The sequence below is a fragment of the Daucus carota genome, chromosome 8 (genome assembly GCF_001625215.2).
Source record: "Daucus carota subsp. sativus chromosome 8, DH1 v3.0, whole genome shotgun sequence".
NCBI lineage: Eukaryota > Viridiplantae > Streptophyta > Magnoliopsida > Apiales > Apiaceae > Daucus > Daucus carota.
In genome coordinates, this window is record NC_030388.2 from 28,326,771 (window position 1) to 28,455,995 (window position 129,225).

The 129,225-nt window shown below is 34.9% G+C and overlaps 21 protein-coding genes, 1 non-coding gene and 1 pseudogene across 25 annotated transcripts; 8 read left to right on the plus strand and 15 right to left on the minus strand.

Moving 5' to 3' along the window:
- Positions 1-648: 648 nt before the first annotated feature.
- On the minus strand, positions 649-2,762 carry LOC108198884 (heat shock cognate 70 kDa protein-like; annotated as a pseudogene).
- Positions 2,763-7,765: 5,003 nt separating this feature from the next.
- On the minus strand, positions 7,766-10,060 carry LOC108198483 (heat shock cognate 70 kDa protein). Its single transcript, XM_017366236.1, has 2 exons — positions 9,853-10,060; positions 7,766-9,420 (listed from the first exon to the last, which is right to left on the minus strand). Exons 1-2 carry the CDS (start codon positions 10,058-10,060, stop codon positions 7,766-7,768), a joined length of 1,863 nt encoding a protein of 620 aa, XP_017221725.1.
- Positions 10,061-11,685: 1,625 nt separating this feature from the next.
- LOC108198968 (outer envelope pore protein 16-2, chloroplastic) lies at positions 11,686-14,936 on the plus strand. Its single transcript, XM_017366739.2, has 7 exons — positions 11,686-11,940; positions 12,128-12,179; positions 12,290-12,364; positions 13,253-13,284; positions 13,490-13,523; positions 14,030-14,097; positions 14,592-14,936. The coding sequence occupies exons 1-7, from the start codon at positions 11,809-11,811 to the stop codon at positions 14,733-14,735; spliced, it is 537 nt and encodes a 178-aa protein (XP_017222228.1). The 5' UTR covers positions 11,686-11,808; the 3' UTR covers positions 14,736-14,936.
- Positions 14,937-16,354: 1,418 nt separating this feature from the next.
- LOC108197529 (DNA-directed RNA polymerases II, IV and V subunit 9B) lies at positions 16,355-19,594 on the plus strand. The gene is made up of 4 exons (XM_017365176.2): positions 16,355-16,513; positions 16,591-16,666; positions 18,276-18,434; positions 19,155-19,594. The coding sequence occupies exons 1-4, from the start codon at positions 16,485-16,487 to the stop codon at positions 19,233-19,235; spliced, it is 345 nt and encodes a 114-aa protein (XP_017220665.1). The 5' UTR covers positions 16,355-16,484; the 3' UTR covers positions 19,236-19,594.
- A 1,489-nt stretch (positions 19,595-21,083) lies between these two features.
- On the minus strand, positions 21,084-21,155 carry TRNAH-GUG (transfer RNA histidin (anticodon GUG)). The gene has a single exon. It is a non-coding gene; the product is annotated as a tRNA-His (tRNA).
- A 237-nt stretch (positions 21,156-21,392) lies between these two features.
- On the minus strand, positions 21,393-24,591 carry LOC108197638 (probable bifunctional TENA-E protein). Its single transcript, XM_017365310.2, has 3 exons — positions 24,313-24,591; positions 23,076-23,293; positions 21,393-22,012 (listed from the first exon to the last, which is right to left on the minus strand). The coding sequence occupies exons 1-3, from the start codon at positions 24,484-24,486 to the stop codon at positions 21,697-21,699; spliced, it is 708 nt and encodes a 235-aa protein (XP_017220799.1). The 5' UTR covers positions 24,487-24,591; the 3' UTR covers positions 21,393-21,696.
- A 1,231-nt stretch (positions 24,592-25,822) lies between these two features.
- On the minus strand, positions 25,823-27,463 carry LOC108198486 (GRAS family protein RAM1). Its single transcript, XM_017366240.1, has one exon. The coding sequence runs from the start codon at positions 27,461-27,463 to the stop codon at positions 25,823-25,825; it is 1,641 nt and encodes a 546-aa protein (XP_017221729.1).
- Positions 27,464-29,238: 1,775 nt separating this feature from the next.
- Positions 29,239-35,043, minus strand: LOC108198998 (scarecrow-like protein 18). The gene is made up of 3 exons (XM_017366766.2): positions 33,336-35,043; positions 31,797-31,898; positions 29,239-31,170 (listed from the first exon to the last, which is right to left on the minus strand). The coding sequence occupies exon 3, from the start codon at positions 31,167-31,169 to the stop codon at positions 29,430-29,432; it is 1,740 nt and encodes a 579-aa protein (XP_017222255.1). The 5' UTR covers position 31,170; positions 31,797-31,898; positions 33,336-35,043; the 3' UTR covers positions 29,239-29,429.
- Positions 35,044-48,414: 13,371 nt separating this feature from the next.
- Positions 48,415-54,478, minus strand: LOC108198841 (DELLA protein RGL3). The gene is made up of 2 exons (XM_064083121.1): positions 54,239-54,478; positions 48,415-51,259 (listed from the first exon to the last, which is right to left on the minus strand). Exon 2 carries the CDS (start codon positions 50,166-50,168, stop codon positions 48,690-48,692), a length of 1,479 nt encoding a protein of 492 aa, XP_063939191.1. The 5' UTR covers positions 50,169-51,259; positions 54,239-54,478; the 3' UTR covers positions 48,415-48,689.
- Positions 54,479-56,176: 1,698 nt separating this feature from the next.
- LOC108198488 (DELLA protein RGL1) lies at positions 56,177-57,583 on the minus strand. Its single transcript, XM_017366242.1, has one exon. The coding sequence runs from the start codon at positions 57,581-57,583 to the stop codon at positions 56,177-56,179; it is 1,407 nt and encodes a 468-aa protein (XP_017221731.1).
- A 2,269-nt stretch (positions 57,584-59,852) lies between these two features.
- On the minus strand, positions 59,853-61,547 carry LOC108198489 (DELLA protein RGL2). The gene has a single exon (XM_017366243.1). The coding sequence runs from the start codon at positions 61,545-61,547 to the stop codon at positions 59,853-59,855; it is 1,695 nt and encodes a 564-aa protein (XP_017221732.1).
- A 1,417-nt stretch (positions 61,548-62,964) lies between these two features.
- LOC108197408 (ubiquitin-conjugating enzyme E2 32) lies at positions 62,965-65,814 on the plus strand. Its single transcript, XM_017365017.2, has 5 exons — positions 62,965-63,230; positions 63,791-63,922; positions 64,039-64,123; positions 64,903-65,066; positions 65,143-65,814. The coding sequence occupies exons 1-5, from the start codon at positions 63,120-63,122 to the stop codon at positions 65,566-65,568; spliced, it is 918 nt and encodes a 305-aa protein (XP_017220506.1). The 5' UTR covers positions 62,965-63,119; the 3' UTR covers positions 65,569-65,814.
- A 253-nt stretch (positions 65,815-66,067) lies between these two features.
- LOC108198491 (pectinesterase inhibitor 10) lies at positions 66,068-66,826 on the minus strand. The gene has a single exon (XM_017366244.1). The coding sequence runs from the start codon at positions 66,824-66,826 to the stop codon at positions 66,068-66,070; it is 759 nt and encodes a 252-aa protein (XP_017221733.1).
- A 336-nt stretch (positions 66,827-67,162) lies between these two features.
- LOC108199201 (universal stress protein PHOS32) lies at positions 67,163-68,446 on the plus strand. The gene is made up of 4 exons (XM_064083820.1): positions 67,163-67,645; positions 67,925-68,034; positions 68,122-68,285; positions 68,365-68,446. The coding sequence occupies exons 1-4, from the start codon at positions 67,432-67,434 to the stop codon at positions 68,444-68,446; spliced, it is 570 nt and encodes a 189-aa protein (XP_063939890.1). The 5' UTR covers positions 67,163-67,431.
- Positions 68,447-69,671: 1,225 nt separating this feature from the next.
- On the minus strand, positions 69,672-73,152 carry LOC108197199 (omega-hydroxypalmitate O-feruloyl transferase). 2 transcript variants are annotated; one of them, XM_017364747.2, is made up of 3 exons: positions 72,876-73,152; positions 70,581-70,994; positions 69,672-70,370 (listed from the first exon to the last, which is right to left on the minus strand). In XM_017364747.2, exons 2-3 carry the CDS (start codon positions 70,621-70,623, stop codon positions 69,946-69,948), a joined length of 468 nt encoding a protein of 155 aa, XP_017220236.2. In that variant the 5' UTR covers positions 70,624-70,994; positions 72,876-73,152; the 3' UTR covers positions 69,672-69,945. The 2 variants fall into 2 exon arrangements, with proteins under 2 accessions (XP_017220236.2, XP_017220235.2); XM_017364746.2 differs by lacking the exon at positions 72,876-73,152 and adding an exon at positions 72,142-72,175.
- A 31-nt stretch (positions 73,153-73,183) lies between these two features.
- Positions 73,184-74,030, plus strand: LOC108198492 (inactive protein RESTRICTED TEV MOVEMENT 1). The gene is made up of 2 exons (XM_017366245.2): positions 73,184-73,446; positions 73,743-74,030. Exons 1-2 carry the CDS (start codon positions 73,240-73,242, stop codon positions 74,028-74,030), a joined length of 495 nt encoding a protein of 164 aa, XP_017221734.1. The 5' UTR covers positions 73,184-73,239.
- Positions 74,031-75,868: 1,838 nt separating this feature from the next.
- Positions 75,869-76,643, plus strand: LOC108198493 (inactive protein RESTRICTED TEV MOVEMENT 1). Its single transcript, XM_017366246.1, has 2 exons — positions 75,869-76,069; positions 76,326-76,643. Exons 1-2 carry the CDS (start codon positions 75,869-75,871, stop codon positions 76,641-76,643), a joined length of 519 nt encoding a protein of 172 aa, XP_017221735.1.
- A 1,575-nt stretch (positions 76,644-78,218) lies between these two features.
- LOC108199125 (inactive protein RESTRICTED TEV MOVEMENT 1) lies at positions 78,219-79,049 on the plus strand. The gene is made up of 2 exons (XM_017366870.2): positions 78,219-78,446; positions 78,663-79,049. Exons 1-2 carry the CDS (start codon positions 78,243-78,245, stop codon positions 78,954-78,956), a joined length of 498 nt encoding a protein of 165 aa, XP_017222359.1. The 5' UTR covers positions 78,219-78,242; the 3' UTR covers positions 78,957-79,049.
- Positions 79,050-82,707: 3,658 nt separating this feature from the next.
- On the minus strand, positions 82,708-84,889 carry LOC108197575 (uncharacterized). Of its 2 annotated transcripts, none has more exons than XM_017365227.2 (4): positions 84,723-84,889; positions 83,536-84,124; positions 83,276-83,417; positions 82,708-83,160 (listed from the first exon to the last, which is right to left on the minus strand). In XM_017365227.2, the coding sequence occupies exons 2-4, from the start codon at positions 84,089-84,091 to the stop codon at positions 83,100-83,102; spliced, it is 759 nt and encodes a 252-aa protein (XP_017220716.1). In that variant the 5' UTR covers positions 84,092-84,124; positions 84,723-84,889; the 3' UTR covers positions 82,708-83,099. The 2 variants fall into 2 exon arrangements, with proteins under 2 accessions (XP_017220716.1, XP_063939530.1); XM_064083460.1 differs by having other exon boundaries at positions 82,708-83,163; positions 84,723-84,881.
- Positions 84,890-88,047: 3,158 nt separating this feature from the next.
- On the minus strand, positions 88,048-96,474 carry LOC108199458 (galactokinase). Its single transcript, XM_017367272.2, has 12 exons — positions 95,946-96,474; positions 94,275-94,321; positions 93,089-93,183; positions 92,894-92,976; positions 92,125-92,193; positions 91,172-91,357; positions 90,551-90,685; positions 90,258-90,392; positions 89,972-90,042; positions 88,698-88,775; positions 88,421-88,562; positions 88,048-88,299 (listed from the first exon to the last, which is right to left on the minus strand). Exons 1-12 carry the CDS (start codon positions 96,294-96,296, stop codon positions 88,189-88,191), a joined length of 1,503 nt encoding a protein of 500 aa, XP_017222761.1. The 5' UTR covers positions 96,297-96,474; the 3' UTR covers positions 88,048-88,188.
- A 907-nt stretch (positions 96,475-97,381) lies between these two features.
- On the minus strand, positions 97,382-100,805 carry LOC108198494 (GPN-loop GTPase QQT2). The gene is made up of 6 exons (XM_017366248.2): positions 100,674-100,805; positions 100,398-100,527; positions 100,080-100,306; positions 99,554-99,844; positions 98,003-98,208; positions 97,382-97,846 (listed from the first exon to the last, which is right to left on the minus strand). The coding sequence occupies exons 2-6, from the start codon at positions 100,510-100,512 to the stop codon at positions 97,546-97,548; spliced, it is 1,140 nt and encodes a 379-aa protein (XP_017221737.2). The 5' UTR covers positions 100,513-100,527; positions 100,674-100,805; the 3' UTR covers positions 97,382-97,545.
- Positions 100,806-103,851: 3,046 nt separating this feature from the next.
- Positions 103,852-117,311, plus strand: LOC108199382 (flowering time control protein FCA). 2 transcript variants are annotated; one of them, XM_017367168.2, is made up of 19 exons: positions 103,852-105,117; positions 105,870-105,940; positions 106,117-106,195; positions 110,259-110,341; positions 110,411-110,462; positions 111,339-111,406; positions 111,847-111,913; positions 112,478-112,557; positions 112,634-112,698; positions 113,135-113,194; positions 113,303-113,432; positions 114,551-114,634; positions 114,725-115,255; positions 115,522-115,725; positions 115,830-116,036; positions 116,149-116,187; positions 116,654-116,719; positions 116,803-116,848; positions 116,946-117,311. In XM_017367168.2, exons 1-19 carry the CDS (start codon positions 103,968-103,970, stop codon positions 116,951-116,953), a joined length of 3,090 nt encoding a protein of 1,029 aa, XP_017222657.1. In that variant the 5' UTR covers positions 103,852-103,967; the 3' UTR covers positions 116,954-117,311. The 2 variants fall into 2 exon arrangements, with proteins under 2 accessions (XP_017222657.1, XP_017222658.1); XM_017367169.2 differs by having other exon boundaries at positions 111,345-111,406.
- A 5,600-nt stretch (positions 117,312-122,911) lies between these two features.
- On the minus strand, positions 122,912-125,094 carry LOC108197802 (probable WRKY transcription factor 48). The gene is made up of 3 exons (XM_017365508.2): positions 124,458-125,094; positions 124,060-124,206; positions 122,912-123,921 (listed from the first exon to the last, which is right to left on the minus strand). Exons 1-3 carry the CDS (start codon positions 124,910-124,912, stop codon positions 123,129-123,131), a joined length of 1,395 nt encoding a protein of 464 aa, XP_017220997.1. The 5' UTR covers positions 124,913-125,094; the 3' UTR covers positions 122,912-123,128.
- Between the last annotated feature and the right edge of the window lie 4,131 nt (positions 125,095-129,225).

Below are 129,225 nucleotides of genomic sequence, written 5' to 3' on the forward strand. Positions count from 1 at the left end.
CCTAGAGTTCGAAGTATGGGAAGATTGCATATAGCAAGCTTAATAACGTTTTATTGCTGTATCTGACTGCTAGAGGTGTCTTAGATCAATGTAAACTTTATTATATATTTTTTAAATAAATTAAGATCTCAAAATACTTGGTCTACTGCCTCTCATCATCTAGTAGTTCATTATACTGTCCCTTTGCATTAAATTGAAATCCCTATTCATATAATCCAATCCTTTATTTAATCTCGCTTGACTTGCCCTATTTTTAGGCTTATCTTGTTTTTTCAGAAACAAAAAAGTTTGACAGAAGTATGGTTAAATACTTGATACTAAAAATTATAATGTAAACGTGAAAATTTTCTCCAAAATAAGACCAATTCAAAATAAGTTTGGCCGAAGGGCATTATCTGTTTTGTTAAATGATATAATTTCAGTGATGAAGATTTGTTATGAAGCGAACTCAGTTCTATCTATCAGACTTGTGTGAAGTGGGCAATATACAATGTGCTGATGTTATAAGCTCAGGATGAACTGCCACTAGGATGTACTGGTGTAAAATATATAAGAGCCACACTTGCAGAAGTAGTATCTCAATGGGATAATAGAAACTGTTAGCAACAAAAGTTGTCCTTAATGAAAGCAATCACAAGTTACCCACTCAACTCTCAAGTTAATTTTTCAGAACACACAAACACATTAAATCTTTTTGGATCTTGCAAGTTAACATGAAGACTTTTTAACTTCCTCAAGTACCTGCAATGCCTGGAAGAATTTGATTGCAGATTGCTTTGAAGTTTTGCCTCCTGAGCTCGTACTCGTGAACTTCTGCATTCTTATTCGCGTCTAACCATTCAACTGCTTCCTCAAAACACTTACTTATAGCTTTCCTAACAGAAGCTTCAAGATGGTAATTATTCTGAGTGTCATCCCGCACTTTATATACATAATCCTTGTAAGAAATCATTGCATTGTTCTTTTTCATGAACTCCTCGTCTTTAATCCTGTACTGTTCAGCATCCCTTACCATTCTCTCAATTTCCTCCTTTGTAAGGGTTCCTCTTTTGAAGATTTTGATGCTCTTTTTGATTCCGGTAGTCGTTTCCACAGCAGAAACACTCAATACTCCATCAGCATCAATTGTTGTCTGCTGTTTTTGCCCTCTCGCCCTCGAAAACTCTGATCAAAACAGATGTTTGATCATCCTCAGCCGTAACAAATGACTTTTGCTTTGAGTTGGGAATAGTTGTGTTCCTTGGAATAATTACAGACATGGCATCCCCTCCAACTTCAACCCCAAGGGACAAAGGAGTAACATCAAGCAAGATCAAGTTATGGATCTTTTGATTACTGTCTCCACTTAATATAGCAGCTTGTACAGCTGCCCCATAAGCAACGGCTTCATCAGGATTTATGTTCTTGCAAAGTTCCTTCCCATCAAAAAATTCTTGTAAAAGCTGTTGCACTTTGGGAATTCTGGTAGATCCACCCACAAGAACAACATCATGGACCTTAGTCTTGTCCATCTTCGCATCTTCTAGACATTTCTTAACAGTCTCTATACAACCGCTAAATAGATCCATGTTTAAATCCTCAAATCTGGCACGAGAAATATTTGCAGAGTAATCAATTCCTTCGTACAAGGAATCTATATCAATACTTGTCTTGGTATTATGAGAAAGAACCCTCTTTGCATTTTCACAAGCATTTTTCAATCTTCTTAGAGATTTAGCATTTCGACAGATGTCCTTTTTGTGCTTCCTTTTGAATTCCTCAACAAAATGGTTTAGCTAACGATTGTCAAAGTCCTCACCTCCGAGATGAGTATTGCCAGCAGTAGCCTGTACTTCAATATTATCCTTTCTGATTGTAAGTAGAGAAACATCAAAAGTACCACCTCCTAAATCAAAAATAAGAACAAGTTTCTGCGCCGTAGGGCTGCTTGTAAGCTTGTGTTCAAGACCATAAGCGACTGCAGCAGCTGTCGGCTCAACAAGAATACGCAATACATCGAGTCCCGCTATTCTTGCTGCATCTTTTGTAGCCTGGCGCTGTGAGTCATTGAAGTGTGCAGGGACAGTGACAACAGCATTCCTTATTACCTTTCCTAAGTAGTCTTGGGCGATTTCCTTCATCTTGATGAGGACCATGGAAGACAACTCCTCGGGTGAGAACTGTTTCTCCACACCTTTGTAATTCACAACTATCTTCGGTTTATCACCAGAATCATCAACTACCTTAAATGGCCACAGTTTCATGTCCCTTTGCACGGTTGAGTCTGAGAATCTCCTTCCAATCAACCTTTTCGCATCTGTGTAAACACAACATAGACTCATAAAATTCTATACTAAACTAACATACACATACATATTTCAACAATATAGGAACTCCAACAAAGACAATTACAAAAATAACATATGAACTAACCAAAAACAGTGTTGACAGAATTTAGAGCAGCTTGATTTTTAGCAGCATCACCAATGAAACGCTCCGAATCAGTGAAAGCAACACTTGATGGTGTGGTTCTGTTACCTTGATCGTTTGCAATGATTTCAACTCGGTCATGTTGCCAAACACCAACACAAGAATATGTTGTGCCTAGATCAATTCCAACAGCTACTCCATTTTTGGCCATCTTTACATGCAAATAAATTTCAGACTTGCAAAACAAATAAAGATTTGCACAAGTTAATGATAGGCTACAAAATATCAAAGACTTGAAAGCCCTATTAACTAATGCAGGGTTTCCATTCGGGTTCGGTTCAAGTTCAGTTGCAGAGAAATATGACTCAAACCGAACACGATCCAAAATTTAATACCTCGGGACACTCATGACTCAGCCCCAGCCCGACCATCAATATTCATGGTAAACCAAAATCGATCCGAAGTGATAATAATAATTCATTAATAAATATATAAATATATTTCTACTAATAAATAAATACTTTTTAATTTTATAAAGGGAAAATAGATTTTTTTGCCACCCAACTTATTATTTGTTTGGAAACCTATCACTGAACTATAATTTTTTTCTTTTTTGTCACTAATATTAGGTCCAGACTTTTTTTTGTCACTAACGTTAGGTTCAGATTTGATTATTAACACTATGTTATTTTTTTAGCATTATTAAAATATAGTGTTAGTCTGCAATATAATGGCGATCTGATATGTGTCTATATCTTTATATGTAGTGTCCAAGGTAGTTTACCTTGGAGGACGAGAGTTGGACACGCATTTTGAGACTCCAAAAAATTTCAAAAATTATTTTATTTATATGTTATGTCTTCATTTGATTATTAACAATATGTTATTTTTTTAGCATTATAAAAACATAGTGGTAGTCTGCAATATTGTGGTGATATGATATGTGTCTATAACATTATATACAGTATCTATATGTCCCCTAGCTAGTTTACCTTGAAGTAGAGTTTAACAGGCATTTTAAAAACCTAAAAAAATTTAGTTTTATAAATTATTTTAAGACTCCACAAAAATATAGTATCACTTGACTTTATAGTTCTTTAATACTACTTGTCATGTATTTTAAGGTTCCCACTTTTCATAAATATAGTTTCATAAGTTAATTTTGAGATTTCCTTTCTGAGTAAAAAAAATCTATACTCTCGTCCTCCAAGATAAACTATCAAGAACACATATGGCGTACTACATATAAAGATATACATATAAAGATATAGACACAGATCACCATTATATTGCAGACTACCGAAAAATAAATTTTCGAAAAATATAGTTTAGATGGTCGGAAAATTTAAATAAAGGTCTGATTATAATTAACTATAATCAAATTTCCTAAAATGCCCCTGCAAAAGTTAACGATAACGGCAGAAGATAACAAAAAAGGTGCAAAGTGTTTACGGGTTAAAAGTAAGGGGCTGCATAGTGTTTATTCCAAAACTATTAGGTGCAATGTGCAACATGCTGAAACCAAAGAGGTGTCAAATGCAATTAACTCTAAAAAGAATAACATAGTATTAATAATCAAATCCGAAGCTAACGTTAGTGACAAAAAAATAATCCGAACCTAACATTAGTGGCAAAAAAGAAAAAAATTATAGTTCAGTGGTAGATTTCTAAACAAATAATAAGTTGGGTGACAAAAAAATCTATTTTCCCTTTTATAAATTATTTTGAATTAGACAAAATAGAATATTTATTAATTTAAATAATAAATAACACATAAGTAATATAAAATATAAATACATACATGACATTAAACATTATATATTTTATATAAAAAAATCTCCTATCAGTTTCTAGTTTCTATGAAAATCAGAACTCTGCAAATCTGACAGGTTCTATATTAGAGTGCCCATCCTTCTCGCCAAAGAAATAAAACTATTAAGTGACTACCCGATCTTCCCTGCAACTCAGTTTAGCCACCAGAATCATTATATATATCATTATGTTAAATCATGAAAAATAAATTCCAAAAACTTAATACAATTCTAATTGACAAATGATATGTGAGCCACATGGATTATAAAAAGAAACTAGAATCGAAGATTAAAAAAAATATAAAAAGATTGTAGCAAACACAACATATGTCTATTAACTTTTTTTTAAATATTTTTTTAAAGTTTAATAATGATTATAATGAGTCTCTTTGAAGATCCGGTAGTCATTTAAATTTTTTTGATGATAATGACGAGCAGTCGAGCACTTGATATAGGGGCCGTTTAGGTAAGTTTGAAAAAAGTGATTTCTTGCTTAAAGTAAAGAAATAGATTGAAAGTGAGAAATAAATAAGTTAATAAAGTGTTTGGAAAAGAAGTAGAAGCTCTCAGAGAGAAGCTATAATTCTCAGCTTTTCAAAAGTGCTTCTATTTCTTTACACAAACAGGTTAATAAAAGCAAAAGCTAGAAAGAGCTTCTACTTCCTCTAAACAAACACCCCCATAATACCCAAAATCTGACCTAGGTCGGGTTGAGTTTGATTTTGACCGCTCTATGTTAACCTGCCTAATATAAAACACACAAAACCCATCCCGGAAAATCACCAAAATCAAACAATAGCAACATTATTTTATTTAAGGAGAATAGAATAAAAAGAAAGCATTGCATGTGGAGAAAAAAATAAGAAGACATGGACGACCAAAGCATGAGATGTAAAAGAAGCTCACAGAAAATATGCAGCCAGAGACAGGGACAGCAGCTTTGACTGATGAATAGGGTTCTTGAGAGGTATAGAGATGAGTTTTTTGCTATATATATGTCAAAACATTAAAAGTTTGAGTAATTATTATCTTTTTTATATTTCGAGAAAAATGGTAGAGACTCCAAAAAAATTTTCTAATTTTTTTCCCCAAATGACGTGTTGAAGTGTTATTGGTTGTTTTCACTCCCATAATAATGAGACTCCGTGCAGATTCATCAATCACCAAATTATAATATTCCAAGTGTTTGTCACGTTATTTGGTAAAGATTTTTGGGGTATTTGGGGTCTCTAGCATTTGCTCATATTTCTAACTAAAAAATTTTAATTTTCTAAAAATAACATTGAATACCATAGCAACTTCCATTTTAACTATACCATTCTAACTAAATCACATTATATTTTTCAGATTTCTAACTAAAAATCCGATTTTCTAAAAATAACACATCTAACATACATATAAAAAAGATAATATTATTATATATAATTATTAATATACAACTGATGATATGTTTCAACTAAATACATTAATGTTATTTCTGGTAACTACTCCATGTTATCACTTTAAAAACAATATCATAGATCTATACTATATATCAATATTATAGTATACTATACTATATATAATTATTTTTTTGAAAGCAATACTATATATTATTATTGTTATTATTATTATTATTATTATTATATTAATAATTTTATTAGTCGAGTATTATCAGCCGATCGGTATTATTCTACGAGTCTCATTAATAGATAACGTGTTCTAATAAATTTTTTTAGTATCAATTAAGCTAAAATATTTAAAAATTCGGTCAATATCATCTGTTTGTATTTCAAGTAAATCTAAAATATTATATACGATAAAATTACAAATATTATAAATCACCATGCATGGCTTGGTTATAAGCTAGTAAATGAAGGAAAATCAAAATATAATTATTGCGGAGTTTAAAATAAGTGATTGTTGCCTAATGTAAAAAAACTGAAGTAGAAGTTAGAAGTTAATTAAGACTTATAAATGATTAAAGTGTTTTGAAAAAAAAGCAAAAGTCATGAAACAAAATTTAGAGTTCTTAGATTTTTATGAGTGCTTCTCGATTTTTTACACAAAAGAGTACGAATAAATGTTTTTAATCTATAACTCCAAAAGTGGAGCTCAAAAACTCCACCCAAACGGCCAGGATGTGGGGAGTAAAATACGTACCGGTTTGGTGGCATAGTTTCATCGATTTCATTAGTCTTTGTTGGAGTAACAGGTATTCCAATATCTTCCATAGAATAATCATCAAAATTCAACTGACGTGATGCTTGAGAAACAGTAGTCATACCTGGAGTATTAGGGTTCTTGATAGTTTTGATTTGGCTCAGTGAATCGAGAAATGAAAAACTCTTGATATACCAGAGTTTGAGATATACACACGTTCTATAAGTGGTTTATTTGTAATATGCAATAATATTTTAAATATATCTTAATTAAAACTAATAAAATTTTGAAAGAGAGAGATCACTGTGAGAATTAAAAGAACTGACCAATAAGAAAGAAAGATGGGACACACAGGGAGACAAAAAAGGGGACAGAGGATCCGGACCCCGGCTACAAGAGTGTTCACTGTACAAAACAAATTATTTTTACAGCGTACGGAGCACGATTCCTAGTTTAGTGTTATCAAGATATGTCTTTTTATATAATTAACGTCAAAGGGATTCATTTTACAAAATTAATTGAAATACAAAATAATTATTATATCTTATATTAAATATAAAAAATTATATAATTATATAAAATAACATTAACTAAAGTATATTATATACTCCCTCCGTCCCATTTTAACTGCTTTTGACTTTTTTACACGTATTTTACGATGTTAAAAAAATCATATCTAGACATAATTATTTTTTATAAAATTTATATCAAATAAAAGTTTAGAATCTAAACTTTTATTTGATATAAGAATTGAATTTTTTTATTGAGTATAGATATTGTTTTTTCACACCTCAATGTACGTGTGAGAAAGTCAAACATCAGTTAAATTGAGACAGAGGGAGTAATAACTAAAATTATATGATTTTGAGTACTCTCCCAGTTGTTAAGGACTTGTGTTGCTTATGTTACTACCTCGATGTACCCTGTTCTCTTTGTTTTTCAGACAATGTCATTTCTGTTTTTCCAATTCGCCCAGGCCACCATAAAGATCTTGTTGATTATATTCTTTCTACTTTGTTCACATTAGTGTCATTACCATCTTTGAGATTGGCAGGTTGATAAAACTTCTGTGCCTTTTAAGCTGCAATTTATCAGAGGATTATCATTCTAAATGTCTAATAAAGTTGGAAAAACTAAACAAGGGTAATCAATTCGAAAATCACACATAAAAAACAAGAAATTGTGAGTTCTATCATATGAACACATAACATGATCAGAATCAGGATTATATCATAATAACTGCAACAATATATATTTCTTATCTTTTTAATTTTGAGTGATTCTTGTGAATACCCAAAAAATGTACTTGCCAAGTTAACCAACATACGAATTAAAAACCCCGGTTAGATTTTGAATTCAAACACAATGAACATTTAGGAACTTGCAATTAAACAGGATGATCACTAGACTTCCTCGATCTTCAGATCTGCAATGCCAGCAACTAGGTGATTGCAGATTGCTTCAAACTGCTTCTTCTTGAACTCGTACTCGTAAACTTCAGCATTCTTATTTGCATCAAGCCATTCGATAGCATCCTCGAAGGAATATTTTATCATCTTCTTAACAGACGCTTCAAGCTTGTTGTTTCTTTTGAAAAAGTCTCGCATTTTATATATACAGTCCTTAAATGCAAGCATTGCGTTGTTCTTTCTTGTGAACTCCTCGTCTTCAATCTTGAATTGTTCAGCTTCTTTTATCATCCGTTCAATCTCATCCTCTTTAAGCGTTCCTCTTCTGATGATCTTAATGCTATTCCTCACTCCAGTAGCTTTATTCTCCGCGAAAACACTTAACACCCCATTAGCATCAATTGTGAACATTACAGAGATTTGAGCACTGCCTCTCGGGCCAGGAGGCAGGTCAGATAGCTCAAAATGTCCAAGCAAGCTATTGTCTGTGATTCTTGTTCTCTCACCCTCAAAAACTGCAATCGTAGCACTGGTCTGATCATCCTCAGCTGTAGAGAATTGTTTTTCAACCGAGTTGGGAATGGTTGTGTTCCTTGGAATAATTACAGACATGGCACCTCCTTCAACTGCAATCCCGAGAGAAAGAGGAGTAACATCAAGCAACATTAAGTTCTTGATGATCTGATTATCCTCTCCGCTTAATATTGCAGCTTCGACAGCTGCGCCATAAGCAACAGCCTCATCAGGATTTATGTTCTTGCAAAGTTCCTCCCTATCAAAAAACTGTTGCAATAGTTGTTGCACTTTTGGAATTCTCGTGGATCCGCCCACAAGAACAATATCATGGACTTTACTCTTGTCCATCCGCGCATCTTCCAAACATTTTTTCACAGTCTCGATACAACTCAGAAAAAGATCCATGTTTAAATTCTCAAATCTGGCACGTGTGATCTTTGCAGAGTAATCAATTCCCTCATACAAAGCATCAACATCAATAGTCGTCTTGTTATTATAAGAAAGAACCCTCTTTGCCTTCTCGCAAGCAATTTTCAATCTTCTTAAAGATTTAGCATTTCGACAGATGTCCTTTTTGTGCTTCCTCTTGAATTCCTCAACAAAGTGGTTTAGCAAACGATTGTCAAAGTCCTCACCTCCGAGGTGAGTATTGCCAGCAGTAGCCTGTACTTCAATATTATCCTTTCTGATCTTAAGTAGAGAAACATCAAAAGTACCACCACCTAAATCAAATATAAGAACATTCTTTTGCGCCATAGGATTGCTTGTAAGCTTGTGTTCAAGACCATAAGCGACTGCAGCAGCTGTGGGCTCAACAAGAACCCGCAGTACATCAAGTCCCGCTATTTTTGCTGCATCTTTTGTAGCCTGGCGCTGTGAGTCATTGAAGTGTGCAGGGACAGTTATAACAACATCTTTCACTTCCTTTCCCAGGTACTCTTCTGCTACATCCTTCATCTTATTGAGAACCATGGAAGATAACTCCTCCGGTGAGAATTCTTTCTCCACACCTCTGTAATTCACAACAATCTTTGGCTTATCACCAAAATCACCAACGACCTTGAAAGGCCAAAGCTTCATGTCACTTTGCACGGTTGAATCCGAAAACCTCCTTCCAATCAACCTTTTAGCATCTACATGCAAACATTATAAAACCATAAGAACCTCTACCAAACTAACATGCACAAACACACTTTAAGTAACAATTAGGAACATTATTTACTCCAAACCAAGATAAAAAGATAAAGAGTAAACTATGCGTTAGTGACCAAACTTTATCCATTTTTTCATTTTGGTCGACAGAAATTCAAATTTGCAATTTGATGGTCATGTATTATCTTAATTCACCAAATTGATGACTAAGGGCCATTTTTTGAGAAAAAAATGATAAGTTCTCCTCAGAAAAGTGGCCCTTAACCATTCCTTTGGCAGTTTCTTTAAAACATCAAAACAAAGTCCGGCCACCTATTTGTATATTTAAAATTGTGGTCACTGAAGTATAACTACAGATAAAGTTCAATCACCGCTTTAAATTATAATCTAAGATAAATAACATAAACACATACCAAAAATAGTGCTTGTAGGATTAAGGGCAGATTGATTTTTAGCAGCATCACCAATGAAACGCTCCGTATCAGTGAAAGCAACACATGATGGTGTAGTTCTATTACCCTGATCATTAGCAATGATTTCAACTCGATCATGTTGCCAAACTCCAACACAAGAATATGTTGTGCCTAGATCAATTCCAACAGCCACTCCATTTTTGGCCATCTTACATGCAAATTTCAGACTTTTAAAACAACACAGATATTTGTACCAGAAGGGCAAGTAGGCCACTTTATAAACTCATTCCAGTTACCGGGAAGTGCAACAGTTATAAATATTTATTTCAGCGCACTTAACTCTAAACAACCCTTTGCATTCTTATCTGTGATTTTCTTCCATCGAGTACATTGAATCGGGAGTTATTGGCATATGATAATTTTATGCATTAGTTTGCTTTGTACAGACTATAGCCTCATTTTTCACTTTTTCCTTTGTATGAGAGTGTGCTAGGAAAAATGTCGATAAAAATGTGTTTTATAAAAATTAAGTTCCGAAAATTTGAAAAATAATCAGCCTGGTGGAGAAGTTGAGGCGTCAGTGGAGAGCATAGCTAAATCACCTATGCAAGTTGCTACCTCTTCCCGAGAGGAGTTGCATGTGGAGCTTCAGGGGAATGGACCTAAGATCACGGTCGAAACTATTGATGAGTCAAGCGGAGAAGATAGAGTTGGAGTCTCCAGAATTACTTCATTCCTTGAAAGCTTTTGCTCGCAGTTACGAGGGATGCAGCAACAGCTGTATGGAAGCTTTCCTTAGATATCGTTCAATTGTGTTTGAAAAGAGCTTGGTCCTCTTGCCAGCTGACAGTGAGTCGACTGAAACTCATATCAGTGAGCCTCCAACTGGTACCAAAGCTGTTGATATCCCTCTTGATGAGTACTACAATATAGTATCTCTTTTAAAACTATGTATACATGTGTGTTACTTATTTCGTAGTCATAATATCATTATTCAAAATTGAATAATCTTTTTAAAAGAAGATTTAAAATTTAAGACCAATTATATCTATGAAAATATTCCCTCCGTCCATTTTTAGTTGCCACTTTTGGTTTTGTGCCGGTCAAATTGACCAAAGTTCGACTAAAATTTATTAATATTTTATCAATTGAAAAAATTAAAAAAATATATCACTGGAAATAAATTTTAATCTACTTTAAGATGTTGTTTTCAGTTTTTTAAAATAATGAAAGAGTGACTTATAATCTTTGGTAAAAAATTAGTCAATTTGACCAACAAAAATAGAAATACGACAACTAAAAAGGAACGGAGGGAGTAACATTTTTATTAAACAAAACCAAATCATATTTTACATTTACTATAAGAAGAATTTAAGAATTATAAAGTGCATTCCATAAAAAAAAAAAAGAATTATAAAGTGTAAACATGCATAACAAAACAAATAAATTTTTCAAGGCTAAACTTTTTTTTTAATAGTCTTAAAACAAATATGATAAATATTTCACTAATTCATAATTTATAAGTAAAAATAATATTTTTACATTTTTATGAACAGGCTAAGTACGCACAAAATATTTAATTTAATATCAAAATCTCTTCAATTGTCTCGACAGCATACTTCATTTTTTAAAATTCAAAACCATAAAACAGTGTATAATTTTAATCAAATACTCCCCCATCTATTCAATAGCTGTAGCTTGGGAGAATGGTGGCAGATGGGCAGCAAATAAGAGGACGCGTGTCACACTGGATCCACCAACTTCGACTTATAGTTGGGCACGTAAACAAAGTCTCTGGGACACGTGTCTTTCCACCCTCTTCTCTGCTCTGCATGCTATACAATCATTTACACGGGTGTGCAACTCTCTTTCATTATCTATCGCATCTCAAACTCGAACTGAAACTCAAACTCAAACTCAAAAAACACACATTTTAACGAGGAACAAGAAAGAACAATGGGCGGTAATAATTTGGAGACAAGGTCATTGATTGATGAGCTGAGGCCTTTTGATAAGACTGCTGGTCTTTTTGATCTTGGCCATCCTCTTCTCAATCGTGTTGCTGAAAGCTTTGTCAAAGCTGCCGGGGTATGTATACCTTTTGTGCCCGGGGTACCGAATTTTCAAAAAATACCTATATATTTTTCGGGGCTACTTCTATAGTTTTGTAAAATAAATTTAGAATGGTGTATAGGTTGTGTGTGTTTTTGTGTCATGTGTATGTAGAGAGATTATGATGGATGTGTTTTGATTATGGTGTGTTCATGTGTTGCAGATTGGAGCTGTTCAGGCCGTTTCTCGAGAGGCTTATTTCACTGCCACTGAAAGTAAATTATGAAACTTGTTACATGTATTCTGCATACTTTTGTAGGAAAATGGATGTATTATTATGTGCTATATGATTTTAATTGGTGGTCTGTATCTGTTGGTGGAGCAGGTGTGAGTGGTGACAATGGGGGGATGCCCCCAGGGATTGGGGGGTCTAGGCGAAATCGCTTTCCGGACCTTAAGGGTATTGCTTGAAACTCTGTTTCTGTCTCTTTGGTTTGTATGATTGTGTATTTGTTACATGTATGTTGTGTATTGTTGAGTGGAATCAGATATGTTGATGAAGTATTGATGTTATGGAGGTACCGAAGTGCAGTTCAGGTTAGAAGCACGAAAAAGATGTTAAGAGTTGGTTTCTGAGATATATGCCTTGCCTTTTAAGAGGGAAGTTAGATGAAGTTAACAGGAACTGAGAATTGTGTTCAAGAAATAATTACAGATTAGATAATACGTGAAATTTCTCTGTTGCTATAAATCATGTGCAGTCCACTAGTCAACTATGTAGTCAGCTATGGTATCCTCAGAACAGATTGTTGTTGGTAAGGACCATGTTAGCCTGATATCCATGTTAGCTATGGTATCTTTTTTGAGGTTTTGGTGCTTTGTTTTTCTCATTTATTATCACATGCTCTATAATTTCGTAATTGACCAGCTAATCACTGCATTCTGACTTGGACCAAAAAAAAAAAAAATTAACCTGGATTTTGCCTTTTAATCTATTTTGTTAATGTGGTATGTGGTAAGTGGTAACCATTGTTTCAGTTGACATGATTAAGTACTGGTAGTGAATGAGGAGAAATTATTGTGTGTTTTGCACGGTTCTTGAACCTTAGGCTGATCTAGTGTCGATGATAGCTACTGTGGTACAGATGAAAGGTTGACTGAACCTTAGACTTTAGTAATATCGTTTGCTATTGTTTAGGGGAGTATTTGTGTCATGCTTGTACTTGAATATGAGCGACTTTTGAGTGCATAATTAGGAATTAGGATATGTGCTATTCACTGGTCCATCTATAATCGATTTTAGGCATGGAATTTTTGTTTATTTCTGTGTCCTTGATTTTCTTTGCAGGTGAAACTAATAAGAAGTCTGTTGAAGCCCTGGTAAGTTTTTTTGAAGTACAAGTGTCCTGAGGCACAATTAGGGAAGAAAGTAGCAAGCAGTTCGGGATGTGCCTATCTTATTGGTGGATACCTGGCAATCCTCTAGCATATAAGCCCGACCTGTTTGCTAGCTTCTTCTGCATGTTCTACTTTTCGTTGAAGTGGTGATTTTGGGTCGTTAATGCTGTTTTCTTCCCTGTGTCAGGTTAAAGGCAGCGGAAAAGAATCACTGCAATGGGGTGAGTAGCATGGCTATGTAATTAAATATTGTAGCTTTATTATATAGTAGAAAATATGGTCGCAAGCGTGAGATTAATGTCAATTTTGAGCTTTTTACTTGGATCTCATGCATTGTTGTTCAGTTTATTGGTAAAGAAACCAAATAAAATATGGGAACAAATAGTGTGGTTACTCGATCAACTGCCAGGAGTGCTTTAATGTTACAAAATTAAACAAGTGTTCTGCTACTTGATGAGTTGTTGAAGCTTCTCTTATATAGTTGGACATAAGCTCTCTACAACTGTCTCGAAGTAGTTGGAAAACGATATGTTTAAGCTGCAACATAGGTTCTATACAACTATCTTGAAATAGTAGGAAAACGATGTCTGAGCTGGGACATATTTTTATACAACTGTCTTGTAGTAGTAGGATAACAATATATGTGAGCTGCGATGTTAGAAACTAACATGTCTGAATGATCAGTGAGTCTTCCGTGAGCTAAAATTTGATGCTTTATGAATGCCAGGTTTAGCTGCTGGGATGTACTCAGGTCTTACTTATGGGCTGAAGGAGGCTCGTGGAGTTCATGATTGGGTACTATTCCTTGTAACCTTTCTATCACACTTGTGACCTTGTATAATATGGCGTCACAATTTTTGTCTTGATAACATAATAGCAAGAGATCTCCTGATTACAAAGTATATTATGAACATAGTAAAGTGAACTTCATAATTTTTTTGCATTACTGGATGTATGCCGCAACTTTGGGCCTGTATTGGCGGTTTCAGTATGTATCTTCCTTGAGTTTGTAATAGCAACTATTTAGCATGGATATCTTCTTTAACGGCAAGTCATATACTCTATTGAGCATCCTTGTCCTTTTTCTATTCCATATGAAGCGCCTATTTAACTGGACACAACAAGGAGATTATGATATTACAATGCATATAGATTATATTTTGTTAAATGAAATGTGTTTCAACATTGTGATTTATATATTATCGTGGTGACGAGGTGTGATGATATGGTTAAATGTGCTGGATAGATAGTTTTTGTGATGTTCAATCTCATGTTTCTTCGTGCGACAGAAAAATAGTGCAATGGCCGGAGCAGTCACAGGTGCGGCATTGGCTTTAACATCAGATGATTCATCTCATGAGCAAATTGTGCAATGTGCGATAACCGGTGCTGCCCTCTCCACTGCTGCAAATCTCCTCACCGGAATATTTTAAGTGCACCTAGTATTTCTTTGAATGCCAGCTGATGTAGTTGGACTATGTCTTAAGGGTAGTTGTGGCTCAGATACCTCAAGTGAAACTGAAATATGTAGTGATGCATTTTAATTAAGCAGATTGAACCTCTTGTTTTGATCAGTGAACTATGTAATGGTGTATTCTTGCAAGCATATTGGATACTCCCTCTGCCCCATTTAATTCTATACGTTTCGTTTTAACCGCTCGACACGCATTTCAATGCTCTTATAAAATATAGTTCGTAATTTATTTTCAAGATTTTTTTTTTAGTATAAAAATATAACATTCAAACTTTAATTCAGAAAAAAAAATAATTTAAAAATAGATTGCACAACTACATTTTGCAGGAGCATTAAAGTTCGTGCCGCGTCCCCGTATACTACTCATGGGGACGGTCCCTACATGTATACTACTCATGAGGGAGTACTTATTATCTAATGGTCAGTCCTAGTACACTGGTGAAATTTTATGAGCATTTTCAATCTTATCTGCCATTTAGTAGGCTTGAGCATTTTCAATCTTATCTGCCATTTAGTAGGCTAGGCAACGTAATTATGTTCAAAAAGCTTAAGGGTGTTTTGAAAGATTTTGAAGTGTTTGAAATCCGTATTCAACTCGGATCTAAATATATTAGAATTTCGACCTAAGATTTCGAATTATTCTAAATAGTAGTATTTTAAATATTGTTTAAAAAATGTATTAGCATTTTGAGCTGTTGATTTCAAAATATGTTAAATGGTATGAATCTTGAATACCTCTTCCGTTTTAAAATATAGGTCGTTTGATTTTTTTCACGTATTTTTAAGTCTTTTGACCGCATGTTTAAAATCATTGTTTTTGATTTTTTTTTTCTCTGAATAATAATATCAATCATATATTTTTATTAAAAAAAATTTCAAAAATAATGATTTTTAGCATGCGGTCAAAAGACTTAGAAACGCGTGCAAAAAAGTCAAACAACTTATATTTAAAAAACAGAGGGAGTATTGTTTACAATGGGATTCAATCAAGATTATTGTCTTGTTTATAATGGGACTCGATCAGATTATTGTTTTGTGCTTCTAAAATTCATATAATGACATTAGCAAGGATATTTTGACTATACTTCCCTGCAGTAATCAACAATGTGACAATTATCCAAATAATCTCTTTTAAATTTTGGTACCATGAAGAATATTCATGTGCAGACCAGGTATTCTAAACAAGCACGAATATAATTCATTTAAATGCTTGCCAAATTGGAATTATAATTACAATTTACAAAAAAAATTAACTAATGACATGATTGTAAGGATATTGTTGAAGTGAATTTCTTTTCCAACCTTTATATTTTAATTTAAGACTTCAAATATCTACTGTAAATTATTAGAGTTATTAGAGTTATTAGCTAGATACAATTGTTCATTAGTTGATTGTAGGTAGCTTATGGATAAATACCTATTCGGAATTATTACATGTATTGCTTAACGACTTGAAAGCTTAATACAATCTTCTTTTGGTGGCAAATAAAAAATAAAAAAATTATTAGAGTTATTGTCATGATTTAAAATCCACCAAAATATTATCCAAACAAATTTTCCTAAACAACCATGAAAAAATAAATAATCTGGAACAAGGGTTTTGAGGTTTGACCAGGGTATTTATAAGCTAATCTGCTTTCAGTTTCACTTGATACTTGAACCCAGCGAGAGAGGCAGAAGGGGAGAGACAAGAGAGAAATTGAGCAAAATGAGTACCATGAAGTTCTGTCGCGAATGGTGAGTTACATACTTCTACCTTCAATTTCTTGATATAATATACTTATGTTTGTTTGGGGGTGTTGATATACGTACAGCAACAACATACTGTATCCCAAGGAAGATAAAGAGCAGAGGATACTTCTCTACGCTTGCCGTAACTGTGATCACCAGGTCTCTCTCTCTCTCTCTCTCTCTCTCTCTCTCTCTCTCTCTCTCTCTCTCTCTCTCTCTCCCCCTCCCTCCCTCCCTCCCTCCCTCTCTCTCTCCCCCTCTCTCCCTCCCTCCTCTTATCAGGGTTTTACATATACACTATTTGTATGTACATATCATCAGTTTTGGTGCTCTCTGCATTTTATGAGTAACCCTGAATATTTCTCTCCTAATATCAAATTGGGGTTTTCAAATATAAAACTAAAAAATAATTCTTTAATTTTGTTTGGGTTTTGTATGTTTTCAGTGGAGGATTTTATGGTTGTTATCTTATCCCTTTTTAAATAACACAAATTACCAAACTTGGAAGTTATTAAGTGAAGTAGCTCTTTGTTGTTTGGTCACTAGTGTATGAAATATGAGGAACATTGATTTGGGTTTTTCTTGCTTCGACATTGAATCTGTCGATTATTTATTTATTTTTAGTTTTGATGTTTAACTTGTGAAAAAACGTGTCATGTGTCTCTTATCCCAAGTGGTTATTCGAATTTCACATCTAGGCCTTGAGTGAATTCGAATTATTGGGTTTCAACCAATTTTAAAACTAAGTTAACAACGGCCTAATACCTTAAGCTTCAGATTATGGTTTTAAGAGCAAGTCCAACAGCTTCCCTGAATGAGCTCCTAAGCTCATATATAGGGAATGTGGCTTAAAATGGGGGCTCCAACAGTATACACGGATTCCCTAAATCTCTAGGACACATCATCAAAATCACTAGCCATGCCCTATTTTTAGGTAACCACTAGCCATCCCCTATTTCATTTTCTGAAATAAAAAATTCATTTCCCTCCCTCTCTATACTCTTGGTCCCCACTATTTTATACTTTCTACATTTTTTATCCCCACTATTTCCCCTTTACTAGTTCAAATATATTATTATAATGATAACGAGTGAATGAAAGGATTGTTGGAGTTGACATTTGAATTAGTCATCCTAAATCACTAGGATTCTTTATTTTGTTATATATATAGGGAATGCACTAGACAGTGTTGGACTTGCCCTAAGAATACGAGCTTGTTCGATCATATATCATTGACAGTTACCTTCACTCCAAAACCAATTTGTTGAAGTCTAAAGATTGGATCACTAATGCACTAGGATCCCACTTTTTTGTGGTAATATTCGACCTATGTGCCCAAATAATTACGCTGAGAATATTGGGGGTAGGAGAATTTAAACATAAGACCTATCCTAGACGACCTCTGATCACTTGTCAGGGGTTGACTCTTTAAAAACATGTAGTAGGGTGTTTAAGCTACTGTGGTGAGGTTACTTATTCCACATTTGAGTCAAATAGTAAGTAGGGTGTATAGGCTAATTTTGGTAATTTAACGTTAGTGTCATTAGTGCTAAGGGCCTTGAGGCTATTGTTAGTGAGGCTGCTAATTTCATGTTAAGAGTCATATAGTAGGGTGTTTATGCTAATTTGGGTTGGTCACTCTTTTGTTATATTTGCCTGACTAAGTGACAGTTTCATTGTCATCATTTTGTTGTTACATATTTATATCTGAGGTTTGTGAGCGTATTTGAATATCCAGAGTTCTATACTTCTGTTTGAACTTGTACAGGAAGCTGCTGAAAACAATTGTGTTTATAGGAATGAAGTACATCACTCTGTTGGGGAGCGCACCCAGGTTTTGCAGGATGTAGCTGCAGATCCCACTTTGCCGCGAACAAAATCAGTCCGTTGTGCTGTGTGCAACCACGGGGAAGCGGTTTTCTTCCAGGTTTGATTTTGAAGTGCATTCATCTTCAGTCTTCATAGTCTAATATTTGTGATGTTTGATGCTTCCTCTTGTGCACCATGGTTTGTTTTCTTATTATTTGTGTTTTCTTCATTTTCCCTCTGTTTTTAACTGGGAGGAGAAAGTATTAAAGCTTGATTTCTGAGCTAAATTCATTCATTTAAGATTTACTTCACATGCAAATTATAGTCTATGCTTATCATAGTTTCAGCCTTATAAAGTTCATAGTTTCAGCCTTATAAAGTTTCTCTTTAATGTCTACATGCTGTTCATTTTTTCACAAAATGATGACTGCTGAAAAGACTGCTCTTAACCACTTCCGTGCCATCTCTTACAGAAATGGAGTATTGTATATTATATTATTATGTAAAGGAACTGAGAATTCATGTGTTTCAGACTAATAAAACTTCAATTTGTTTGGAGGAAGTCATGCAATATTTAGCTTTGGAAGTGGACAGAACTTTAGGATCATGCACTGCCTTTGTAATGTGACTGTTTGCATGTCCTTTTTTTTTCTTTTGCTAAATAGTGTAAATGTCCTTTTAAAGTCTCATTTCTCAAATGTGTAACCCGACTCAATTAGCTTCTTGACTGGAAGATTTATTTTCGACATGATATTTTTTTTTACTTTTCGCGTTCGTGAGAACTAAGGAATTCGATTAGCATCCCTTGTCTACCATTCAGGTGTGATTTTTTGTGCAGGCTACGGCCAGGGGAGAAGAAGGTATGACACTGTTCTTTGTGTGCTGCAACCCAAATTGTGGCCACCGTTGGAGAGACTGAAACCGTAGAAATGGCTGTGAAGAAGCAAATTGTTGGGATCGCAAGCTGACAAAGGAATCGAAGAACATTCTTATTCCAAGTTAAGTTTTTGCAACTGCAATTTAATAGTGTGATCATCTTATGCATTCAAGCAAATCAAAACTTTCATTTTGTTATGCAGTTGCAAATTCTATGCTAACTTAGCTTATTATAAATTTTCCTGGTGCCACTGACGTTGATTCCTTTGGACATACTGGTTGTAGTTTGTTGAGAATGCTAATGCACAAATTATTATTCTCAAACCCAGAAGATTTTTAAACTTCTCCCCAAGTTGCTGGATTACAGAAAACATGAATGATGAGAAAAATTTGTTTTGGAGATTTTTTTAGTTGTCTTAAAGGTATCAAACTATGCAATGGACTCTTTAAGTTCTTAACCAAATGGAGAAATAGGAATCCTTTGTGCTGGGATATAGTAATTATTTGATGCTGTTTTTAAATCCCCTTGATAGTGTTTGGCATTACGAGCTATAATTCCCCAATATAATGATCTGAGAAGCACAAAAGCACCTACACATGTTATAGCTCAGGTATCAGGAGAGGACTACTGAACTTCAAGATGATGAAGTATTTAGTGATCTTTTTAGCTTGCCATAACTTTGTCTTTTTGGCCCTTACTGATTATGCATCTACCTCCTTAGATAGAGTACTAGGCTTTGACTCCTTCCAGGAGAGGGTCCAGGCTTTGTAAAGAGGATTAGGTCTGCTAATAGTCTGAATAAACATTATTGCAATACTGCTCACTGTTCACTGTTCGTAACTGGCATAGTGGCATGCACCTTTAGTTCTAATGGGAGAGTGATCAAGATGGTCACTCACTCTTATATAAGAGATACTTGGAAAGTGCTGCTTTGAAAGTTGAGTTCGTCGGTTTTGCTTTGTTTTTTCCCCGCAAGGGTCGCTTTTGCATTGTTGGTTAAATACCAATCCTGGATTTGCATTTGATTGGGTACAAAGAAATGTGAGAAACTTTCACCCTCAAGTTAAATTTCGATACATATCTGTTGGAAATGAGAATGATGTCACGTTTTGGTTGGTTCAATATGTTCTGCCTGCAATGCAAAACATCACTGTTTATACTTGCAACCTCCATGACATCATCGGAGTTTCAACTGCAATTGACATATCTGATATCTCTGATTGGGAGCTTATTTCCACCATCAGATTCTGCGATGATATCAAATGGTATTTTGATCCAATTGACAACGTTTGAAATGCAAATAATTACTGCTCTAGATTTGATCAACATAATTCAACTGGTACGGCTAGGAAGCTAAAGTTTTCACTAAGGAGTTCTCTGGAAGGACCTGATCCTAGGGTGGTTTATGCTCACTATAGTACTGGTTTCACTTCACTGGAGTGGCACATAATACTTGTGTTTTTCATTTATGTTAGGTAGTTGTGTTTAAAAAAAAAAGGGAAATATTTTTGCATTTTCATGTTTCATTATTTGGCCCAAGTCTGACAGCATCCCCAACCATGAACTTTCCTTGTAATTTTGTCACATCTATACAATATTATTAAGCTAAAAATGCAATATTATTAAGTTAGAAATGCAAAAATTTGGTCGTTAGATGCATTATAGATTTTTTTTATTTCATTATGATGATGCCCGTCAATAATATATTAAAATAAACCGAAATAAAATACACTCCGAGATGCTGTGATACATATTTTTTCAAAATAATTACTCCAAAGGAATGGAGGTAGTACTTAATTTTATCCCCACTTCTCGGTAACTTTGCATGTTATTTCAAAAACAATTTGAGGTTGCTGGAAAGTAATGACTGCAAAATATTTCAAAATAAATTGTGGCTGCTGGGATTCGAGCCCAGGTCTCCACGGCCACAACGTGGAATTCTTACCACTAAACTACAGCCACATGTGATTTCAAATGGCCTTCGTAGTCAGTATATTGATGTTTTATTCAAACATGCATCTCAATGCATGAACTCCTCAATTATACAGGCCATACAGGGACATGAAAACTCTAAAAATGATATGGTCATCAAGTTCTGCAACTTGGCTCCACAGAGGAACCTGCCCTACATTGTAGGTAAGGGCATGTCCTGCTTGGTGGAAAGATATCCAAGTGTGGTAATTTACTTGAGAAAAGATAAGGGCAAAAAGACAATGGTGAATCCAGGCAAGATTGCTCGAGACACTGCTCAGAATATACTTTTCTTGCGTACATTATTCGAGGAAAGAACTGAAGTAATACACACTGGAAAACGAGTACTCTTACGTAATCCTTGTGGAAACCAGACAAATACTGAAATACATATGACAATTGACAAGGGTCCCATAAAACTAAGGCTTAGCATACAGAAACTATTTATTGTAGAAGATACGGAGGAGCACCAAAAAGCCGAAAACTGTCACCTCTCTATGAATATACGGTAACCACATACATCTATAAGCACTTAGATTTCCCCCTTGCTCATGTTCCAAAACTCGACCTCATGTTCAAGGACTGTTATGAAAACTCGTTCAGCTTTTGCAATAATATCAATTGATGCCTTTTCCAAACAACGGTCAACTATATTCTGGAGGAAATGGCAATACTGACCGAAGCCATTATTACCCCATCTTTGGCAAGTCTCTCTGAGTTCTTCTGGAATTTTAGATCCATCTTCCAGACAGTGAGAAAAGCTGTCTTGATAAACGGTTTCAATAGCCCAAAATGCAGTGACTGCTACTGTATATTCAATTTCTGACCTCATCAGACTCTTCAGAAAGCTGCAGCAAAAGAAATAATACTGGACATAATAACATAATACTGAGAGAGAATAAAGACAAAGATTAGAATTGTAGCAAGAGCAAACTAGATATAACGACGTGTAGAGATGTCGTCATAATGAAAACATATAGGTGAAGAGAGGAATTGCTTGGTTGAAAGTCCTGGCATAGCATGGTCCCAAAGCCTGCATGTTCTGCTTGGCTCAAAATTTGATTGATGCTGTTTGTGCAACATCATATACTAATACTAGTGAGTTGTATGCACACTTGTTCTGAATACTCAATTGGTTCCTTCATATGACGTTTGAATATATTAATTTGTTCCATTTGCCTATTATATATGAAATAACAGGTTCAAGAGAGAACCATAGAGCGCTCAAGAGAGAACCAATGCTTAAAATAGAAACATAGAACCACTAAGGTTCTGCTGCAGAACCCTATATTTTACATAGATTTTCAGGATCTAAATCTGAATACATGTTTTTTTGCATCGTTGTATGTGTCCAGAAGTAATTTCAAAATATAATATATAAATAAGACATTTTTTTCATGTGCAGTTCTGCTGCAAAATCCTAACTAATACTAGAAATAAGGTAAGGGTTCTCTGGGTTCTCTGTCTGATGGTTCTCTCTTGAACATGACCCATATATATACAATGAAGTGTAAAGCGCACTACAAATTTTTTCAACTATTCAATAAAAAGACGTTTTCTTCACTGAATCCTTCTATGGAAAGGTGCATAAAACACAGACATTACAGGGAACTGCGCAGCCATGGGTGAAGACTGAAGAGGTTGAAGCACAAGCGAGAAACTGACATTCGAAAATCCAATGTTACTTCTTAAGTTGTTTTGATCAACAAAAATCAAGACTCCAAGGTCAAATTGAGAAGCTAAACCAGGACACATGATAGGGTGCATTCTGCAAAAGCCTGTGTTATGGCTTGCAGTTCACATATAATGTAATAACCATGGATGATTCAGTTATGTCTTTGCCCAAAATTTCAGAGAGTCGAATATATTAAGAAATACTAAAGGTCATATATATATAACAGATATAATTACCTGCAGTACATGAGATTTGCTCTTTGTGGAACAACACTTGTCAATGAAACCTCCCATTTAGAAGCTTCTTCCTTGAACCATGTAATCTCATCATTTAGAGAGGCCAAACCACCTAGAATAATGTCCGTATCTGAACTATCATCTAATTCATTGCAAGCTTTCACCAAGACACTTGCAACGAAAGGGACAAAGGCTCTGACATATATGTAATCCTGTCCCTGCATCATATATGCAGCAATAACTAATGTAGCAAATCACCCATAATTAATCAATCCGCTTGCCCTAGTCTCCTTACATTTTAGATAACACATATTAGTAATCATATTTCATCTTTCAGCTATATATAGAGTAGTCATATTTCTTGACCAAAGCAAAATAGTGGAACTAAATCTTAATTGACTTGAAGATTGAATTTACTATGAAAACGCATATTTAAAACCTCTACAACCTAGCAAGGCACATTATTAATGTAAATGTGTGCTTTTTATCTGTTAGGCCGGCAACAACAAAGACAAACTAAAGAACGCAACTAATTCACATTGAAATTCCTCAAACGATGATAAAGCCACAAATGGACAAAAATATTGCTTTGATATCACCATGTTTAGCCAATTTTTATAAGCACCTCTACTACAATGCAAAACACATTGTTAATTTTAATGGGTATTTGTTATCCGTGATCAAGACTATCATTTTTCGATTTCCATAGCTGTTACTTACACCATGCTTTCCATGATGCAATCTTTCTCAGTGATACCAACAATAAAGATGCAATCTTTTTCACTATACTAATGTGTCCAACTAAAACCTCTGATGACTTATGACTTGTCTTTATGACTTACAAAAACTTAATGTGAAAAGTAATTTTATAATTTTTATATTATAGATGAGTAATACGTTAATAAAAATATAATAATAAAAATAAATTTGATAGGTTATTTATTTGACTGGTTAATTGACTTTTATCAAAAAAAATCACAAAAAAAAAGTAACTTGTTCTAAAAAGCAGCCTACCAACTTCTAACTTTAATTTCAGTTGTCGCTTATTTATAATTTTAAGTAAGCTTATGGATTATTAAACAAAAAGACATTTTTCGTTTAAAGGCAGAAATTACTTAAAAGTTAAAACCTATGACTTTAATCAAACGCCAAACAGTCTCTAAAACAGTATGTTTTACTTACAAGATTGAAAAGGGCTGTTTCAAACGAGGACAAAAAAGAAGAAAAGAGAAGGTACCAGCCATTTCTTGAAGGAAGGAGAATCAATTGTGCCATCTCGAATGCTAAGAATAAAAGGGTGTCTTGTAGCTTCTTTGTAGATTGAACTGTGTTTTTTCATCCATGAATCTGTTATGTTTGTTTTCTTGGACTTGAATTTCTCAGCTTCAACTTCACTTGCCTCCAGCTCCATTCCCCCTATGTTTTTTTTCTGTCTGATTGTATAACTTTTTTTCCGTGAGGTGTCTGATAGTGTGTATCTTTCTTTGTGTTTGTCATTGTGTATATGCTCAATATTTGTTTACTCTGGGGAATGGGGGTTGGGTTGCTCTTGTAAAATGTAATTTGATAAATTATTTTGAATTTTTTTTTGATAAAAATTTAATATTTAAAATTTTATATAAAAAAGAAAAATTTTAAATATAAATTATAGAATTATATTTTATATACGCGTTAAAATACGTGTCGAGCAGGATGAAAAAATTTAAAGAAATGAGTGGGAGAGGGATTATAACAGACTCAACGGCCCACCCAACAAGACTTGGATAATTATCCAAAAAGAGCAATCTAAACAAAAATATTTCCTGTTTTTTTTTGTCATGAAAAATGAAATATTAACAGGAAAAATATTTCCTGTTAAAATCATGTGATTCGGTTAAAATTAAGTGACGCCTCGACCGTCCCGAAAAATCAGTCAATCTCATATTTTAGAGTTTGAATTGTCTAAAATATTATAAAAAAAGCTTCAAATGTCACAAAATTGAAAGTTTAAAATAACAGGGTAGGAAGAAATGATCAAATTTATTAATTTTAGATAATTAAATGTTTTGATTTTTTAAATAAAATGCTAGATCATTTTGTTTTTTAGTTTTTAGAAAACACTACAAAACGTAATACAGTCTGACGTTTTAGGAGTAAAATGCTAAATGAAATAGCATTTCAGATTTCAAAGCACTAAATGAAATAGCGTTTCGGATTTCAAAATGTTAGATCATGTAACTTTAAGAAGGAAAAGAAAGAAAAGAGGATAAACACTGCACAATTTAACATGTTGATTGTAAAATAGCAAGAGGATCGTAAAATAATAAGTCGGGCCATTTTCTCCGATAATGATATTGGAAACTATTTTCTTAAAAATTATGACAATAAGGGTGAACACCCAAAGTATCTCCTAACGACAATATGAGCTCGATATTACACTAAAATGATACATCATCTGGTGTTTGAAATTTTTAAAACTATAACAAAAGTTGTGCACCAAGTAGTGTTTAGAAGTTACATGTACTTGTCATCCCACTTGTAGAAGTATAATCACAAGGTCTAGTTAAAACTACTGCAGCAGAGTTGGCTGCACTTATTTATCTCTGAGAACTGAGCCACAAGCATATGAGATGCATGCTCACTTCTCACTTAAAAGAAACAAAAAGACCAAGAATGAGCTCTTGATCAGATGGTCGAGGCTGAGGTTTCAGTTGTCCCCTAGATCAGTGAATTACAAAGGATAAGTGTAGCATACAATACCATCATAGTTATACGAATTCCCATGCAGAAAGAGAGAGAACAGATGTTCCTTTCCAGCCAAGAATCAAACTTTTGCCATCCAACTTAAGTGAGCAAGAATCCTCACATTCGAAATTCTTGGCTACCAAGGTTGCTTGGTACAAGGATGATCTGCTGAGTTCCTTCTGCACCATGTTATACTGCGCGAAAAATGAGACCCATACGTCATTTTTCACTTGTCTAACTGTTCTTTCCTTTCCATCAGTAGCTACTATGTTTTTTATTCCATGACCAAACATGTATTCAGCAGAGAATCTTCCTGGATCATCAGCATCCATGTACTCCCCGAAGCAGTCAAAATATGCGCCAAAGAAGAAAAGCGCTTCAACAAAACGATTCACAAACATGGGTGAATTATGGTTTACCTCATTTTCACTAACAACCATCACACAAGGATTGATGATTCTGATCACTTTCATCAGGCATTCAAGCCTGTCTTGCTTGCTGATCAAGGTCCACAAGATATATGGAGCGTACACAGCAGTAACTTCATCAGTGTCCAGCTCGAAGAGATTTTCATGAAGATCTAGCATGTCAGCCACGGTGACTACATGGAAAGAGAATGACAAATTCACGGACTTGGCAAAATTAGCCAACCTCTTACCTGTATCTGTTGGTAGAATGTTAGAATTGGTTCCAAGTGCAGTGATTCTCAGGTGCTCAACAGGACATGCATGTCGACTTGCAAGATCTTGTATGAAAATTGAACAATGAGTTCCGTATTTTATATTAAGATCAATAATATGGATTCTTTTTGCTTGAGATACATGTTCTATTATTGCTTGTACTCCAGTAAATTGCATAACTTGACAGAAGGGTACCCGTTGGTGAAGTGTGAGGCTGGTGGAACTTGGATTCATAATAGCTTTCTCAAACTCAAGTGATACCACCTTTGGTGTTGTCACTCCCATTTCTAGGTCAATTCTCTCACGAAGAGCTGCAGAGAAGTAGTACACTAATCTCTGTATAGGGTTTCCTTTATCTGAACAGAACTCGTTACAATGGTTTAGGAGGCTTCTTGCAAGCTCAAACTGTTGCTCTCCTATTTTCTCAGCTGACAATAAAAGATTCTGTATAATAAATTCAACATCTTCAGTCTTGTCAACATAAGGGCCTTGGCTAAGCTCTGATAGATCATCAATTCTTAATGATCTAGACTTTATGAACTTTTCTCCTGCCAACTGTATGATTTCAATGACTGATTGACCACCCACCTTAGAGCATGAAATTTCAGAGTCAGGCACCTTTACCTTTTCAGAATTCTGTTCTTCAAAGTTGCTTCTGCACTTGTTTAAAATTCTGAACGATGATAAAGAAGTTGGTGATGACCTTTCCTGTTCAGGTGCAAATAGTTCCAACATCTCCGAGTGGATGTTTCTAAGCTTTGTACACTCATCTTGAGTTAATTGGAATGGAGAAGCCTCGGAAGAGCCATTGTTAAAACATAACTCGTCAAATCTCTCAAACCCTGGAAAGAATGGCATCTGCTGCCTCCCTTGAGAAGTGTGGTTTTCAGAAATCTGAGACTGCTCTCCAACACGCTCCACAGGACGGTTAGAATGCCGATTGTCAGCAGATGTAGTACAATCAAGATAATTAAATGGTAGCATCACTTCCAGTCGAGGCTGACAAAGGAGAAACACAGTGAAGTTTATATGTATGCACCCCAGATAGTTATACTTGTACCAGAAGCAGCAGTAGAAGTGACTAGAATAGTGAGGATATCATCAACTTGCATTCCATTTAAATATAAACTTTGCTCGACAAGGCGATATTATATAAGACTGACCGGACGCCAAATTCCCCTCATGAGTCATATTCAGTGCTGAGGATAATCTAAACAGCAACTTGGCAGGTTGACATTTACGATCACACCTGGCACTTGAGTTAAAAATATCACAACGATATAAACAATCACCGCAAGACTACACCAAGAAGGGAAATAGCTGCTAAGTTGACATATTTATTTTATTTTAATTATTTGATAATACATCCATATGCATAAGTCAGGTGATCATAATTTTGTTAAAGACCTGCTAACTTAAACTTCAATCTGTGTTATAAATTTATAATAGTATGAGTTTCTGAAACAGAGCATAAGCATGAATTAGTTCAAATTCTTATTGGCATGAAAGCTAGTATAAGTTAAGAATCACTCCAAAGTCTGAAAACCTAAGCTCAGAGTTCGAGAAGCCTTAACCAAGTAATATAGCCTGAGACTAGAAGCAAGTTAGTTCTCCATGTCTTTTTGCGCTGTTGGAAGAAAATAATCTGGTTTATAAATAGTAATTTCAGTAAATGCAGCAAAAAAAAAACGCAAATGAACATAAGGAACATATGTAGGACGATACATTGACAATGTCAAGTAACATCCTGACACAATGCCTAGACCTTTCTGCTACAATGCAGCTGAATTCATGTGTTATATGATGTCTATTCGAGTCTGTCTGTACAAGCACGAGACTCCTTAACTCCTAAAAGTTTGTAAGAGTTTTTTACTTTAATGGAACTTTACATTATTAAATATGTTCCTTTACTGAAAATAACTAATCCTTAGAAAAAGACTATCCACGCCATCCCCAATGTTAAACCAGATTAACAATTCTATTTGGTGGCTGATTTTCTTAAGGTTTGTCTACAAGGCAGGCCGTGATCCTACCTAAGTATTCTGTTTTGCCATCTGTCAATTGTCATCAAGTATAAGTCAACTAAGATATAAAATACAAGCAATCTGAGTGTGAAGATCAGAATGTCAACCTCCAAACAAATCCTGATGTAACGAGCTAGTGATCACATAGAGATGCTCAACCGGACCAGATAGTTTACATGAATTCCTTTCCGACATTAACATAGTTGCAGTCTAAAATCCATATCGACAAGCATATAAATCCCAAATCAGAACCACAGACAAAGCAAGCAAATTGGTTGCTTTCATATAATGTATGAGCTTGATTCTCAAGACTGCTCCCTAGTTTACTTAAACAGGAAGTATGAAACTCAAACATAATAAAGAATTAGTTTTTACTTCTTCGGTATAGGGAAGAAGATATAACTCAAAAACAGTATTCAACAAATTCACTTTGTAAACAATTAAGCCGTTAGACTTACCAAATAATTACCCAACCATTAGGGACGCCTTGAGGTTTATTCGCAGCTATGGACTGAGAGAACTTTATCAAGTCGGAGAATTGTAGAGAATCAACTGTAGGAGAGCGGTCATGACTCCCATCCTGCACTCTTCCTCTTCTTCTTCATAATTGTAGCTGAGCGAATAGCAACACTTGACCATAGCACCAAACACAAGTTAATCTTGGGAAAGAAAAAAAAAAATAAGATAATTATTTTGCCATCAGTCCCATTAAACTAGGATCCAGACACTCTTCAATTGGTTCGCCCAAATTATTCATCTATTGTACAAATTCAACTTTGACAGATTAACAATGAATGTCAAAACATCAGAGCTGTAAATGCTTCTAAAAAAAATGTTTGCCGTCAGTTTTATAACATGTATCAGGAATGAAACATTAAGCACAAATTAATCGAGCTAGTCTGTAAAAGTGTTAATGATTCTATAAGCTAATGAAATTTTAAAGCTGACACTGACAAAATGGGAGTTCCCTTCCAACCAATACTAAGGCTTTTCCCTATCATCTCCAACGTGCAAGAACTTGCACAAGCAAAGTTGTCAACTAACAATTTAGCTTGATATAAAGATGCTCTGCTCAATTCTGTCTCCACCATTCCAAACTGTGAAAAAAAGGCCTTCCACACATTGCTATTAACATGGCGTATTTTCCTTTCCTCACCCTCAAAGACCACGATATTTGTTATTGCTGACCCCAAGTTAATCGACTCTGATATAATCCTATCTTCATCACTGTGATCCATACATTCTTCCATGGAATCAAAAACTGCACTATAGTAAAAAAGAGCCTCTATGAAACGGTTCACGAAGACCGGTGAATTATGGTCTGCTTCAACCTCAGTAACAATCATTACACGAGGATTAATCTTTTGAATTACTGTCATCAAATGTTCTAGTCGGGATGGCCTGTCGATCATTGATGACAAAATACATGGTGCATAGACAGCACATGTTTCTTTAGTGTCTAGCTTAAAGTGCGATTCATTGTGATCCAGCATGTCAGCTACCATAACAACATTGAAAGAGAAGGACAGGTTCAGTGACTGAGCAACACTTATCAGGCGTTTACCTGTCTCCTTTATCTTATGCTCAGATATAGTTCCAACAGCAGTTACCTGGAGATGCTCAAGGGGACAGTCAGATCGAGCTGCCAAGGCTTCCATCAACATTGACAAATGCAAACCATTTCGAACCTCAAGGTCAATTATATGGATCCTCGTTGCCTCTGATACATTTTCTATCATCACTTGCAAGGCAGTAAATAAGATGACTTGTGAGAAAGGCACCTTCTGATAACTTGCAAGGAGGCTTGGGTTCGGGTTCATTAACGTGTCTTGTAACACAAGCGACTGCATCTTTCCAGCACCGTTTATTTTTCTCCTTCCAGTTTCCTGGTCAATTTTCTGCTGAAGAGCCTGCGAGAAGTAATACACTATTCTTTGAACAGGTGTTCCTTTGATGGAAGAACACTGATGACAATGGCTGAGGAGGTGGCTTGCACGGCTAAATTGTTGTTCCCCTACTTTCTCAGCAGAAGCTAGAAGATTCTGGATGATTTCAATGTCTCTATGATCCTCAACTGAAAGGCCCGAAAGCGAAGTTGTATATGGATGGCTTAGATCGAAGTTGTTAAAAACAGAAGAACTGGATTGGATGAACTTCTCTCCGCCCAAACGCAGAAAATCCTTTGTTGATAGTCTTTCAGAAAGGCCAGCATTAGCACAGGTTGTATCATAGATGGGCAGATCAAAATGTTCATAATCTGCTTGCCCGAACTTCGTTTCATTGTTAAGTTTAATACCGGAAGAAGACTCCTGCAGTGTAATTAACTCTTGAAATTCTGAATGGATTGTGGCAAAATTTGTAAGCTCTTCCAGAGATAACTGAGATGATAAAGGCTTAATATCATAGCACAACTCATCAAAATTTGTGATTTCTGCAGAGGATATCAAGCCTTGCTGCTTCGTAGACAAGAAAAGATTTCCCTGAGTTGTGGTATTCTGACGGAACAAATTATAGCTGCGCCATTCTTCACACTCTTCTATTCCATTCCACTGAGTCTTTCTCTCTGCATTCCCTTCTTTCCGAAAGTAATAGTCCTTGGAATAGCCAAATTCATTAGGAATGCACCGAGAGCTAATTTGCTCAGAAGGAAACATCTCTATCACCATTCTGATACAAAGTATATGACAAGATTTCACTACAACTTCTTCACTTCTCAGGACTTCTAGTCAACTAATTTATATACAAAGCAGTTCCATAATAGACAAAGGTATTCTATAATATTACTTTAAGCATTCTATCTTAATTTTATTATTCATGTCGCATAACTCAGCTCTCTGCAATCATAAATGTAATCAGATGTGATTTGGTCAAATAATATTATATCTTAGCCGGCACCTGACAATAACTTTTGAAGATATTACCGTTTCTTTAGTTTTTGGATCAATATAATAACACTTTCATTGACATTTAAAAACAACACAAAACAACAATCAAGTATTTAAATGACTCTAAAGTCTAAACGATATGAAATCTTAATTTCTAGGACCTTGTGTTCTCTATTTTACGTATTATTTTTCATTCTGAGAGTTATAAATATATAGCAGAGAAAAGTAAGTATCGCGGAATATATGTCTAAAGAAGGTCGTAAATCGTAATGTACGTAGTCTTGCTCTTATATTTTATAAAGAGAGGCTACTTTAGGGGTTTGAACCCCGTGACTTATTAAAGAGCAAGTAGACATTCGACCATTATCACACTAGTCAAAGCTCATTTAGCCAGAACATCGAACTCACCATCTTTTGGCTCCAGACTGTATTCATTATGTCAAACAAGTAAGCCAACCACAGCATCCAAGACTAAGGCCAGTTCAACCTTGAGAACCGTCCCAATGATAACTGAAACGAATAAACAAAAAGTAAAAAGAACTTAGTTCTCCATATGTCTAGTAAACAGAATCAAAGATCTAATGATAATCTACCATCATAAGTCAAAGCATGTCAAACCAGTATTCAATTGATTCTATAGATATGTTCAACTACTATAAATCTATTCAAGACAAATGAAAAACGAACATATATTAACATTCCAGGAGATATGTCATAGGAAATGGTCTAAGCTTTGTTCTGTTCTGTGTAACCACACAATCTGGAAGCATTAGCCAAGGGTCTAGATCTATTAGCTACGATCAGGAATGAAAATATTTCTATTTAATATGATCAATAGTTATGGAATATATTCCATATTGATCCCGGAGACAAAGTCAACTTGCATCCTATTGCAATACTTACCTCAATCTACAATGTTTATGGTTCATTTGTTCACAAACTTTTGATTTAACAATTTTGACCACAGCATTCTTCAACATATCAGTAACATGGTGCGACATTAAAAGGAATTTATAAATGGAAGTCTGCTGCAACTACTGTCTTTGGCATCATTCTAGTTGAACAAATAGTCCGAGACGGTATGTACCTAGAATTGGAAGACACAGTATGTAGTAAAGATAGTTTGCCCTTTGTGGTCATTCTTATATGGACACATTAAATCAATTAAATCTGCGATCAGGTTCTGATATGAAGAATTTCACAAGATAGGTAATTGGGTGGTTGCTGGTGATATTAGTGTCAAATAATCTTCATCTTCACATTCTAGGATGAATTTAAAAATCTATTCAAGACTAATAGTCTCTTAAATAATTTGTCCAAAGGAGCCTATAATGGGAATATTATGCCACTGTAAGTGCTTCTTAACCACTATATTTGGGTAATCTTGATCCAAACTGGTTAACTATTTTGCATCAACTTTAGTTACAATACTTACGCATGAGTCTATAACACATGGATTAGGATTTTGAGCAACTCCGAGCTAAGCTAGCCTACTGATTATGGTTGACAGTGCTTATGCAAGTAAACAGCATCTATCCCATGTCTGATGCAAGAGGTCTTTACTGATATCTAGCATGTCATTTACCATAACTAAATAGAAAGAACATAAGGAGTTAATGGACTTCACATGAGGTATTCTGTTCCCTATCCCGTAATCTCAAGAAGCTCAAGACGGCTTCTAAGTCCAGGTGCTACAGCTTGCATTATGACCATATATTGCGTTATATTATGTGGGTCTTTTGGGCCTTTCCAACAACATCTACTATGAGTTGGCAAAGAGTGTTAAATTATAGTGCTTCAGGTAAAATGTACTATAAATGTAATTGTTGATGTATATAAGCATCGTGTTGGTCCCTGCCAGCTACAACTTGAGGTCGAAACACTAGAATTATGCAACACATTAAGAAATATTTATTATGAGCCCACAAAAGCTAGACGTCGTGTTACCTTGATATTTAGCTCAAGATTTACTAGCCCACAAAAGCTAGACGTCATATTACCAAGTCTGATCTTGCTTGATGAGAAAAAATCCACGGCTGCCTCTGGAAGTATAAGCCACAATTGCCCAACTAAATAGACCAAGGCAACATAAAGTAATTCAGCCAAAAAAAGAAAGAAGAGCAATATGGAGTAAGATACTAAAAGAGCCTTGAGAGATTAAAAAGTGACATCAAGACATATAATGCAATGTTGTAACTGACCCAACTTTTCTCATAATCTCTTTAAGCACCTCTGGTGATAATATAATTGATTAATTTTCATACAAGTATCCAGGGTAAATTAGAAAGCTCGGAGAATGACCTATTTACCATACAAGCATCATAGATCCATATCCTCATTACCAAGTACCAATTTCAACATAATTGCTCATAATTATCACCGTGAATTAGCAATCAGTGATGATCACCAGTGTGGTGCAGGAAGTGGAAAACTTGTATGTCACCATCAGCTAACTAAATTATAACACAGCCAAGTACCATATTACAAACGGTAAAGCAAGGATACTGACAAAAGATTTACAGGGTTGCTATTTCATGGCATATGTCGATAACACATTCCATACGCTGGTGAAGGGGCCAATCAAAACAAAAATTAAGAGTAGCAACATTTTTAAAAAATTAGCGCTTTCATAGTTTTAAGCGATTGTGTTTGGGAACATTTATTTCATTTCAAATTCAGGATTCTAAATGACATGGTTTAAATTGTCATTCCAAATTCTCAAATTTATACTAGTGCTTGAATGTCTTGGATATTAAATAAAATCCCAATTCAAATTCTTTTATTTATCCACACATGCCATTTGACCAAATCCAAAATTCCAAATGAAATCTATGTTCCCAAACAGGCAGGTGAACATAAAATTAAAAGCAGCTTATATATCTCGAAGCAACAAGCAATACGATTTCCTTGAACAGATTTTGCAACATTAGCAAAACACATTATAAAGTAAAGCATTGCACGGAATTGGAATCCGCAATAATTAGTATTTGGAATTCACCCGATTCAGAGCCAAAGAAAAAGGATAACTTATAACTCTTAATCTGGGAATAACAAGAAGCATGATAAGCAATTAGAAATGTTCAGGATATTTTGTAAAATAATGTAGCCTACAGCTATTTACTTAAACAAAGTGACTTGTGCAGATGATATACTTAACATCAGACTCCTCTGTTAAGCCAATTATTCTTCAGTATTACATAAACATATCAGAGAAGCAGATGCTTACATTTATAAGGATATTCAGATATTACAAGCATGGCCTTGCATTTCAAATTTTACTGAAACATGAATCCATAACATACAAAGAGATGAAGGGAAAAATGATTGATTAATGGGCTTATCATTAACATGTATAGCTTGATCTCAATGCTTTCAATAGCCAAAATATGTGACAGCTTTAATGGAAAAATAACGCTGAAAGAAACCTATAGTCACTAACTATCATCCAGGATCAATGTTCCCCAGCAAACACAAGAAAGAATGAATATATAACTACTTGTCAAACGCTAATAAAAATTGGGTCAGTAAGAAATAAAAATAAAGCATTGGCAAAGAAAGTACATTTATCCAGCATTCTTCCCAACTGAATACCAGTATTTGATATAAATAGTTGTGATCACATTCAAGAACAAGCATCGTTGTAATATCCGGGGATTTCGCGAATTGTATATCGAATATTATATGCAAATGTGCCATTTTATGTGAAATTAGAAAATAAATAAATATTATATAATATTCCAGTTGGATGAGGTGGTATATGATTTATGAATTTGAGTCAACGGTCAAGGAACCGAAAAGTGATTATTTATGAGGATTTAAACGAGAAATGAGTGGGTTATTAATTTCATGGAAAATATATGCGTACATGATTTTGTGACCCATATGTGTTGATACGGTTAAGTGGATAAAGTGAATTTATGACCGATAAAGGATATCGGATTTTACGCAAATGACGGAAATAGAAAAGTGTGAATAAATATATTTTGATACATTAATTAAATGAAAGTATGAGATTTGATTGTGGATGTATGACTACGTGCTATATGACTTGTACGGGTTGAAATATGTGATTGATGTGGCTTTAGATAATTTTAAATATTTTATCATGTGAAAATATGAGTATATGAGCTTACATATTTTTGTAAAATATTTGAGATGTGATAAAATCATGGAATTTGCTTTATTATCTCTAGAATATTCTTAAAGATATTTTAAGAATGATCGTTGAATTTATTTCAGTGATTTACTATTTTAAAATGATTGTATAATCATAATTTTGATTATCGAGCATTATCTTGTAAAATTCATATAAAATAATCTATGTGCTCAAAAATTATTTTAAAAATATGGGGAGAGAGGTAATTTCATATTCTATATTTTAAAAATATAGTTCGAGTTGTTCAGAGCAATTTCATAGAAGTTTTATAATTTACAAGCTCGTTTTTCAGGAATTTTGCAGTAAAAGGGTATTGGTTTTAATTGTATGATTACTAAATTGTCCCCGGCTATATCCTCTAAACCACCAGCCCAGTTCTTTCTTATTCAGTGTCGAGTTCTCTCGAACTCTCTTCATCTCTCTCGGCTCTTCTCTCTCTCTCTGGTACTCTCTCCCTCCTCACTCCCTCTTCCTTTTTCGTGTCCGATTCTCGAATTGAGACCGGATTTTTGTCTTGAATCACTTCCTAAACTATATAGTTGTGGGTATTGCTTGGTTTATTAGAACCCACTTCGGGTTTAGTTCGATTTTTGTGTTCTTGAATTTGATTCATGGAAAAATCTTGATAAGATGATAACTTTGTATGCATATTGGATTTTGTAAATTTTTAAAACAGATTTATGAGTTGGGCTTGATTAATATTGATTTGTTTTGATGATTGGGTTTAAGATTATGCATACAAGTATGATGGTATGCTTTTAGAATGGTACTTTGAGAGTGTAAGTAGCGGATTAATGATTTAGAACGTTATAAATTTGTAGACTGCTGCTGGGCTGTTTTTGTAGCATAATTTTGGGTTAATTGAATCGACTTTTGTGCCTAATATTTCTGTGATAAGGTGTTCCTTGATGTCTATATCAAGTACGAAAAAGAATTTCGATGTTTCATTATATGAGCTAAAAGATATAGCCATTTAAGTGACATATGTGCGAAATTTTGTTGTGCTGTTGTGATGCATCTGTTGGAGTCATTTTCTGGGTAAATTATGATATGCATGAGCAGTAGTTTCTGGTCATATTATATGATAATTGGAGTCTAGTTTACTCTCCAAAAAGAATCATTGCATTTAGATTAATGAGTTGGGAGTTATGATTATTTTAGTGAGGTATGTGCAATAAGCAAAACTGCTCCGATTTTTGATTTTATAAATTATAGTTAAATTACTTTGACTTTGATTTTTAAGCCAAAACAAACTTTGTAGCTACTTGGGGAGTTCAGGAAAGTCTCCTCAAAATTTCAAGTGAAAATCATATATTTCTGATTTATTAAAAATGTTTGAATGTCGGTAGCGCAACTTTGTGAAAATTCTGTTTTAAGGTCACAAAGAGAGTTTTCTTCACAAATTCAAATATATGAGTTGAGTTGTGATTTATTAGAGTATAAATGTGTATTACTGGTTATTGGTCAGTAGTTGTTAATTTGTTTGATTTAAAATTTGATTGGTTGGTTGTTGGTATTATTTTCAAACAGGTGGATAGTCCGATAAATAGAAGAGATGCTGCCGAAATTTCTAAAAATATTAATTTTCAAAATCTTATCAGCACATCCCTCAAGTATGGTCATCACTACTAGTCGAGAATATTGTATAGGGATTTTGTTTTTATTAGAAAATATGTACAAACAAACAATACTAGTTATACATGTAATTTGGCGTAAAATCTTTTCGAAGATAGATTTATTTTTTTAGATGTATGTTAGTGGCTATGGTATGTGACTACTATGTGTAGCATGCTTAAGTGATATATGCTTATATGTTTTATATATGTTCCAATGTGTATGTGTACTCTTACTAGCCTATGTGATTAAAGGCAGTCAATAATATTTATAATTATCGAAAGGGTATATATAAGTAGACGTTCAGGGTGAACATCGATTGATTATTAGGATACTAAAATAGTGTCTCTACGCGTGTAGATTCAAAAGACGAGACTGTGAAACTTAGGAAAGGAAAGGCTTTGTTAGGTGACAGTTAGAGAATTACTTGGCCAAGTGGGAAGCGAGTTGAGGCAAGTAACTTTCCTCTCTCTCTCTCTCTCCCTCCCTCTCCTAAGCAGCTTATTGATAAATGATAATAAGTACTGTCACCCCTGATCTACTTTTTGGATTATAAAAGCCTGATTTCCTTTCTTATTGAATATAATGTCTCACTTTTGAATACAAATTCGTTCATGAAGTTCATGCTTTTGTATCCAGTATATTTTTATCCTCAAATATTTATCTTTTGATCGAAGAATATTTCTTTTCCATATACTTGACCACCACAAGTAAATGGAACTGGTATCTGTAAATGAAACTAAGAATGGTGTTAGACTTGCAAGTGATTGCAAGTGTCATAATGATTTGAAAGGTTGATAAGGTTTTAAAATGAAAGATATTTTTAAAGAAGAAAGTTTTCCAATTTAATGGTTTTCCACGGAATTCTATAGATTGGAGGCGTAAGTGGCCGAGTAACGCCGGTCCAGCTATATGATTATGAAGACCAGTGAGGGCTGGCACATTATGAAGACCAGTGAGGGCTGGCATTTGAAAGGCCAAATAAGTTGCCTTTCGGGTACCCTATTCACGTCCAGAGGGACTGTAAAGTCCGGTATGGGGATTGTCCGTGGCTGATCACCCGTGCAATCCAGAGCGTTATACACTCCAATCAAGTAAAATAATTTATGAAAAGAAATGTCCAAGTGTTGGACGGTTTTGAAAATGAGATAGTTTTTGTGATGGAAAAATAAAGTTTTGATGAAAGGATTGATTTGAAGGAAATGTTATGAGAAGGGTAATTTTACGAAAGTTTTGAAAAGAGAAATGTTTTATGAATTATTCATTTACAAAAATGGTTTTTATGTAATGATCTTGTACTTTTAATCTCTATTATGACCTTTGTAACTTTAGTCCATAATCGAAAGCTCTCCATCTTATTTTGTCGAATAGTTTAATTTATTTGTTCCTTATAGTTACTTGCTGAGCTTTTGTAGCTCATTCGGTTGTTTATCTAACCCTGACAGCTAAGCAAGAGGAAGATGGCCAGTCCTAGGTGCTCAGTTCGTTAGGCTGTCTACATCCCCCTCTCTATTTCGTTAGATTACTTTACCAGCTCAGCTAGAGGACGCTTTGGATATAGTCAGTGGGGAGTAAGTATGTTAGTATGGACTGTTGTAAACAGTACCTTTGAGATGTTTTATATAATTCCAAGTCGGAATTATGGTTGATGCTATTTATTAAGAGTTTGTAATAAGTTTATAACTTATTATTTTGGTTAGTAAGTTGTAACTTGTTTCATACCATCACCTGTTAAAGATCCTTGTGGTGTAAAGGGGTTGAGTATTTATATTGCTAAATCCAGGTTGTGCATGTTAAAGTTGATTTGTGACTCCTCAATCTAGACCCCGGATTGGGAGGGCGTCACAGTTGGTATCAGAGCTACAGGTTTTGGTCCCTGAAACAAGTTATAATAGGCAGGCCTTAGGAGAACCACATAAGTTAATTGTGCGTTCCCAACCCATATAGGGTTTCGTTGAGATTATTGGATATAGTCTTAACGAGTTAAGTTTATAAGAGTAGAATAGCGTGTCTGAGTTAGAGTCGAAGACGTTTAGATGAGCGTCATTGACTTGTGATGCCAAGGCTAGGCTTATAAGGTGTATAAGTTGGCCAGGTGGATGGAATATGTGACTTGTAGTTGTTGTATCTCTATACCAGTAGGATTGGAGTTACTTAAGTTGGTGCCGAGCCATCAAGATGACCCATATTATCCTAGATTTGTTTTGCTGGTTGTAGTAGTTGGTTTGCAGCTGGTGACACTTATGGAATATTTCTCAGTTTTTCCCCTTATTTGATCATGTAGCCACATTATTGTGTTGTCTTTCATTTCAAACTTGTTTTTGTAACCCTGATTATCGTTATAACTACCTATGCATTTCTTTTCATAACATTGTTGCACCATACTGTTCCTTTCACATCAGTTTCAAATAATACCTATGCTTAATACCTATGTTTCAGAATAATACCCTGAACTCTTACCCTATGATTTCTATGATATGGCGAGCAACTTATGTGGTAATAGAGCTGCATGTGCTAAAAGTTTAAAATGTTGGAATTATATATAAGGTGGATAAGAAGAGATTGTTTTATGATATATTGCCATGTTAGCATGTTGCCTAATAGTAGGTTGCTTGTCTATTCATCAGAAAAATGTCAACCACACCAACAAACCCATATGAGGGTAATCAGAATCAAGGTCGGGATCAAGAAGACCCTACCATGACTCAAATTCTCCGTCTTCTTCAGCTGCAAACCGCTGCTTTGAACCAGCAGCCCCAAGCTCCTCGAGTCGGAAGCTTTAAAGCTTTCCAATCCCTCCACCCACCTGAATTTAGGGGAACTACAGATCCAATTAAAGCGAAAACCTGGATAAAGGAAATGGAAAAAGCTTTTGCTTTAACGGAGGTGGGTGAAAATAAGAAAACGGAATATGCAAGTTTCTACCTGAAAGACGAGGCAAATTTTTGGTGGGAGTCCACCAAGACCTTAGAAGGAAATGGTATTATGACGTGGGAAAGGTTTACGGAGTTATTTTTGGAAAAGTATCTACCTCAATACTTACAAGATCAGTTGGAAGTTAAGTTTTTAGAATTGAAACAGGAAGGTATGACTGTGGCAGAATATGAGGCAAAGTTTTCAGAATTGGCAAGGTTTGTGCCGGAATATGTGAATACGGAACACAAAAAGGCAAAACGGTTTCAACAAGGACTTAAGTCATGGATACGTAGTCGAGTGGAAGTTTTTGAGCTTCAAACATATGCTGCAGTGGTTCAGAAGGCTATGATTGTGGAAGGTGAAAGTGAGATGTCAAAAAGAGAGAACGATAGTAAGAAAAGAAAATTTGAAAGGTCTGAAGAAAGTCAAGGGCAATCAAGTGGAAAGTCTAAAGGTAAATTCAGGAAAGGTTCTGACAACCCAACCAATAAAGGATTTCAAGGATCCAAGCCCGGAAATGTTGGACAGAGTAACCGTTTCTCCGGTCAGAATCAGCAACAGAAAGGTAATAGACCTCCGGCCCCAGAATGTAAGACTTGTGGGAGGAAGCATTCTGGAATCTGTAACAAGCCTAACATCACATGCTTCAAATGTAACAAGAAGGGTCATTATTCTTCAGAATGTACTAGTACTTCGGGCAAGAAGGGCGTGACATGTTTTAAGTGTGGCAAGTTGGGCCATATGGCAAGAGATTGCAAGGAGCCTGTTCAACAAGCAAATGTTCTGAGGATAGCTGGATCACCAACACCGACACCTCCAGTACAACCAAGAGCCAGAACTTTTAATATGACGATGAAAGATGCTGTTCAGGACTCAGATGTGGTTGCAGGTATGCTTATTGTGAATTCTTTAGATGCAAAAGTATTAATCGATTCTGGAGCTACTAAGTCTTTTATATCAAAGAACTTTGTTGATAAATTGGCTTGTGCTACACAACCGTTAGAACCCAACTTAGTTATAGAAGTGGCTAATCAGGATAAAGTATCGGTTGATAGTATATGTCCTAGTTGTGACAGAGAGATAGAATGTTGTCATTTCTTTGCGAACTTGATACCTTTCAAGTTAGGAGAATTTGATATTATTCTAGGAATGGACTGGTTAGCAGACCATGATGCTCAAATTGAGTGCAAGAATAAGAAAGTGAGATTAAAGTCCAAGGATAATAAGGAAGTCGTCTTTCGAGGACGAAAGCAAGAGAAGAAGTTTCTAACAATGATTCAAGCAAAAAGATTATTAAGACAAGGATGTGAAGCCTATCTAGCTCATGTAGTCGATGTTAGTAAGGAACCACCCAAGATTGAAGAAATTCCAATTGTTAATGAGTTTCCCGATGTTTTCCCTGATGAGTTACCTGGATTGCCACCAGACCGAGAGATAGATTTCACGATTGATTTGGCACCCGGAACTGAACCTGTGTCGAAAGCTCCTTATCGAATGGCACCTGTAGAAATGAAAGAGTTAGCTATGCAGTTGCAGGAATTATTGGATAAAGGATTTATTCGACCAAGCGTATCACCATGGGGAGCGCCAGTTTTGTTTGTCAAGAAAAAGGATGGGAGCATGAGGTTATGTATCGACTATCGTGAACTTAATAAGTTAACCATTAAGAATAAATACCCATTACCACGTATCGATGATCTGTTTGATCAATTAAAGGGAGCGACATGTTTCTCTAAGATTGATTTGAGATCCGGTTATCACCAGTTGAAGATCAAAGCGGAAGATATACCTAAAACGGCATTTCGTACGAGGTATGGACATTACGAGTTCCTAGTGATGTCTTTTGGGCTGACAAATGCACCTGCCGCGTTCATGGACTTGATGAACAGAGTTTTTAAGAAATATTTGGACAAGTTCGTAATCGTGTTTATTGACGATATTTTGATTTATTCTAAAACGGAAGCAGAACATGCCAAACATTTGAGGATGGTCCTTGGAATATTAAGGAAAGAGAAGTTGTATGCCAAATTCTCTAAATGTGAGTTTTGGCTAAAGAAAGTTCAGTTTCTTGGTCACGTAGTGAGCAGTGAAGGCATCAAAGTGGACCCTGAAAAGATCGAAGCAATAATGAATTGGGAAAGGCCAAAGACACCCACAGAAGTTAGGAGTTTTCTAGGATTAGCTGGATATTATCGGAGATTTGTACAAGACTTTTTCAAAGATTGCGGTTCCATTGACAAAGTTGACCAGAAAGAACGAGAAGTTTGTATGGACAGACAAGTGTGAAGAGAGTTTTCAAGAACTAAAGAAGAGGTTGGTATCAGCACCAGTGTTGGTTTTACCAGATGAAAAAGGAGATTTCGTGATCTATAGTGATGCTTCTCGTAGAGGGCTAGGATGCGTTTTAATGCAACATGGAAAAGTGATTGCGTATGCTTCTCGGCAATTGAAGCCTCACGAGCAGAAATATCCAACTCATGACTTGGAGTTAGCAGCAATTGTTTTTGCACTTAAGATTTGGAGACATTATTTATACGGAGAAAAGTGTGAAATCTATACGGATCATAAGAGTTTAAAGTACATCTTTACTCAGAAGGAATTGAATATGAGACAAAGACGGTGGTTGGAGCTGATTAAGGATTATGATTGTACAATAAACTACCATCCTGGAAAAGCAAATGTGGTGGCAGATGCTTTGAGCCGAAAGGAAAGACTGAATATGTTAACGTCATCGAAAGAGTTAGTGGAAGAATTTGAAAAGTTGGAACTTGAGGTACGAATACCGGAGTCACAAGACGACGTGATGTATACAATGACCTTTCAACCTGAGCTGTTCGAAAAGATTCGACGATGTCAAGAGCAGGTGATGCTTCAAGAGAAAGATAAGTTGTCCGGCGAAGAGATAAATAGTCAAAAGGATGATAAAGGCATATTGAGATTTTCTTCTCGTATTTGGATTCCTGATGTCACAGAATTGAAACATGAAATTTTACATGAAGCTCACAATTCAAGATATTCAATCCATCCCGGAAGTACCAAAATGTATAGGGATTTAGAGGAAAACTTTTGGTGGCCAAATATGAAGAAAGAGATCGCAGAGTGGGTAAGCAAATGTTACACGTGTCAAAGAGTAAAAGCAGAACATCAAAGACCAAGTGGACTGCTTCAGCCATTGGATATCCCTGAATGGAAGTGGGAACATCTTGCTATGGATTTTGTAGTAGGACTACCAAGAACCCGAGCTAACCATGACGCCATCTGGGTGATTATCGATCGATTAACCAAATCGGCACATTTTCTACCTATCAATGAAAGATTTTCATTAGATAAGTTGATTAAGTTATATTTGGATGAGATTGTTATGCGGCACGGAGTACCGGTGTCTATTGTGTCGGACAGGGATCCCCGACTCAATTCGAGATTTTGGCGACAATTTCAGGAGCATTTGGGAACCAAGCTGAGTATGAGTACCGCTTATCATCCACAGACGGACGGGCAAAGCGAAAGAACTATTCAAACAATTGAAGATATGTTAAGAGTTTGTGCATTGGATTTTAAAGGAAACTGGGACGATCATTTGCCTTTGGTGGAATTCTCTTACAACAACAGTTACCACACGAGTATTGGTATGCCGCCATATGAGGCTTTGTATGGAAGAAAGTGTAGATCACCTTTATATTGGGATGAAGTTGGTGAGCGTAAGCTTTCAAGTCCAGAGTTGATTCAACAGACCAAAGAAAAAGTGGAAGTAATTCGGAAAAGATTGGTTGCTGCACAAGATAGACAGAAAAAGTATGCTGATCAGAATCGAAGAGATATGGAATTCGAGCCTGGAGAGAAAGTATTGCCAAAAGTATCACCATGGAAAGGACTATCCAGATTTGGAAAGAAAGGGAAGCTAAGTCCAAGATATATCGGACCTTCTGAGATATTAAAGAAAGTTGGAAGGGTTGCTTACGAGTTGGCTCTACCGCCGCAGATGCAACATATTCATAATGTCTTTCACATATCTATGCTTAGAAAGTACAATCCAGATGCAAGTCATGTGATAGAATATGAGCCCCTAGAGATTCAACCAGACCTATCTTATGTAGAGCAGCCGGTAGAAATTCTAGATCGAAAAGAGAAGGCGCTTAGAAATAAGATAGTGCCGTTAGTAAAGGTTTTGTGGAGGAATCCTAGAGTTGAGGAAGCAACTTGGGAGCTTGAAAGCGAAATGCTTAACAAGTATCCTCATTTATTTACTTAGGTATGATTCTGGGGACAGAATCCTTTTAAGGGGGGAAGGATGTAATATCCGGGGATTTCGCGAATTGTATATCGAATATTATATGCAAATGTGCCATTTTATGTGAAATTAGAAAATAAATAAATATTATATAATATTCCAGTTGGATGAGGTGGTATATGATTTATGAATTTGAGTCAACGGTCAAGGAACCGAAAAGTGATTATTTATGAGGATTTAAACGAGAAATGAGTGGGTTATTAATTTCATGGAAAATATATGCGTACATGATTTTGTGACCCATATGTGTTGATACGGTTAAGTGGATAAAGTGAATTTATGACCGATAAAGGATATCGGATTTTACGCAAATGACGGAAATAGAAAAGTGTGAATAAATATATTTTGATACATTAATTAAATGAAAGTATGAGATTTGATTGTGGATGTATGACTACGTGCTATATGACTTGTACGGGTTGAAATATGTGATTGATGTGGCTTTAGATAATTTTAAATATTTTATCATGTGAAAATATGAGTATATGAGCTTACATATTTTTGTAAAATATTTGAGATGTGATAAAATCATGGAATTTGCTTTATTATCTCTAGAATATTCTTAAAGATATTTTAAGAATGATCGTTGAATTTATTTCAGTGATTTACTATTTTAAAATGATTGTATAATCATAATTTTGATTATCGAGCATTATCTTGTAAAATTCATATAAAATAATCTATGTGCTCAAAAATTATTTTAAAAATATGGGGAGAGAGGTAATTTCATATTCTATATTTTAAAAATATAGTTCGAGTTGTTCAGAGCAATTTCATAGAAGTTTTATAATTTACAAGCTCGTTTTTCAGGAATTTTGCAGTAAAAGGGTATTGGTTTTAATTGTATGATTACTAAATTGTCCCCGGCTATATCCTCTAAACCACCAGCCCAGTTCTTTCTTATTCAGTGTCGAGTTCTCTCGAACTCTCTTCATCTCTCTCGGCTCTTCTCTCTCTCTCTGGTACTCTCTCCCTCCTCACTCCCTCTTCCTTTTTCGTGTCCGATTCTCGAATTGAGACCGGATTTTTGTCTTGAATCACTTCCTAAACTATATAGTTGTGGGTATTGCTTGGTTTATTAGAACCCACTTCGGGTTTAGTTCGATTTTTGTGTTCTTGAATTTGATTCATGGAAAAATCTTGATAAGATGATAACTTTGTATGCATATTGGATTTTGTAAATTTTTAAAACAGATTTATGAGTTGGGCTTGATTAATATTGATTTGTTTTGATGATTGGGTTTAAGATTATGCATACAAGTATGATGGTATGCTTTTAGAATGGTACTTTGAGAGTGTAAGTAGCGGATTAATGATTTAGAACGTTATAAATTTGTAGACTGCTGCTGGGCTGTTTTTGTAGCATAATTTTGGGTTAATTGAATCGACTTTTGTGCCTAATATTTCTGTGATAAGGTGTTCCTTGATGTCTATATCAAGTACGAAAAAGAATTTCGATGTTTCATTATATGAGCTAAAAGATATAGCCATTTAAGTGACATATGTGCGAAATTTTGTTGTGCTGTTGTGATGCATCTGTTGGAGTCATTTTCTGGGTAAATTATGATATGCATGAGCAGTAGTTTCTGGTCATATTATATGATAATTGGAGTCTAGTTTACTCTCCAAAAAGAATCATTGCATTTAGATTAATGAGTTGGGAGTTATGATTATTTTAGTGAGGTATGTGCAATAAGCAAAACTGCTCCGATTTTTGATTTTATAAATTATAGTTAAATTACTTTGACTTTGATTTTTAAGCCAAAACAAACTTTGTAGCTACTTGGGGAGTTCAGGAAAGTCTCCTCAAAATTTCAAGTGAAAATCATATATTTCTGATTTATTAAAAATGTTTGAATGTCGGTAGCGCAACTTTGTGAAAATTCTGTTTTAAGGTCACAAAGAGAGTTTTCTTCACAAATTCAAATATATGAGTTGAGTTGTGATTTATTAGAGTATAAATGTGTATTACTGGTTATTGGTCAGTAGTTGTTAATTTGTTTGATTTAAAATTTGATTGGTTGGTTGTTGGTATTATTTTCAAACAGGTGGATAGTCCGATAAATAGAAGAGATGCTGCCGAAATTTCTAAAAATATTAATTTTCAAAATCTTATCAGCACATCCCTCAAGTATGGTCATCACTACTAGTCGAGAATATTGTATAGGGATTTTGTTTTTATTAGAAAATATGTACAAACAAACAATACTAGTTATACATGTAATTTGGCGTAAAATCTTTTCGAAGATAGATTTATTTTTTTAGATGTATGTTAGTGGCTATGGTATGTGACTACTATGTGTAGCATGCTTAAGTGATATATGCTTATATGCTTTATATATGTTCCAATGTGTATGTGTACTCTTACTAGCCTATGTGATTAAAGGCAGTCAATAATATTTATAATTATCGAAAGGGTATATATAAGTAGACGTTCAGGGTGAACATCGATTGATTATTAGGATACTAAAATAGTGTCTCTACGCGTGTAGATTCAAAAGACGAGACTGTGAAACTTAGGAAAGGAAAGGCTTTGTTAGGTGACAGTTAGAGAATTACTTGGCCAAGTGGGAAGCGAGTTGAGGCAAGTAACTTTCCTCTCTCTCTCTCTCCCTCCCTCTCCTAAGCAGCTTATTGATAAATGATAATAAGTACTGTCACCCCTGATCTACTTTTTGGATTATAAAAGCCTGATTTCCTTTCTTATTGAATATAATGTCTCACTTTTGAATACAAATTCGTTCATGAAGTTCATGCTTTTGTATCCAGTATATTTTTATCCTCAAATATTTATCTTTTGATCGAAGAATATTTCTTTTCCATATACTTGACCACCACAAGTAAATGGAACTGGTATCTGTAAATGAAACTAAGAATGGTGTTAGACTTGCAAGTGATTGCAAGTGTCATAATGATTTGAAAGGTTGATAAGGTTTTAAAATGAAAGATATTTTTAAAGAAGAAAGTTTTCCAATTTAATGGTTTTCCACGGAATTCTATAGATTGGAGGCGTAAGTGGCCGAGTAACGCCGGTCCAGCTATATGATTATGAAGACCAGTGAGGGCTGGCACATTATGAAGACCAGTGAGGGCTGGCATTTGAAAGGCCAAATAAGTTGCCTTTCGGGTACCCTATTCACGTCCAGAGGGACTGTAAAGTCCGGTATGGGGATTGTCCGTGGCTGATCACCCGTGCAATCCAGAGCGTTATACACTCCAATCAAGTAAAATAATTTATGAAAAGAAATGTCCAAGTGTTGGACGGTTTTGAAAATGAGATAGTTTTTGTGATGGAAAAATAAAGTTTTGATGAAAGGATTGATTTGAAGGAAATGTTATGAGAAGGGTAATTTTACGAAAGTTTTGAAAAGAGAAATGTTTTATGAATTATTCATTTACAAAAATGGTTTTTATGTAATGATCTTGTACTTTTAATCTCTATTATGACCTTTGTAACTTTAGTCCATAATCGAAAGCTCTCCATCTTATTTTGTCGAATAGTTTAATTTATTTGTTCCTTATAGTTACTTGCTGAGCTTTTGTAGCTCATTCGGTTGTTTATCTAACCCTGACAGCTAAGCAAGAGGAAGATGGCCAGTCCTAGGTGCTCAGTTCGTTAGGCTGTCTACATCCCCCTCTCTATTTCGTTAGATTACTTTACCAGCTCAGCTAGAGGACGCTTTGGATATAGTCAGTGGGGAGTAAGTATGTTAGTATGGACTGTTGTAAACAGTACCTTTGAGATGTTTTATATAATTCCAAGTCGGAATTATGGTTGATGCTATTTATTAAGAGTTTGTAATAAGTTTATAACTTATTATTTTGGTTAGTAAGTTGTAACTTGTTTCATACCATCACCTGTTAAAGATCCTTGTGGTGTAAAGGGGTTGAGTATTTATATTGCTAAATCCAGGTTGTGCATGTTAAAGTTGATTTGTGACTCCTCAATCTAGACCCCGGATTGGGAGGGCGTCACAATCGTGCTTTTTACGTTTCTAGATAATAAGTATGCTAACTTAAACATTTGTGATTTTTAATTAATCAAAAAGAAAATCTGGGTCCCGGACAAGATTGATGATGAATGTGCTAAATCGGTCCCGAGATCATCTAACAAAGATCTTGCTAAAAGCAAAGGGCTTTTGATTTTTCCAGTGGAGCATTAGCATCTAAGCTTATTTTCTTCCTCTAATGATCCTTTTCTTAAGTTTATTTTTAGTAAGTGCTAAATGAACACTTTAAGTTTTGTAGCATGTATTTGTTTCCATACATGCATTATTATTGCTTGCTTATTTGAGACAGATATCCATATTCTTAATCTTCTCACATCCTATTCCTGACGAAACTCCCATGCAGAGACAGAACTTATTGGTGCTCCCTTCCACCCACAAATTAAGGATTTTCCGTTCATAGCCAATGTGCAAAATTTACCACAAGGATTCTTCTTAAGAACAAGGTCTGCTTGGCTCAAAGATGATTTACTTAGCTCCATCTCCACTAATCCAAACCTTCCAAAAACATCTCTCCAATAGTCGATCTTCTCATGGCGATGTATCCACAACTCGCCCTCACTTGTAACAAGATTCTGAATCCCCTCCCAGAGGTATACGGCTTCTATTGTCTTCCTAAATTGACTGCATCGATCCATGCAATTCTCGAGACAATCAAAAAGTGAACCATATAGAAAGAGTGCTTCAATAAAGCGATCCATGAGAGCAGGCGAATTTGTATGTGCCTCTATTTCTACGACCACCATTACTCGTGGTCGGATTTTCTTCATCACTCCCATCAATGCTGCCAAGCGATTGGGCCACGCCAACATGGTTGACAGATATACATGTGAAAAGAATGCTACAGTTTCCTCAGTCTCAAAGCTAAACACCTCTTCCATTAGATCTTCCATGCTTGTGACAACTATATTGAATGAAAACGGCAAGTTTATGCTTTGGGCAAAAGATGATAACCTCTTACCTATCACTTCAGTACTCTCTCTGGATGAAGATATAACCGCAGTTATCTTAAGAAGCTCAAGGGGGCATTCATGTCGAACAGAAAGAGCTTGCATAAATATTACCCAGTACAAACCATTTTTGATACCTATATCAACCAAATGAATCCTGCTTGATGTTGAAACATTATCCAATATAGCTTGCATAGAAGCGAATTGGATTACTTGACTAACTGGAAGTTGCTGATGACATGCAATTGCAGCAGGATGCAGCATTGTCAGAGCATCCTGTAACTGCATTGTCTTCCTTCTTTGATGTCCCATTCCTCCCAACAACGCATTTCCTGTTTCTTGTTGAATCCTTTCCTTAAGAGCTTCAGCAAAATAAAAGACAAGTCTTTTAATTGGATTACCATCGGGGGTAGCCAACTGATAGCACATGCTAAGCAAATTTATCATTTGATGAAATTGTCTGTTCACGAATGTCTCAGCAGAAGCTAGAAGAAACACTACAAGCTCTATATCTTCGGCAGCCTCACCAGATAGACCTGAGTAGTGGTTATTAAGTGGATGGAAGAGCATGGAAAGATCATCAGGAGTGTGGGAGATGTACTGAATATATTTTTCTTTCGCAATCATCATAACATCTTCCACTGATAACACACGGTTACCTGTATTACCTGGAACATGCAAGTTCAACTCAACATTCTCCTCAAAACCAAAATGGTTCCTCTTACTGCCACATTTTTTCAAGAGCTCGATTGACGCAAGTGGAAGGCTTTTAGTCCTCGCTTTAACATTATCTGATTCTCCAGTTGCTTCTTCACATTGTTCCAAAGTTCTAGCATAAATGGAATTCATTTCAACCCAATCTTGTGATACAAAAGAGTGCTATGTTCCCCCCTTCACACTCTAGCATAAGATTCAGAAGAACAAGAGACAAAGACCCAAGTGTAGAATGTGTGCTAGTGTGTGTCTGCATGTTCCCTCTATTGATTCATATGATTTATAGAGAGCTGAACTCTGTGTATTCCCCAAACAAATATATTATATTATTTTTATGCTAAATTTTTTATTAACAGTACATAGATAGAGCACTACCGATATGATCAAGGATGACTGCAAGCCCTTTGTGTATACAAGTGAAAACATACATATGGTTAAGTAATCTTATCAGACCTCGGCCAGCAACAATGTTTATATTAAAAAACTAAACAAGCAGAAAACGATACAAGTTAAGCAAATTAAGCTATTGGCTGCACATGAGTAACTATATACAGAATGAATTGGTAACAAATAAGATGAATCAGTGCAAGCACAAATGTGAAAAGAAAACAAGTTGAGGCATATGTACGGCAATGTAAATCCAACAGTTTATAGTTACAACATAACTACTGAGAAAGTTTAGGGCCAGATGTTTTGCATTAGTTATTTAGTTGCCCTAATAATTAAATTAACATCAGGGTTAAAGCCACTTTGCTCTGATGTTATGTCTTCTAACATTACAACCATAAATATTATAAAATCTTGGTATAAAAAATATATGACGTAACATGTACATATTTATGATGTACTCCACATATTTCCACAAAGCAGCACTCATAATGCTTTCTACTGTGTATATTCTGCGGAGCTACTATTGTGTAACTTGTCTATTCTCACAGTTTCTTGTACCTGAATATTTTCTACAACAAAAAGCTGAGAGCATGCAAGATATAATTGAGTTTTCTTGATGAGCAAACTTGTTCGAACAGTGCGAATTATGCCGTTTCCAACAATATAAGACTGAAATGTATCAAACCTTTTGCCTACAACTTCAGATTAGTACTGAACTTGCTGAGCCCCAGGGTTACCTAATTAGATTCAATCGACCTTGTTCGATAAACAAGGCTAAGTTTTACCATTGTCCAGCAAGTACGGTCCATCTCTCATGTTTCTGAGCTTAAGAAACTCTGCGTACAAGCAAAAAGGCATATAATTAGGTTCTAAAAATGCCATATTTAATTGTTAACTAATCTCCGATCATTATAGCAGAACCTATTGAGTAACTTCAGGCATAGAAGTTCTATACTGAAACTGGAAGATGTTAGAGAAAGAGGGTGTAACACTTGACATTTAAAGAATTGGTACACTAGCCTAATGTAAGTTGAATTCACTCATCTTTTACATTCTATTTGCATCCATTAGGGCAGATTTTCTAAAGGAAAGCTTATAATTAATATATAACATACTGGGTGACTTAAATATCTACCAGTTCAGGTAGACACCTTTCCCTGCTCACACATGTTTGCATGTGTCATGAGTACCTTGTTCGAGTTTCTGAGACTATGAGAGAATTGCAGAAATAATAAAATGCTGTCGCTTGAAGCTTAACAATTCCAAACAATTGAATAACTATAAACCAAACACACGAGACGAGCATGATAATTATCATGTACTCTAATCTTTAGCCAATAAAGAAACCATCGTTCAGCATATGCGTATCTAGTTTAAAGTGCAATCATATGTATTTTGTACTCGCACAACATCATGTAAAATTCCTAGTTTCAACAAACCTGCTTCCAGTGCTACTCAAAAGAATGTATTGATTCCTTATAGTTATCTTGCCTGTGGCACACTATTCAAAAGAATGTATTGATTCCTCTTATAGATATATATATCTCACTGTACGAATTTAAATCAAGGTCAAGATCAGAAATCCATCTACCATAGGAATCAAACTAAGTACAATGTACTTTCATGTATAAACTATAAACTATAAATCGATTTATTTGAGTACACAACAGTGTCGATATTCAACCTAAACTCTCGAATTAGTGGAAGTCGATAGGAATGTTCATTGAGAAGTGGAAGAACATGAAGGAGCCAGACAGAGGTAATTAGGTTCTTTCATATTTTTAGTTTTATGTCAGTCCTATCTAATATGCTAACCTCTAACTGTATCACCCTAGATCACATCTTGATTTATCTTCTGAGTTCTGAATTCTGATGCATATCTAGCGACAATCACACAAAATTTTATCAGCTTTCATCTGCCAGAAAGATACAATAAGACTACTCCACTAAAAGAATCAGTGTAGATAAGGTACACACCAAGAATCAGTTTGATAATTATCTATGGAGCGCAGTCAAAGATTACAACCAAGAAAGCATAAATAAGGTACACAAAATTATATTCAAATATGTATTACTAACTAAACATGCTCTTCTCAGATTTTAATACATCAGCCAATATATTTTCATTTAATGTGTTATGTTGTTGTTAGTGCATTTTGAAAAAGTAAATACAATCATGTGGTGGATCCAATTCTCCAGTAAGAAAAAACCAAATCTATATGACTACAGATCTTCCAAATTCCAGCAAGGGTTACTTGACATTTGACAAAGAAGGAGAACACTTACGCGCCGTCTCTATTAAGGTAATTTACTTGATCATAATTGTTTGGTTGTTTGTGAATCGGAATATACGTCGGAGATTATTATGTAATTAGATGTGCACCCTAAATATATAAATGAAAATAAAGTAAAGCTACAAAAAGTACATGGGCAATCCAAACAACTAATGTCTACATATGGATCATAACACTCTCTGCAAAACCAAGTGAAGAGCATGTAATTGGTAATTTCGAAGGGTTTTTCATATCATCTAAACAGGCTCTACAGTACTTTACAAAGTTCTAGTAGGCTGTTATGTACATCCTAATTTTGGAACAAACATTAAATGTATATGATAAAACGGTCACAAGAATGGAAATGAACAGGCCTCAGTAGACAAATCAAGCGGCTATAGTGGGACGGCCATAGCCTGGCGGCCAAACAAGAGTAATTCAGCCACCAAATTACACTGAAAATTTACTCGTTTTAGTCGGCCTGAAACCATCAACTGAATCCAATTTCTAAGTCCATTGTATTTACCTCGCTTAACGCCATGCATTTAAATTATTAGACAGTGGATCTGTAGATACCATTTTAGAGGGAATTAGTACATGTCTACAATGAAATGTCACGGGGGTAGCCTATATCTGGGTCTGGGCGTGAAGCTTGGGATATCATGAAAAGTTCACAATGAACACCAACAACTAAAACATTGCATTATATAACTTTTATCTTATCTTTACAAAGCATGAAGTTGATTTTTGGAATCAAGAAAAAACTTGACTCAATTAACATAGGCATTAGGTAATCGTTATAATATAAATATATGATCCCCGTAAGCCCAACCCTACTCCCTTACGGTTTCTAGGGTGTTGGCCCTCACTACCACAATTTTCAAGACAAAGGCCACAATTTTCAAGAAAAAAACCCCAAATACCATTGTTGTAGAAGATGACCCTAACCTACCACTTTCCCATCCAAAACGCTAGACCGTGTGGCGTTTATCCTCCTTTCCTTTTTAGTGCTACATGATCTAGCATTTCGAGACCCTAAAAGCTATTTCATGTAGCATTTTAGTCCTAAAACATCACATCGTGTTATGTTTTGTAGTGATTTTCAAACCTAAACGCAACATGGTCTTAATAAATGGTATTTTGGATCATTTCTCCAAAATCTGTTCATTTGGACATTACTTGTAAAAATTGTGGCACGCCGAGTCTTTTCTCGGGTTTCTAGTAGCAAATAACCGGATTTTACGGTAGTAAGTACTTAATAACCACTTTATTACAAACAAGAACCCTAATGGAAACCCTAATAAGCCATCACCAAATAAACTATTCCATTGCCAATAAAACAACTAGGCATCACCAATTAGCACAAGAGTACAGAAAAGTACATATTTTGGTGCAAACGTACATTACAAATAAGGATTACATTTTGATATACAAGAAGAGTGATAAAAACAAACAAAAGCGGAGCATCAAAAGAAGGAGCATCTGATTACCCAAAGAGACAAGGATGAAAATCAAGAAAGAATAATAGTATTAAAATGATACCTTGGGCTTCAAATTAAAGCTGCTGCACGATCGCTTTATTCGGCTTCGTTCAGGCGTTATTACCCACTTAAGGTTACATGTCGAAGAAAACGTAGATCATTTACGTTAAACAAACCACGAAGGAATCGGCAATTGTATATACAAGTTGTCCAATTGTTGGCTTCCTCTTAAATCTTAATTAAGTTCGGAATGAATCTACGCGTTCGCCACTATTTTCGTTAATACAGTCTTATGACTCAATACAGTCTTTATGACCGGCAACGGTAAATAGCTTTTAAAAGTTATTATTTGTTCTAATTATAATATACTGGAGAAATCTGATTTCGATTAGATCTTAAAAGGGTGAATTGAAACAAATAATATTATTCATTCTTTTTTTTTTTTACAGAAATAATATTATTTATTCACTATAGGCCCTCTGTTCTAAAAGTCCGTGATTAATCCATGTTCCGTAATTTGCCGAACTGATTAAATCTCCGATTAATCACTGATCAATCTGATTAATCTCCGATCAATTTAATTAATCCCCGATTAATTTTTGTTCCGTAACTTCACCGATTAAGTTCGATTCTCGCTTTTTACGACACTTCTATAGCTAATTCTTTGTAGAATGAAATATGTTAATTATTCAAATATTTTACGTATAGATTTGTCAGTTTGGAAAAAAACAACACTTTTTGGAACGATACTGATCGGTATGAATTCAAGTATCGACTTCATGATGTAATGATTCGCAGGCCCAGCCCTTTAACCAAGACAATAGAATTTTGATATCACACAAGCCCAATAAACCAATTACCAGGGTGACTCTAGGCTCTACTGCATGGCCCAAAATATGAATGAACATAATTGAGCAGCTTCCGGGCAAAATCCAGGGGGTATTGTAGTGTTATAGCTCCGGGGTAATTTTTTTTTTATAGAAAATGGTGTGATATGGTTGGTTGATGTGATAGTTTGAAATAATTTGATTGAAAAAGTAATATATATTATAATTTAAAGTATAACTGATAACCATATATTCATATAATATTTGTTATTTTATCCCTTTTTTTATATAATTTGATACCTCCAATATTTTTGAAATACAAAATATGAAGTTAAATAGATAATATTTTCTATTAAAAATTTTATTGATTGAAAGTAGCATGTTACATTCTTAATCTTATACTCTTTATATTCGCATGTTACATTCTTAATCTTATACGCTCTATGTTCCAATCATTTTTTTACCTTTTTTTTAAATGTTTCATCCAAATATTTATATTTCAAAATTTATTAAAATTAATCAATAGATCCCGCTACTTTCCCATTTTTCTATCTTTTTCGCACTAGTTTACTCCACTACTTTATACATGTTTTTTAAGCTTTATACCCGAAGCAGTAAACAATTGGTCGGGATAGGATACATGCAGCATATATTATATATCCCAGATTGTATCTTTGTATAATATTATATTATGATTTATAATATTCTTCTTGGAGATTGTCTCCGAATTCTCCCTGAAAGATGGTCTTCACAAAACTAATCCTTTAATTTAAGAGTAATATGTGTCAATTAAGTAATTAACAGCTGAATATCAAGAGAAGAGAAGCAATATGGAACTGTAAACAACTCATTCTCAACAGTAGCTTCTACAAAGAAAGAGAAATACATAAATAATAAAGTCTCGACTTGCATCAAAAACTGTTTTCACTAAATCCTTCTTTTTTTTTTTGAGAAGTTGTTTTCACTAAAGCTACTAGCAACAAAAAAAAGGCGTTTGTGCAAGAGCAGTGTAGTTTAATTTTCCAGGATTCGATCCGTGGCACAACGTTATCTCATTATATTGAAACCGCAGCCTGCATGTGCTCGTGACTCGTAGCAAGTAAACACTTGACCATCACGTTAAGCCAGACTTGCTACGAAGCACTCTGGTCTAATTAGCCAAGACTCCGGATTCATGGGAGGAACTCCCAAGCAGAAAGTGTGAAAAGTGGCGTTCCTCTCCACTCAGAAAGCAAGCTTTTCCCATCCATGCTAAGTGTGCACAAACTACTAAAGCTAGAGTTCTTTATAACAAGGCTTGCTTGATATAGTGATGATGAGCTAAGCTCCTTCTCCACAATGTTGAAGCTATTGAATAAGGCCCTCCAATCCTTAATCTTCAAATCCCAAGCTGCTCTTTCCTCAACGTCGAAGGTGACTATTTGTCGGATTCCTGGACAGAAGTAGTATCCTTCCATTGGCATTCTTTGCGGATTGGAGTCACCTAAGCAAAGATCAACTGCATCAAACAGAGCACTGTAGTGGATTAGGCCTCCAATGAACCGGTCCATAAAGTCTGCTGAAGTTGTCTCAGCTTCTAGCTCAATCATAACCATTACAGCCGGATGCAGGTTTTTAAGTACTCTCATTAGAGTTTCAAATTGGCCTAGTTGGCCAACAACATTCCTCATAAGCATTGAAGAATAGACGCCAATTCTCTCCCCGGCTCCTATCTCAAAAGAGTCCTCCTTGATATCATTTATGTCGGGTACTCGTGCTATTTTGAAATAGAAGTTCAGTCCTAGGGTATAAGCAAATTGCGACAGCCTCTTGCCAGTGTCCTTGATCATTTCCTCTGACGACGTTACAAGAGCTGTAATTGTCAGACTCTCAATAGGGCACTCATGTCGAACTGCTAAGGCTTGCATGAGAAAAGGCCAATGCATTCCATTTCTGAGCCCGAGATCAATCAAATGAATCCTTGTTGCGGAGGCCATGGCTTCCAAGATGGACTGGATTCCTGCAGATTTGTAAACAAGACAGGAGGGAACTGCTAGGCCAAATGCAACTAAAGGGGGTTGCAGAGTGATTGTTGCTTCTTCCAGAGACAATAACCATCTCTTGCAATCATCGCGGCCCTCTGAAGAAACAATTCCTAATTTTCTATTGATTTTTTCTTCAAGAGCTTGAGCAAAATAGTAAACAAGCCTTTGAACTGGACTACCAGTGCAAGAAGCCAAGTGCCTACACATGCTCAACAACTTTCTTGCACGATCAAACTGCTCATTAGCCACTTTGTCAGCAGAAGCTAAAAGAAAAAGTACAGGCTCCACCTCATCATCAATCTCACTCGAAAGCCCAGAATACCCCGAATGGACAAGCATGCAGGGATCACCACAACTCTGTGAACTCAATCCCAGAAACTTGTCCATTGCCACCTTGATAATATCCACTGTGGATAACTCCTTTCGACTAGGAACACTCACTGCATTATAACAAATGTTGTTTCCCTGCTCAACTCTTAACCGCTTCAATCTGCATCCGAACGTGTTCAGAAGCTCCAGTGATGCTAATGAAGATGCTTCACTCGTCCTTTCCATGTCTTTCGATAGGTAATAAAAATTAGTATGTTATTCTCTTCCTCGTGCAATCCTCATATATTTATAGTAGAATCCTAGTTATAAGAAAATGGAACTCACAATAAAAATTATGAATCTTGACTGCATTTTTGTCACACTGGTGACTAGTCATCATTAAGTATAATACAGAGAATTAAGCATTAATAAATCATTACTAAAATCCTTTCTAACCTACTCGATTCTAGATCATACCCTTGAAACAAAAGTTAAAGAGAAAACTCCAACGATAAAACAAACGAAAAATAGACTGCAGTCTTGACAATTCCAATAAGCTGCTTCAGCAGTGGCCGGCTTGTCGCTAGACCGTAGTACTATTAACATCAGAAAAATTATTTAATAGCTGCAGTTTATGCAGTACTTGACCAGAGAGGCGCCAGGCCAGTGCATTGGCCAACATTTGTTTACGGTCTCCAGCCGCGTAAGCCGAAACCTTTGCCGCGTATGCCGAAACATTTGTTTGCATTTGGCCATCTGATAACAGAATGTGATTAAGCAATATCCTGATTAATGAGTGTTTTAGAGCCTGTTTGTATCAATAAATCAGGGCTTAAACTGTTTCTGACTTTAAACTGAAAAATGTCCAGAAAACTGACCTAAAGTAGGAAGTTAGTTTGAGCTACTTGGTGACTTATTAGTTATTACCCAAACCGACGTTTTAAATTCCCAATTTATCACGTTAAGCCATAAATCATAATTTTAAACTCAGTCAAACGAGGCTCTTAGTCTGTCGTGTATTACTCACAGACTACCTACTATTCTTAATATACCGTTATAATAATAGAGTATAGATATAGATTTCTACTTTTAATTTTAATTTACCAACAAAAGACCAAATAGCATAAACAAATTCTTGCATGTAAAACCAGCACAGATGGGAACTAAATTACTACATATCCCAGAGAGTCACAAATTCACAAATGTTAAAGAAAGTTCCAAATTTACGGCAAAAGAGACAAGACATCTCTTCTCTTCAGTTCTCTGGGGAGAGGATTAAGATATAAGCCGGCATTTGGGCTAACAGAATGGGTTACTATGATGTTTGAATGGGAACCATCTTTCGGTTGCATCCATATTAAACAATGCACTGCATATCGTTAATCGTACCCTGTGGCACATAACAATGACACCTGAACTGGTCACTTAATCTATGCCCCCATCATCTACTTGCGCTGCGATATTGTTTTATTTGGTTGGACATTTCTGTGAAGGGAGCCACTTGTTGTAGCCATGAGGAGTCTCTGGTCAGGCAAAAATAGCAAAATAAACACGGAAAGACCAGAAAAGCAACAATTCAAGTATGCAACACGATCTGGTGGATTTATTCTGAAATTGATCGCGTGGACAAGAAGATGCATCTAGTATTGACCAAAATAGAAACAAGAAATCTAGTTCAAATTAAGAACTTCCTAAGATGTTCTGTCCAACTTTGCCAGTAAATATGCTAGCCCTGCTTAGTCTTTAAAACATCCTCAGTACGAGACAAATGTATGCATTCTGATTAGGGTCATATTGTATGGTTATGATTCTGCAATACAAGTCGTTTTCATATAACAACCTTAAATGCCGGTCTCCCATGATCACTTTAGTTCATAACTAGTTATCGTATAGCCAACATCTTTCTAATGTTCACTAGAAGATAGTATTATCTAGCATGTCTTAATCTGTAAATGACATATGTACACAGTCTTGCCAAATCCAACTTCCTCAGCACAATACATATCTCTCTGGCCATTACCACAATACTAATTACACACTATGTTAGTTTTCCGATCAATTATCAGATATGTTCAATGCTTTTCCAGATTATGCACAGTCATGTCAAGTACTAGACAACAAAATATAAGTCCAGATGCAAATTTTAAGTACTTCCCTATAGTTGGAAACTATTCGCAGCTGGTTAGTAGTTTCAGCTGCGCAGATTTAGTACATATTAAGAAACTGAGTAGAACATCATTCTTGTGTTCAATTGGGGTCTCATACTTTTATGAAGCAAATCATTCTGGATTTAATTGGAATTTGGAAAAATGATACGGAATTCAGGAAATAGCTTCACATGAAAGACTGAGATCAGACATATTAACTAATATAGTGAACAATTACACCAAGATGGAATACAATTATGCAAGCGATCAAGAACTCGTGTTGCTAGATCTTTTAGGACGACAAATTCAGACCTCTTGAAAGACTGCATACATAGGCCTGGGATTGCAACAGAAATTTCTGAGCAATATTACTCAAATTTCCAAGCAGAAAGAGAATGTATAGGTGTTCCCTTCCACCCGATAATTAGGCACTTTCCATCTCTATCAAGTGTGCAAGAACTCCCACAAGCAAACTTGTTGACGATCAATCTTGCATGATACAAAGAGGACTTGCTCAATTCCAACTCCACCATCATAAATCTTTTAAAAAATTCCCTCCAAACACTCATATCGACTTGTCGAGTTATCCTGTCCTCTCCATCAGCAACCACAATGTTCTGTATTGCAGGACTAAAATGTATCAGTTCAACAAGCAGCCTGTCTGGATTGCTGCGTTCCATACAATCCTCAATACAATCAAAAAATGCCCCATAGTAGAAAAGAGCTTCTACAAAACGTTTCACAAAAACCGATGAATTATGATTTCCTTCGTTTTCAATCATCACCATAACGCTAGGATTAATGTCTCTGATCACCCTCATTACATATTCAAGTCGATCTGACTTTGAAATCAAGGTAGAAAACAGATAAGATGACTGGACAACGACGACTTCCTCAGCATTCAGCTTAAAAAGGCCTTCATTGAGATCAAGCATGTCCGCCACCATAACCAAATTGAAAGAAAAGGGTAAATTCACTGACTCTGCAAAAGTCATCAACCGTTTGCCAGTCTCCTCAAGTCTTTCTTGCGATTTAGTTCCAACAGCTGTAATTCTCAGATGCTCAATGGGGTGCTCATCACGAGCTGCAAGAGCCTGCAGTAAAACTATACAGTTGCTTCCATTCATTATAAAAAAATCGATGATATGAACCCTAGTTGCCTCTGCTACATGTTCAATTATTGCCTGCACTCCTGTAAATTGGCTTACTTGAGCAAAAGGTACCTCCTTAAGAAATGCAATATTAGCCGACTTCTGACTCATCACCACCTCTTCAAAATCCAACAATTCCACCTTCTTCTCTAAACTTTTCGACATCTCTCTTCCAATATGCTGATCAATCTTCTCACAAAGGGCCGCAGCAAAATAGTACACCAGCCTCTGAACAGGATTTCCATCATCACAAGCCCACTCAGAGCATTTCCTTAGGAGCTTCCTTGCACGACGAAGCTTCTTCTGGCCTACTTTCTCAGCAGCAGCCAGAAGATTCCCCACAAGCTCAACATCTTTAGCCTCCTTATCCGACAGACCAACTAGCTTATTCGTGTGGCTCGCGTCAGAGAAGCCATTACATCTCTTGACAGAGGAATTAATGAAGCTCTCCCCAGCCTGTCGTATAATTGCATCAGTTGATACTCGACGCTCACTACCCTTGTCGCGTTCCACACCACATCCAGCTACCTCAATCTTTTCGCCTTTCAAGTGTCGAAACCTATACCCATAGTTCTTCAAAAGGCCAAGTGAATCCAAATTAAATTTTTCAGCCTTTTGCTTCTCTGACTCACCAAGCTCCGAATCCTCAAATTTAACCATCCCAACCTCCACGATCTCGTCCTGGCACGACTGAACCTGGCACGACTGAACCTGAGGTGAACCAGCATCAAAATACAGATCCTCAAAGCCCCCAAAACCCGAAGAATTCGCTGGCCCGGCTGCATTTAAATTAATTTGTTTTTTTCTCTTCCCACATTGCTCACTCTCAAGATCAAGATCAAGGTCCTCAGAAGAACTGTACAGCTCTACAATATTACGAGAATTTGATAGCTTCGAAGGCATATTGCTCATTGCCTTAAGATGAAAACTAATTCCAAATTATAATCCTACTTAAACATAAAGCTGCATTACTGGATGGATCGAAACAAACAAAAGAAATACAGCATGTAAATATGTGATAGTGACATTTACCTAACGAACAACGATGCAACATAAGTTTAAACAAAAATGGTGCAAAGAAGATACCTATATCTAAGTAAGAAAGTGAATTCTTTGCCTTACAACAGGGTGACGAATGTCAAACGACATGTAAAAAAGATGCAGGCAAGTAGTACAGTGTAGCAACGTAATGCCAAAAGTTGGAATATACCGGGAAACAGCACAGATTTTTACCGGTATAGCCTTAAACTGAGAAAAGGTCCTACAAGTCACTATTTTTTTAGATCAGATGCGCCTCAATGTCATTTCTAGAAAAATGGTCCCAATTGTCACTTCGACTAGAAGTGGAAATTTGATTTTTAACACGACTTGAAGTTGCGTTTTGAGCTGAAAACACAACATGAAGTTGCGTTTTTGTTAACACAACATGAAGTTGCGTTTTGGAATGACAGTTGAGGTTATTTTTCCAAAAAATGACAATAGAACTTTTTGCTGCTAAAATGTAAATGTGACACTTGGGGCCAACACCGCCTGACACTGGGGTGGAGCGTAATTAGAAATTTAATTTTGTAATTTATTTATTATTTTTTAACAATATTTTTTAGTGTTATATAAATGTTGTATAAGATTTGGTTTTTAACGAGTTGATTGTTTAGTGTTAATTTTTAGGACACTTAGAGCAAGTACAAAAGTGCCCTATATTGATGTCTTAACTCAAAGTTTAAGGCACATGAAGCAAATTAATGCTCCAACAATGTCCTAGTGGTGCCTTAAAACACTAGGACATGTAACAAGTGCTTTATTTTTGAGGCACCACTATGCATGCCCTATCAATAAAAAAATAGTTTCATATCATTCCACTACATCTATCTCCTCCATCCTTTTCATTTCCCTCCAATAATAATTCAAATATATATTATTATTTTAATAATAAGGCACAATAATGAGGCATGTTGTTGGACTTGATATATTAAGATGATGCCCTAAGTAACTGAGACATAATATTTTATTATATTTATAAGGCATTTGCTATAAGGCATTTACTAGGACACTGTTGGACTTGCTCTTAAATCCATTCGGCTCAAATCAAAATAAAGTTAAACTCAACTTTAGTTCGAATAGAAGTATAGAACTCGGCTCTGTTACAGCAGTACTCGATAAGACTCCTAATTAGTCGGAGCCATGTATCCGACCCAACCGAACTACACATTCAGCCAATAATACCCAGAAACCGCATAAACATAACCAATAAGAAGCTGCCACCTAAGCCAAACGCTCAGTACAAAACGTGTCATCACCCAACTAATTTTTCCTCTTTTTTTTTTTTTTTGCCAAAGTAACAAATTTAAGCTCGTAGAAGCAAGCAGGCAACTAAATTTCGGGTCAATTTCCCCAACTACTTTTCATCTCCTCACACAAAACAAAACACACACGCTCTATCTATCTATACACACACCTATACATACATACATCACCGGCGAAATCATGGCGGACGACAAGTACAACCGGAAGAATCCGGCAGTGAAGAGGATTCTACAGGAGGTTAAAGAGATGCAATCCAATCCTAGTGATGATTTCATGAGCCTCCCTCTCGAGGTACTTACATTTACACACATATACATACACGTATAATTCTATAATTCTGTAATTCATCATGTAATTGTGCTTTGTTTCTGTAATTGATCTGTGAGATTCAATTTCGATCGTGATGTCTGTATGTGTGTAGATATATTTTGGTTTTGTAACAATTGATTGCGATGTTTGTGCGTTTTCTATGAATTTTATTGTTCGGATAGTAATCGAGTTGGAAATTAGTGTAATTACTCCTGAAAATTGTGTGCCAGAAAGTCGAATGTCAGTTATTTAAAAACAGAGGGAGTAACTGTGTATTTGTTAGTAATCGAGAGAGTTTTGAAATTTTTCATTATGTGAGGTATAGCGTGTATATTGTAAAACTAGTAGGAACTGTGTTGTTGGATTGTTTGTGGTTTATTGAGCTGTTTCTGCATATTGTGTTTGTGTTTGATATTTATGTATATAATTGGAATTAGTAGAGTGTTAGGTTTTCCGTTTATTAGTAATCTTAGTAATCGAGACATTTTACGAACTGTTTTCATATGTGAGGTTATATGGTCTGGAAATTGTATAATTTGCAGGAGAATATATTTGAGTGGCAATTTGCAATAAGAGGACCAAGTGAAACAGAGTTCGAGGGAGGTATATATCACGGAAGAATTCAGCTGCCTTCGGAATACCCATTCAAGCCGCCATCATTTATGTTGTTGACGGTAATATATTGTAAATGTTACGATTTTGTAACTTGATAAGTTTTAGAGGATTTTTGTTTAGGAAGTTTTTTATGGTGGTTTTGGTTTGCTGATTGACTTTATTATTATTGTTTCAGCCGAATGGACGGTTTGAAACCCAAACGAAGATATGCTTGAGTATATCGAATCATCATCCCGAGCACTGGCAGCCATCTTGGAGTGGTAAATTTTTTTTCTTACTTTTTAATATTTAATAATATTACGTTGATTGTGTAATTGTTGAAATTAAATCTGCATGCCTGTTACATTTGCCCTTTAAATTTGGTTGGTTGAGGTTATATATTCCTATAGTGTCTTGGTATCATTTCAAATGTGAGAGGTCTAGTATTCACCATCTCCTTTACTTACGTTCAATATAGGTTCAATAACTTATGGTCCATCTTCTTGTACACATCATGTATGTATCATATCCAAAGTTTTTGTCAGCTGGTCTTTACTCTTTAGCTCTACTATATTGTTTTTCCACACTCCTAGTCTGGTATATTGGTGGGTTCCAGAGATGCTAATCTGTGGTTCTGTTCACTGAATTGAAAAGAGAAATAAAGTATATCCTCCAGAGTTTAGGCAACTTTCGTTTATTTTTCAGTTCTCTAGAATCCAGCTTTCTTAATTCTCTCAGATCATATCATTTAAACTCTGTGCTCTTCCTTCATGTAGAAAACTGAATACATGGTCAGTTGAATACTTATATTGTAATCACAACATTCCGTAGGACCATTTTAATATACTTGTTGAGTAAGGACTGGTTATATATGCCATTTTTGCTGCACTATGCATCTCATTTCTGTACCATACTAAAGAAATCCAGAATATAGATTTGGTCATCAACTATTGGATACCTGCAGCTGGCATGCTTGTATTGCGTATCAAATATAAGGATATTGTTAAGGTTGTAGTTGCTTCCTTAATCCTTGTAACAATTTGTGTCTTTGTTTTCACAGTTCGTACAGCTTTAGTAGCACTCATTGCATTTATGCCAACCAATCCAAATGGGGCACTGGGCTCACTAGATTATAAGAAAGAAGAACGGCGTGTCCTCGCTGTTAAATCCCGTGAAGCTGCTCCAAAGTTTGGAAATCCTGAACGTCAACAGTTAATTGATGAGGTTTGTTGTTCATAATTTTGATCATCAGTTTTTTTTGTACAGTGCTATGATCTTAACATTTATATTATTTGAGCAGATTCATGCCTACATGTTGAGCAAGGCACCCCCAGTTCCTCAAATAAGCTCTGGAGAGGCTGGTGAAGAAAACTCTTTGAACGGAGAAGGGGAAGCGAATGGAAGTGCTAAAGACGCTGGTGCACAAGTTGCTGATGGTGGAACTTCTAATCCTACAGAAGATGATAGGATACTGGAGAACAGGCATGAAGCTCCTCTGAATGCAAACCCTATCCCGGAAGAATTGGCCGTTGCTAGGCCGGTTATTGATGGACCCTTAGGTCAGCCGCAGCTGCTACAAAGGCCAGATACTAGGATGCAAAAACCTGCTGATGATCGCCTTCTTACATTGGCTGCAGTAGGACTGACTATTGCTATTGCTTTCCTTCTCTTAAAGAAGTTTCTGAAAGCGAGTGAATATGGTGCTGTCTTCATGGATGGATCATGAATATGTTGCTGGTTAGGAGCTGAATCTGCCTATTGCCTCTGGTTATTTATAAAATTTACATATAAAATTTGCTTCAGTTTCATAAAATAATAGCCGCATAGCATGCTGAAAATTGTATAAGGTATTGTATAGTTAGCATGTTTATTTACTGGCAAGATAATATGAAAACATGGAGAGTTTTATGCATTGTAGAGTGTCTATACAGAAATTTCCCAGTTCATTAATAATTATGTCCGTATTATATTTCGAGCTTGCTTTGTCAATGCATCTGATTGCGACGAACTGTCATGAGCGGTAGCAGACGTCTGATAGGTACAAAATCGCAATCTATATATAAGATCTTCAAGATTTGGCAAAATCATGTACAGGCAGAGCCAGAAAGCTCCATTTTATTGCTAAAAACCTATTCTATCCTAAATAACTACCCAGGTTTGTTTGTTCCTTCTAGTATAAAAACATACACAGGAGAAGAATAATACCTACATATACCTAAGGCCGATTATTTGTTCATCTGATCGACTATCGCAAGACAGTTGCTAGCCATCTTCTTTAGCGTATCAGAAAACGCGGCTAACGGGGAACTTTGTCCTTCAAATGCATCCTGACAATCTCCGACATCTGTCAGGGCTGCGCTAAGCATGGTATTCATGGTCCCCACGTCTTTTTTAGTCAGTGCATCAGCTGCATTTTGGAAATTATATACAGCATCATCATAACTGTCTTTACAATCTTTGATCGGTGAAGCATCATCTGGTGGAAGCCCTGGTCTGCTAGCCAGTTTACCAGCCGCGTCTACTGCTGTTTTGGCGAAATCTGAGCCAGCCTTTATTGCCACACCAAGTACAGCTGAAACATCACTTGCCGGGCCTGCTACAGGACCGAGTGTTGATGAACAGACGTCGGGATAGTCAGTACCACCGCATATCTTTTGGAGGGCTGGATTGTTGCCGCCTCCACCTGGTCTTGGAAGTGGAGACGTTATAGTACCAAGTATTGTTGATGGTGCTTTTGCAGCTGGTGATGGTGCCTTTGGAGCCGGTGACAAAGGTATTGGAAACCTGGGTGAACGTAACGGTGAAGGCAACAATGAAGGTGTTGGAGCCTTGGCTGAAAATGGCAACGGTATTGACACAGGCCTCAAATTTGGAGGCGTATCCGGGGATGGAGACGGGGTGGTCTTATTGCGCGGAACACATATTGCCTCTGCAGAACTAACGAAAAACAGAGAAAAGGAGATAATGATTAATCTGGACTTCATTTTTCAGATATTTGAAAGGGAATTTGACGAACATGAGAAAGGGATGTAGTAGAGGATGGCGAAGAATAGGAAATGAGTTGGAAAGGAATGGCTGTTAAGAATTTATTCGAACCACTGGTTACAGGTAAAAAGTTAAATCATGCAACGAATCACTGTCTTGCCTTATTTAACGGACATCGGTCTGATTTTCCCGAAAGCCGAACAAAAATTATTATCTAAACCGTCTTCATAATTTCTTAATTGTGCGTTTATACACGTGTACCTTGTCATATAGACATATACTACCGTGCACAAGACTCTAATATCGGTGTTTGTTCATTTCATGTGAAATATAGTGACCGCGTCCAAGCGAGATGCACAGAATAAGGAGATGCTGAATACACAAAATTGATTACTCAGCACGGACACAAAATTTATCGCCGGTTATTCCTGTCAACCACTTAACACAAATCGGATCTATATATGTTCTGACATATGTTCTGACAATTAATCGTGCAGTATCGTGTACTCTCAGTGCTCATACGTGAAATTTAAAAAAGTTGTGGTGGTGTAGTCTCATTGTTGGTCTGAGTTTTTCGAGAGAGGTGTTGTAGAAGTGTGAAGAGATGGCAGGTGACGAATCAAAGGAGTCTAAGGAGATGAAAAGCGCAGATAGGAGAGTTGGGGTGGCGGTGGATTTTTCGAAGGGCAGCATGAAGGCGGTGCAATGGCTGGTGGACAATATTGCTAGGAAGGGGGATTACATTATACTGCTCAACATTCGCCCTCCGGGTAAATATGAAGATAACCAGATGCAGCTCTGGAAAGCCTCGGGTTCTCGTATGTTCTCTGATTTGATGATTTCCCTCTCTTCTTCGTCTGTATATTTGTTTGTCGAGTCTGGACTAGGCTAGCCTAAAACTTCAAGGTGTTAGGAGAACGCAATCGAATATTTATCATGTATGCTCTTGTTTTGTGTAATGTTGTTGCTGTTGTTTGTGCATTAAACGCCTTAACAAATTACTTTAAATTTGTTTGCTTTTTTTTTTTGAAATATTTAAATTTGTTTGTTGGAGAGTAACGTTTATAAATTTTCCTAACAGTTCGTTTTCCATTCAGCTTTGATTCCTTCAAAAGACATGTCAGACCCGGATCTTATGAAGAAATACGGGGTGAAGCCTGATGCAGAGACGCTGGATATAGTCATGAAAGCCGCTAGTCAGAAAGAGGTAAGTACATTAAAACTGGTGAATGGTGATTGTTAAATGTTGTTAATTAGTAAAAATACATTAAATCCAATTCGTGCACGAAACCAGTTTATGGTATTGATGAAGATCTACTGGGGAGACGCCAGGGAGAAGCTATGCGATGCTGTGGATGATATTCCCCTCGACTGCCTTGTCATTGGAAACAGAGGGTTCGGAAAAATTAAAAGGTCTAATTCTTCCAAATTCATTTATCTTACAAAAATTTGGCCGCGGTGTTTAGACCTTTGTTATATGGCTATGCTCATTTAAATTTCGACACGATTTAGAAAATCTGGTTTATTAAAAATGCAGGGCGATAATGGGAAGTGTGAGCAACCATGTGGTGAATAGTGCTCATTGCCCTGTGACTGTGGTGAAAGAGCAGCGTGAGTGATGTATTGGATTTGGAAGGACTGAGATATAGGTTAGAATAAATACATATGATCCTGCAATTAGTTACTTACTAGATAGTGAAGGTGGTGCAGCTCTTCTTGTATATGATGATGGAATTTGTTTGTTACTTTGGTCTGTAGATTTTCGCAGCGAAGAAACATGTGTTCCTCTTCTTGGTTGATAACCATGTAATAAAATATGCGCAACTGTCGACATACCTATTTTTTCGAGGGTCTTTTTACATGATAAACAAGTAACAACTACTTTTAGATTTGTTCATGAAGGGGTTCATCTTCGTTAATAAGATGAAAGCTAATAAATTCCGTCACCTAATTAAAAAAATAATTGTTAACGTTTTTTCAAATGCAAGCCTGCTGTAACTTGGAAACAACAAAACGTGTTCTTTGGCTTCGTGTTTGATAGTGTCTGACTTTTAGTTGGAAAAACATTCGTAAAACTTACCGTAATACTCCCTCCATTCCTTTTTAAGTGTCGTATTTTGACCGGGTTGGAATTCCAAATTAAGTGTCACATTTATATTTTCAAGACAATTGCTTATGTTCTTAATACAAGTGGAGTATTCTTTTTACCTCAATACCCTTACCTTTGAAACTCTCATTGAAATTTATTCATGGTTGATGGACAAAATTGGAAAATAAAACTTATATTAATGATAATATAACCTAATAATTATACTATCTTAATAGTTGTGCCAAATCAAAAAATGACACTTAAAATGAAATGGAGGGAGTAGAGAAGAAGTGCGACCTATATTCCGTAAATAAAATGTTTAGGGTGTTTTTGGAAGCACCTTTGTTTGCTTTAATTTAATTTTCGACTTATTTTAGTGTATTTTAAAAACGTGCGTAAAAATTAAAATAAATAAGTCCTACTCGAGGAATATACACGAGGAATATGAAACGGCGCGTAGCTAGGGAAGAATGCTTAAACTGAAGGATTAATTATGGATAATATAATTCCAATGACCATAAGGTGCTGTTTGGAAACATGGATTTCATTTGAAATGTAGGATTTCAAATTCAGAATTTGAAATCCAGAATTTGAAATCCAAATCCATTGTTTGGGAATATTAGAATTTCAAATCCTGGATTTGAAATCCAAATCCACTGTTTGGGATATCTTAGTATTTCAAAAGCTGAATTTGAAATTTAAACAAATTTTTACGTAAAAACTTAATCATAACTCCAAATTTAATCACAAATGCGTACTTGAATATTTATCTAAATAATATTTTGAAGTTGGCGATACATGAAGATAGATATTTAATCTCATTCAAAATTACAAATAAAGTCTAAGATAAAATTCAAACAAAAATACAAAAACTTCACAGAGACATGTATAATTAATCAAACAAAAATACCAAATTCAAGAATCTCAACCTTAACACAAAAATGCTAATCAAGCACTGATAACTATACTGCAGAAACCTGAAATTATATCTGAAATGCTAGCACAATCCGGCGTTACTCACACTACACGCTAGCACAATGGCTTGTTCACCAAATCTCCGGCATTACTCACACTACACGCTAGCACAATCCCGTTCCCAAAATAGCCCTTCGGCAAGGGAGGATTCACCAATCTTGATCTTCCGTCAACAGCAAATAATAGCTTGAGTTGTTGGTCTGGTTTCATCTGAAGAGCTTCAGTTCTTGCCCGCCACACCAAGGCCGTGAGGGCCACAAATGTGGAGCAGTTCTTGATGGTCCCGTCTTCCATGATCAACTTCTTTAACCTCATTAGCTTCTCTTGATCGAAGTTGAATGCTTTGTAAACCATCTCAGATTCTCTTATAACAAGTCCAACACCTTCTGTGCTCTTCTTGTCACCATCAGGCTTAAAACAATACACTGTCTGAATTATTGAAGCAATATTCTGATCGAGATTCGACAAGTAATAGTATTCTGGAATGTGCATAAAGACTTTAGCATGAGGAAAAAGACTGAGAAAGCAGAAAGATGAAAACATGGAGCAAGTATAGGAGTTTCCATCTTTCATAAATTTCCAAGATTTTGATAAAAACAAAAACCCAATAAACAGTTTCGAATTACAAGTTAATATCACAATCAAAATTCAGAAAAGATTCTACCTTATCTTTGAACAAAAAAGTATACCTGAATCAGATGATGACTTCCCAGCAGAAGAGGCCAGTAACATTCTGATTCAAGTGTTTAGGATCAAGTACACCAGACCCTCACACTTTAGATTATGAGCTGTATGTATGTAAATAAATAAAAAGAATGCTGGCATTTCTCAATCAAATGAATCCATTATAAATGCAAGCGAAAATCGTGCTGCACTTTAACATGACAACCCACAGAACCACATAGAAAAAATGTATAAAAGTCATAGAACTCCAGTCCCTCCTACTAGATATTCTTCAAACATTGTTTTGGCAAGTTGATCTCTAAATTCAGTCCACTCATTGGTAGATCGAGCAGTTGAGATGAAATCCTCTTCTTTATCTTCCACATCAATTGCTTCCATAGCTTCTAGCTCTTCTTCAACCTCTTGCATATATGTTGTTTCTTCCATGTTTTCACAGATTATATACACAAATTTAAAATTTTAAAATGAGAGCAGAAATTTAAAATGACAACTACACAGATTATATACACAAAGTTAAACCCTAATCACAAAAATGAGAGCAGTGAAATCATAAATCATAGGCAGACACATAGGCAGACTTCTAAAAATTATTCAATTCACTTTCACAGGTTTTTTATTAAATCATAAATCTTTAAGCACAAAGTCGCAACAGAAATACCACAGGTCTCAACATATTATTTATAATATAAGTCTAAATTATATACTTAGAAAAAACTTCAAATTCAGGAAGAAGGTTACAAAACGACCTAATTATACAGTTCTAGATTTAGAATTCAAAACATCTGCATATAATACAGGCATCTGATGGGCGAAGCCCTGGGGTCTTTGCCAGCCAAGGATCTTAAAGGCCTGGAAACTAAACTACAGAATGGACTTAGCAGAGTCCGCTCCAAAAAGGTCCTTATACATTCATAGAATATGCTGATTATTTCCTAATAAGAATTACTTGTTGAAGTACTGATTCAGAATATATAAACTGCAAAATGAACTTCTATTTGCTGAAATCGAATTCATGCGGAAGAGGGTTAGTGCTCATTTAATTAGTATATATTTCTCTATATTATTCCTTCATTTATTTCCAAAGTGCTCTTTATTTATGAGACTAAAGGTAAGGTTTGCGTGGACTGAGACTCCTTGGATTGTAACTAGTTCTATAGCTCAAATTCCTAATTAAACTGACCAAAAGCACAACTTTCATGTTTCTAGATTTTCCAGTATTGGATTGTATTCGAAACAGAAGGGTCTTTGGAATGGCAGGACTGGAAGGAAGATGTAATTGCTCTGGAGATGCGAAGCTTTAGTCGTTTTGCCATTACGCAAACACTTAAGCTAGCAGTGAAATGATAATTGAGAGGGGTCTATATAACATGGAGAGATGGACGTATTTATGTGAATACAGTGTATGTTACAGTAGCAGATAGTCTGAGCGAAATGTGTACAAATCGGAAATGTGTACCCGAAATATTATATCGAGGCACGCACCTAGTGAGTAGGCTATAATTGAGAATCATTACTCCTCAACTAATTCAAATTTTTACAATATATAACACCCAAACCTGATTTTACCTCGTCTACTGTATAGGCAACAGATTAGAGCATCTCCAACGGTACTCCTAAATCATTCCCTAAACAATAATATAAAATGTGGCTCCTAGTAAGTTAATACACCGGAAAACGTGAGAACTCCAATGCTACTCTTTATATTTGGCTCCTTATTCACATTTTATATATATTTTATATAAATTTGAAGAAAAAGTTAACTAAAAGAGAGAGAAGATTGAAGGGAAAATAATATAATATTGAGTTAGGAGCTACTAGATGCTCTTTAAAAGAAAGGAGAGAGAGTAGGCTCCTCAATTTTTAAAGAGCATCTAGGAGCCCATTGGAGCACTAAATTTTGATTTGCTCCTAAATTTTAGACTTAGGAGCTTGTTTAGAGAGCCCATTGGAGTTGCTCTTAGGTCTTTGTGATAGAATTCAAATCACCTGCCATCTAGCAGTTCTGGACAATATACATATACACACAGATTATATACAGAAGGTTAAACCCTAATTACAAAAATCAGAGCACTGAAATCAATTACACGCACGCACAAATATACATATAAATATCAAATTAAGCAACAAATTGATAACAATATAATCCAATACTGGCAAGAGAGACAAGGAGAAAGAGAGATACAGAGAGGGCGATAGGAAGAGAGAGAGAGGGGGAGAGAGAGGGAGAGAGAGGGAGAGAGAGGCAGAAAGGGAGCGAGAGGGAGAGGGAGAGAGAGAGGTGGAGAGAGGGAGAATTGCACCTTCGGAGACGGAAGGATGGCCGGAGCGAGTAGCAGCGTGAAAGCAGGGGAGAAGAGGAGCGAGCAGCAGAGTGGATCGGGAAGGAGGAGCTGGAGTGTGCGTTTAGTTTTTTATTTCAAATGACATGTTTTGGAATGGCATTTCAAATTATTCTATTTTGACTTGTGTTTAAGTTTGGATGGAATTGAACAAATCCAAATCCTGAATTTTTAAAATTTGCCAAACAAGAGATTTGCACAAATCTTGGATTTGAAATCAAATCCATGTTACCAAACAGGGCATTCATATCCTTTCCCCTTGGCTCTCGCTGTATATAATTAAGGCGTTTCATCATTCACATCAGCGCTTAGTATCGGGAGAAGTATGTTAAAAATCGGACCATCGGGAGGCACTGGAGTTGGACGTGCATGGGATCATGAAAGCAAAACAGAAATCGCACAACTCATCATTTCACGCTCTGCGACTTGCATAAACTATATTCATTTTGTTTATGTTGAAGATGGAGGTAATAAACTTGTCATGTCCGAGAAGATCGGCGTTGATAAAGGTGGGAGTAGATCTTTAAACACGGTAAGTATTAAGAACCCTTACTATAACACTCATAAAAGCAACCATTCGCCACATAACTATAAAAAAACAACTCGTTCGGATCCTTTGATTTATACATAATGATGTGACAGTTGATATATGAAGTGTTTTAATTGGGGTGATTGATGTGAATACAGAAGGTTCATTTCAATTAAAACCCTCGTGTTATTGTGTTCAAAGTTTTGTCCACAATTATGCACCAAACTGTTCTACCGAACAGTGATACTCGTATTGACTAATATATATATTGACAATTTTACGTAATGATGTTACTGCAGATTATGCTTGATTATCCACATGAGGTCATTACTGGAGTTACTGGCAAGTACCGAGTTTTTTACAACGATGAGAAACAGTTGACGTCATTAACTTTTGTTACCAACAAACGCAAGTACGGACCGTTTGAAGTAAGCGAGCCATACCCACAGGAGTTCGACTATCACGTGGGAGAAAAACAATTTGGTGGATTTTTCGGTACCTCTTCGTCTGATGGAATAGAGAGTATTGGAATTTATTTAAAGCCCCTCAAGAAACTACCAGTCATCAGCTCGATTAAAACTGAATGATCGATCATATAGTATTCAATTTATGTTGAGTAAAATCTATGTGTTTTGATTTTCGGATTGATGTGAACGCTATGTAGCTTCTCTGTAATCTGCTTTCTCCTCTTGCAAGAGTCTGCAAATTTTATCCATATCAAAAATATCAAATATAACATTTTATATAAAAATATAATCAAATTTTCATTCATTTTTATTACTGTAATTATTCGTTTTATAATATTTGAAAATTATGTGAATGAAAAATATGTGAATTACGTTAAATAAAGAATATGATAAATATTACGAGAGTTTTTATTTATCTACAAGACTAGTGAAATGAAAATTAAGGACTATCAACTTTCAATCAATTTGACTTTAAGGTTATATGTCGATTTTCATAATTAAAAACTTTTTGACAGGGAGAATATCCCCTGTTGGCAAGAAGATTTGTATTTTGGCTGATTTAAGTTAATGAAACTCCTCCCTTTAATGTAAAAAATAAAAAAAAATATTTTTCGGACCGAATGTTAAATTTTTATTTACAAAAAGAAATTTTGAAAAATGATATGCAGGAGTATGATTTATTTCACCTCAAATTATGTGGGTGTTTGGCAACCCCGACTTATGGCTTATTTATAAGAAAATGTGGGCTTCTATTTTTTTCGGAGTGTTTGGATAATTGAAAGAATTGCTTAAAATGGTGCTTGAGAAGCCAAGAAAAACAGTTAGTAAACCTATCTTCTTTTTTCTTTGATTTGGAGCTTCTTGCAACTTATAAGTCACGGGTATCCAAACATTTTTAATAACTTATAAGTTTAAGCCAACTTTTCATTTATAATTCACTTCTTTACTTTAAACAATAAGTCACTTCTTTTAAGCCCAGTCAAACGGCCTCTATGTGAAAAAAAATCAAAACGACACTTATTTTGAAGGGATTTTCTATGGTGTGCCCATGGGCACACAATAGTCCCTAACTCCAATAAAAATAGTTCATTTTGATTGGTGTGTGAATAATAAATGTGAATGGTCCCTGCATTCACATCAACTCCACCAATCAAACCAGCTCATTTGTATAGAATTTAGTGTTTATTAAGACCGTATTTTAAAATAGAGGAAGTACATCTCTACTTGCACATGTATAATATCCGTTCATTCAAAAATAAAGAAATTTGTAACCATATTATATAGCGAGGACACCTAACTTTTATGCTAAAAGTCAAGTGTTAAAATGGCAGAACTAATATTTTATGTCATCAAATAAGTGTCATTTTGATTTTTTTTTTTTTTTGAGGTGTCTATATTATTTTTAATCACTGATTTTAAATAAAGATATAAATACTCAAATTTTATTAGTAAAATAAATTTGGTCTTTCTAATGTGTGTCCAAGGGCACACAATAAACACGTACTTTCATGAAAAAGACTTGTTTTGATTGGTGAAATTGGTGTGAATGCAGGGGGCCCTTAACATTTATTACTCATCCACCAATCAAAAGCTAGTATTTTCATGAGAGTTAGTGACAATTGTGTGCCCATAGGCACATCATAAAAAATTCGAAATAAATTTTGAAAAATAAAATGTATGTTTATTTCTAAAGAAAGTCAAACGGACACACGCTTTGATACCCGTAGTATCAAAACAGCCAATAAAGGAGTGCTTAAACCGAAGAAGTGTGATAATCAATACTAATAGATAGTGCATTTCCAATGACCATCTATGCCTCTTCATATCCTTTTGCAGCTAAACCGACTCGAGCGAAAATCCTCATTCGTCTTGTTATATATAGTGGCGTTTGATGATATATTCACGACACTAGCCAGTGGCCACTCTTCCTAGTACTGTATACAACAAAAATTCTTATCATGTTAAAAGCTGGACTCCCTTGGACTGATGGACTTGCATGGGATCACAAGGGCAAATGTGATATAGCACAAATCATCGTGTCTCGATCTATAAATTGTATCGATTTTATACAGTTTGTTTATGTTGAAGATGAAGGCAAAAAACTTGTCGTGTCCGAAAAGATTGGTAACGATGTTCCGATTATCTTCTCATTAAACACAGTAAGAAACAATTTTTTATTTGTAGAAATATTTTTTTATATATATTATATTAATGGTATTATAGTGAAAAGCGTGTCTAGTGATTATCGGGGCGTTTTTATTCCGTTAATCGGGCTCATTATATATTATTAGTGATATTAAGTATTAATGTGAAAAGCGTGTGTGATGATTATCGGGGCATTTTTATTCCGTTAATCGGGCTCATTATGAACCAAACACCACGTATATATAATTATGCATTTTAATGGTTTTGCAGATCACGCTGGATTATCCGCATGAGGTCATTACTGGAAGTGGAGTAAAAGGCAAATGTGAAGAACTTTCTACTGGTGATTCTGAGGGCTTTCAAAAACTCTTGAGATCGATTACATTTGTTACAAACAAACGAAGTTACGGACCATTTGAAGTAGAACAAACTGCGGGTAGCGAGGAATTTGAGTTCGAGTATCACGTGGGGTTCAAACAATTCGGTGGATTTTTTGGTACTTATATGTTGTATGGCTTAGAGACTATTGGAATTTACATGAAGCCCATGGAGAAGCTTTTGAACAGCACCTCAATTAAAACGGAGTGATCTTGCTGTCGCCGATATAATGGGTCGTATATTATTCGGTGGATGATCTTACATGTGTTATAAATATGAATAAATTGTTATAACTTACATCTCAATGAACTTATAATATTATTTACCAGCTTGAATTATCTGAAATTTGCTGATGTTTTAATTTGAAAATGTTACGATATGATCAAATGCTTACTATAAATATATTTTCGGTTTTTCTAAACACCAAATTTTATAATTTTGGTGGTTTTTGATTGGGTCATGCTTTTTTATAATGGTGGACTCTCTACAAATTCACCAACCACGCCAATCAAAATCCACCAAAATTATAGAATTTAATGCTTACCAAGTGCCCATGAGCCAAATTCATATATTTTATCTATATAATTGATAGTACATTTTGTTTTAATATAATATTCATCTACCTTAAAATGTTTAGAAATATATTTCTAAACATTACTCCCTCCATCCTAAATTTGATGTGCTCGTTACATTAATTTCGGACAGGCAGTTGAAAGTTCATTGACTGCCTAGTTACATTACTTATTTTTAAAATTTTATTTTGCAAATAAAAACTTAAATATGAAATTTTGTTTATAAAAAAACAATAAAAATTCAGAACTAGACGGTTAATGCACTTTAAGTTACGTGCCCAAAATCAATCAGCACATCTAATTTAGGATGGAGGAGTTTATTTTTTAAATTTTTTTTTGAAAAGTTTTAGATCTATATTTTATGAAGAAATAAAAATTTGGAAAATAATATATGAAAATATATTTTTTCAACACATCTAATTAAGTGCAAAAAAATTGGAAAATAATACATGAAAAAATTTCTTTTAATAAATATAATTTAAGAATTGAATATTTAATTATTAAAAATAAAATAAAGAAGGATTTACTGAATATTCAGAAAATGATGAAGACCTATCGGAATAAATTTGTATTTACATATTTCCAAAACTGTATATATCCAGATGCTCGTTAATTAACACCGTTGATGTATCATATACCCAGGATATATGCTCGTTAATTAATTACGACCATTGGAGCAAGTCCAAGAGTGCCCTAAAATCATGTCCTAAATCAAAATTTAAGGTATTTGAAGTAAAATGGTACTCTAACAATGTCTTAGTCGTGCCTCAAAACACCAAGACATCTAACAAATGCTTTATTTTTTAGGCACAATCATGCATGCCCTAAACCATTTCTATTAATAAAATATTAGGTTACTCACATTCCAACACACCTCTCTTCTATTTCTTTTTCACTTCCCTCTAACAATTATTCAAATATACTATTATTTAAATAATAAGGCACAATAATAAAGCATATTGTTGGAGTTGTTATGTTAAAATGATGTCCTAAATCACTAAGATATTATTTTTTATTATATATATAAGGCATTTCCTAGGACATTGTTGGACTTGCTCTTGACCAACTAAATGGCACTTGTATTCTTTGCCAGCTGAACCGACTACTACCTGTAATATGGTGCCGTTTCATGTTTTCATCAGTTAATGCTACTTGGTACTAGTCTATATATTAACATCACTTGAATCCCATTTTCACATGCAGCAATAGATAACTCGGTAACTCTACATTTCTCACAATGATAAAAGTTGGGGCAATATGGTGCAATGGGACAGGATGGGATCACAGAGGAAAAACTGATATAGCACAAATCTTTATTTCTCGGTGTGAAAAACGAATTAATTTCATGCAATTTGTTTACTGCGAGGACGGAGGAAATAAGCTTGTGTTGTCCGAGAAGATCGGTGGTGATGGCGACAGTGGCAGCTTATGGTTAGATTCGGTAAGCAACGAATCACTCATTTAAATTTATACGAGCGACCAAAATTTGAACTATATATGTCTTCAAAAATGACGAAAGTAATCCGTCGTAATTACTATACATTACAATGGAACTATTACAACGGAACTAGTGTTAAATTTCCGTCGTAAAAAACCGGTTTTGTTGCTGTGGTTTAGTTTCCTATAAATTTTCCTAATGTGTTTACGGACAATGCAGGTGACGTTTGATTATCCGTCGGAGTACATTACTCGCGTAAGCGGCAAGTACGAAAATATTTACAGCACAAAATACTTGAGATCGATAACTTTCGATACGAATAGAGGCAGGTATGGACCATTCGAAGCAGCCCCTGCGAAAGACAGCTTGGAGGATACTGAGTTCAGGTATGAGGTGGGACGGAGCAAATTCGGGGGATTTTTTGGTGCTTTTACGTCTACTGGCATAAATAGTATTGGAATTTATGTGAAGCCCCTTGAGAAACTGGTGATCACCCCAGTTAAAGAGGAGTGATTAGTAATCAGTTATGTTGTGTGGATTGGAGGGAGTTTATGTTTTCTAACGATATTATTTTTAAAATTTTCTGAATTATACAATACATGTAACTGTAAGTCAAAATTTGGTCAATTTGACAAGTCAGATCAAAACAAGACACGAAGAAAAGGAAAGAAATCGCCTGGTAACAGCAGCTCACTTGCATCACCAAGAGATTTGCTGGCACTATCAGATGATTCCGTGTCTGTAAACTGAATGTATCACTTCAAACTCATAACATATTAACATGTTCCGTTTAGGAAGATACATTGAATCACATTAATGTCATCAGTTGATAGGGGTGGGGGTATGTTTTTTGTGAATCAGGTGGCTCATGCTCACGGTCTGAAGCTGTCTGATAAGCACATGATATGTATGTAGTTAATAAATTCAATTGTACAGGTGTTGGTATATATATTTTCTAGTTGAGACTACAGTTGTTAGTTCTGCTATCTCCGCAGGCTCATATATACTTGTCCAGCTTATAAAGTAGAACCTTGGTACCTATTTGATACTAAAGTTGTGTTTGGACGTTTGGTCAGGAGAAATGGAATGCAATGAGTGAAAATAAAAGAAAATAATAGAGTGTAGACCGTAGAATGAAGGACCGGATAAAATTGAGTGAATGCAAATTTTGTATGGTGAGATTTGGATAGGAACTATGTATGATAACAAATGTAGCAATTCTTCGCAAAGTTGGGGGTTTGAACTCTAGTCAAGGATGATAGGAATGGAATGGTAGAATGCATTACTATATATTCAACTAAATTATAGTACAAAATTCATTCCACTCCCTCCATTGTCATTCACCTTGACCAAACACCGGATAAGATTACTTGGATGGAGTGGAATGAAATTTATATTACAAATATAGGGTGATCGTTCCTTTACTCATTACATTCCAAATGATTTGAACAAGAAATGTAACCTACATGTCTTCATCATATTTCCTTATAGTCATCATAGAAATTTACACTTACTCATATTTAGTTAATCTCAACAAATGAATTATTTTTTCCGGTGTCAATGACATTGACGACCACCTCCAGCCACACCGAAGAACATGACCACTATTCATCAACTCCTGAGTCGTATAATACGAGTGCATTAGGCATGAAAGATCCAAAATTTGCACTTTTCTGAAACTCCAGCTTAAACTGATATTTAGCCATCGGCTCAACCTCTACTATTGCTAATTTAGCTTCTCCACCTGTTTAAAATAAAAAACATCCAAGTGACCTTAAATATCCGAGAAAAAGTATAGCCCGTATAGATAATACAACCTCACAGCATATATAACAACGAAAATTTGGTTATTAAGAATTTATTTCATGAACAGCATAATGCTAGACGCAGCAAGAAAACCCCAGATTCTGCATAATTATGCGTCTCAACTCTAAAGTTAAGATCACATCCTTTTAGCTTAATGGCACCGACTCGGTCACCCGAACGCTCTTTTCAAATCGAAGAGTGGATCTTGAGCACCCATCTCCGGCATGATTCATGATAATTTTCTTGAAATATTGAGTGCGGAGCAAAATTATCAAATTATCTCCTTATAACTGAATGGCATTATGATTCATGATAGTTCTCTTGAAATCCTTTGTCATTCAAGTATACACTATAAAATACTTATGAAATGTTCTGATTACCACAATCCCTCCAGGGCCCAGATTATGTTCATACATGATGAACCAGGTGGCCCATTTGTCCAATTCGAAAAGATAAGGATAACACTAGCACTCACTTCTTGCCATCTTATTTTTATGTCATCATCCCTTCTTCATGATTTCAACTGTCATGCAGTTGAGGATCACGTTATTTTTCTGTAAATTTACGCAGAAACAGACCATGCCGAAAAATATCTATATTATCCGCGTATATCAAATTTCGTAAATTTAAATACTCACGCAATCACGTCTCCGTCTCCGTCGAGTCTTGATTCATTAATGATAGTGTAAGCCAATAGAATATACTCCCTCCGTTTCAAATTAGATGTCCACTTTTAAAAAGTCACACAGTTTAAGAAAAGTGGTTGTTTACAAATTAATTGCAATAAATGAACATAATATGTGGTATGAGGTTGATCTAGGAAATACTCCCTCCGTCCCTTTTTATTTGTCCGTTTTAGGGAAAAAAACACATACCAAGAAATAATTGATTGTATAAACTTTTCATTAAATACCTCTAATTAATATCTTGAAAATGGTGGAATACCCCTACTTTGTGTCTTGAAAACATGAATTCAACCAAGTTTTAAATAAGTCAAGCCTTGAAAATCGAAATTATGGAGATATATTAGAAAAACTATCATTAAATTAGTTTTGAAAGTATAAATGGACAGATATATAGGGACAAATTTTTACTTCCAAAATGGACAGATAAATAGGGACGGAGGGAGTATAAATTAGAGATATGTGGAGTAGAAATGACTTTGGAAATATGATTTTGCATTGAAAGTTGAAGTGGACAACTAATTTGAAACAAATTTATTTTTCAAAGGTGGACATGTAAATTGAAACGGAGGGAGTAGTAGTACTAGCTTGCAGAAGCTTCTAAGTGTGGATTGCTTTTTATCTGCATAAATCCTGAATAAACAAGAAAGCATCTTGGGATTTCCATTTGGGCTGCATAGTTTAATCTGAGAATTTATTAGCTATCTGTATTTAGGTTTTCGATGAACATTTGAATAAGTAGATCTCACAAAAGCTGCAACTTGTGATTAAAAATTGCATAGGATTCATGTAAACAATTATTGCTTTTATGATTGCTTTACTGCCAGTCTGCCACCACTTTGAGCTGCCAAAATTTGTATCTGCAACAGTTTATACAACAGTAAGGAGAATCAATATTGCTTAAGAACGCTCATGCAAATGGCTCAAGCTGTGTTATCCGGATTCGGTTTAAATATTCAAACTGAGTACGTGTCCGAGTATCAGACTTGATGATATTTTGAAAAAATTTATATTTTTGACCTCTTTGTTGGACTGCCGACGCTATTTCTAAATAAGCGTCGGAGTGTTCATATTCATGTCCGAGTGTCCGACACAATACTCGAGGCAAATGAAAAATCGGTCCAACATAGTGCTCAAGTGCTGATATAACAGTAACAAGTAGCAGAGCTTGTGGGAATTCTCATGCACCTTGCAATCTTGCATCTATGAAAAGTATTAAGCACATATTCACATAAACCTCTATTTTTTCCAAAAATTTTCAAATGACTCGCATCACTTTGAAAAGTTCTCATGTGCTTCACAACAGAGAGATGAATATAAAATGCCTCATGTGCTTCTCAACAGAGAGCTGAGATACAGCTTAAATTTCCAGCTAAACGCTGTACTAGAGATCTTGCATGTGTCTGAGTTCTCTGAAATGCAAGCGAAGAAGGATTATTCTAAATTGAACAGCATAGACCCATATGGGCACTTGTCAGAGATGTGCCTTAGTAACATGTGACAGTGCCTAATTAAATTACTTGTGATTATGTAGTACTTACTACTAATTAACAATACTTATTTGAATTTTAGTCAACTGCAGATCCTTGGGACAGGGATGGAAACCTGGAAAATCTGGCAATTTCGAAGCTCGAACATATTATTCTACACAGAGTCCACCATGAACTAGCCCTTAACGAACGAAACAAACCTGTAATGCATATTTGAGTTTATACGAAAAAGAAAATCTGTACCGGAGTATAATCTGAGAAAAGGGTGCAAAAGAATTGAAAATGTTGAAGCAAAATCAACTCTTAACTGATCCACAGAAATATTATTTATATATTGTTCATCACAAAACTTAAAATGGCTTCAATTACCACAATCTACAGTACTATGAGATGTCTACACTATTTACAGTGGTTTAGTTTGGCAAGAGATCTCAGGTTTCAAAAGAAAATTTCTCAGAGTCTTCGACAATAGTGACTTGAAAACAATGTGAATAGAACAGGACACGGCCACAGATTATATATAAACTTTTAGACTGCCTTAAGTAATTTACAGCGGTGGCATCAATCACTGTTAAAGCTGCAACTTTGAATATGTCATCCACAGGACCCGGAAGAAGCTTCACAATTTTTTATTCTGATCACTTGTGTGTATAAGGCTTTAGGATTTTGATACAATTTCACCTTGCTTCTCTGCTCCCCTTGCTTTCACGATTTAAAGTTGCAAACCGTTCTGCATAACTGCTAATTTCCAAGTAGCAAATAGAAATTGTTTTATGAAAAATGAAAATGACTGCAAAAAATTGAAGTGTGAAGACTAAAGCAGGCAACTTAAAGAGGGTAGAGAAATACGTACTTGGGGGACACCGAACTAGGTAAATCAGTACCGCTAGTGGATGGATTCCAGTGGTTAGCATTCAATATAGAACCATCCTCAATAACTCGAGCTGATTCTGGAGAGCCCGCAAAATTTGCTGTTGAACTTCTAGAGGACACTCCTATAGAATTAATTACAGGATTGTGAATATTGCAGTTTGTTAAGTTCGAATTAAGCAGGGAAAGTCACAAACAATATTTGGCATCAAATATATCTATACAATCAAGTAATATGCGTACCTTGAAAAAGTATAACAAGACAGAAGATTACGGTAAAAAGCATGGCGAACAAATTTCCTCCACCAGACGATGATGATGATGATACCTTGGCAGCTTTCATTTTCTTCAATGCCTTCATTCTTTCAGTCCTTGCCCGTTTCATCATAGCTAACTGTGCAAACTCTTTAATCAGCTTCTGGTCAGCAGCATCCAGTGACAAACCTCTAGGTGGTCGTGGAGGTTTTGGAGGCTTCTTAGCACTTAACGTTTTACGTTTTTCCCTCCCTGTTTTGCTCTCTTTTAGATCCGCCACCTCTTCTCCCTGAACTTTTTCATCCACCAACAGTTTCACTCTCTCTGGATAAGCCACACCATCATTTGATGAATTCAAACTTACTCCATTTTCTCCCCTTACTAAAACATCAACACTAACAATCCCTCTAAATAACTTGTCAAACAAATTTTTATCCGAGTTGGCAGCTGAATCATTGTCAGTGTGTTGCACTTCATCGCTAGTATTCCTACCAGCCTCAAGATCAATCCCAAACTCCCTTTCTTCCGCAGGAAGTTGATCCATCAGGACTCTGGTTCACTACTCCCAAAATCCTTCCTGCAAAATAAATTTAAAAACCAAACCAAATACAATCATTCAGTTAAAATCATCAAATTTTCAAGAATACACCGACAATAAAATCAATTAGCTTCTCCATTCACTTCTGGACCAAAAGCCAAAACTCAATCAACAATTTAACCCAACCCCATATCACAAGACAATTCCTTGAGACCCTCCACACAAAATTCCCAATTTTTCCTTTGCTAATTTTGAAATTCCCACATTGAACCATAAACAATAAAACCATAAAAAGAATCAAGCAAACAAAACACTCTCATTAACCCATATTTACATACATATACAAGCATTCCAAAATTCTCCACAGCATATCCTTATGAATAAAAAATATAAAACCTCCACTTCTACACAAAAGCACCCATCTAAAATGATCACAAAAGTGATCACAAAACATCAACATTCAAAATTTAAACTCTCCTCTCAAAAAAGCAAACAACAAAACAACACTAACCCACCAAAAACACAATCTTTACACCATACATGCATCAAAATCCAATCTTGCAAAATGCAGACAATTCAAAACACAAAAAAGACACAATCTTGAAAAATGTATGTAACTAAAGAAAGGATTTTTCACCTTATGGGAGAAATTGAGAGAAGCCCAGATCCAATGAAGCCAAATGAGGCAAAGGGGTTCCTTAAAAAGTGTGTGTGAGTGTGTGTGAGCACAGAAAGAGAGACAAGAAAAGATGAATGCACGAGGGTTTTGGGACAAGCAAGAAAGTAGTACTAATTTATTTCATTTTCTCAAGTAGGACAGGGACCATACACTTCACTGTTAAATACTCACATTTATGGAGTATATAATTTGAACCATATGATTTTATTTTATTTTTTGCATAAAAAATGAAAAGAAAAGGCATTCAACATTCGATTATCAAAAGAGAGGTCATGATTTGATATTCCAAAAATCCTACTCATGCTCCACCGACACTAAATTAATACTTATATATTTCATCTTTTTGGGAGCTTATATTTTCTTATCATAGTATGTTGTAATCATTTGATATCTACTTTAGGCTAGATTATTTTTGTTTTATTTTTTATTTCTTTTCCGTGGTAATTGTCGCACTCACTTGAAAGTAATGTTTTGAATGAAAATATAGAACTCAAAATATGGCTTATTCTTGGAATATTCCTTTGGTGGTATATAAGAAGATTCATAGTCGATTGATTAGACAAAAATTAGTGAATATCACCTATGCATGTGCAAATGAGTTCGAGTAAGTCGTAAACTTAAGTTGATTTTGATAAAACAGTTCTCGAGGAGAGAATCAAAAATCTTGAATGTGTGTTTCGGGAAAAAAGAAAAAATCTTGAATGTTTTTTTTTAAAAGTAATAATACGAGCACGATTCGAAACTCAAATCAATTTTAATAAATATTGAGAAACATTTAAATACGAAAATTTCAATTTTGATTTGATTTTGGACGTTCTATCTGGATTCTAACAATTTCATAAAGAGTTCATTAAAATTGAGACAAATAGCTGGTGTATAGTTCTCAAAATTTAAATACAATCCTTCAAATTTGGCAAAACAAACAATGTTTTATAAAATCTCATGAATTACAAGAATTTTGGAAAACATGAAATACATGAAATAATATCACAAAACTTATATATTTATAAAATCCAATCAGTTTTTAAATTGGAAGATGCTAGACTAGATTCATTCTAAAAAAATTACAGATGACACGTGTAATGATCTATTTGATATAAAAAAATCATGTATTCATAACAATCTCATCATACAATATTCCAAACTAACAATGCCACGATAGTTTGGAAGAATTTTAATAATTAAATTTAAATATTTTTAATATTACTTTTCTGAATATCATAATATTCTGAATAATCTCATTTACATACTAGTTTAAATTTTAATTAAATATCATCGTTTTAGGATGATGGAAAATTCTGAATGAATGTGTATGGAAATCAATTTTTTTAAATTCGAAATGAATAAACGTGGATTTTTAAGAAAAAATCCTTGATAATCTTAATTGAATACACACTCTTAATATATTTTTTTTAAATTGTTTATTATATATTTATGTAATAAATATAATATATCCTTATTATGTGAATATTCAACTTTTATTAATCATCTGTTGAATGAATAAATGCTCAACTTTTATTTGATAAAATATTTGAATAATTTGAACTCAAACTCAGCGCAATCATTGTTGAATCAAATTAAAAAATTTAAAAACAATTCAATCAAACAATCAACTATTATATTGAGGAATCTGGTCTGAACTGTTGTTTATTATAAAAGTCATTTGTAATGTTTCATAAAAGAAAACGACTCGCCCGTTTTGTATCTTCAGAAGTCTTGTAGTAGTCGGCAACTTCATTAGTTAGACCAAGTGATTGTGCTTTTGCTTATCACTTTTCCGAGGAATAATAGTTTACTAATTTTTCATTCTAATCTGACTGTTTTATTTATGGTTGTACCTTAATCCAAACAAGAAGAAAAGGTTGGAGGCGTATGATTAGATTTTCCAAAATATGTATATTGTTCGAATTTTACAATAATTCCAAGAACAATGGGACCTAGTTAGGTAACGCCGGTGACGACAACTTTGATCTTTATAAACGATTTACATGTGCCCATGTTTTTATGGCTGGCGTATATGGTGTCATTGAAATTCAATATTTTGTATTATTCATCCAAATTTTATTTTATTATACGTGACATATACAGAGCTGCTTCTTGTTTCCTTCTTTTTCGTATATATATGCGACATATATGATATATCAGATGGCTTGAACGACCGGGTGAATATATAATTCAATGTATTTATAATTTAAATTTTAACAATCATTATATTTTTTGTATGTGATAATAAACTGAAATTTGATTAAATAATACTAATAAATTGATTATATTTTCTTTTGATATTTAGTTTTCACACTGTTTAAAAGGAATTTAAAAATGACTGAAAAAATATAATCAAAGTACTGTAATACATTATTCATATGTTTGTTTATTATAATATCATAATTTTTTTGTAGAATAATTAAAGAGACAGAAAAAGAATAAATTATTGCTGATGCGAACCAAAGATTCAACAACAATAACAAACAAATGTGTGAGAATTGGGTTTGTTTAAATGTTGATTGAAGATGGGGAATTAAAGAAAAGAACAGGGTCCCCTCACACATATTGGAAGGCAGATACATCCGTATTTCACATGAATCAATAGTGAAAAAGTGCCATATCTTTTTCTAGTGGAAGCCTGTTTGATTTTAAGTTTAACGGTGCGTTCCCAGTTTCTTTTAAAAAGAACGGTGCGTTCCGAGTTGATCATATACATATAGGAAATTTATTTATATATAAAATCAAGCTTCTGATATTGATCTAACTTATAAGCATTTATTTCTCTGATTTTAAGTTAAAATTCACTGAAATAGACCCAAAATGACTAGTAATATATCTGCCAAAACAGGTCTATTTTGTTTGCGAAGAACAATTCAGATTCCATTATAAAAAGACTAGTTACTTGTACAAACAATTGCACGTGGTTTTAAATAGCCTTGATCTCTACATTAGACAAATCTTTGTGTTAGGGTCCAAGATGGGTCCCTACCAAAGATACATCAAAGATCGAAAACATAATCATGAAAGCAAAATTAGACCAGTTTCAAAGCAGCATGCAATAAAGGAGGGAAATTAGCGAGGTCCATTCTACTACTGTACTACTAATCCACTAGCCTACTATCCCAAAGTACAAGTCATTTCATCTTTTTGGTATACGGTCCGTTGCTCGGCTTACTAGACCATAAACTACCATTGCCCTTACGTTTGCCTTGGCCTCCATTTTTATGACTTGCAGGTTTATGCAAATTCATTACTGTGTTATAGTGCTCCCTGCATCTTTTCAGCTTGAATATTGAAATGAAAAAAAAAACATTTAATATTAAAACATCTGGCAACGATTTTGTGCAGAAATGGCCTACTAGCCAATGTAAGGGTGGGTAGCTAAATAAAATCACATCGAGTATGAATCAGAATCACAACCCAGACACGAATTTACGATCTAAAACTTAAAGATAGCAGCACCACTTGAAGGCTTGGAAGCAAAAACATAGAGACCAAGATCATTATGGTTGATCACTCCTTTGTCAATCCTTGGTTTAAAAAATTGTTCCTAGAACACATGCATAATAATATGTTAGGCTGTCTGAAACAAAAGGGTAACCATTTGCCTTGGCTACAGGATTTTGGCATGTAGTTGAGTAAAAACTTCACCTCAGAATCAAGGTACTTACCTTCAAATTGAGGATAAACTGGGGGACAATGCTTTCTTTCACTAAAGCTACAGCACAACCACCCCATCCAGCTCCAGTGAGCCTTGCCCCAAAAGCACCATTATCTCTACAAACCTTTACAAGTTCTTCCAACTCCGGACAACTAGCATATACATTGAATACAAACTCATCATTATAAATGTCCATAAAAGCAAATATATGTACCTGCATTCAGGTAATACAGAAGTGCCTTGCTTGTTCAGGATAGTTTTGTGCACGGATATCCTGCAAAACATACCTGCATTCATACAGCACACTGCAGCTATAGTGGCTCTCATTCATAAGGTCGCCAAGCTTTTTCAGCTTGTCTTCTTCACTGCAATATCGAAAGTATAGTTTGAATATAAAGTTGGAACGGCTGAATCCTAATTATTAGAGCTGATATTTACAATCTATTGCTTGTATAGTGTAACATCATTTCACACCACTGCAATAACAAAATCATAGTTTGAATATAAAGTTGGAACGGCTGTATTTTAATTATTAGAGCTGATATTTACAACCTCACAGTTGTATAGTATATCATCATTCGACAATTGACATCAAAATCTAAGCCACGGGCATTGAAACTGCACAGTGCACACTATTTTATTTAATTTTCTAATGGATATGTTATCAGGGGCGGAGGGAGATTGATGCTGGTGGGGGCACTGGACCCCACTAGACTTTTCAATTTGATATATTTATATATGATATATATATGCATATAAAACCTGGCTGATTGATTCAACAGATTTTGTTGAATGGGTTCTGTTTTGATTAGTAAGGATTAACTGGTTCATATCTTTGGTCTAATACTACTCTTGGTTATAAATTATGAGCAATAATGCTTCCTATGTCCGAGTATGCATGTCTTTTTAAAAAATCAAATTTGTCCTATCATTTCTTATTTCTATACAAGTTTAAGGGCAATATTTTAGAACCTTAATATTCATAACTTCTTTTCAAAATAGATTTGTTATATGAGACGGATGAAATAATATTTTATTAAATTTTTTTGCCCCCACTACCATTTAAGGCTGGCTCCGCCACTGTATGTTATATTATAGTTGTATAAGGGGAAGGGAGAGTGAGGAGTTGAACCCATGCCCATTGTCATGGGGGAGGGACACAGAATGGCCTTTAATGCAGTAAAGTATTATCATAACATAGGGAACATCAGATCGAAATGTTATATTTTTCTTTAAATTAAAAAGAAATTATTTTAAAATTAGATTGTTTAATAGCCTGTATCAAGATGTCACAACTAGAATTGTACAATTGAAATAAAACATAAGATGCTTTGTACCAGATCATTTTGTTTAATACAATTTAATATTTTAAAGAGCTCTTAAGCATCCAAATTATGTGTTACTCTTATATGGAATAAGGAAACTCATAAACGATCTTAGCCAATAGCTTTTGAGTGCTTAGGCTGGTAGCATTAACAACTTGGAAAAGGATTCAAGCAGTAAGACATAACATAAAAAGAAAAAATGAAACAGCATCCTGCTGGGGAGGAGTATCACCAACCTTGAATCTGACGAGACAGCATTCTTGAAATTATATACACGCTTGGCTTCCGAGTACACATGAAAGGCTCTCTGGTTTTAGTCGATAAGGATTAAAAACGGTGCACAAAAGAACTAGAGAATATAGATGTAGAAATCTCAACTTTTATTTATGATTTACTAATATAACTTTAAGTAACACGTAACCAATTTATAAACAGAAGCATGCCCAGCAAAATGGTACATCTAAAAGTCAGAACTGTCATCTGATCTCCGCAGATATATAGAGGCCTGCTCGGGTAACTTACCTGGAATAACTTGAAGTGCCTGGCTGCTTTAAGCACATCCAAAGAAGATGGGGAGTTTGCAAAAACCACATGTAAGTTTTCCCCGATTATATTTTCAATATCTCCTGATGTATATGGTTCTTCGTTTAATAGCTCCTGTATAGCACAGGAACTGTCATGAGTTGATCGTGGGGGAGGAAAATTTTCTCACAAGCACAGTTCTCGACAGATGTAACAAAAAACTGTGAAGGCAACACACAATCCAATCACTAGTCAAAGTATGACAAAATAATGTAGAAAGACAAAAATACCACCTGGACAGCAAGACCAGGATCAGTAGAACCTCGGCTGTCTGCAAATGCTAGACATAACCCTTCAACATCAGAAAGAGTTTTTACTTCAGATATTGCTTCTTGAGGTTTCTGTCCAAGCTTGATAGCAAGAACAATCTGCAAATACACTGAAACTCAATATTTTGTACAACATTGAATTTGACAATTATAATCTTGATTTGCAGTACATCAATTTCTCTGCTGCAGGAGCTCATTGCTCAGGAACATAACACACTGACAAACGTAGATGCACATAAAAGAACACATTACCAGACAAGCAGCAGCAATGGATTCATAAACCAGAGATCATCAAACAAGGTATTTCTGGTTAAGGAATCCACATGCTGTTTTAACTTGAGGAAACTTTTCGGAGATCAAATTATGGTGCAGGACTGCAGGTCAAAGAATTTTACTGCTCATTTTAAACAATCTAATTGAAATTCAGCACATCCAGAATCAAGTACGTGTAAATTCAAATATATAAGATGGGCATGAGTAGTCTGCACATATCTAAGATCTACACTAAAGAAAATGTAAGTGCAGATTAAACTTATTTTTTTAAAGGAAGTGGTTCATATAATCGAGTACTAGGATAAAACTTACAGCAGCTAAACGGCATTCTACCACCCGATTATTGTAATTTGTAGCAGCTGTGACTGCTTTCTGGGATTCAGCCAATGAATGAGCTATTACAAAAGACCCGCCAGTTGGAAGTTGCACATCAGTTGCACGTATAGGGTTGAAATCAATTAGCTCTGCGAAACCAGTTCTGGCCATGACAGAGATAGCCTGTTGCGTGGGGAAAGATACCAATTACTCAAGTACTCGCCATAAAGTACCACAAAAAGGATATTGAAGTTGTATAATAGTGAATAATATAATTACGCTGCACTCTGTGACAATACAATACATTTATAAGCTGCTAATGAGATGTGTTGCCATGTTTGTCCGAGTGCAGCAACATAACAGAGGGCAATGGCTTAGGAGCCCCCTGGCCTACAGCAAAATCGTGCGAGCATTTATGAACAATTTCATGGTTGGTTAAGCAAATATAATATAGTTACCTGCGGAAATGATTTTTCATGACTAACACTGAATAGTTCAATAGAATCTGACAATGTTATTGATCCAGTTACAGATATATATAACCGAGCACTTAAATAAGTTTCAAGATATTAATTTCCAAGTACTACATCCAAACTGGGAATGATAAAAATTTACTCCATCTAAATATCTAAGCACCAAGTAATAATTGATAACTATCTATAAATTAGCGATTCAGCAGAAGTGGATACATGAATGCCTAGCAGAAGTGCGAGATTATATAACAAAGCTGATTATGTCGTTTACAGACTTGCAGTCACCAAAGTTTTTATGCATTCATAACAAGTCAAACAACTTATATATTCCTTCAAACATGTAGAAGGCAACAAAACTCAATTATATACAAATAGTAAGCTAATGTATCAGTATCACCTTAGGTGAGAAACTACAACAGAGGATCAGGAACTTTTAATGTGATTTAGCAGTTATCACATATTAGCAGCTATATTTACCTGATCCATACCACCAGATTGTGTCCCAATATGTCGCTCACAATCACAAGTAAGTTGAGCAAGTTCTTTCTGTAAAAAAAGACGTGTAACAAAAATTAGAAAACACTACAGCGTTGATTGTGCAATGGTATACTATTAGTTCAATGTCAGACATTATAGAATCACAAGTAAGTTGAGCAATTTTTATCTGTAAAATAAAGGTCTCTGAAAAAATTAGAAAACTACTACAGCGTTGCATTGTCCAATGGTATATTATTAGTTTAACATCAGACATTTGAACATTTGCAGTTACTCTAAGCTGATCTACTTTCACAAGGGGGTATACTCTAACCACAAATGTAACAAGTAAAAACAATTGCCGATATGCATAGATATATAAGATCAGATATGATGTTTTTCATTCTAGAGAAAGAAATGTATTCTTCCACCTTGTTATCCAGTATATTAGGACGGGACAGAACTACAACCTAAGCAGACGGTATTCTCCTATTTTCATCAGTATACAGTATACTAGATCCCAAGATGAATTAATTTTCTTTGAATTTGATACTATCACTTAAAGAAGTTGTCTAGCTGGAGCTTTATGTTCTTATATCTATATTGAGGTATTATATGAATGAAAGAAATTCTTATATAATCAGTTAACCTGAGAGTAATATTTCAATGGAAGTAGTGTCCAATGATGCAACAGTGTAATTAATATATAAGATAATAAACATGCAGGGTGGTCAAATAAGAAGCATTTAATTCTGACAGGTAAGTACTATACCTTTGGCAAGCTAACATCAGAGGCAGCCATTATAGCAATTGTAGATGAGCAAACAAATGCTGCAGAGCTTGACAGTCCAGATCCTGTCAAAAATCAATGAGCATGATATATACCACACAGTTAAGAAATTTGATGCATCAATTAGAAGAATAGTAAGACGTATGTTACTCATGTTGTAAAAGTTCAGAAATAGACCTGTTGGGACTGTCCCATCAACTAAAATGTCAAGTCCTACTGGTGGACTGACTTTCAGTCCCTTTATTTTAGCATACTCATAATAACCCTTATACCTGCAAAAGTTACAAGAAACTTTAACAGAAAAGTAAAGGTATAGTTGTTTAAGTTAAAACACTTGTAAAGGTTGAGGGTTCGATTCTTAGAGGAGGCATGTGTTTGTGAGCATCGGGGCATGCCAAAACAAAAACCCTGCTTCTGTCTATTTCTTTTCTATAAGAAGACATGTGTATCTTTATTCAGCATTAGAGTGAACATCTACATATAAGGGAAAATCAGTAAATTTTTGTATATCAGTGGGTCTCTTCAACATTTTCTTGAGTCAGAAAAGATACAAAAATTCAAGTCACCACAATGCAATGGGCATCAAGTCACTTTGGGACAGGTGAGTGCTATCCCTCGGCGAACCCGCCCTGATCTCCATCTCATTACACGAACAGCTAGCACCGGTGCTAACTACCACGGGATATTACTATGGAACGGACAGTTATATTGATTTACAGTAATTGTACTAATACATTAATTTATATCATTTATTAATCATTAACTTTTTTTTCATTCCTTACAACAAAAAAATATTTTTCATTCAAATATTATATTAACTATTTATTATCAATTGAATTAATAAAAAATTATTAAACAAATAAAATTCCACAAGACTGACACATAATTTCCATACCAATGTCAAGCCAATTCAAATTCGAACTAGACAACAATGGCAGCACAGTCTTGACGTGTAATAACTGAGGATGTCGATAAAAGAGTTAAAATATCAGTGGCTATTTATAACAATGCCAATGTAGCTAAACACTTAACAGATGGAGTTGATGAAAAAGAACTGAAGTACATCGTATGCATACTTTTTAAAAGATCTAGGAACTCATCTTGCTATTACTGTATTACGGAACTCTAGGTACACATCTCGCATAAACTTGAACTACAGATACACATATTGCATTTTAGTCCCTCGTTGTTTTTTGCTAGATAATGCTGATAACTTTCTTCGATACGGTAAGCTAATACTATCACTTAAAACTTAAATTTGACATCATCTAGCCTTTAATCAACTTTAATAGCGTCATTGAACTTGAATTACAACGCATAAATACCTAGTGATACAGAAAAACATATAGATACAGATTCTTACCCACAAATAAAGTAGTGTCCCCATCTATGGTTTTTCAAGTCGATCTCCTGCATACAAACAAAGTACCATTAATCAGTACAAATACTGATGGAAATCCTATTGCCGCAATTAATGAGTTAGCTATCAATTTCTTCCAGGTCCTATTCTCAATCAACTAAGCAACAAGTACATAACCTAAGAGCATCTCCAACAGATCAGCAATATGATGTCCTAAACTATAATTTTGAGGAATATGCACAAAAATTCACTCCAGCAGAGTCCCTACTCATTCCCTATACATGAAGGATCCATTTTTCATTCCTCATAAATAGGTAATCCCTAACCATTCCTCATTTGGTTTTTAATGATTAAATATTCAACTCTCACCTTTTGGACACTCTTTCCCACATAATTATCTTTTTGTTAAAAGAATTTGAATTTAATACTATAATAATAATAATAGAGAACACAAATAGGGATTATTGTTAGAGTAGTCCATCAAATAGAGTCCCTATTTTTTAGAATCTGAATTGTTTATCATATATTTAGGGGTTCTCCTTCGGACATTGCTGGAGATGCTCTAACTCATAAGTCCATGAATCATGAGTAAAAAAAAACGCATCTCCTTTTTTAACCCTAGTGTACACACACACAACACTCATACACCTAAAAACAAACATGATTTACCTACAGTATAAACACTGTGATTGATTAAACTAAGTTAAATTTTAGCTTCTCATGCCTCCATCTCAGTCAATCAAGCAACGCATATGTGACAACACTCTAAAGCCAATTACAAATCCACAAAACATACTAAAACAAAGAACACTTCTAATTATTCAACCTAATTGTATATACACACTCACCATACAAATACATACATAATTACATAAGATCAAATACAATGATGCATATATTTATATCTGAGTATAAAACAGTATAATAAGTGGACATTTCACAAAGTTCATGCGAATAATAGTACTAAGTTACATTTCACTTTCTCCGAACTCCTGCTCAATAAATTAAGCAAACAAACTCAAATACAACAGCACATACACTAAATATACAAATGCACACATACCAACAGACATATGATGATACATTTCATCATTGAACCTGAGTCAAAACAGCTGAAAAACTGCAAATTTAACATTTATCACAACTAACTAAACTTCAATCAATTAAAATTTCTAAGCTTGGTATATTAAGCAATCAGAAGTCAAACTCATGAGCAAATACACTATATACATGAATAACACTACATTTATTGCTATACATACGTCGGAACGGCAGAATAAGTGGACATTTCATGATTATCAATACTAACTAGACTCCAAGTACGGAGATTAATTAAATTGAGTTACCTCAGTAAAACTAAGCAATGAAAAACTCAACCTCAGAAGTAAAGATATTTATATGCATACAATAATACCTTCTAATGCTATAATACTATGCCCAAGTCGAAACAGCACAACACGCGCACATTGCACATTTTCTATCAGAAGTCAAACTTGAGAGCACATACACTAAACACACATATAATACATTCTATTGTTATACTTGACTCGAAACAGCAAAATTAGTGCAAAGTTCATATATATTGCTAGTAACTAAACTCCGCAATCAATCAATTAACTTGGCTTAGCAAATTAAGCAATCAATCATACTCAACAAGGCATACACTATATATACCTGAGTAGGATCAGCAGGATAAGTGCACATTTCATACTTATCATTCACATTAGCAATCCGAATAAGCTTCTCCGGCTCACTAACATCGTGTTTTCGAATCGCGACAATAGTATCTTGTCGAATAGCCATCGGCAACACTGAGTAGCCTTCATAATCAATGTGTTCTCCAATCAAATTCACTCGACCCGGCGATCGAGCGTATAAATCGGGCGAAGAAGCGAAAAATTCGGTGAATTTAGAGTTGAGCGTGTCGAATCGGAGCTGCGCTTCTTCTAGTTGCGATCCGGTTCCGTACACTGGCTCGAGCTTTGAGTAGATTGGTACCGGCAGCTCTTCAAGGTTCGTCGCCATTGTTGGTGTATATAATAAGATGAGCTCTCTGTAAGTAAAATAAAATTAGAGTGTACTGAATGTTTATCCAGTCCTTAATTTTAGTGAACTTATCTGGTTTGACTTGGTGCGCACTGGACTCTCGTGATACGCTTAAAAAGTTCGAATCCCGTCTGAACCGAACAGCTCGGTTGGTGAACAATTTTATAAATCAACTAGCTGTTGTTTTGTTCTATAAAAAAGCTCGACTCGATTTGATAGAAAAAAATTTAAAACTCTACTCGATTCTTTTTGTAAACAGCCGTAGACGGAAGCCGGAATATTAATTTATCGACATCATTTAATTTGATGCAAATTTTATTGATTTATTATTATTATATATTATTAATTTAACTATTATTTTTAATAAAGTATTAGTTTGACTATTATTAATATCAAGATTATTGATTTAGTAAAACTTTTATTAGTTTATCAAACTTACTGTCAGAAATTATTGATTTAGCTTAAATTTTCTTTCACTTATCGAAATTACTGTTACCGAATTTAGAAAAACTAGCCTTTAACCCGTGCGAAGCACGGGCGGATATAAAATTCATAATTTATTAATTATAATTTAAATTTTAACATCATTTTAATAGTATTTTAGAATAGATGAATTGGATCTTAACCCGATTATATTTACCAACTGATTATATTTTTTGGATGACTACAAATTATACCAATATCGGTTTATTATAATATATAGTATATAAATTATATTTAAAAGAATAATAGTGGTGTTTTTATCCTCTACTACATCTCAAGTGTTTGTAATTTAAATGGTATAAAATTCTTTAATGTTGTAAGAGCAAGAGAAGTTTACATGTGATAGACTTGTAGTTACAACGAAGATGACCAAACCAAAATTTTGGCCTATACATGAACTATGTTGATATGATATAGTATTTAAATATATTTTCATTCAAGAAGATTTTTTTTATGAATGGATTCAATCAGTTTTTAAGATAATATTAAGTATTTAAAGTTCTCCCTGGTTTTGTTTGTATGAAGAGCAAAATATATTTCCTTAGCTTAAAATCAAAAGTTGAAGTAAACAAAATACCCCATGCAAAAGAGAGACATGAATTTAGCACAACGAATAGGGAATCCTTCAAAGTTTTTGCAAGTTATATAAACAGACAAATAATTCATTCCCAAGGATGTTCATTGCTAGTTGTGGGCCTTGTGGTTCCAAGGTTTTCTGAAGTAAACATATTAGAATTGTTCCAATCTACAAAGCAAAACTGGCCACCTCATCATCTTCGTCGTCATCTTCACCATCATCTGTGACATCCTCGTCCTCACCAAACCTCTTGTAACCATCTTCATCCTCTTCTTCCTCTTCCCCTTCTTCCTCCTCCATCATGGCGGTGTCCCTAGTACTACTAATGTCCATGTCCTTTAAACCTGTGCTCAATACGACAGTTTCTCCCCCAGATTTCTCCATATCTTTCCTCAGCTTGTCCATTGTTTCTTTTCTGCGGTCTTCTTCTAACTTTTGCTTCTCTTCACGCCTCTTGTCAAGGTCAGCCCTTCAAAAATAAAGCAGAAAATATAAAGGTAGATGAGCATTTTAGTGGAAGTCATAACAAAGCAGAAGATACAGCAAAGGCTTATCATTTCAGCTAGATGCCTAGATACCACAAGAAATTATCAGTTTGTAAGCAGCAATTGAGTTTTTGACATACTTGTAAGTTTCCATGTATTCCTCAGCACTTGCTTCAACTGCCTTGAAAAATGCATCCACCCCATCACCTTTCACTGCAGAGAATCCAACAGTTCGCAAATTTTTATAGAATTCCTCGAGAGCAAGGGAGAGGCTCCGAGTCAGATTGGAAGAGTAAGACTGATCTGATTCCACTGCAGCTTGAAATACCTCAAAATCTTCCATCCACTGTACCAACATCCAGAACAGCAATGAATTATTCGGATTCTTTTAACAACAGAAAGAAACAAAGATGCAGAATCAATCTAACAAACAGGATGACACAATTTATGATCTATCGTTTATACAAACTATAAAATATATCTATCTTTCACAAATCAAGTTCTTGCTCCAGCACTATCCCTCTTATGTACCCTAGCCCCTAAACATAAGTTTGAATTCAAATTCAGCCAGGAACTTGAGTAAACATTATTTTGTTGAAAACATCTCAACAACCCTTTCTGCCATACTATTCACGAGAAGATGTAAAGATTCATGTCATTTCCAACTTTTTCAGTACAGCAATTTTAAGTAATGAAAAAAATATGCCCAAAAAAAAAAAGCAAATACCAGTAATAAATTACATTCAGTAGACCAGGGAGTGCAGCAGCAAGGTTCAAGCCACTCTCCCTAGTAGGATTTATTTTTTCCCTGATAAGTAATTCAATTACACTACAAGCATAAGCACGAGCTGAATGACTGAGAGAGCAACAATATCTTTTGATCAAGTAGAAGAAGAATTAATAGCAGACCACTGAAAATTCAGGTGTGAATTTTAGTTTATTTTACGTTGCTGCGTAGATGAATTTACTACAGCAGAAAATAAAAATAAAAGTGTGCTTTTTCAACTGGATATGATTATAAGAAAAAAATATTTTCTCTTCTCTTCTTATCTCCTATGAAACCTAACTTGGGCAATATCAAAGGGAAGGCCGGACTAGATTATGTACGAACTCTACAACAATCAGGTAATGTATCAATTATATATATGAACCGCGCTTTATATTTTCTCTTAACCTCCAAAATCATATTTTTGGTATATAATATAAGTTGCATATAACTTAATAACTTATTCAGATGAATATATTTAGCTACTTTCACTGTGAGGGATAATAAAATAAAATGAGTAATTTAAGTCACCCATTTTCAACCCTCTCACAATATTAATGATGGCACATCAGTAGACCAGCGGCGCGGACCTTACCTCACATATTACCACTTTGTAATTAAAATTTTCTATCTTTGAAAATGATGATGTGAAAATGTAAGACGCTGGCAAGCTGTCTAGTCTGTGGTTGTTAATTTTCTACCTCGTAAGAGATAGGCATACATTCGAGTCCTTAACAATCAAATTATTTGTAACCGGTAACCAGCAGTGGCAATTGACAAGTCACTAAACAAGTAACCATCAACACCACACATCCCTAGTCAAAACTCTGAGCAACCTATTAACTATCAGGTCAAATATTAACAGTCAAAAAATACCAGAAATGAAACACTTCCACAAGGATATAACTGAAAATTTGGACTGTACCTCCAAAGCAAACTGATGTTGTGCAACATCAGTTTTGTTGAAGGCCAGTACAAGGGGAAGTCGTGTCTTGTAAAGGATGCTACAAGCATACAGCATATTGCTCATAAAGGTATTAGGGTTCACCGAACGGGGTGTATCAACAACGTAAGTGACGACTGTAGGAAAAGTCGAAGCAAAAGATTCAGTGATTATTGCCCCTGAGGCAGACCAAGTGAATATCTCAATTTGACCAGGGGTGTCAACAAGAACATAGTCAAGTTGATCAGCTCGCTTCTCAATCACGGAAATGACCTGCAGTTTAACATTATATTCAAACAAAAAAGGGAAGAAAGACCAATTGTCAGTAATAAATAGGTATACCTCAAACAAATTCTCTAAATCATTCTACCTCCATTTTTCCACGACCCGTTAAAGTCAATACTAGAGTCTATATACCCAACTAATTCAAACAAATTTTAGCAGAGCAATACACACCAAGCCAGCTCTATATACCCAAAACTACAACTTAACGAGCATATAATCGTACCTCATCAAACTTAGTAGCAAACAAGTTAAGCGAAGTGAGAATGCCACCGTTCGGTCCCAAATTATACTGCTTCATAACTTCCTTATACTTAACCGTATCCCTAATATCAATATTAGCCCCAAACGGAAGAGTCATCACCGCAGGATCAAGATTCACAACATACCCCCTCTTCTTCGAACCCTGTAAGTCACACACCAACCGATGCAAAAACGTAGTCTTCCCACTCCCTGCACAAAATTTCACAACCCCCTCAACAAACAAACACAAATATACAAACAACAACCTTAACTAAAAACCCGAAAACTCGAAAACCCCTACCTGCCATTCCAACAACAATGATGATAACAGGCTTTTTCTTGAAAGTGGTTGATGAGGATTCAGCAATACTCAAATTCTCCATTCCCTTACTCACATCCTTGTTTGTTTCCGCCATTTTGTTTGATATTGTCTGAATGATCACACGAAAAGATTAAATAAAGAGGTAAATAAATTGGGGGAGATTTTAGGGTTTAGGGTTTAGTACAATAAGTTAATATAATAGTTATTTCTACAAGAGATTGATTGATTACGAAAATATGTTGAAGTGAAGCTTACTGATGAAACAAGAAGAAACGGCCGACGAGTTTTGAGAGGGGTTTTTGCTATTAGTTCCTCAGACGACTGTACTCGCTGCTGACTTGTGCTCTCTTCTCTCCTCGCGTAGCGCTGTATATATATGCTCCGTCCTTTTCATTTCATTATAACTTATTAACTTCTTAATTTTTTTAATTTTTTTTTTGGAAACCTAAATTTTAAAATATCTATACTTTAAAAATATCTAAAAAAACATAAATTTATAGCTTATTTAAAAAATTGTAAATATTAAATAGAATAAAGCTTTACAAAAAAAATTAAATAATTTATAAAATAATATTTTTATATTAGTTGAAATAGATGAACACCTCAATCCCACGTCGAGGACGTGGAGATTTTAGTTTTAGTTTATAAGCATGAGTACTGCTACTAACCACACCAACAAATCATACCAAAAATCATTATCTTTTGCGAACTTATGGTGGGTTTGTGCATTACTCAAAAATCCCACATGTCGGCTCAAAAGTGAGCTCCCTCATTTATCTATATCCGCGGACGTATGCTCGGACACATTTTAAGATTTTCATAAATTATTTTAATAATGTTTAAAATAAGATTTTAATATTTGAATTTTTATATATAATAAAAAATTTAGAAAATGTGAAACTATATTTTCATATGCATCTAGAAAACGTACAATACAATTATTATTTTTTTAAAGAAATAAGAAGACTTGAGGAATTTTTTAATTTTTTTTGCTAAATAAGACTTTTTTTTTTTTGCTAAATAAGACTTGAGGAATATGTTGTAAATATGTATCGAGGTCGTCATTTTGTGAGTAGAGACAATAATAAAAACGTTTGCCTTTTACTCCTGTGTCAATGTCTGGGATTTCAATATTCCACAAAAATATCATTTATAAAAAATACATATTTCAATTTTTGGCTTTAAAATATATATATATATATATATATATATATATATATATATATATATTACAAAAATCATTTTTAATGACTTCTCTCCGGAAAAATAGAATGATCATGAGACCCTGGGCAGACCTACATGTATATAGCCATTCAGATTTCAATTCAATATATCAGTTCAATATGGTTATAAATGATGTGCAAGATTCTTATAGACTTCAGTGGCGGAACCAGTGGGGGGCTAGGGGATGCTAGAGCCCCCCTTGAACCCGAAAAAACAGTATATATTTTTTTCCCAGCCCTCGCTGAATTATTAGGATGTCAATATAATTTTTTTAGCCCCCACTGAATTATAGATATCATAGAGAGAGACTTGCTTTCCAAATTTCAAGGTATGATATTTTGATTGATTCTTGAATAAATTGTTATTCTTTAATCTTTTCGCATCTACTGTGATTTTGTATAAAAAGATTGTTAATTGAGGGTTCCGGATTTCTCAAGAATTAGAGTTTGAACTTTGAACAATTGAGTGATATATAATTTGATGAACCGCTGTTTGATGAACATGATGTGGGGGTTCCGTTGTTTGATGGTCACTTGTTTTCAAAAAACTTTGCACATAATTACATTACTCTTCTGATATATTAAAATGTGTATGTATCTCTTCTAACAGCTTGTATAATCTTAAGAAATGCTCCTGCATTCTACATGAAAAGTGTTAATCTGAAATGTTCTGGAACACGATTCTTCTTTGACCTGGATCACTGGGGATCACGTTTGAGTTTGCTGATTTTGGCGATCCACCTTTAACTTAAGCGAAATAACAAAGGAAGATAACTTGACACTATCTTGATTGAAACTGTTTTTAGAAACGTAGTTTGGTAAAAGAAATAAGAAAAGAAAGGATTTGGAAAGATGACACAGATGAATGAAAAAACACGCGAGACATGCTTTTTTACAAAAAAATTTGGATCCCCTTATAAATACGTATTGAAGGTCCTTACCATTTATTAAATAACCTTAAAATTCATTTTTTGATTAACTTACTTCTCTATTTTCGGGTAGACTATATATTGTTTAGTAAAAAATCACCGAAAAGGATCAAGATATCGAATTGCGAACCAAATTCGCGGGTCATCGTACCAGATTCATAAGAGCTAGTGTTTTACGCATCTGATCCCGTATCTCGTACTCGAATGACCCGTGAACAATACTGTTTGAGCCCCCCAAAGTCTAATTCCTGGTTCCGCCACTGATATACCTGCAGAGGTTCGACAAATTTAGCCATGCATAGGAAGCTGGCTAAAATTACAGACAACAATTTGATATTGTTAGAGTATAAGTTTTTCGAGCTATTGGCTAAATATTTTTATTTATAGTATGCTACGTCACCTTCACCTTTTAGCTAAGTGCTTTAACATTTAGAGATGCTCTAATGGGTATGACGCTAGATGCAGAGGTATATTAAGTGGGTGTTTGGCTGTGTGGCTTCTGGGCTTAAAAGCCTGAGAAGCCTGCTTCAGCTTTTTGTTGGTGCATTTGGCAAGAAAAAAGAAGCACTTAATTAAGAGGAAATAAGTCCAGCAAAAGAAGCTCCAATACCTAGCTTATTTTTCAAGCCTGACTTCCGCTTCTTTGGTTAATAATCCCTAAATAGCAGGAGAACTCATAATTTTGGGATTATCCAGTTTTGTCAAAGGGGCAGGGGTTCTGCTCTACACCCTTTGTCCCAGTCCCTGCATTTTCTGGCCACTTAACCAAATAAATTAAAAAGTTTATCATTTGTCCTGACCCTGATCTTTTACATGATGAACTTTTTGCCGTTATTAATTTTTTCTTTTAATGCATCGTTTAAATTTTGGTACTTGTAAAATATTTCAGGTATCAACAATAAAAGATATTTTATAATTACAATTAATTTTTTAAAAGAAACAAATTATTAATATTACAAAACCAAACTAATACCAACTTATAAGTTAAGTTATCCAAACACTTAAAAAACTTCTGTTAGCTTATAAGTCACGTTATTCAAACACTTCCGGTAGCTTATAAGTCTAAACCAACTTATCACTTTTAATCCACTTCTTTATTTTAAGCAATAAATCACTTTTTTTAAGTTCAGCCAAACTGCCCCTAAAAGTGTAAGTAAAATGTGTAATAGCATAAAATTGACACGAGGCTAAGAATAAAGGATTCATCGTGCACAGCACGTGTATCTAAATCAGTGACGTCGGCGTACTCTATATGCTGTATATAAACCCACTACACGTACAACACTCCTCGATTCATAAAATTACACACTCCCCTTTTTTACTATTTAAACATTTACGAAAATAGTAAAATCCCCAATTTAATTTTCTAGGGTTTGCAATTTCAGTTTCAATTCTCCATGGATAGACACCGCGGCGGCGCAGCCGATCGCTACGGCGACTCGCGGCCCTACCGCAACTCCAGAGCGCCTCCTCCGCCTCCGCCACGAGGCGACGGCGCTTATCCAATGAAAAAACACCACAACAATCACAATCACACTAGCCCTGATGGGAGTTACTTTAATTCGGGGTTTTCTAGCGGCGGTCGTGACCGTGGTGGTGTCAATAGTCCACCTAGGTTTTCGGGTGGTGGAGGTGGAGGGCGTGGACCGGGGTTTCGAGGCGGTGGAGGACGTGGAGGTTCTGGTAATTTTGATCAGAGGAGTCCAAATGGTGGTGGAGGACGTGGTGGTATGGGTAATTTTGATAAACAGGGTCCAGGTAGTGGTGGAGGTCGTGGCGGTGCGGGGAATTTTGATCAACGGGGTCCAAGTGGTGGTGGTGGACGTGGCAATTTTGATCACCAAGGTCCTCCGGCAAGTGGTGGAGGCTATGGTCCAGGTAATTTTGATCAACAGGGTGTGGTTGGTGGTGGAGAACGGGGAAATTTTGATTATCATGGTCCGATAACTGGTGGAGGCTATGGTCATGGTAATTTTGATCAACAGGGTCCAATTAGTGGCGGAGAGCGTGGCAATTTTGATCACCAGGGTCCGGTTAGTCGTGGAGGACGTGGCGGTGTGGTTAACTATGATGAACAAGGTCCAGTTAGTGTTGGAGGACGGGGTGGTATGAGTAATTTTGATCAACAAGGTCCAATTAGTGGCAGAGCCCATGGTGATTTTGATCAGCAGGGTCCACTTAGTGGTGGAGCACGGGGTAATTTTGAACAGCAGGATTCAGTTAGTGGTGGAGGACGGGGTAATTTTGATCGGCAGGGTCCAATTAGTGGTGGGCGGGGTAATTTTGACCAGCAGGGTCCAGTTAGTGGTGTAGGACGGGGTAATTTTGACCAGCAGGGTCCAGTTAGTGGTGGAGGACGTGGCGGTGCAGTTAATTTTGATCACCAAGGTCCTGTAATAAGTGGAGGACGTGGCGGTGCTGTTAATTTTGATCAACAGGGTCCTACTACTGGTGGAGGACGTGGAGGTAGGGTTGATTTTGATCCACAGGGTCCAGTTACTGGCCATAAGCGAGGGTATCCTTTTTCCGCTCCTGCGGTATCTCCAGGTAGTTTTTGATTATTGTAAATAATTATATATATTTCTTAATTTTAATTAAAAATTGAATTTTAGCTGCTGATTATTCCTTGTACTTGTTATTCAGTTGACTGAGAATAATTTGTGATGTTTATATGCATGCGAGGCTAATAAATTACTAGAATTCCTGATATTCATCTTGAATAATTATAATAGCACAGTTGTAAATTTTAATATGAAGCTGAAAATTTCAGCTTCTTAGCTGAATTGTAATATTTACATACAAATGAAAGCTGAACAAATTAGTTAGCATATTATTTTTCTTATGATATGCTTGATTGATAATTGGGTTATTTGTGTTGACATGGTTTAAGGACTTTCTGTCCGTTCTTGATGATATACCTGTACCATGAAGTTGAGTAATTTATCGACTCTGTAGCTTCTCCGAACCATGTGGTATTTCTTCATTGCATATTTACGACTATGCCGACAGGCTGAAAATTAGAATCTTGGTTTTGGTTTAAATTTTTAATGTTGATATTGGTTTTGGATATTGGGTTGAGAAGCCAATGCTATAAGGAAAATAAGTTGGTTGCTGTTCACTTTTGTTATAAGTTGCATTGGTTGTATAATCATAATGTTGCAATTTTTGTTGTTGGATGCAGAATCCATCTATCTTTATTAGTAAGTTATGTTCTACAGTGGTATTTTTTGTTTTTTTTGTTAAGTAGTATTATAGCTTTGTTAGTATAGTTTTTCTCACTGATATGTGATTTTTCGTAGATAATCAAGATGGGGGTGCTTTCGCCAAACTTTTTGTCGGTTCTGTTCCAAGGACAGCCACTGAAGAAGATGTAAGTAAATTGATTTATATTTTATGTCTACAAATGGACCCCTCTTGTTTAGTTCCTATTTCAAAATAATGTTATGCTTTGAGTTTATAGTCAAATAATTAAGTTGATGACTTGATTTATAAAAACCATATCAATTCTTCCCAATTCTTTTTTTTTTTTTTTTGTGTGTGTGTCAGATACGGCCGTTGTTTGACCAACATGGACGCGTTCTAGAGGTTGCTCTGATCAAGGACAAGAAAACTGGGCAACAGCAAGGTATGCATGTATACTCTCCCATGAATATATTTTTTTCCTATAGGTTATCTGTTTTCAGGTCCTCTGAGGGGACGAGAGGAGCATCTTTAGCCTATGTTTCATCTCAGTTATTTAATCAACACCTGTTGGATTCTTGTTCTTGGCTGCGATTGATCTTGTATGTTCGTCCTGTCTACAAAGAAGGCAAAGACTAAACCCTTAAAAATCAATTTCTGTGTTGATTGAGAACCAGGAAGCTTTAGATGTTGCTGTTCATCATGTTGATGGCTGTTGTAAAACTTTAAGATGTGTTTTACAAAGAAGTATCTATTACCATTGTAGCATTCGTAATAATTACATTTTTGTGGAAGTTGTCTTTGTAGAACAAGTGACACTTCTCACGAATGCTGTTTATGTTTCTAGATACGTAAAACACTGTAACAAAAGGATTATATGGATTCTTTTTTTGACGAATGCATAAAATGTTCATTTAAATTGGACGTATATATGTGGATGTCTGAATATGAATGGGTCTATACTCTATAGCTTGGACTTTAAATTTGTCTGTAGATGCCTTTGTCCCTTTCCCTTTGTTAGGACCAGTGAAGTACTCCAGGCCTTTAATGAGGTGTCAAATCTGGTTACATTTCATGTTTACAGCTTCCACAATAATCCATCCTAATTATATGGATAGATTGTTCTTAGTATATTTTCTATTGGATTTAGTCATAAGAAATCATTCCTTACATTTTGATAATGGCCGCATATCTTTGTAGCATGCGTGATGAATGTTGTTTGAGTGGAATCTGAGTATGTTTACTTCTCATTTACGTGTGTGATATTTTCTCTTGAATTTTTCCACTATAATTTCAGTTCCCCTGTTGTTGTGACTTGTGAGAGTATGTCTGTTGGGATTTATACTCTTCGTTTTGTGGTTGCTTTTAATATTTCAATTGTGTGTGTTAGGACTTTAGACGATACCTGCATCATAATTATTTGTGCAAGTATATTATATCAATTACTGAATAGTGAACTTACATAGTCATTTTGAGTCGACCATTGCTAGTTATTGCTTACTGATTGAATTGCTGTCTGTAATTTTCATTCAGACTTTTATTGATAATAATATCTTAAAAATGCTCCACCCCCCACCCCCCACCCCCTACGTATATATATCAAGCATCCTTTATGTACAAGTACTTGATGAACTGGGGTTTCTCTCACTATTGCTCATCTAATTCTCTCGCTGTCCATTTTGAGTTCTTCGATATTAATATTTAGTATCTAACAGTGTCAGAGTATGGAAATTAATCATGTTGGTCTCATGGTCTTTTGCTATCCCATCATGTGAGGATATGAGAATTTATCTTGCTCGTTTCTTGGTTACTCTCTGTAGCATTAATATCTTATGGTGGAGTATACATATTACAAGACAACTGAGTTTTTGATCTAGAACATACTTGACATTTGGTTTTTATATCTGAATTAATCCGTCTGTTGATGAATATTTCTCTGGATGAATGTGATGAACTGGTGTTGGACCAGTGTTTGTTATCAATATATTAAAATCGTCATTTGTTAATGAGAGCACTGTTTGTGGGCTCCGTTAGTACAATTATGGTTTTTTTGGTTTATTCACTGTGAAGGCTGCAATTGTGCTTTCTTAATGTTCTGATTTATAAATCATGTGACATCATTAAACTTATAATGTATTTGTTGACAGATCTCTTTGGGTGGCGTGTTGTCTTTAGTTGTTTACTGTTTGCAAGTACAAACAATCACAGAGCAGTTTACCTGTGTCTGATGGTAGTTGAATTAGTTATTTTTAATCTGTGGTTAGTTGATCTGTGTCGTATTTTGTCAGCAGTATATGAGAATGTGAACAAGTTGTCTTCCACATGGCTATCATGTGGCATCGCAAATTTGTATGGTTGAGATAAATGACTCGGTTAATAGTTACATATGTTTATATTACTGCCCTATTGAGTGCTGGAATGTTCTTATCATTTGAAATATTGGGTTTTTGATGGCGTATTTACTTAACTTGGACAATGACACTTGTTGCATTATTGTAATTCATTCAGTGATGGTCTTGTTGTGTAAAGCATGTAGTTTGTAAAGTACTTGCTATCAGAATACATTTCTTTTACATAGTTGTGGTTAATTTAATCAGATGAACTGCTTCTGTAATTGATAAGCGCTGTTTGATTCTACTTGCATATTATTTTTGGAATGTCTGTTCACAACGCATCCACATTTATATGTGGCTTATTGTATAGACATTGCATTTGCAGATTTTTTTTTTAAATGGATGTCAATTGATGTCAATTTCAGTTTCAAGTTAGTTTTGATAATGTACTCTTGTTTCTTTCAAAGATGCATGTATTTAATTTTTTTTGCTTCTTCCGAGTACAGTTATATGTTGGTGTGGTTATATATATATATATATATGTATGTATGTATGTATGTATGTATATATATATATTCATTTTTCTGCACCAGGGTTGTACATTCTTATTTATATGCATAGATGTATGGACATTTGTATGTATAGATTACTCTATTCGTTTCATGTGCTGTAGTTATATAGCGAAAAAGCCAAAAAGCCATCGTTGCTGCTTGATGAACTGCATAATTATTTTAAATACTGTAATTGGGCAATGGGTAATAATATTGTAGCTCTGTAAACGTTATTTTCTTTGGCGTTATACTTCTATTTTTGGTCGAGTGTTGATGCTGTTTTTGTGGATGCTTGCAATGGCATCCAATGACCCTTAGTAGTGGTATTTATTTTCACACATAATAATTCTTGTGGATAATATCTGAGGCTAGCGTAGGTACGCCATCATCTGTGTCACAATGGTTTATAGTTTAAGTTACATAACTAACACGGGTGCATTAGACTGACTGAATGAGGGACATGCGGCTTTACTTTAATAGCTCCATACTTCTTTCTGCATCATATTATTTTCCTGTGATTTGGATCAATTGATCAATGGATAAAGTTATTCATAATGTCAATTTGTTTTCCCGATATTTGTTTGATGGTTAAAGGTTGGACTGTTTTCATGGGATCTTGTATGGTTTAATATTTGTTTATATGGTTACAAGCAGTTGTACTTTGCCTATGGCCTTATGGGTATCAGTTAATGTGATGACCATTAGGATACAGGGAATTAAATCATGTTGTTGGTCATGGGCAGTATGTAGTGTTTAATATGACCCATAGATGGCTGATGTTAGTTGAAAGATGAGGTACTGCTATGTATATAAAGTTTCATGTTGCTTTATAATGCTTTTATGATTTATATGACTTCTTATAATTTTGTTAGTCATTATTTTTAGGAAATATAAGTTATTCAGATTTTGAATATCATATTTTGTGGTCTTAGGAGGCTGATTTAAAATATAATCAAATCAAGTTGCTTACATAATCAGTGTTGAAGTAGCTCAATTACGACATCATAAATTCATAAATGGCATCCAGACTTCTGTGTGTACCATTGTTCATTGCGGTCTTGATGGCTTAAATGAAATAATATGCCTAACCAATTCAAGGCAGCGCCTCACTCTAACAAGGCAGCACTTCACTCCACGATAACTGAACAGTCTTCCCTCTACTTAAACTGAACTGTCATGTGAATTTCAGTGGCTATATAGATAGCATTTGTAAGGGGCTAAGAGAGGCAACTAAGTTCAGATCAGCTCATATATAGAAGCTTAGGGAATGAGTAGTTTACTATACAAACTACATGCCTAACAATGTGGTACGTTTCCAGAAAACTTGAGCAAAGTTGGAAGAGTATGATGCCAATAACAATTGCTGGAACAGAGGCAGTGACGTGGCCTTATTCTAATGTTATGAATTGTATATGGATGCCCTAATATTAGTGCTATATATGTTGGGAACACTGGTTTAAAATAGTAAATTTGCACACTGTTTACGCATCTTCGGGAGTTTGACCTGCGTTTTGTAAATTCGGGTGTATGTAATATTATGTAAATGCATGTATATCAATTCATCATCCTAACTATGTGGTTACCTGCTATTGAAATTTGGGTACAAACTGTTTGCTCCCTGCAGGATGTTGTTTTATAAAATATGCTACTTCAGGGGAGGCAGATAGGGCTATTAGAGCTTTGCATAATCAGCACACTTTACCCGGGGTATGTCACTTCTGCTTTCACGTCTTATTTACTTGATCTCAGTTAATATTTAGCATGCATTTGTTTCAGGGGGTGGGTCCTATCCAAGTGAGATATGCTGATGGGGAGCGAGAGCGCTTAGGTAAATTCTGTTACCATCAAATTTGTTTATATACTTATTAGCATCCCTTATGTGCAAAGTTCAGTTCTTAAATATATTATTGAGGCCAGAGAATTCTCTTTCTAGTTATTCACTAGATCACTATAAAACTGTTCTAGTTGAGATTATCCTAGGGCATTATGTACAACTGTGTTTTAGTTTTAGTTACTATCTGTTTCTAGTAACAATATTTTTTTTTAAATTTACTTGGGATGAAGGGAATTTTTTTTGGGGTTGGCTTTCTGTTTGGCAAGTTCTTACACTTATATCAAGATCCCATGATATTTCTTTAGCAGAAGGGAAGTAACTCCTGTTTAAGTATTTAACTCAATAGGGTTTGTCTCTGTTGGAACAAGAAAGAAAAAGTGTTCACATCAAATGCTGAATCACAGGAGGCAATGTATATAATCATGAGAATTTTATAACATTCACTCAGAAGGCAGCGTGTTCAGTGCAAATCGTTACAGTGCAAGATGTAACGATTTTGGGATTAAACGGGGTAAAATTACCCAATGTGGCCATTCTAGACTTGCGTGACTAATGTTTGGAAATTTAATAAAAGGAAATATGGACTGGGAAAATCATTGGACTATTGTTCTTCTTAGGATAGACTGGCAAACAAAAAGCTCTGCTTTTAATGATGTGGTTAAAATCTGGAGGATGAAATCTATGATTGGATTTTATAGGATTGGCTCTAATTTCTGATTTGTACTTGGCAGAACTGTGAATCTTCTTTGTTGAAATGCACAACTTTTTACTCTCTGTTTAGAATGTTTGAGATTGCGTGCTTTTTTATTTTTTTTGATTTTTGAGTATAACTGTTTTATTACAATTTTGATGTTTTGTGTTGTTTGTTAGGTGCAGTTGAGTACAAATTGTTCGTTGGCTCACTGAACAAACAAGCTATAGAAAAAGAAGTCGAGGAGGCAAGTCATAAGTATATGTTTTTCGTAGAAATACTTTATAATAATTAATGTTTTTCCTGTGTATTATTTTATCGCATTTGGATAGAAGTATGGCCATTTTCTTTGTTCCATTAGCAATTAAATGGAGAAACAAGAAGGGTGTAACATGTTAATCGCATGCCATGAGTTTCCTTCTTTAGTGTCATGTTGCATATTGAAAGTTGGTTCTTTTCCGATGTAACATTTTTCAAAGAGGGTGAAGTATTGATAATCGCAGAAAAATGTAGTTTGTTGCTTCATTGCATGATAAACCTCAGCTTCTTGTATCATGTTGTATATTTCCTTTTAGAAAAAGAAGTTCTTGCAACCTATTACATCTCTTTCGTATATGCTTAAATTTATCTTTCTATTTAATGCAGAAGATATGAGCGATATACTGATGAAGTTTTCTTCTGTTACAGATATTTTCGCCATATGGTCGAGTTGAAGATGTGTATCTAATGCGTGATGAAATGAAGCAGAGTCGTGGTTAGTCCTGTTGCTATCCTTTCTCAATCATGCGTTTATGCTTGATATTCGATTACATGGTTTTTATTTGTGCAATGGGCAGATACTGTATTCCTTAGATTTATTTCATCTTTTGTGTCACACTTTGTGTGTGTTTGCACGCAAAAGCAGAAAAAGGCTAGTGGAATTTTTTTATTCAAGTATGCAACACAATTTGATTTTGAAAATTTTCCACTCTTGAATATTTGAGTTTACTGTACAATGCTTGACCTAGGCATTTTCATTTTCTAAATATAATAGGCTTTGGGAACTAAATTGTGGAAATTGAGATTTTTGAAAACCTATATTTGGAATTTATTGGTTTAGATTTATCGAGTATTTTGTGATAATATATAGATTGCTTGCTGTAATGCTGTTCATATTTGGTTTAGGTCCGCGCTCTTGATTTTCTTTGGTATATGTTTATGATTCTTCTCGGATTTGTTTTCATAATGATTCCGCAGGGTTACAGTTCTAGTTTGTATACATAATCTTTATTTATTTATTTTTAATTTCAAATGCTAATAATCATCAAATTTCTTGAAGGATGTGGGTTCGTGAAATATTCGAGTAGAGAATCGGCAATGGCTGCAATAAATTCACTTAGTGGAAGTTATATAATGAGAGTAAGTTTCACTGTGCATTTGTTTATTTGTCATTGGTCCTATTATTGAGTATTGACTTATCTTCTTTGCATCTTAGGGTTGTGATCAGCCACTAACTGTTCGGTTTGCTGATCCCAAAAGGCCAAGACCAGGGGAATCAAGGTGAGTTTTAGATTTCTACAATTGTCTTATGATTAAATTTTTTAGGATGTATTTGCATAATATTTTAAAAAAAATCTTTAAACCTATTACCGTACAGCGAAAGTTACTAGGGCTATCTGTTAGATAAAACTTCTTGAAGTTTGTAAGTGATTGAGTTTATTAAATTGTAAAAGAACATGTAGTATACCCCTCAAAAGTATGCTCAGAGGTAGAAAACATTACTTCTCCAGTTGGTGGTTTGGACCACAAGCTGAAAATCAGATTCCTTATTTTTTACTGACTCGTCATTATGGGAAGTTTCTTTTCGAATGAACTGTTTTGGAATCCCTAGAGTTTCCATTCAGCCTCAAATGTTCCTCAGTATTGCGCGGGTTATACCGATTTGAAGATTACGTTACTGGTTTCTTTGATATCCTCGGTTTCTTTTCTTTTTCAGAAATGGTCCTTCATTTGGTGGTCCTGGTTTTGGTCCTCGGTTTCAACCACCAGGGCTTAGGTAATTCTGTCCATCTTTGACTTTGTCATGTATTTTATCTGATTGCATGGTTATAATCTTAATCCACCTTGCTCTATACACTGTTGTTACTGATACTTAATCTTGCAGGCCAATGCCAAACACGATTGAGACTACTCACAACCATAATCTGCCTAATACCTGGCATCCAATGAGTCCGCAGAATCAAGTGCCATCTGACGTTGGGATACATACCCGGTTTCCAGCACCTTCAACACCAGTAAGAAGAAGTTTATATTGTTATATGCATTATGCATGTATACATGTTTAATATGTTTTATCGATGATATGCCGTTCTGCTAATCTGTGCATCTCCGTTCTTAATGTTTTCAAAAAGACTTTGACTTGTGAGGTCAACTGACTGTTGCTAATCTTTCTGTTTTTGAACTATTGGTTTGAAACCTTGCACCAGAATTGTGTTAATAGTAAAAAATTAGACTGGTCATAAGTAGTTATACTACTAAAATAATATTAAAATTTTAGTACTCCGCAAAATAAATCAAAAGCTCAGATGTCCCTAGGTTTGGTTAGTTTGGTATCGGATACTATCTTTCACATAGGTTGGACTAATTAGTTGCTCTTGAAGACACTTGAGGCTGCCTGCAGTCTATATTGAGGTGACAGCCTTTCCAGTCAGTTATTAATGTATGCTTAGTTGATGCCATAAATGTCAAGCTCGAAAACAATAATGATCGACAAAAAGGCTTTGAAATCCCTTGTTCCGAACCAAAAGAGTCTAGAGTCTTTATTTATTTTAGATGAGTATTGTTTTGGACATCCTATTATATTTACTTATTAAGTTTTGTACTTATTTTCAGTGACCTGTCTTAAAACTGCCGTATTGACCATATTGAGTCAACTGTTATTAAATACAGCAAGTTGTAAATTGAGGATAAGATCTACACTTATGGTAGAAGTAGAAGTTGAATAGATATCGGGCATTACTTTAAGGTAGCTGATAAGTTTTGGTATTTTATCGGTCAAAAACTTTGAGAAATTCGTTGAATTCTGTTGCATGAGTTTAATTATGAGTATTTTCTAATTTGTGTCCCAAAACTGTTGCCTGCAATTATGTAGTACGTCATATAACAATGTCCATGTTTTATGTGGATACTGTGGCAACTGGCAACTGGCAAGTACCAAATAGTTATTGAGCTTTTGGACCAGTTTGTAGTTAGTTGTGGCTTGAAGAATAATCTTTGAGATATACTTGACTATAAAAGATTGATATTGAAGTCTTTTATGTTGTGGGATCGTAGCCTACTTGAACATTAATTATAATTATGTTGACTTGAGTACCCAAGATAACCATTATTAATGTTTTTGTGTATACTTCAGGGTGGTTCTTCCTCTGGGGGCTTTAGTGGCTCTGCTGACGGTTCTTCCCCTGTGTTTCCAGTTTCGTCATCAACAGTGCCACAGGTACATATTCACTTGGATTCTGCCTTTTGTTCTCTCACTTTGTCAAGCAACAGCGAAATTTCCCTTTTTTAATGCCTGAAATCTGTACAGAATTATAATCAGTCAAAGCCGCAAGTCCCGTCTTTTAGCCAGCAAATTACACCAGTGCAACAACAGCCATATCACTCATCACAGCAGTACCCATCTTCGATGCAGTCACAATCAGCAGGATCTTACCCTCAGAAACAAACCTCTGTTGCACAGACTCCTTATAGTCAGACATATTCATCTCAAAAGCAGCCTGGTGTAAATGGGCAGCTGCCTGTTTCACTATCGCATAACCAGCAGAATCTTCCACCTGCTTCGACACAAATCCCGTCAAATAATAATGTACCACCACAATCTCTCCCTGGTATTGCAAATCAACCACAGTTAAATCCTCAGCAGCAATTTCCTCAACCTCTTCACCAGTCGCCCTCTCAGTTGACAGCACAGATGCTGTCACAGCAGACACAAGCTCTGCAGGCAAGGCTTCAATCATCACAACAGGCATTCTCACAGATCCAGCAACAGCTGCAGATGATGCAACCATCAAATCAGAGTTTTACGATGCAGCAAGGTCCAAAAGCTAGTTCTCAGCAGGTACATTGCATGTATTAAGTTTATAGTAATTGAATGACATCAATGACATCCTATTTGATGTTCTTAAACTACTTTTGTATGTATAAGCTTGTAATTTTCGGGACATTTCCCCCCTATGGCTTCTTATATGCACTCTACAATATGTTAAGCTACCATATAACTAAACTGCATCCAAGTTCGTTTCATTTCCACCAAATCTTGATGTGAAATATAGTGGATGTAGTGGCTTTCTAATATATCTCTTGCTGAAAACTATTTTCCTCCAGACCTCGTGGGATGGAATGACTCCACAGACAAGTGCCAGCAGCAAGGTCAATCCTCCGGTTGCAGATGGGCCTTCTGCTGCAACTGCACCTTCAGTTATTCCTGAGATGACACACACAGCAGTTCCTTTGAAATGTAACTGGACAGAGCATACCTCTCCCGAAGGATTCAAATACTACTACAATAGTACAACTGGTGAAAGCAAAGTAATATTCCTTACTATTTGAAAAAGCTCCTATCTGAGTTTTTCTCCTGCCATATATGTTAGTAATTAACTATATCTAATATGAATGATGACATGACACTGCAGTGGGAAAAGCCAGAGGAGCTGTCATCATTTGAAAAACAGCAGACACAACTACAGAAATCTTCAGTTCAACAGCCTCAAAGTCAGTTTCAGCCCCAAGGTCTCCCTACTCAGCAAGTTCCTCCAAACCCTCAAGGTCAATTCCAGCCACAACTTCAACCGCAGCTCCGCTACCCACCACAGCTGCAACAGCCCTCTCAGTCTTCTTCAGTGAGTTCCATTGAAGAGAATATTAACTTAGATCTATGCTTCTTGAAACACACACTATATTTTGTTCATATGACATATCTTTACTGACCCTTATATATTTTTAAATATACAGTACCAGGCTCCTGGATATGCAGGTCACCAAGGTACTCAGGTATGTCACTGTTTTTTTTTTTTTGCTAGGTGGTATATCACTTTTTTTAATATTTACAACTCGAATTATATGCAAAACTGGTAAAAACTGTTTGCAGACTTGCAGTGCATTAAATAAGGGGAATTTTTTTTTGTTTAAATTCGTTTAGTGAATAGGATTTTAAAGTTGCAAAAAGTCACCAGTTTTATTTAATTAAATGATGTTATGTTCAATATATATTTCTGTAAACAGTTCACCCCCTAGTTCGTATATATTAGTGTCATATTAATATGAAACTATTCTCCATTTTATGCCACTTAGTGAAAGGGTTTTTGCCTTTTTGTCTAAAGTCTTACAAGATATGTTATGGTATAAACTTTGTAATTGATTTCATAAATGAGCTGTCACCAAAATATACATTAATGCAACATGCTTTCGATATGGAAACCTTCCCAATTTTTTCCCTAATAATCTTTTGGCACTGTAGGATATTGCCTATAAACAATCACCGGCGGTTGCTAGCTCAGTAAATGATCCCTCACGATTCCAGCAGGTATGTATGTGGTAATGTGTTCTTGAATGGCCTTGCACTTGTTTCTTCATTTGCTTGAACATCATGTATCTTCTTTGCTGCAGGGTCTGCAGGGTTCTCAGGAATGGATGTGGAAGAATAATCCCACAGGTTCTGAATTTATGTTTCTTTTCGTCACGTCAAATTTATTATCTTTTACCTGCTTTTTCCGAGGCTGGGTGAATTCATATATTTCACTTGTCTGCAGGTGCCTGAGTGAGATAGGATGTATGCAGAAATGTCTCGTAATGAATACCGAGTTAGAGGTGGTTTTGCCTAATGCGAGATATGCTGGGAGAGTGCAAGGAAATGTAGACTTGATAATGAAGTTAATGCATGGCAGGGTTCTTCTTTATCGGTTTCTTTCCCATGTTTTGTCATTTATTGACTCCTGGGTCATTAACATCTTGACCTATGCGCCTTCTCTAACTTTGTAACATTTAGACTAGTTTTCAGTTTTAGATCTAATCTTTTTTTTCTTCTCCATATATGAGGAATCTGTAAAATCGATAAGAGCTTTGTAACACATTTTTAGAGAGATACAGTCTTGTTAGCTGTTATAATTTTCTTTACATTTATGTTGTGTTTGGTTGGGGAGAATGGAATGGAACGGGACAAGTTAAAATACTTGAAACTAATAGAGATGGTAAGAAAGTTTTGTAAATAATTTGAGGGAGTGCAAAATTACTATGATGAGATTTGAGAAGAAATTGAGGATAGGAGAGAATGGAGCATTCCATCTCAAATTGGAGGTGTGATATCTAGCCTATGATGTAAGGAATGGAATGGAGGAAGGAAAGAAATTTCTTAAAAATTGTTCATAAGTTCATTTTTCATTCTATTCTTTCTGGAATCATTCACCTCAACCAAACACAACTTAGTAATCTTGACATTCCCATTCAGTTATCCCGACGAAATGTGCATTTAGCAAGAGGAGAAATGGTTTTTTTGATACATTATTATGTTTCAAGCTTTCAGCTGGGAAGTGTGTGTGTGGCTGTTACTATGAAAACTAATACTATTTTCTTGTAATCACTTTTGGGCTATTGTTCTATCGCTCTTCATGCATCTTTCATGCATGTATGTATGTATCATGTATGTATATATATATTAAGGGTCCTGGTCTTATGCTGTATCTCTTATATAAAATACACTGTTTGAACTTTGAAGTCGATAAGCTCAGATGTTTGAAGCCAATGAACTCAGATATATCTCGGGCAACATATTTTATGAACTACATGTAAGAAGCCAGACTGGGCATTTGGGCCTGAGCAATATTTTCAGATGTTGTAGACAGGTGAATTTGACAGGTGACAAATATATTAAATAATATAATGAGCTATTAAATCATAATTAGTTTAAGCACATGGCTTAATGAGGCTCTATTTTTAATAATGATGCATCTTTTGAGCTAGTTATTTCTTAACTAACGAAATATAATATGATATATAATATCAGAGCAGATAATATGGCGACCGACAAGATCACATATATATAGTAGTGGTGAATAATATGTTAGAATCTTATAAACGTATGAAATCAAGCTACTTGTTATATACCTAATATAATTCTCTCTTCCCACTATTATTTGTTTTTCAAGTGGAACTACTATTTCAGAAAAAGATAGCTTCCAGTTTACTTGGCTAATTCTAGCAATTTAACTCGCATTTCACACGTATCTACTTTTGACTAATCATGCTTAAAGTCGTTAAGCAACAACTAAATTATTGTATTTGTTAATTTTTGCCAAGCATTCTTATCTTTAATCAGCATGAAAAAGGATAAATCACATAAATCACATCAGAAGAAATTGTGTTTTAACTTTTAGTATCTGGTATATAATCACGTATTATTATTTCACTTGGATAATTAGGCTCAAACCATACTGATATATAGAGAATAGGAGTCTAAGGAACAAGCTCGGTTTAAAACGACACCAAACAATAAAACTGATTGAATTATTAAAAGTTAAAAGTACATGTGTGTGTATTTTTAGATGTATAAATTACCCAAGGTAAATGTGGTAAGTAAAATAATTTTTTTAACATTATATATGTAACTAAAATTTAGGATATTTGAATAATTGATAATTTTAATAATTTTCTAGTATATATTAAAATACTAGAATATATCACATTAATATTCATGCTCTATTTTAATAATATCAATAAAAAAATATTTAGTTTTTTACACATCTAAACTCTCATTTTTTTCTTTTTATCTTTATTTCCTCTCTAATCTGTATTTTTACATGAAAAAGTGAAAAATTGTTGTGGATGTACAAATATATATTATAATTTTAATAATAAATTATAATTATAAGACAAGTTGATGTAATTAATATAGTATTTTAACCATCAGAACATACTTTTGGCGCACGTCTTAGAACTTGCTAGTTCCCATTGAACTTATTCTAAAGTATGAACATGTAACTGCATGGTATTTGTTCCCATAATATCGTGAGACTAGTACCAGCTACAAATCGTAATATATTTTATTTATCTGAACTTATTTTACATAATATATAGTTAATGTGAATATAATTCATTTATATTTGACCATGTACTTGTACTTGATGGATCACATTTTAAACTATGTTTAAAACGAATTTTTATTATGATATATAATATTGCAACTTACCTAATAAACATTAAGAGTCATGTAATTTTTTAAATCTCCGATTTAGGCTTTCAGCATACATTTTTTTATATGAATATACATAAATTACCCTCTCTTTTTTTTGATAAAAATGGAAAAACGAAAATGAATATTAATGTGTTTATTGAATCTTACCAGGACTTAGAGCCGTAAGCCATACTCTGATCAATTGAACAGTTTCAGGAAACTAAGAAAAAGAGAGATTTAGAAAACATCAATTGTCAAATCATATATTATTCAAAATATAGATCAAATAGTGCACATTCAGCTATACATTTTCATAGCTGCATTATTTGGTGCCACAAGCACATCACTCATGTCTCCGAACAGCACTTACCAAGCGTACTTATATTACTAATGTTTAGTTAATCTCATCATAAAATAACAATGTTTTTAGATTCTTAAAAAAACAAAAAATTTGATATTTGTCATCAGCATCCTGACTGATATTTGAGAGATCACAAGTATGTATTCCAATTAGCTGGAAAGCTTGGGATAGAATATGTGACAGTATTCCAAGTATATGATACTACTTTTTCAAATACTACAATATATACACACACATAAAATTTCATCCCATAGCAGCTCCCATTAACAATGTTTGGAGGATCAATCTGTTGTATCCCATCAATTTATAAATTATCCAGCTGTTCACTTGCAGATATATCACAAGCTTTTACGTGTTGTGCCCATATTACATATAATAAGATATTATGTAGAATAATGGAATAACGAAATGAAAAAGAATACATATATAAATTTTTGGTCAATTAATAATGTGATCATGGTACTGTAATATTCTTCTATTCTTCTGGAGTGGTAATAATTATAAACCAACCAAAGTGCAGGTATCTTTTAAACAGCCTTATAATTGGACATGCCAAACTTTTCTTTATATTTATTCATTATAAGAGTTAGGCTTTATAATCTTCAAGTGCCAATCATAATTTTTTTATTTAATCAAAAATAATATTTTTAATTATCAAGATTTATATATAATTTATCATATGCGAAAAAAGTTGCTTCAATGCGTGTAAAGAAAATGTTATGTGTAGTTGATTTTAGTTGTAGACAGTATTTTTAAATATTAATAAAAAAATGTAAAATTATAAAAAGTTTTGAAAAAACATAATTTGATAAATTTCTTTATAATTTAAAATGAATATATAGCCACAAACTGACAAACATGCATTTTACTCTAAAATATTCAACTATATATATAAACAAAAATATGGCTAGTCGGAAGTAGGTTTACACCGACCTACAACCAAAAGATACACAGGTTGATGTGAATCATGGATGAACATTTGAATCACTTGTGTATGTCCATACCAGTCAATCCAACTTAAACACCATGCATTCTTTTCGTGTTTCAAGTCTGAAGAGTTCATCTCAAAACTATTACAGGTATATAACAGTGGCAAATGATAAAATCACGTATGAAGTGACTAATCATAAAATACTAGTATAATTTTACATTGAATGTTATTATATATATATAAAAAATTTAAGATTAAATTGTTTATTTTTTTTCCGCTGAACATATGTCTGTGATGGTTCATGGCCATGCAATAAAAAGAGTTATAGATGTACATAATCATAAGCACTCATATCCATCTAGCGTAAATAACAACCGCAGGCATGTTCATAGGTACTAGCCATTAATATGCTGATAATGGCATAGTTGTACTTGGTAATCTTTTATAAAGCTTCACTGCCAAATTATATACATATATACCATCATATGTTTATATATATGTATATGCTCTCCTCCACACACAAACAATGATGGGGCTTTGTGGTCTCCCAAGGATGGGATAAAGTAAAGAAGTTGCGCTTGCAATGTCGATTCTCGATTCATACTTAAAGCCTATGACAAGAAATCATAAGCAGAAAGCACACTCTAGTGAGAGTCCAGTATTGTGTAGTGCTAGTACAAGGGCTTTTGTAGCTAGCTAGCAAAAGACAGTGTAACATGGACATTCATGTCATTTCAGCTTCCACTTTGAGGTAAAAGACTCGACCCAAATTATCCATTTATCTTCCAGAATTTGTAGTACTACCAACCTTTGGAGTCGACCAGAAGTTCAGTTGGGAAGCTAAAGCAAATTGTTTACAGTATTGAGGATTTAGCTTAAAGAAGTAAGGACGGGTGAACACGCCATTTGTTTATTTTTGTTCAAACGGGTAAAAATCACTAGGAAAGAAGGATATGGAAACCTAGTCTACATCCATGGATGGATGGATGCCTCTCTCTCTCTCTCTCTCTCTCTCTCTCTCTCTCTCTCTCCCTCCCTCTCCCCCCTCTTTCCCTCTCCCTCCTCTCTCTCTCTCTCTCTCTCTCTCTCTCTCTCTCTCCCCCCCTCCCCCTCTCCCTCTCTCCTTCTGTCTCTCTCCCCCTCTCTCCCTCTCCCTCCCTCCCTCTCTCCCTCTCTCTCTCTCTCTCTCTCTCTCCCTCTCTCTCTCTCTCTCTCTCTCCCTCTCTCCCTCTCCCAAAGGTATATATGGATGATTAATCACCTAGAATTATCATTACATGGTGATCCTAAAACTAAACCTGTATGAGCTGAACACAAAACACATTTTAATAAACAGAAACATGCAGATCACCAGCTGAATTGCTGATCAAACTCTCTCCAGATGAGATGAATTAAAGACAAGTACATACACACACGTATATTTTACTAAAGTTTATATTATACACTAAAAGGACAAGTTAACTAAGATAAACTAATCAGCAAATGACACTTGCCCGTGCATGACCAATTGGTTGTTTAACATTTTAACTAGAAACCTTAAATCATGAATTTTTTGCAACAACTAGCGATCTCTCCATTGAGAATCAACTATAAAATGATGATATAGAGAACTCCTAACTTATCCTATTGACATTTATATATATTTTGGATGCGAATCACTAGTGATTTGTGTGATCCCAAAAGATGATTCGTTTTCAAATTTGAAGCAGTGATTCGTATCCAAAATTACCCGTCAGTATACAAATCAACAATTCTTAGTTCTCGATTCTCATTCTAACACCAAAAAATTCGATGGAGTATGATTCACAACAGATTTATTGAGCCACCAAAATATAAATGAATATTAATCATCATGCTAAGCATAGTTATAAGTTCTGTCAAGCACTATGATTATTAATCAACCGGGTACTGGGCTGATCCATATATAAGAAGCAAAAAGAATTATGACTCCAGACACAAAAAATTTGAGCACAGGTTGGTCAAAGGATCAAAACACAAACCCTAACCCTAAATATTCTTGCTAATACACTCCATTGAAATGTGCAATCAAAGCACATGTATGAATGCTCCAACCTCTCACATGTTGTACTGACTGTATATGCATCACAGAATACGAATAAGAATGATATGGAGAGACAAAAGTAGAGGCCGAAAGGATTTCACAACTTGACATACATAAACCCCAAAATCTCCATCATAATTCCGAAAAATATCGGATGATCATCTCATCAGGTACGCCAAAAGAAAAGCTAGCATATGTGAATAATGGAAGAAAGAAATGTGTAGTACTACCAGAAGTATTTCTATATAAATAAAAGAAAGGAGCCTATAGCTAGAAGTCATTACATGACAGAAAATTAATCCAAAGGAGGTTCCTAAATCAAGAGAAAGATAATAATTAATTAGAATTAAGCCAATTAACCTCAGGATCAGTCAGTACTCTACTAACAGAACATACATACCAATGGCATTTGTCATTTTTTATCTTCTTTTTTCTCCGATTGGATTTGCGATGAAGCCACCATGTCTTGCAGAAGTCCTTGATCTCGAAACATTGTCAGCTGCTGGTTGGGAGTCATTGGCAGGAGATTGTGTCTGTCTTGAAGCATACGGTTGGAGAATGAGCCCGAATCGATTGCAGCATTGGCAGAAGTAGTAGTAGTAGTAGTAGTAGCAGTAGCAGCAGGAGCATTAGTAATTCCAAAGTTGTAAGAAGGCAATGACGGATTGATAATACTATTGTACAAACTGTAAGGTTGTCGTTGTTGTTGCTGCTGTTGTTGTTGCTGCTGCATCCGCTGTTGATATCGAGCTAGCTGCTCAGCTGCATAATGCGAATTAATATCACTAATTGAACCAGAACCCGAACCAGTGCCACTAACATTGCCAATGTTACTCCCACCACCAATGCCACCGCCCTCCACAAGACGACTACCAATGCCACCAACACGATAACCAGCATTAATACTCATGCCACCACCAATTCCCTCACCAATGCCACCACTAAAACTACTCCCAATGCCACCACTAAAACTACTCCCAATGCCACTACTCATCAAGCCCCCACCGCCAATACCAGCACCAGCACCCAAGCCACGGAAAGAGTAAGCATCCGGGAACATTCCGATGCTCCCACGTGGCGCATTCACGGGGCAAATATGAGTGTGAGTACCCTCATAAGTGGTGACAACTGTGGTAGGATCCTCAGATGACCTTTCCACTCTTTTCTTTACACCACATCCTGCACTAGTGCAACGATAGTAGTTCCTGTTTCAAATCAACATAAACATTACTTGCATGACCCACATAAGATCTCCCCTCAATTCCTCTAATCCACAGATTATGCTAATCATCAATCTATAATTAATCACGTATTATCACAATATATAAACAAGTCATGTTCACCTCGGAAAAGGGCTGTTCTTCACAGCTTTTTGCCCATATTTTCTCCATCTATATCCATCGTCCAAGTTATCTATGTCACTCTGTGTCATGAACGCAAATCTCGGCTCTCTTTGCTTTTTCGGTTTCTTCTTTCTCGGTTCACTAATCCTGCAAACAAAGATTTGTACCAGTAGACAAACAAATTAATTAGTCATTAGCATTCATTAATTATCTAATTAAAGACCCACACATACTGATCATCCACTTTTGTTTACATTTGAGACCCATTATTAATCAGATCATAAGTAACAGTAATTACCCCATTAACCAAATCTAGTGGTTAACTTACCAAACCAAATAATTAATTATATCATGTATTATTTTTTTAAGAAATTGAAAAAAAAAATTAAATTACTCACAGTCTCTTGTTCTTCTGCTCAGGCTTGTGCTCCTCATCATCTTCACCCGTCTTAATACTGATCTGATCCTCAGTCACCGCTTCATTCGACGACGAAGAAATCGAAGAAGAATTATTCGGAGTCACCGGAGTCAGTACAGGCATATCCGATGAGGTCCCCACAGCCGCAGCAGTAAGCTGCTGCGGCTGCGGGGGCCCAATAGCTGGACTAGGAGCACCAAGGAGATCAAAAATAGAAGTAGTAGGAGGAAAATAATAATTTTGAGTCCTCAACATTTCCATGAAGTCATATTTTTCGACATCGATGTCTGGCATGTCGAATATATTCGGTGGCGGCGGATAAGTAACCGGAGTGATGATCTCCTCACCGGAAAATGGTGGCGTCACTGATGATGAAGGATCGAGATTTTGATCGCTCATGTTTAAAATCTCTTGGTTCTTCTTCTCCTCCTCCATTTGAAAGCTGTATTTTCAAAAGCTGAGATTCTTATTTATCACAACCTCTTCATTTCTATTAAGTAACAACTGTAGCTTTTATGCAAAAAGTGTACAAATAAAATACTAATAAAAATATATAAATAAATCTAGAGAGAGATGGAGGGAGAGAGAGAGGAGAGATTTGAGTATTTGTTTGGTTTTATGAAGTGTGAAGAGAGAATAGAGAGGTGAGGAAGTGGGGGTGTGGAAATGACCGGGGATTGCCGGTGGCAAGTGTACGGAAAAGATGTCAAGGTAAACAATGATAGTTAATGAGAAAATAGTGGGCCACCGTCATGTGGGGCCGGGTAATAGTTGATGAATTTTCTTACGCGGGGTTGTTGACCGGGAACCGGCTTGTGTGAACGGATTTCCGGTTTCACGTGGGCATGCAATGAGTAAAAAACCATAAACTTTCTAGATGTGGATTTCGTTTGCCGGTTTTGCTTGTAAACTGCTGGAGGTTATTACTTATTAGTCAGATAAAAATAATTAATATAACAAAATAATATATTCATAACTAGAAAAATGATTAGTGAAATGTCTTATGCATTCTAAAAGACATGATACTCCTTTGTTTTAGTTATGTTTGACTTTTGAACATGTAATTCTAAATTTTTGACTGGATTGTGAAAATCATTATTTCTTAATAAAAATATGTAATTAATATTATAATCAAAAAATTGAAAATAATAATTTTAATTATAAAGTTAAAAGATGTAGAAATATGTGTCAAAAATTCAACGAGGTATATCTCAAGATGAAAAGAGTAATTTGCAATTCGCGGTCCCAGATACGAACGGTTCAAAAATCACAAACCTATACAAAGTAAAACTTCGGAAATTTATGAAAAACAATAGAACTTTCTACATACTCCCTCCATCCCAAATTAGATGTCTCCATTGACTTTGGGCACACAATTTAAAGTTTATTGACCGTATAGCTATATGACTTATTTTTAAAATTTTATTTTTGTAAATAAAAATTAAAATATAAAATTTTCATTTGCAAAAGAAAAAATAAAAAAATAAATTTCGGAAGTAGACGGTCAATACATCTAAAGTTACGTGCGGGATGGAGGTAGTATCAACTAAGCATCGAACATAAATTTGGATACACAAGTTCTTAAATGCTGTGAAAGACTTACCAAAAATTTGAACTATAGTTTTTGTTGATCGGAAAAAGAAGCTTGAATAATGGCAGGACAACAAGTGAAGAGAAAGAAGAGGTGGCAGAAGTATAACTTACATGTATATTGTGCAGAATGCTGACTCAAATATTCTGGCCCAGCTCCATTATTTTTATAAGCTGCTGTATGTTACAGTATATAAGTAATAGTAGTTACTAAGTGACAGTATAAGGGGCAGAATGTGTGGTTATGACTCCTGGATCAGAGTTTGTCATTTAAGTGCGGTTTATCTTGGTTCACGTAGTTTCAGGCTATTATGTGAGTTCTGGTGCGTACTCAAAGAGTAAAAAAAATGAACTACATTATGCGCGTTTGTTCTATTTATGATATTAAATTATTACAACTACATAATTTAACGAAAAGTTGACCTTGAATTTAATTACAATGTGTCGTATATAATACACATTTTTCTGATTGTTTTTTACATTTACTACAGTATGTCATATAAATTAAATATACATGAGATTTCACCCACTGCCAGAATAAACTCTTTTCCAGTATTCATTGAATACTATCCCTAGCATCATCTATGAGCATAAATGAGTATGATACACTGGATATCAATCATCGAATGTAAAGCAATTAATTGGATTGATCGATGTCAGCTCGGATTTATCATCTCTTACTAAATCTGTTGCATGACATCATTTTCATCTTCTCAAACTCATCAACACTTGCATTGACCAATTCAGCTCCACTACTCCATTTTTAAGTTCGGGCATCTGTCGTATATATTATAGAAAAAAATGATTTGAAATTCGATCGTTTTAATTATTCTAATAAAACCGATCATTTAGCTACTTAAAAATTGATTATTTAAATATCATTATTCGAATTTTCTAGAGTATATGTTTATGGGCACACGGTAACAAACACGTTTAGTTAGGTGGTAAAATTCAATGATCCTGCATACACAAAATTTCCCATCATCAAAATCTTTCACCTAACACTTATTAATTATATCAAAAATGATCACTATAAAAATTTTAATTATATGTTTTTATTTATGTGCTAATATATAGTGTTCTAAAAATTCTGATTTATTGAAATTTTTTGGATAAATCCCTAATTAATTTTTAAAATGTATTTTACTATAATTACTTATTACATTCCAATTCGATTAAAAATATTTGATTTATAAAAAGAATTTTTAATTAATTTTTGATAAATCCTCAATCGATTAGTCTTGATTTTCCGATTATTACAGCCATACTGATATATGATATATTTGAATAAACATGGATAGGTCCCTTTTGAACTTCTCCATTACATAGTGTAATATATGGAGGGAAGTGATAGAGTTGTACTTTGGTGATGATAAAGGTTACATGGTTACACAGTGAAGGTGTACTAACCGGAATGATGAATGTTTGAGATAATATGAAATGATACATCAATTTAATACTCATAATTCTCATCAGTTTGAGATATGTCATTATTCTGATAAGACTGGCCCTTTTTATTCATTTGTTCTTGTCTCACCTATAATTAGCGCTGGTTAGTTAAGGTGTTTAAGTCCATGCTTATCCTTAAATTACATTTTTTATTTTATTATATTAAACAATTTATATTATAAAATATATAATATCCCTCTACTCTCAGTTATAATGAAATAAATCAGGTTGACTCTCAGCTTTGATGGGATGACGAAATTGTCACAAGTCAACTCTTGAATGTGGTGCAACCGTTACACTAAACGTAAAATCACAAACAAACAAATTTCATTTTTTTATTTGAACTAGTTGAGAAGCCGCGCGTTGCGGCGGTCTATAAAAATTATATTAATGATTTAATATTGTTATTTGTAGAATGCAATAATTTTGTGGCTGTCTATAAAATATATATTAATAATTAAAAATTAATATGCCTTGTAAGATAATATAAATTTTATATTATAAAAATCTTGATGTAATATCAATACTAATATATAAAATTGCAAAATTAGACTATAATTCATGATGAAAAAATGAAAATAATTTTTTACACGTAATTAACAATTTAAAGCACGACGAATCTTAATTCTATTTGTGTTTTTTTAAAGTAATCATGATCTTACATTGTCACCTTCCTCCAATTTTTTTGGATTGACTTAAATCCGTAAAATAGCGGTCTATAACTACCCTTGCTTGTAACAACCTTTATTTTTTAATACTGTATGAACAGTCTTCACTTAAAAGTTGTTTGAACGGAGTAAACAGACAATGCATGAATAATATTTTCCTGTGTACAAAGTAAATCATATAAAAATTAACGACAACAAACATGTCCGATGAACAAAACAAATATTATAAAAGAATAACCAACAAACATACATCACTAATAGTTAATTTATTGATATCATCCATCAATATCATGTCAAGACTATATTCTTCTCCCGTGTTTGGATTTGTCGACTCCCACATAGCGGTCTATAACTACCTTTGCTTGCGATTTTTTAATACCGTATAAACAGCATCCACTTATCGTTGCAGAAAAACGGCCACCGAGCTAGAAATCGAGCAAGAGAACTATCACCAGATAGAGGTAGGGTTGTGGTATTGAGAGACTTGTGTGCTCCTCTTTCCCATAATTAAATAATCTGATACAAAATTAGATTAAAATTTCCAAGTTGCTATATTCCATAAATAATCTGAAACAAAATCAGATTCTGAAACTTGCTTCTCCTTTGTATAGAAACAAAATCAGATTAAAACTTTCAAACTACTATATTCCATAAATAATCTGAAACAAAATCAGATTCTGAAACTTGCTTCTAATATATCCAAAACTGAAAAAGGCAATTCTAATTTTTGATATTTTTCATCCAAAAATTCCAGAAAATCAGAAAAATAGAATGGAGCGATGTGAGAGGCGCCACCTACACGCCCCTTGCTTCTTCTTTATATAAGTATATTGATTTTAAGGATAACCGACACTATAGGTAGACTCTTTAAATAAATAAAGTTTTTTTTATACAAATTTTTCGGGGTGATGAAATATTTGCAACGAGAGAGTAGGTGGTCGGAATGAGGTAAATTTGTGTCCATAATACACGGCCCAGGTCGATACTGTAAGATTGTAAGCATGTCGGAAAAGGAAACACACATTGTCCGTTGCGAGGCAT

Coding starts and splice junctions, on each gene's coding strand:
- LOC108198483 (XM_017366236.1), bottom strand. CDS start 10,060: ATGGCCAAAAATGGAGTGGCTGTTGGAATTGATCTAGGCACAACATAT. Junction 9,421..9,852: donor TCCTACAAGCACTATTTTTG/GTATGTGTTTAT, acceptor GTTTGCATGTAG/ATGCTAAAAGGTTGATTGGA.
- LOC108198968 (XM_017366739.2), top strand. CDS start 11,809: ATGGGCGGTAATAATTTGGAGACAAGGTCATTGATTGATGAGCTGAGG. Junction 13,285..13,489: donor AGAAGTCTGTTGAAGCCCTG/GTAAGTTTTTTT, acceptor TCCCTGTGTCAG/GTTAAAGGCAGCGGAAAAGA. Junction 13,524..14,029: donor AAAAGAATCACTGCAATGGG/GTGAGTAGCATG, acceptor TATGAATGCCAG/GTTTAGCTGCTGGGATGTAC.
- LOC108197529 (XM_017365176.2), top strand. CDS start 16,485: ATGAGTACCATGAAGTTCTGTCGCGAATG. Junction 16,514..16,590: donor ATGAAGTTCTGTCGCGAATG/GTGAGTTACATA, acceptor ATATACGTACAG/CAACAACATACTGTATCCCA. Junction 18,435..19,154: donor GGGAAGCGGTTTTCTTCCAG/GTTTGATTTTGA, acceptor TTTTTTGTGCAG/GCTACGGCCAGGGGAGAAGA.
- LOC108197638 (XM_017365310.2), bottom strand. CDS start 24,486: ATGGAGCTGGAGGCAAGTGAAGTTGAAGCTGAGAAATTCAAGTCCAAG. Junction 23,294..24,312: donor CTTCCTTCAAGAAATGGCTG/GTACCTTCTCTT, acceptor TATATGATGCAG/GGACAGGATTACATATATGT. Junction 22,013..23,075: donor GCAAATCTCATGTACTGCAG/GTAATTATATCT, acceptor CTTTTGCTGCAG/CTTTCTGAAGAGTCTGATGA.
- LOC108198486 (XM_017366240.1), bottom strand. CDS start 27,463: ATGCTACCATTTAATTATCTTGATTGTACTACATCTGCTGACAATCGG.
- LOC108198998 (XM_017366766.2), bottom strand. CDS start 31,169: ATGGTGATAGAGATGTTTCCTTCTGAGCAAATTAGCTCTCGGTGCATT.
- LOC108198841 (XM_064083121.1), bottom strand. CDS start 50,168: ATGAATTCCATTTATGCTAGAACTTTGGAACAATGTGAAGAAGCAACT.
- LOC108198488 (XM_017366242.1), bottom strand. CDS start 57,583: ATGGAAAGGACGAGTGAAGCATCTTCATTAGCATCACTGGAGCTTCTG.
- LOC108198489 (XM_017366243.1), bottom strand. CDS start 61,547: ATGAGCAATATGCCTTCGAAGCTATCAAATTCTCGTAATATTGTAGAG.
- LOC108197408 (XM_017365017.2), top strand. CDS start 63,120: ATGGCGGACGACAAGTACAACCGGAAGAATCCGGCAGTGAAGAGGATT. Junction 63,923..64,038: donor CATCATTTATGTTGTTGACG/GTAATATATTGT, acceptor TTATTGTTTCAG/CCGAATGGACGGTTTGAAAC. Junction 65,067..65,142: donor GTCAACAGTTAATTGATGAG/GTTTGTTGTTCA, acceptor TTATTTGAGCAG/ATTCATGCCTACATGTTGAG.
- LOC108198491 (XM_017366244.1), bottom strand. CDS start 66,826: ATGAAGTCCAGATTAATCATTATCTCCTTTTCTCTGTTTTTCGTTAGT.
- LOC108199201 (XM_064083820.1), top strand. CDS start 67,432: ATGGCAGGTGACGAATCAAAGGAGTCTAAGGAGATGAAAAGCGCAGAT. Junction 67,646..67,924: donor CTGGAAAGCCTCGGGTTCTC/GTATGTTCTCTG, acceptor TTTTCCATTCAG/CTTTGATTCCTTCAAAAGAC. Junction 68,035..68,121: donor AAGCCGCTAGTCAGAAAGAG/GTAAGTACATTA, acceptor GCACGAAACCAG/TTTATGGTATTGATGAAGAT.
- LOC108197199 (XM_017364747.2), bottom strand. CDS start 70,623: ATGTTACTGGCCTCTTCTGCTGGGAAGTCATCATCTGATTCAG. Junction 70,371..70,580: donor GAAGTCATCATCTGATTCAG/GTATACTTTTTT, acceptor TGCACATTCCAG/AATACTATTACTTGTCGAAT.
- LOC108198492 (XM_017366245.2), top strand. CDS start 73,240: ATGTTAAAAATCGGACCATCGGGAGGCACTGGAGTTGGACGTGCATGG. Junction 73,447..73,742: donor GGAGTAGATCTTTAAACACG/GTAAGTATTAAG, acceptor ATGTTACTGCAG/ATTATGCTTGATTATCCACA.
- LOC108198493 (XM_017366246.1), top strand. CDS start 75,869: ATGTTAAAAGCTGGACTCCCTTGGACTGATGGACTTGCATGGGATCAC. Junction 76,070..76,325: donor TTATCTTCTCATTAAACACA/GTAAGAAACAAT, acceptor ATGGTTTTGCAG/ATCACGCTGGATTATCCGCA.
- LOC108199125 (XM_017366870.2), top strand. CDS start 78,243: ATGATAAAAGTTGGGGCAATATGGTGCAATGGGACAGGATGGGATCAC. Junction 78,447..78,662: donor GCAGCTTATGGTTAGATTCG/GTAAGCAACGAA, acceptor CGGACAATGCAG/GTGACGTTTGATTATCCGTC.
- LOC108197575 (XM_064083460.1), bottom strand. CDS start 84,091: ATGGATCAACTTCCTGCGGAAGAAAGGGAGTTTGGGATTGATCTTGAG. Junction 83,418..83,535: donor TCTTGTTATACTTTTTCAAG/GTACGCATATTA, acceptor TTAATTCTATAG/GAGTGTCCTCTAGAAGTTCA. Junction 83,164..83,275: donor CCTAGTTCGGTGTCCCCCAA/GTACGTATTTCT, acceptor CTTGGAAATTAG/CAGTTATGCAGAACGGTTTG.
- LOC108199458 (XM_017367272.2), bottom strand. CDS start 96,296: ATGGCGACGAACCTTGAAGAGCTGCCGGTACCAATCTACTCAAAGCTC. Junction 93,184..94,274: donor GGACACTACTTTATTTGTGG/GTAAGAATCTGT, acceptor TAACTTTTGCAG/GTATAAGGGTTATTATGAGT. Junction 90,393..90,550: donor ATCCTGGTCTTGCTGTCCAG/GTGGTATTTTTG, acceptor TGTGCTATACAG/GAGCTATTAAACGAAGAACC.
- LOC108198494 (XM_017366248.2), bottom strand. CDS start 100,512: ATGGCGGAAACAAACAAGGATGTGAGTAAGGGAATGGAGAATTTGAGT. Junction 98,209..99,553: donor AACATCAGTTTGCTTTGGAG/GTACAGTCCAAA, acceptor ATGTTGGTACAG/TGGATGGAAGATTTTGAGGT. Junction 97,847..98,002: donor GAATACATGGAAACTTACAA/GTATGTCAAAAA, acceptor TTATTTTTGAAG/GGCTGACCTTGACAAGAGGC.
- LOC108199382 (XM_017367168.2), top strand. CDS start 103,968: ATGGATAGACACCGCGGCGGCGCAGCCGATCGCTACGGCGACTCGCGG. Junction 105,118..105,869: donor CGCTCCTGCGGTATCTCCAG/GTAGTTTTTGAT, acceptor GATTTTTCGTAG/ATAATCAAGATGGGGGTGCT. Junction 111,407..111,846: donor TAGAAAAAGAAGTCGAGGAG/GCAAGTCATAAG, acceptor CTTCTGTTACAG/ATATTTTCGCCATATGGTCG.
- LOC108197802 (XM_017365508.2), bottom strand. CDS start 124,912: ATGGAGGAGGAGAAGAAGAACCAAGAGATTTTAAACATGAGCGATCAA. Junction 124,207..124,457: donor GAGCAGAAGAACAAGAGACT/GTGAGTAATTTA, acceptor CTTTGTTTGCAG/GATTAGTGAACCGAGAAAGA. Junction 123,922..124,059: donor AAGAACAGCCCTTTTCCGAG/GTGAACATGACT, acceptor GATTTGAAACAG/GAACTACTATCGTTGCACTA.